The sequence below is a fragment of the Zootoca vivipara genome, chromosome 6 (assembly GCF_963506605.1).
Source record: "Zootoca vivipara chromosome 6, rZooViv1.1, whole genome shotgun sequence".
Taxonomy (NCBI): domain Eukaryota; kingdom Metazoa; phylum Chordata; class Lepidosauria; order Squamata; family Lacertidae; genus Zootoca; species Zootoca vivipara.
Window position 1 is genome coordinate 28916880 of NC_083281.1, and position 132091 is coordinate 29048970.

At 44.1% G+C, this 132091-nt stretch overlaps 5 protein-coding genes and 1 long non-coding RNA gene across 10 annotated transcripts; 3 read left to right on the forward strand and 3 right to left on the reverse strand.

Annotated features, from left to right (window-relative positions):
- Nucleotides 1-3208: 3208 nt before the first annotated feature.
- On the reverse strand, nucleotides 3209-12086 carry DBR1 (debranching RNA lariats 1). Its single transcript, XM_035120647.2, has 8 exons — nucleotides 11874-12086; nucleotides 10725-10849; nucleotides 10176-10256; nucleotides 8551-8636; nucleotides 7440-7664; nucleotides 6252-6332; nucleotides 5666-5811; nucleotides 3209-5241 (listed from the first exon to the last, which is right to left on the reverse strand). The coding sequence occupies exons 1-8, from the start codon at nucleotides 12071-12073 to the stop codon at nucleotides 4572-4574; spliced, it is 1614 nt and encodes a 537-aa protein (XP_034976538.2). The 5' UTR covers nucleotides 12074-12086; the 3' UTR covers nucleotides 3209-4571.
- Nucleotides 12087-15889: 3803 nt separating this feature from the next.
- IL20RB (interleukin 20 receptor subunit beta) lies at nucleotides 15890-36586 on the forward strand. Of its 3 annotated transcripts, none has more exons than XM_035119035.2 (7): nucleotides 15890-16104; nucleotides 22549-22669; nucleotides 24722-24912; nucleotides 27678-27802; nucleotides 30721-30871; nucleotides 31486-31631; nucleotides 33099-36586. In XM_035119035.2, exons 1-7 carry the CDS (start codon nucleotides 16050-16052, stop codon nucleotides 33222-33224), a joined length of 915 nt encoding a protein of 304 aa, XP_034974926.1. In that variant the 5' UTR covers nucleotides 15890-16049; the 3' UTR covers nucleotides 33225-36586. The 3 variants fall into 3 exon arrangements, with proteins under 3 accessions (XP_034974926.1, XP_060131698.1, XP_060131697.1); XM_060275715.1 differs by lacking the exon at nucleotides 15890-16104 and adding an exon at nucleotides 16675-17423 and having other exon boundaries at nucleotides 31489-31631; nucleotides 33099-36121; XM_060275714.1 differs by lacking the exon at nucleotides 15890-16104 and adding an exon at nucleotides 16677-17423.
- LOC118086934 (uncharacterized) lies at nucleotides 18545-36094 on the reverse strand. Its single transcript, XR_004692778.2, has 5 exons — nucleotides 35970-36094; nucleotides 35819-35870; nucleotides 30029-30088; nucleotides 21908-22093; nucleotides 18545-20367 (listed from the first exon to the last, which is right to left on the reverse strand). It is a non-coding gene; the product is annotated as an uncharacterized LOC118086934 (long non-coding RNA).
- A 1827-nt stretch (nucleotides 36587-38413) lies between the features above and the next one.
- FBL (fibrillarin) lies at nucleotides 38414-51382 on the forward strand. Its single transcript, XM_035119930.2, has 9 exons — nucleotides 38414-38560; nucleotides 39431-39529; nucleotides 41145-41327; nucleotides 42722-42816; nucleotides 42980-43150; nucleotides 44817-44949; nucleotides 46981-47093; nucleotides 48918-49063; nucleotides 51153-51382. The coding sequence occupies exons 1-9, from the start codon at nucleotides 38551-38553 to the stop codon at nucleotides 51175-51177; spliced, it is 975 nt and encodes a 324-aa protein (XP_034975821.1). The 5' UTR covers nucleotides 38414-38550; the 3' UTR covers nucleotides 51178-51382.
- Nucleotides 51383-55448: 4066 nt separating this feature from the next.
- DYRK1B (dual specificity tyrosine phosphorylation regulated kinase 1B) lies at nucleotides 55449-97049 on the forward strand. 2 transcript variants are annotated; one of them, XM_035119929.2, is made up of 11 exons: nucleotides 55449-55659; nucleotides 90409-90554; nucleotides 91241-91360; nucleotides 91608-91796; nucleotides 92579-92726; nucleotides 93178-93464; nucleotides 93767-93913; nucleotides 94225-94365; nucleotides 95303-95606; nucleotides 95778-95884; nucleotides 96019-97049. In XM_035119929.2, exons 2-11 carry the CDS (start codon nucleotides 90492-90494, stop codon nucleotides 96412-96414), a joined length of 1902 nt encoding a protein of 633 aa, XP_034975820.1. In that variant the 5' UTR covers nucleotides 55449-55659; nucleotides 90409-90491; the 3' UTR covers nucleotides 96415-97049. The 2 variants fall into 2 exon arrangements, with proteins under 2 accessions (XP_034975820.1, XP_034975819.1); XM_035119928.2 differs by lacking the exon at nucleotides 55449-55659 and adding an exon at nucleotides 76047-80832.
- Nucleotides 97050-104789: 7740 nt separating this feature from the next.
- Nucleotides 104790-129591, reverse strand: LOC118087362 (beta-1,4-galactosyltransferase 3). Of its 2 annotated transcripts, XM_035119933.2 has the most exons (9): nucleotides 129420-129591; nucleotides 122056-122204; nucleotides 119774-119864; nucleotides 110829-111197; nucleotides 109714-109949; nucleotides 108697-108884; nucleotides 106947-107069; nucleotides 106383-106487; nucleotides 104790-105336 (listed from the first exon to the last, which is right to left on the reverse strand). In XM_035119933.2, exons 4-9 carry the CDS (start codon nucleotides 111088-111090, stop codon nucleotides 105186-105188), a joined length of 1065 nt encoding a protein of 354 aa, XP_034975824.1. In that variant the 5' UTR covers nucleotides 111091-111197; nucleotides 119774-119864; nucleotides 122056-122204; nucleotides 129420-129591; the 3' UTR covers nucleotides 104790-105185. The 2 variants fall into 2 exon arrangements, with proteins under 2 accessions (XP_034975824.1, XP_034975822.1); XM_035119931.2 differs by lacking the exon at nucleotides 122056-122204.
- Between the last annotated feature and the right edge of the window lie 2500 nt (nucleotides 129592-132091).

Sequence of the window (132091 nt, forward strand, 5' to 3'; positions counted from 1 at the left end):
AAACGCTGCAGAGCTGCTGCCAGTCTGTGAAGGCAATACTGAGCTAAATGAACGAATAGTATAGGACAGTTTTCTAAGTTCCTAAGTCCATTCAGTGTCACTAGATGACCTCAGGTTCTATTATGATGAGAGGAAGAAAAACACATCCATTTTTTTTCTGATCTATCTGATCCATCCTCTGCACCATGAGTAACTTTTACCATTCCCCCTGTCTTGTCTCCCGTGACATCCTCGGTTCCCCAATCTGGAAAACCTGCAAAGTGGACAGCAAGCCAGCTTTCACAAAGCCAGGCCAGATAACACAAGAGCATTACTGTATTACCAAATACCAAGATGAGCAACAATGAAGACTTGACGCAAGATGTACACGTGCACAGCAGCAGCACCAGTAGCAAATGTCTCCTACCTGATCCCAAGAAATAATCCTCTTTCCTTTGCTGAGGTGGGAAGAGAGAGCCCAGGTTTCTTGCAGGATCTAGTCTGCTCCGAATGATGCAGAAGTCAAGGCACTGGTGCTCAACAAGCAACTCATTTTTAACCTACTTGACTGACCTGGCCGACATTGATTTACGGGGCACCTGTTCTTTTATTTTGCCCTCTCTTAATGAAGGGGTAGCTGAACTAGCCCTCTTTAATTAGGCTTGCCATGGTTTGTAAGGACGCTGTGCTTTCCCCCCTTTCTCACCACATCTTCAGTGAGGTTCTGCTTTTGTTCTCATTGTCCCCGTTTTGCAATCTGCTGCCCTTTAATTTCTCAAGAAGGGACGAGTCGCTCCATTTTTAATGAGGACAGCAACGGATTGATAATGTGAGCCAGCAATTAACTTCACATCATAGGACCAAATTACTTGAAGGATCACCAGTCTCCTTATGATCCCAGGCCTACACTGAAAGAGGGCCCTCTCAGTGGTGACACCCCAGTTGTGGAGCACTCTCCCCAGAGAGATTTGTTTAATATCTAATTCAATGGTTCTCAAAGGGTGTGGCAGGAGAGGATGGCAAGTGTGGTGGGAAGATTCAAGGACAATCATTAAATCATTATTCTATTTTGGGAATGATTCATGCTCTTATGTGGCTGCATTGTTCTATCCCTTCGGGATGCCCCATGATCATATTATAAAGTAGTCATGTTCTATAAAACAAAATAAAAATTGGTGTTGAACAAGCAAAGTTTTATTCTGAAAGTATGACTGAAGAAAAAAGTTTGAGAACCACTGGCCTTATTTATGACAAAGGCTTATTTTTTAAATTTCCAAAGCTTTTTTATATCCAGTTTTAATCCTGTTGATAGTCCTGTGTGTTTTTTTACAATTTTGCAGCTTTTACTTTACTTTTTCTTATTCTTCTTGTAAACCACCCTTAGAATGTGATTGAAGGGTGGTATGAACATACTTAAAAAAAAAAAGACTTATTAAAACACACATGCCAGCCACTGTTGCAAGACTATCAACAAGACAAGCCATTAAGATTTAGGTTGGGAAACAAGGTGTCACATTCGGGGCTCAATTCTCACTTGAGCAAAGGGCCCTCGTCTCAAGACAATGGGACACCTTTAAGGGTACCTTGCCATTTCTAACTTTATTTCCTCAGTAGTTACAGTTAACTGCATCACAAAAAAGGGGTTTTCTTCCAAGTGGACTGCGGAATGAGTGTGCATCAGTGGCTCATGTTCCATCCTCCTAAACTACCATAAGGAATTTGTTTTTCAAACCACCTATTCTTTTGCTCTAAAATGTGCCAAACTGAGCCAGCCGACCAAGAGCTTGATCGTGTAGCAACTTTTTATTATTATGAATAGGCAAAAAGATGCATAGAATGACAGCTCACTTCTAGTACTTTGTTTAAAAAACCTAATAGATCTAATAAGTGGCATCACATTCCTTGACACGTTTCTGAATCTGCAAAACACAACACTGCTGCCACCGTTCTGACTGTACTTATTTGCACACTTTGGCATAAGGTCAATCACTTAGCAGAAGTCAAAATAAGCAAATAGCTGTTTGCACCACGCAGAGGATGCCCTCTAGTGGTGTTTGCTTTTATAGCCTGTAAAGCTATTGCTATGTGATTTTTCTACGGCAGCTGTTCCCTGCCAGTGTCCGAAGGAAACTGCTGTTATGAATAGTCACTGTGCAACCATCTATATTCATTTGCACTAATGCAAAAAAGTTGCACATGTTGTACGTCTTGCATCTGTTGGCTTTTTAGTCACACATAGTAGCAAAGACTATAAAATGGGGAGAGGGGAGAGCTTTCGGTGCAGAAATAATTTGTAGCAATTTAAAAGAGTGGATACCAGTGGACAGTTACACTGTTGCTGTTTTTTATATATACAGTACCGTACTTTTCCGTGTATGGCTATGCTTTTTTCTTTAAAAATCATGCTAAAAAGTGGGGGCCGTCTTATACATGGATAGTGCACAGGGTGGACGTTTGATTGGTTCCTGCCATGGCTGTCAGTGACTATTGTGCATGTTATTGGTTACTGCGTCAATGGGTGTTGTTGACTGGCTGACGCTCCAGCAGTTGGGCGGGCAATTGGCAGCTTCTGCCGGTGATGGGACACACAGGAGGCAGATTTTGCGATACGTGTGCGGGTGAGTGATTTTCAGCAATCCCCCCCCCAAAACAACTCTGTGCCATCTCCACCCATTTTATTAAATTTGAGTCCCCCCAAAAAAATAAGGGGTGTCTTATACATGGGGGGGATCTTATAGATGGAAAAGTATGGTATATCTATAAAAAACACTATTGGATACAGATGTAAAAGGATATTGCTCCCTCCTGCTGAAAAGCAGGCTCTAACAAACGAAAGCTCCTTCCGCAATAAACCCCTTAATATGCCACAATAAACTTTTGGTTGCTCGTTACAAAAGATTTCTACCCCTCTAGAATTTGTCTTATTTAGATGGCAGCTATTCAATTACCCACTATACGTGGGAAACTAAGTTGCCAGGTTCGGGCATGCATGAAATGTTCGCCCTAACTTATGGAGCAAGTTGGAACTACTAGGAATCAATGTCTCTCCAAAATTCTGGTTTAATATCTTTGCTATCTACTCTCCATTTCAGAGTAGTTAGTCTCATCCGGTTATGTAAATTATTTTACAACTCCTCAAACTGAACATGACCACGTTCAGACAATTCCATCTGAACCTTTTGCTCAGATTTGTGGCTCTCTTCGCCTCACCTTTGCTGCAATTCTCTAGTTAACTGTAATTTCTCTGTTGAGATAAAACTATGGTTAACTGCTTTGGAATACGCCAGGAAATTATATCTGCTTTAAATTGTGGCTTAACAAGTATGGCTTGTTCTAGAACAGGTAACAATTTCCTTGGCTTGCTTGGACAAAATGAGAAACTATGATTGGAGATCATAGGTTAATCATTGCTCTGGGGAAAGACAGATATGTTCAGGTGGAATCTACACATATATAAAAAACACAGTGAATTTTTTTACCGTTTAAAAATATACCATATATTGAATTTGCTATTAGCTCACTAGCACCATCTAGTGTCACATTTGTATAATGCACTTAAAACGCACTTAAAATGTTATATTTGCAGCGGGACAGCTGAGTCCTCACAAGCAAAAGGCTATTTCATATATCGGCTTATTTAGCCAGAATCTGACTGTCTGAAATGGTTCACTACATGCATGAAAGAAAATCTATGTTGCATATTCACACAGCATGCACAGAAAATCCAGAAACTAGGGTAGTGCAAAAGGAGGATTTATTTACAGACCTATATATATCATCCTGGTAAATCAAGGCATTAAAATAAACCCCAAGTTGTGGTTTCACTTCTTACATGCTCAACTCTATAGGATTACTGTACTTTCCCAATTTCATATATTATTATTTCAATCACATTCTTAATGTGGTTGACAGCTGAAATGATGCACAACAGACAGCCTATTGGTTCCTATGGTTCACATGGCAAAAACCAGGAATGGAGAACCCATGAGCTTCCGGAGGTTGTTGGACGCAAAGTCCCATCAACCCCAGTGAGTATGGACAACAATCAGGGATGATGAAAATTGGGAGTCCAACAATATACAGAAGGCAGCAGGTTTCCCATCAACACTGGGAGGGCAGGAAGGAGGAGGGACTACCTGAGAAAGCTAGACCTCATAACATTCACTGATGCAAAGTCCAATGAATGCAAGATTCGGAACTAATTGCTGTCAATTAGGCGGGTGAGCTTAAATAGCAAAGAAGTTGAATCAATTTGAGCCTGCTCCATTACATCCAAAAAAGGTCCTTTTCCCAACCTCCATCCATCAAAATGCAAAATATTTTCTCCTTGTCTGGTAAGCCTCTGCAAAAAGGCATACAACAACAGGTCCTCCGTTGGATCACAGAAGCCTACAAGTTCACTCTACCAAATCAATATTTGTTCCCCAATAAAAATATTTGCTCTAATATAAAAAAGGGCTTATTGCAATTAAAGTGTAAAAACTGTGTAGGATTGTAAAATCCTATCCCCCCCACAAAAAAAGACCCGCACCAAAAGTTGAATAGGTATAGCAATAGAAGATCCTGCCTATAGAGTCAACAAAGGGGTTGTATCAGTCCATCTCATCTTCATCTTTGGAAGCATAGATAGCCTGGTTCCGCCTTTTAATTTTCTTTGGCCCACCCTTTCCTTCTTCGCTTGTGTCACTTAGCCGCTTCAGGGCTGTTTCACTGGGGATCACCTCTTCTGGCTGGTTTTTCTCACTCGATTTCTCCAGTTCATCACTTTCCACAGTATCATTCGGCGACACGGCCATGGAACCTGGCATGACCCGGATGTCAGAAAAAGTTGCTGAGACGTCAGAAGGGTGGTTGGGCGACGGGTCCACTGGGCAGCTGCCTGGCTCCTCTACATCATCGCTGTCTTCATCCAGTATTATTTCATCAGGGTTGACAGAAGAGGACAAGCCAGAAACATCTGTATTATAGTCACTGGGCTCCTCTGCTGATCCAGTACTGTCTACCTCCTCCTCTTCATCATCATCATCATCTCCGTGCTCCTCTCTCAGTTGTTGGATTCGGCCATTAATGTCCAAAAGGCCAAACCGGGCACAGAACTCGGTCGTCTGGGGATTGATTTGATGAACGGGTTCTCTGTGCTCCGGGAATTTGTTTGTGTTATAACAGGGAACTGTGGTACTGAAGTTATGTGGAACCTTAAGGTCTTGGTTCGCCTCTTCCAAAACCGCCTTGATGTCTTCTTCTGTGACACTGTAGTCCCATCTACAAGAGGCGAAACACAGGGAGGTTCAAGTAAGGCTACCCACCTCTCTACACCTTACATCTGAAGAGTTTCAGGACAGAGAAAAAGAAGAGTTCCTCACACAGGGCATTAACTGATATACTGAGTTCTAGGGATGGTAATGCCTCCTAACTTCAATGGGCTGGATTCAATTATCCCGGCATGCTAGAGGAATCCAACGCAAGGGAGAGTTGGGAGTAGTGCAATCAATATCTACTAAGAAGTCCTATGAATTCAGTGGGGCTTACTCCCAAGGAAGTGGGGTTAAGATTGTTGCCTTAGCTGTTGTTTTTAAACTGACTGTATTGTTACTGCTCTGATGTATTGGTGAGATGTTGGCAGAGGAGGCATAAGGGGTCAAAAAGCAGCAAATAAATAAAAATACACAGACAACACTCTACATACTTTGCATGGAGTCCATTGTTTTCAGGCATATTCCAGGAATTTGGAGACACATTAACAAGATTGTTAGTAGCTTTAAGAACAGCAATCCATTCAGGGTCATATTCCAGGCAGTCAGATGCACTTGGGTCGTGCTCAATCTCTACAATCTTAGAAAACATTGGGAAATTAAGAAGACCTCTTTGGCTGTGAACTTAAGGCACTAGCAGCTCAGATAAATCTGCTCTTGCCCTTGCTACAGACTGCACTGGGAAACAGGGGTAGGGAACATTCTGCAGTCCAAGGGCCACATTCCCCAAAAGGCAACCTTCGGGGGGGGGGCACATGTCACCAAGACATTTATCTACACAACTCTCCATCCTTCTGAAGGCTTTATCACAGTTCAAGGACACATCCAAGTTATTCAAAAACACTCAAGGAGGATAGTGAGGGCTGCAGCTTCGGGAGAAGGTTCCAAGCGTCAAACAGACCATCTTGGAAGGTTGTATCTGACTGACCATTTCTCCCCCTTTTACAGAAGATTCTAAATACCACTGAGCCTTAGGCCTCATAACAACAGATACCAAACAGACAATTCAGCATGTTTTACCTGTAGGAAGTCTCTGTGGGGCAAGCATTTATCCAGGGCCAGAAATTTTGTTGCTTTTGGCTGTTTCCCACTGCCATTGGCCTATTAAGTAGAGGGGGGGGGAGAGAGAGACACATCAACAAGAAATGTCATATGTACCAAAGTCAACATTTTTGGCTACACAACAAGGATTGATGCGATTTATATGCATGGACATATGAAGCTGCCCTTTTGCAAGTCAGACCACTTCCATCTACCCCAGCAATGTCTATTCTGACTGGCAGCAGCCCTCTATTATCAGAGGTGGAAGTCTTTCTTACCCGGTGCCTCCCGAACCTGTGGTTGGAGATGCCAGGGATCAAACCAGCAAAACATCAATTCACAGACAGACAACTGTCTTCTGTCTTTCTGAAAGTACCAGAGGTTTGCTTGCCTATCAGTCATTTTCACATTTATAGAAATATCAACAGTGCAAAGAAGAGTGTGAAGTACATGGCAGGCTCTGCAGTTTTGTCCAGCTCTATGATTTCAAGCAGAATTCACTAAGGGCTACTAATCAAAACAAACCAAGGTAAATTCATCAATAGTCTGTTAAGAGCCTAACCACTGTTCTGGAATCCCCGAGCAGCTTATATTTGAATTATGGTATTTTGTAAAAGATTGTAATAAGAGCACAGGTAAAGAACCTGAGGATGCTGTTGCGCCTCCCTATCAGCCCCAGACAGCATGGCCAGTATTCAGTGATGATGGGGGCAGTAGTTCAAAAACATCTGGTGAGGCAGTTTCCCCACCCCTGCAATCTATTATATATTTTGGAAGGTTGTTTGCTTACCTGTTCGCTATGCATTTGGACCCCTCTTAAGAGATTTTAACCAACTTTTGCATAATAACTCCTGAGCTCAAACAGTAGCTTCTTGTCTACGTTTGGAGACAACGGGACACCATTTAGAATAAATATGGCAGAATGAACCTTTCAAAACTGCAATGCCTTTTGTTTGTCGGAATTCTCAAGGAGCGCAAGGTGCAAGTAGAGCACAACTGGCTCCCAATCCAGAGCAGTTTGTTATTTTGAAACTACTGGCAGGTATCAAGTTTCCTCCACTAAAATTTCTCTGGAGCTCCAGCTTCCGTTAAAAACAACAACGACAGAAACACAACTGCACACATAAACGTCAGCAGAGGCACAGCAAAACGCTCCACTTCTTTTACCTGGTGCTGCATGAACGCAGCAAACTTCACATGCAGGTGTGCAGCAAACCAATAGGTTGGTTTCAAGTGCTCCAGTAGCTCTGAAGCAGCAGGACTTCCCAACGTATTACTCTCCACTTCTTGGCGGAAGAAGGATTTTTTCCTGAGCAGCAATTTCTTGTCTCCATAATGATATATACTTCTGGGCCAGTCGTGGGACATAAATACATCCATAGGCTGCTTTAGCTGTTAAACCAAAACGAAAGCAACACAAAATGAGACAAGACGGCTGCTGTTGTGAGTAAAGGAAGCACAGCACAGGATGTCAAGGAATTTTTTATGGAAGAGGGGAAATGATTAAGTGGGCTTAACTGCATTAGTTTCAATGGGTCTGCTCTGAGTAGGACTAATGAAGATGATTGTTCTTCTAAGTTTTGGCTTAATGTTTTTTTTCTTTTTGATTTCTTCTGTTAAGTAATGTTTTACTGTATTGTATCTTGATTATATTTTAAATATTATAATTTGCTTGTCAACATAGATTGTATTTCTTTTAGTTAACTTTTTAAAAAAATATTTGTTTTTTTGAAAGAGCCAGCCAGTTCAGCAGGACCCGCTGAGACTTCCTGGTGTTTCTGCAGCTGAATGCAACATCAATGAATTACTATTATCGTAATATTATTATTCCCCTGCCTTTTTTCCCTGAGAGGAGCTTAAGGTGGCTTAAAGAAAAAATCAGACCAGCTTTAAACACAGGGCAGGGGACGGGACAATAATTAAAAAACAGTTAAACATTAATTCTCATCCCTCTGCCTAGCTGAGAGCTGCTGAAGAAGAAATAACATAACTAGAAACAACATAAAACCATTTTTAAAAAGGTATAAGCCCTTTTAAAGGCTATTAAAAGATCTGGAAAATTAAAAGGCTGGTGGCAGAAAACCTAGTGACAGAAAGATTAACAAGAGTGGGGCCACACAAATCTATTGTGAGACTGTTTTGCAGCTGGGATGCCAACCCTTCCCCCTGTGCTGCCACCCACTTTATCTCAGATGGTGATGAAGGTACTTGAAGGGAAGGAGCAGGGCTACAAAGAAGATCTTAACATACAGACAGGTTGATATGAAATTACACTAACTTGCTTGAGCTTGAAGACTTCAATGTTTCTTACATGGTAGACACTTCTTATCGTTTGTTGGTTGTATGGTGGATACTCAAAGTGACCTTAAGCAAGTTGAGAAACGGTTAGCTGAATAAAAACAATGACAAAAAGGAAGACTTCCTAATTGGCTCTGATCCCCTGAAATGACAGCATTGTGGAATGGGTGTTATATTAAACCTCCTTTGAGAGTTGCACAAGTGTGCTTACCACTATACTACAAGGCCAGTTTCAAGGTGCTAATGATAATTTATAAAGTGCTATACAACTTGAGATCTAGAAGCTTGATCACAGAATGCAGATGTACTATAATTTTAACAAATAGTATTATTTATGCATTTTATTTGCCCTCATTTTATTGCACTGATTGATGTTACTGCTTTAAGATGAAATGCATTGCACACCACCTTGAGATTGCTTGCAAAAGAAGGCAGGCTAAAAATATTTTAGATAAGTAAATGTAACAAGGAATTTAACTTCTTCCTATTTCATTCAATAGATATTTGGTTTTAGCACTGTCAATTGAACAAAGACCACACAACCTTACTCTGACACCCTCAAGAGGCAAGTAACCATTTTTCCTATTTTACTAAAGTGAAAACTCAGTACCCCGGTGAGCAGGGATCTGAAATGAGGCCCTTTGCTGATCACAAGACAGATGAGATGGAACATCACTACAACAAGCCAACAGAAAGGTGCAGAGAAAACTAGATGGACATTCACATCCTTTTCCCTTTTATCTGTATCTTATACTTTCCTCACAGGAATCAGAGTAGCGTTTGGGCCTCACAACACCACTTTGAATTAGTCCATGGTAAGAAATAGTTATTTGCTCCAAGCTTCCGAGCTAAGCATCTTAGTCAAGTGAAGATTTAAAACTGGGTTTCCTACATCCAAGAAAAATACTCAATCCATTTTGCCACTTTGATTGCCTTCAGCACTGTCGCATCACAGGGATAATCAGGACCTGTTCAGATGTACCAGTAAACTAGGGTTTCCCAGTAAAAATATGCTGTGGTGGGCAATGGACCCACATGCTCCCCTTTCCCCTCCTTCAAGCAAGAATGAAGATAAAAAAAGCCTACTTTTGGTTATGAATAAGCTGCGGTTTCCCATTAAATCTAAACTCAATAACGTAACTGTGGTTAGCTCACACAAACAAACATCAAATCATGGTTTCAGATCTTGGTTCATTAGCCAGAGCTTCCCATTGCATCAAAACCAGGCTTCAGAATCACCTACCAGCATCAGATGCAACTCACTCTAAGGCAGGGGTAGGCAACCTAAGGCCCATGGGCCAGATGCGGCCCAATCGCCTTCTCAATCCGGCCCATAGACGGTCTGGGAATTAGCGTGTTTTTACGTGAGTAGAATGTGTCCTTTAATTTTAAATGCATCTCTGGGTTATTTGTGGGGCATAGGAATTCATTCATTATTATTTTTCAAAATATAGTCCAGCCCACCACATGGTCTGAGGGATGGTGGACTGGCCCACAGCTGGAAAAGGTTGCTGACCCCCTGCTCTAAGGCAAGAAGTGCTATAGTTGAAAATGAAATTCAGATTTAAAACAAGAATCTGCAGCACGACCCCATCCTAGACATACCCTTTTTGTAATCATGAGATTTGAAGATGCCAGAGAGTCCGCCAATTCTCACCCCACGATATTTTACCACTCCAGCGTAACCTGAAACAGGAAAAAAAATTATGTAGAAGTAGAAGTAAGAAGAAGTAGAAGACTGTCCAGGAAAACCACCAGCAGTACATTAAGTGGTTACTGATTCCCAAGAATGTGCTGTATTTCCTTCATAACAAAGAGATAGGTTGCATTCTGTAATATGTATAGGGATAAAAGTGTATTTTGGGCTACAATCTGCTGCTCAGTATACTGGCCACACAAGGTCAGAAAAAGACAGAATTGGACCTAGATATTTTGCTGTTGCTACACTGAAAACTTTCCAGAACAGCTATACAGGCTTATACTGAAAACATTCCAGCAACAAGAATATACAACTTCACCTGCAAGATACTGACACGCCTAATTTTGGAAGGAAAAAAGTGCAGCCCCCCACTATAAAGCTGAACTTCGATCTAAATCCTCAGCCCTATGCTTGTGCATCCTAGGCTATCAAAACAGAAAGCAAAATGTTAATACCAAGGTAGTAGATGTTTGGTGCCACCCATCCGCCATATGGCAGCTCTTGCAAGTGATTGGAGGCTTCGTGGTTGCCCCCAATAAAGATGGTCAGGACAGGAGCCTTCTTCTCTCCAGAATAATACCTAGAACACAGCCAAAAGCCAAGGTCTTTGTCACTGGTATTAAGGATCAGCATATTCATGTTTCCTGATCAGCGGAATCAGGTCTATAGGTTTACATGCATGCATTGCATATTGTATCATACATTGCTTCTGATGTGCAGCTGGGGAGGTGGAGATGGCACATGGTCTACTGCTGAGCGGAAAGTGCTTGTAGGAATCAACAAATTAACATGAAACACGTAAAGCAAACCTGTTTAATTGCATGTGTCAGTAGGACATGCAGTGGAAGCCTGGGCATGTTTAGTCAGAAGTCCCACTAAGTTCCATAGTCAATCCAACTAAGACTGACTAAGCCACGTATTTCACCTCAGCTTGGATGCTGGACTTAGTTAACACACTACAGTATATGGATAAAAGGAGTGCGTAGACTGAAAAGGACAGTGGGACCACTCAGTTTCCTCCATCTGCCATCCACATGTTGCATGTGAACATCTTGCAGGGGGGAAACCTGTTGACTTCTACAGAAGGTGGAATCCTGCATGATCTGTAGCACTTCTCTTGCAGACAGTCACCGTGGATGTCAGGAGTAGAGAGAGAAAAGGCTGTGTAAAATTGAGGTGGGGGGTTGGTCAGTGGTGTGGCCCTGCCCTCCTTTTCTCTCTCAAGGCCCCCATGAAAGTGGGATTTTAGGTTTTTCAGGAACACTTGACACTTGTTAATACTTTGCTATTCGCATATGGAAAACCTGGTGAAAAAGCACACCAATAAAAACCTCCCCTGCTTTATGCTGTGGCCTTTCCTCCTACAGGAGCTGCTCTAACAGCCTACCAAGTCAACTCTTCGGCATAAAACACAAATTATATATAATATTTTACACACGCGCACACAATGCTTAACCAACTCCTCTACCAACCCAGCAATTAAAAACCCCGCAAAGGCACTTGCACTCTGCGCGTGCTCAGAGGCACTCTTCCCTCAAATGGGTTCCGGGGCGGAGCCTCCCCGGAATTCCAAATCCTGCTGTCTCTTCGCGAGGGCGACTCACCTCGCGAAGCCCCCCAAGCAGCGGTACTTGGCCGGCACCGCCATGCAGCGCAGGTCCGCCGCGTTGCGCACGGCCTGGAAGTCCCCGGCGCACAGGAGCAGATCCGGCGCCGCCTGGCCGTGGCGCTGCTCCAGCAAATGGATCGTCTCGTACATTTTGTCAAGCGCGCCATGGCAGCAGCCGGCCACCGCCACCTTCATCTTCCGGCCTCGGCGCATGCGCAACGCACACGCCCTCGACCGTTGCTTTCTCCGCCTGCGTGCTCCGCCCCGCCCCCCTGCTGCTACTGTTGCGCATGCGTCTCTCCTTTGCTCTCACCGAACGCTTGGAGGTTGCGCTAGCATTGCGACAGTGTCCCGCCGAGTGATTTTTTTCATCGCCAGGATCCTCCCCCCCCCAAAAAAAATATCTATGGTCTTAACGTGGCTCATTTCTTGTATTAATAATAATCATCATCGTTCATTATTACTGTTAATCGTTATAAGGAAACCAATCTCGTAATGGCACATATTACTACCCTGTTTCTCCGAAAATAAGACGTAGCCATAAAATAAGCCGGAGCAGGATTTTTAAGCATTCAAGGAATATAAGCCATACCCCGAAAATGAGACATAGTAGGCGCAGCAGCATTGCTGGCCGGGGCAGGAGGAGGAGGAGAGGAGGAGGAGGAGGAGGAAAAAAATAAGACACCCCCTGAAAATAAGCCATGGTGTGTGTTTTTTGAGGAAAAATAAATATAAGACGGTGTCTTATTTTCGGAGAAACAGGTATATTTCATGTATTATCATTTCATATTATTATGATTATTATCATCATCACCATCATTCTATTCCTTACCCACCCTTCCGCAATTAGGTGGGCTACGACGCGATCAAATTAAAATGCAATATATTAGTAAGGGGAATGGGATTGTTAGAATGTTAAATCCAGCTCCTCCTTAGAAACACAGCACGTGGAAGTGCAGCGGCAAAATAACAATGCAAGAAGTAAAATGCCATCAGAAATTTAAGTTAAAGCCTGCAAGTGTCTGACATGGGAACGGTGGCTGTGGGCATATGGAAGGGGGGGTGTTTTTCCATAGCCAATAAATGCAATTTCCAGGCAACTTGTCTTGGGACTCAGGATCAAGCCTGATTTCTAAGGGTGCTTAGAAGTAAAACGGGTTTTCCCCGGGTTGGCATGTGTTCCGATCTGTTACTAAGGAGAGGGTTTTCCAGACCCTTGGGAAGGGGGAAACCGCTCGGTCCCATTCTTTCAAGATGCAGAAGTGTGGATTTAAGCCCTTAACTTTAAGTTTAACTGCTTGGAGATCGGGCTTGTTCTTGAGACAATTTGCCTAGAAATGGCATTTACTGGCTACAAAGAAAATCTTCTATCTGCCCACATCGACTACTGTTCACATGTCAGACTCTTGCAGCATACCCTCCAACATTTCCCCTATGAAAATAGGGACGTCCCACTCCATAGTTATAATTTTACTAGTTATACCCCACACATCTTACAGGGTTGCCGCAGCCACTCTGGCCAGTTTCCAACAAATATAAAAAATAAAAAAACATTTAAAAAATTTTTATTAAAAAACCCTATATAGTATTGTCTTCAGACAACTTGGGGGGTCAGATAATCCATACCCTCCAACATCTCTCCAATGAAAATAGGGACGTCCTAAGGTAAAGCAGGACATTCCAGGATCAAATCAGAAACTAGGATGGCTTCTCTAAATCTGGGACGTCTCTGGAAAATAGGGACACCTGGAGGGTCTGTTGCAGGCTTTAATTGAATGTTACAGCACTGACTAGCTCAATATTCTGGGGAAAGTTCTTAAAAGATTTTAGGAAGCAATGTTGCTTTTTTAGCACACACACCCACAATTGACATTTATTCAGTAGGAAGTCTTATGGGTAAGCATGGAAAAGATCAGACTGCCCAGATTTGGAAACATACAAGTTAAAGAATGCTGGTGACTAAAGAAAAGGAAAGAAAACTAAAACAGAAGTGCTGCTTACATCTTCTTCCCAGGAGCACATTATTATTAACTAGCTGACCCGGCCACGCATTGTTGTGGGTCAGTCTGTTAAATGGACCCTCAGAGTCCCTTTCAGACTCCCCTCACCTTCAAAGTCCCCCTTCATTTTTTTAAAAAATGTTTTACGCGTGTTCTGTTTACACAGGCTCATCCCTGTGAGTCCCCCCACCCTGTCCCGACCCATGAGCTTTCCCACTCCCTCATCCCCCCACCCCCCCAGCTTATCCTTGTGATTGTCTCCACCCTGTCCCAACCCATGAGCTATGCCGCCTCACCTCCTCCCACCCCCTGGCTTATTCCTGTGGCTGGCCATACCATGTCCCGATCCATGACCTATCTGGCCCACTCCTCCCCCCCATCCCCCCAGGTCATCCCTGTGATTGGCCCAACCCTGACCCGACCCATGAGCTATCCCACCCCCTCCTCCCCCCACCCCCCACCCAGGCGAGCCCGCACCTCCACTTGGCCCAGTCTGCAAAGGCAAGGCGAGATGGTGTGGAGAGGGAAGCTTTCCTAGCTGCAGTACCAGTGTAGGCATCGCTATAGGGCACTGTTTTGCAACCTCTCCAGTGCTCCCAGAATCCCTGGCTGTCTGAGTTTTGTGTTTGGGAACAGTAGGTTTTACCTGCTTTACCTGCCATAGGTGTGACATCTGTCCAATCTAAGTGCATACAAACACTCGCATATTCTCATGTGACGTTTTGGCCAAATTTGAACACGATTGGGCAAGTGGTTTCGGAGAAAGGTGGGCTTTAAGAAAAATGGACCTTCTACATTATATATAGAGAGAGAGAGAAAGAGAGAGAGAGAGAGAGAGAGAGAGAGAGAGAGAGAGAGAGAGATAAAATAGAATATATAGATTAGCTGCTTTACCCATTGAAATGACTGGAAGCAATTTATAACACAACAAAATAATAAAATAATAATAAAAACATTTTTTTAAAAAACCACAAAAATATGCACAAATGAAAGACAGGTCTAACACATCCTGTCCTATCAAGAGAGCCCATGAATACTTAAAAAACCTTTCAGAACAACATCTCCCATCAGCCCCAGCATGGATAGCCAATGGCTACGGATGATGGGAGGTGTAGGCACAAATGTATTAGAGAGCCAGTGTGGTGTAGTGGTTAAGAGCGGTAGACTCATAATCTGGGGAACGGGGTTCGCGTCTCTGCTCCTCCACATGCAGCTGCTGGGTGACCTTGGGCTAGTCACACTTCTCTGAAGTCTCTCAGCCTCACTCACCTCACAGAGTGTTTGTTGTGGGGGAGGAAGGGAAAGGAGAATGTTAGCTGCTTTCAGACTCCTTAAGGTAGTGATAAAGCAGGATATCAAATCCAAACTCCTCTTCTTCTTCTTCTTCTTCTTCTTCTTCTTCTTCTTCTTCTTCACTCAAAGGGGAACGCACAAACCACCTGCTCACATTGCTTGACCTTTTCTGCTCCTTTGCCAGCTGTACAGCATTCTTTATTTAAGAAGAAGTATCCAGAACTATCTACAATAATTCCAGCTTGGCTTCACTTTTTCCCCCTTTCCTTCCAACAATGTTCCCATGGGATGATATAAAGGTTTAAGCAGGAAGTTATTTATGTGGGATGAGAGTTGGGTGTGGGCAGATGTTTTCATTACACCCTTGGCCTTTTTTTATGGAGACGTGGCCTAGTTTCCCATGCACAGTAGGTACTGAATAAATAAATATCAACTGTTGGGGTTTTCCAAAGTCTTCAGACGACAATTTTCACTCCAGAATTTTGATAATATCTGGTTGTTGCAACTGAGCTTTCCTCCAAGTTGTTGATTGCCTAATAGCAGAGCCAACGTATCCAGCATTTTCTCTCTCTCTCTCTCTCTCTCTCTCTCTCTCTCTCTCTCTTTAGGTCAATTGCTCAACCTATAGTGTAGGAAAATACCCAAATGAAATTAACTGAACCTGTTACGGAACCTAAATTACCTGTGGCCACACCTTCCTGAGCAATGCAATTGCATGTGTAAGGTAGGATCCAGTAGCAGCCACACTCTACTGGAGCAGTTTACATGTTGCAGGAACGGCAACAGCATTCTGCACTGAACATGGAGAGACTCTTGGCCCAGGAACAGAAAATGCCAGGGCCAGCCATATCCCAGAAGACTTCCTAATTTGGAGTGAAATGGCAATTTGCTTCCGGTCCTTTATCTTTTCTTTGATGCCACTTTTTGTGTCAGGTATGTGGTTATTTATCTTTGATCCCGGTTCGGAATGATGGGGCATGGAGTTGGGGGGAAATTGCCTAGAACTAACTGTAACTTCCAGATCGTCTAGATTTTGTTTATATCTTAAAATGAGACTCTTCTCCAAGTAACATTAATTGGAGAAATCTGTTAAGATATGTCCTAGGGAGAAAGGGACTTTTCCTTCCTTCCTTCCTTCCTTCCTTCCTTCCTTCCTTCCTTCCTTCCTTCCTTCCTTCCTTCCTTTTTATTCTTAGAAAATGCTGTTTGCTGTTTGTTTTATTGGGTGGGTGTGTTGTTTTAGGTAGCATGAGTTTGCCTTTTTCTGTTTTCCTTTTCTTTTTACCTGCGTTTTTTTTTTTTTGTATTCATGTGGTGAGGAAGGGGACGGAGGGGGGTTCTATTTTTGTTTGTGTGCTTTTTTGGTGTATAGTCATTACAGCGAGGGGTGTGTGCGTTGGGGAGATGGGTTGTTGGGGTGAGTTGTTGGGGTGGGTGGGGTGTTGAGGTGGGTGGAGTTGGAGAGAATGGAGGAGAGTCACCTGGGTTGGTTGTCATCTTCCAAAGCACCTACTCTATTCCGAACTTAAAAATGGAAAGTGTAATGCTGATGGTCAACAAAATAGGTTTAAAGACTCTCTTAAGGCAAATTTTAAAATGTAGTATAAACACCGACAACTGGGAAACACTGGCCTGCGAGCACTCCAGTTGGAGAACAGTCTTTACCAAAGGTGTCATGGGCTTTGAAGACGCTCAAACTCAGGACGAAAGGGAGAAACACGCTAAGAGGAAGGCATGCTTGGTGAACCCTCACTGTGATCAACTCCCACTGGAAAACCCATGTCCCCCCTGTGGAAGGACATGTGGATCCAGAATTGGCCTCCACAGTCATTTACGGACTCGCTGTTAAAACCGAGTTCATAGAAGACAATCTTACTACGAGTGATTGCCAAAGAAGGAGGTGGTGTTGGTGTGGGAAGGATCACTGTGAATAGCAAGGGGGGGCTTCACCAGTCTATTGGTTCGAGGTGCTTTCTGGGTGCTTAATTTGGCAGTAGATGTTGTTGCAGGGTTGTCAATCTGTGATGTGTGGGTTTAGCTGAGGCTGGTTTGTAGTCTTGTGTTCTGTGTTGAGTGGTACTTGACTGTCTTGGTTTGCATTGCCATGTCGTTTCTGTTATTCCTTCTTTCTCTTTTGACTGTCGTTCAATCATTAGCTGCATTTTCGTCTTGGTTGTCGTTCGGTGGGTCAGATGGCTGCCATTCTGGTGGAAGGTTAAGTCTGAGGTTCTCCATAAGTTGCAGGGCTTCAGGTATGTCAGTGGCCATGTGCTGTGTTGTGTCATTTGTTACAATGAGGCGAAAGGGTACTTGATTCCTACATGTTGAAGACGTTGGATACATAGTCATAGGTTTGTTCTTCTGTTTAGGGTCTGTTGCAATAAATCCTGAAAGGCCAGGATGAGGTTTTCTCAGTATTGGAAGTTGGTTGAGTTTCTGATATTGTTCCATATTTCTTCTTTATTTTTGTAGCAGGTGAAGCACATGATGATGTCTCGTGCAGGGGCTTTGGCTTTCAGCATGGGTCTGTGTGCCCTTTCCAGATCATCTATTTCAAGTTTTAGATTTGGAATTGTGGTTTTTAGCCAGCATACAAGGAGATCAACCTGGTTCTTGTCTTCCGTTTTATCAGGGAAATTGCAGAAGCCGATACTGCAGTGTCTACTGTGAACTTCAAGGTCTGCTAGTTTAATTCTCGCTTCCATGTTTTCTCTTTCTTGGCAGTTATCCGTATCAGCTAATTTATTTTTCAGACATGTGTTTTCCTCTCGGAGTTCTTTTAGTTGGATCTGGATCTGGTTTTCCTTTTCTTGAGTGGAGATGATGCCAGTGTAAGTGAAGGTGTCCACTTTGGAGGTCAGGTCGCCGATTATTGTCTTCAGGGGGAGTCACTGTGTTCTTCAATAGTTCTGCTAGTCTCAGTTCCATTTTTGTTGTTGGGCTGTTGTCATCACGGGGGGGGGGGGGGGCGTTGCGGCCGCCTTGTCATTCGCCATCTCCTTGGTTGAAGAGAGGGACTTTTCTGTGCTGTTTCTCCAATCAGTGGTGTGTGGTGAAATTGTCTATAGGGGAATAGTTAGGGCCTGAGGTGCCAGTTTGTGAGGGTTATTGTGGGGAGGACACTGTGTATGCGAGCATTGTGCCTTCCTCCATAAGCCAGGCAGATGATTCCCAGGCTTTGGGAAGGTAGTGGAAGGGATCTTGGACCTGTTGGAGCATCGTCCCTCCCTCCCTTCCTAAGCTGGGCGGAAACTTCCCGGCTTTGGGAAGGAGGCGCCAGGGGAACATTTAGGGGACTAGCCTAGTCCCCCTAATATACTGACCGCACACCACTGACTCCAATTTTGGAAAACATTGGTTTTATGACCCTCCCCACTTCTCTTACATCCCGAGAACTTTGATTTCTGTCTTAGTGGTGCCTATGCAAATAAATACATGTACACAAATGTTAAGACAGCAATAGCACATAGCTTATCCATTCACAGCTGGTGAGGTTCATTTTATTTGTTAATTAATACAGTACAGTATAAGGTGCTTATGTTTTTTCTTATTTTTTAAAGCCAAAGGCGTTCGCTCTTTATGTTTTAAAATCATTGCAGGGCAGACTGGGTGAACTGAAGCATCAAACAGTATGCTGAGAAGAGTTTTCCTCAATGTGCATTTTTTACTTTTCTTGGAGAGATCACCTGGCACCTGGTGTGAGAATTTCCAGAAGGGTAGCCATGTCAGCTTACTGTATCAAAATGCTAACAGATCACAAGCTTTTAAAATACTAATCAACAGTGGACTACTCTCAAAGAATTCTCCCTAATGTTAGCAGATGAGTGAACACAATCTTAAGCCACTGAGAATCTGTCAGTTTGCTTATAGGTCCGTTTCTCACACCAATTTCAAAGTCGTAAGTGAATAGAACTGGGATTGCATCAGTAGGGGTATATCACACAGACCCTGCCTTTCTGGGTGCTTGCTAAAGTTAGATGTTCATAAAGTGTCAGGACTCTGTGGCTACCCCATGCCAATCTATGCCTGAATCTTCCAAGTGTTCCAGGAGTTGTGGTTCTGTAAGTGGCACATCGTTTCCATAACAGTCTTGCAGGCGATGGAGCCCTGCTTTGGAAAGAATAGTAGATACTGATAAGTTATCTTGAAATTGTGGTATATAAGGAAGCAGGATTTAGGGTGAGGGTGTGGAAGCTTGTTTCCTATACCATCTGCTCCACACCTCTATAGTACCACCTGTGAGTTACGTTCTTTACTGGAAAATAGAACAAAACATATATACCTAGTATAAAATTATAAGTGCACAAGGTAAAATAAGACATGAAAAGAATAACAATTGTTAAGGCACCTGTGTAAAGAAGAAAGGAAAAGGAAAATAACTTACAAATTTGCAAGGCTATTATTTTACTTAACCCAATAACAACTCTCAGAACATTTAACAAACTACCGGTAGTCCCCACAATTCTTTGGTGGAAGCCGTGCTTGTTTAAAGTGGTATGGTTACAAACTTTGTTGAAAAAAACAATTGCCGTATCAAGCATGGAGTGTTTTCTTCCAGGACAAATGCATGCACAGATGTTAAGTATTGTATGCAGTCATCCACATTGCATCAAAACAGACTTGGAAAATCATTTACATTACAGATTAAGCTCACATCCACAGGGTATACTTCAGTCTAGAGATTTAAGATAATTTATCCATGGTGGCAGCTGTGACAGAGATGGAAGAGATATTACTATTATTAATAAATGATATAATTAACAACATTTCCCAGGATTCTTCAGGGGAAGCCAGGGCAGTTAAAAGTGGTATAATACTACTTTAAATGATGGGGACCTTAAATGTGCAGAAAAACACAACCTTGGTCTATTATGTATTTCTTTTTTATTTATGCGGTGCCTTTCTGCTTAGGTACCAAAGGCAGTTCACAATTGTAAAACACGAAAACAAACAAACAAAATCCTATAAAATGGAGAGTGGCCAAGGTCTCTCAGGCCAACTGAAAGCTGATGGTAGGTGCTTCCTGCCCTGGGCTTCATCACTTCTGCCTTCCCTCAGGTCACACAGCTCTCAAGTAGCCCCAGGGAATCGTGCTGGTGCCCTGGTAGTTCTCTCAGACCATTGATGGTTCTTACAAGGAGTTGATGGCATGTGCTTCTTGGCCTGAGCTTCCTCAGAGCTATATCTCCTTGAGTACTAAAAAAGAAAAAGAAAAAGTGGTATCTTCACAAACAGGAGCACAAGTTTGAGGGGAAATATGTGACCCATGCACATGTCATGAGGAACCGAGTTAAAATGAATTGTAACGAAAGGCCCTCAGGCTACTCAATCCTCAAACAAGTGACGCACAAGATTTGATGACTCCTTCTTTCCGGCCTACACCTTGCGAAACAAAATTTCCCCACATATCCTTTTAGTCTGGTTTTAGCTAGGGCTTTTTTTCCAGCCGGAACTGAGTTCCAGCACCTCTCAGGTGGGCGCCATTGCCGTCCTAAGAGAATGAGGGAAGTGTTCATGGTGAGTTCTCACACCTCTTTTTTTTTTAAAGAAAAAAATAGCACTGGTTTTAGCCATTAGCTATAACCAGTGCCTTTTCTGTAACCAGTACTCACTGGTATGGAGTGGCCTATTGCTTTTGCTGCCCATGTTACCCATGTTGTGTTGCCACCTGTAATGCTTTTATCAAGATATGAGCCCTGGCGCCTCATTATTATTATTTAACCAGAAAGGCACTTAAAGGTAAAGGTAAAGGGGCCCCTGACCATCAGGTCCAGTCGTGTCTGACTCTGGGGTTGCGGTGCTCATCTCGCTCTATAGGCCGAGGGAGCCGACGTTTGTCCGCAGACAGCTTCTGGGTCATGTGGCCAGCATGACAAAGCTGCTTCTGGCGAACCAGAGCAGCGCAAGGAAACGCCGTCTACCTTCCCACCAGAGCGGTCCCTATTTATCTACTTGCACTTTGATGTGCTTTCGAACTGCTAGGTGGGCAGGAGCTGGGACCAAGCAACGGGAGCTCACCCCTTTGCAGGGATTCGAACCGCCGACTTTCTGATCAGCAAGCCCTATACTCTGTGGTTTAACCCACAGCGCCACCTGGGTCCCTTGCCATAAGAAAGGCACTTGCCATAACAATATACTGCCGCACTCTCCTGGAGTTAGGAAGCTTCTGCTTTTGATTAGCCATATTTATCCATGTTGTCCAGACATGCACATTATGGTTAGGTACAAAGGAGGCTTCCTTCTCCTTAATTAAACCTTTGGTCCACCCACGGCTGTTTACACCGACGGGCAAATGCTCTCCTGAAGATGGCAGGAATTAAACTTTCAAATGCGAAGCATGCGCACAGTCCTCCTTGTGAACATTATAAAACAAGCCAGCTTCAGTAGCTATGGCTTCAAGTCGACTTGTTTGAAGGTAATGATAGTCCAGGCTTTTTTCAGCCAGAACTCGTGGCACCTCTTTTTCTAGAAAAATATCGTTGATCGTAGTTAATGTTAACCAGTCCGTAAATCTAGACATCATCATTATCAGCCATCATAGTAGTAGCATTTTTATTTCATACTTCAATCTGAAAGAAAAAAAATGCCTCCCAGAGCAGTTTGTGTCTATCAGTGGATGAGGCAGTCCCTGCCCTCAGGCTCATAATCTAAGATACATGGCACACAAGGAAAATGGGGGAGGAGGGGAATAGCAAGTACAGAAAACTAGTTCAGGCACTAGTTTGTAGTACTGTACCGGAATGGAGAGTTTTGAAGAGGAGGAGCCAAACATTGCTGATTGATTGAAGGATAGACTCTGCCATTCCATCTCTTCCTCTCCTGTAGCCTGATGGAATGAGTGCCATTGGCAGATGACAGCTGAGGGAAGGGTCTGATGAAGTTGGTCTCTTAGCAGAGCTGATGGAGCCCTAATCTGAAAAAACTGTAGTTACGCAAAAGCCCTTTTATGTACAGGAACTGATCTTTGAAACAGAAGTGTCATTTCTACACAGCTGCCCAAATTTTCAGTGTGCGTCAAATAGCTAGAGCAGCGGTTCCCATCTGGTGGTTCCATGGACCCCATTCACATAACAAAAACTACAATAGGAATATCAAAAGTTTCAAAACGCAGTATTTAGCTAATTGGGAACCACTGATCTAGAGCATCTTCAACAGATGTTCATTTGACTTTTTTAATATATATATAAAATCTCCAAGGTAGAGGATTCCACACCTTTCTCAGAAAAAGCTGGACATGAGCACATCAGTCTGTATCCTGTTGACAGAGCGACCCAGCCATAACAGTAACCTCTGCTCCTCCATAATAACTCACAGAGTCAATTGTAACTTCTGGTTTTCTCCCTTTTTTGTATGTTGCTGGGTGATTCCTACGCAAAGGTGTGTTACTGCCAGCTCCTCGGAACATCACGATCCTGTCCACTAATATGAAGCACTTTCTAGTATGGAGCCCAGTGATGGTGCCTGGAGAAGCTGTAAAATATTCCGTCGAGTTTCAAGGGTAACTTTTCTTCACATTGAGTCTAAACATGCAGTAACTATCACTGCTGACCTTTCTTTCATTTTGGGGCAAATATGTAAAGGACAAGACAGAAGAGTCTTAAATTATGCATGGTGTGAGGAAATGGGTAATTAGAACACGGGGTTGGGATCATCCAATTAAGATGAAGGGAACCGTTCAGTATTAAACTATGATATCCAAAAGATAGGGTTGATGTTTTTAAAAGGGTATTAGGCAAATTCTGTTGCTAGTCATGATGGCAGAATACCTCCAAATACCAGGTGCTGGAGGACAACAGTGGGAGAGCCCTATTGCCCTCATGTCCTGGTTGTGGGCTTCCTGTAGGCATAAGGTTAGCCACTGTTGGGAGCAAGAACCTAGACTGTATAGGCCTTTGGTCTGACCCAGCAGGGATCTTATGAGCCAATCCAATGCAAGCTGTTGACTATCAGAGAGGGCCTAACCTGCTCCTTTGGCTGAGCTCTTGCAAAATTTCCTCACAGACTGGAACACGTAGTAGGGCCTAGGCCCAACCTACACATTCAGCCGAATAATGTGGTAAATATCCTGAGGTGGTCAAGCTGACTCTATTGCTGTGTACACACAACCAACTTGAAACACAGCTATGTCATTCTTTTTCTCAATAAAGATATACACTGGTTTCTTTCGGGGGTCGGGGAATGCATCAATATGCAGTACAGTGGTACCTCGGTTTAAGTACACATTTGGTTCTGGAAGTCTGTACTTAAACTGAAGCGTACTTAACCTGAAGCGAACTTTCCCATTGAAAGTAATGGAAAGTGGATTAATCCGTTCCAGACGGGTCCGCTGAGTATTTAAACTGAAAGTACTCAAAGCGAGGCATACTTAAACCAAGGTATGACTGTATTTCATAAGAAACAACAGGATAGATTTGGATTGTGGCTGTTGTGATGTGTACACTGGTTCCTACCGTAAGTGGGAATGTACTGAATGCAGAGTAAATGGGGTTGTGCACACAGCCTATGGTTCCAGACTATAAATGAGGTGCCTTTGAATGTTCCCAAGCGTTAAAAACAAAACAAAACTCCTGCAAGTGAGAAAAAAGTAGCACATTGCGAAGAGAGGTTCTAGCCCAGCTTGCTCTCTGTTCCAGCTTTCTGCTTGCAAAGTAGCATTCAAAAATGTGATTACCCACTTCCAGTTTGAAGCAAAACAACTTTTCTATCCCCACATAACCCTAATGTGACATTCTGATGCATGTCTTTGTGGCCCAAGCCATAGTTATTAAGTGACATTGCAGTAAACTAGCCCATGTGAGAAGGTTGGAAAGAATTGTATCTGCTACCAGACATGTCTGCCCTTGTGGGACTATTCATGTTGTAACACATGTGTGTAAGGGTTCCTAACAAATATTCTTTAAAGAGTGCACAGAATATTTGCTTCAGGGTGAGGCGGGTCACCCTCGAGTGTACAGTACGTACCGTAATTTGTACTTTGCTTTGCTCTCAGTCTTCTATAACTCAATTGAGTCACACACTCTGCATACAGAAGGCCCCAGGTTCAATCCCTGCCATTTCCAGGGTTCATCCTGGAGAGCCACCACCAATAAGCATCAACATTATTGACTGAAGTAGGCCAGTGGCCCAATCGACCGCTTCAGTTGTCGGAATTGGCAATACTACAGGTGCCACATTATACCTGTTCCTCATTTGTAAGAACTCAATTGTTTAGTGTGGCAGCGCCTACGGAACTCCCTGCCTATTGATATCAAGCAGATACCTTCACTGTACTATTTTCAGCACCTGCTAAAAACATTCATGTTTAGACCCAAATGCTTAGAAGGTTGAGGTAATTTTAATATCTGTTTTAGTATTTTAACTTCTGCATGCTTTAAAGTAGAGTCGTAATCTTTTCTCGATTTCACTGTTTCATCTTTTGTAAACCAATCTGAGGAGGTTTTCTTTACAATCAAGCGGTGTACAAATTTTATGTAATAAATAAGTAAGAACCACTGCTTTCAGCAAAGCGTATTGCATTCTTTCCCCTAATTTTTCTTCCTCTTCCCCTCAGAGAATATGAAAGAGACTATGCCAACGACAGCTGGATTCCCATTGGAGAGTGTACGGGCATTAGTGTTACGCAATGTGACATCACAGAAGACATTTCTGCCACTGTGCCATACGATCTACGTGTCAGGGCAGGTGTGGGGACCCAGGCTTCGCACTGGGCCACTCTCAGTAGCTTCTTCAATCGTGTCACAAGTAAGTGCATTCACATGCTCCTCTGTGATGCACATCTCACCCTGGGATCCTTAGGATAATGGTAGGTGCTAATGATCCCATTAGGGGGCCTTGTTCCTACTGAGGTCAGTCGTGGGTGTCAGCACCTGGCACCATTGAGCAGCTTAGCTAGCAGCTTCACCTGGAAAAGAGATTGGATAGCCATCTTCAAATACCTCAAGGACTGTCACATGGAAGAGGGAACAAGCTTGTTTTCTCCTGCTCTGTAGGGTAGGACTCGAACCAATGGCTTCAAGTTACAAAAAGGAGATTCCGACTAAACATCAGGAAAAGCTTTCTGACATTAAGAGCTGTTCAACAATGGAATGGTTTCCCTCGGGAGGCTGTGGACTCTCCTTCCTTGGAGGTTTTCAAGCAGAGGTTGGATGGCCATCTGTCTTGGATGCTTTAGCTGAGATTCCTGCATTGCAGGGGCTGGACTAAATGACGCTTGGGGTCCCTTCCAACTCTACAATTCTTTGATTCTATAAACCTACCAGGACCCCACTGAAGCAGACTCATGCCCTGCCCTCTCCTCCTTCAAAGCTGAAGAAGGCAACTTGGAGTTGCGATTTTAAATTTCTCACAATGCGCTGGAGCACTCGATGTACATATAGCATCACTCCAGGGCACTTTGTGAAATCTGAATGGCGGCTCAGGTCTGCCTGCCACTGTCGGCAAGTAAGCTCTTAACTGAGTTGGGAAACCAACAGCATTATGCTGTGGGATGCTCCTCCCCGCAAACTTGGTCCTGATTAAGGTGATAAAACTATGAGTGTGAAACAATTGAACTTACACAGGTTGGGGCCTACATAGGGTGCCAATTTGGAAAAAAATTGGTGGTGGTGGGAAGATAAGGGCTGCCCCGCATAATCAGTCGCATGATGCTGTGCACGCACACCATTTGACTGGCAATGCCCATCAACTTTAGGGACCCCCAGCCCCCTCAAATATTTTATCGTGGTAGGCTGAACAGACCTCGGCCCCCTAGGATTTGGTTCTTGTGGGCCTACATAATGGTGGGCTGCCTCACCATTGGATCTAATGACTTAGGGCTTTTCCTGCACCTTTGGTAGTTAGGAGAATTTCAGCAATTGCAGTTCTCCCCAGTTCTCTGCTTTAAGTTGATGGAATTTACCACGGTTGAGGCGGAAAATCTGTTTTGAATGCCATGGCTCAGCCTTCCACAAATGTGAAGTCGTAATAAAAAGGGGTTTGAAGCAAATGAGTTTCCACCAGCACATTTAACCTAATATTGTAAACACACATCTAGAAGTAGGGAGAATGGATTCCAGCTCAGAAAATGTGACTTCCAGACAAAGTTGTTTCCAAAATTTGACAGTTGATGCAGCATTTTTCAACTCTTAGTTTTTTGCCCTAGCTGGAAAGGAAGCCAGGGCTCCTTTTTCTTTATCAGTTGATGTATAGGAGTGAAATTCAAGAGTAGAAGCTGGTCAGATGCTTCAGTTTCTATCTGCCTGAATTGCCAAACTCTATGCAATTCATAAATGCACGTTGTATTTTGGATGGTATAGCCTCCCTTCAAATCTAGACAGAACTGGTTTGTCCTTCCTTCTCCTGTAGCTGTTGCTGGTACTATTACTGTAGATGATGCCTGCAGGGGAAACTGATAACTCACCAGCTGCCCAAGAAACATTTCAAGTCTATGCAAGATTGCTAAATGCCTGGCCCTGGTGGTGGAATCCAGTTTCCACTCCCAACTTAGCCCTGAGGGGTTTCTACTAGAAAAACAAGAACGGATCGGAGAAAACAGATGACAGATGCAAGATGGTACCTAAAGAGTTGTGCATCAGAATGAGAGCACCTCACAAACTCATCAGCACTGAATATAAAGTTGTAAGCTTCTGCTCAAGTGGATCACTTTGGGCAATACTATACATTCCATTGGCTGGGAACACAAATGAGATAACCACACTGAATGCAGGTTTTGCACAGAATGCACTGTAAAGCTAAAGCAGATGAAATGTTTGAGATCCATGATTGGATCTTCTCTCTCTCTTTTAATTAGATCAATTGAGGTAGGGTAAGATTGATTGGGACCACAGCATTGGGGTGGGGAGGGGAGATACTTATTGAGTATACACCAAATACCCATCTGATCTCCTTTTAAGTTCAGAACATTTTGGAAATTCCAAACTGGGCTGGCAGCATCCAATATGGTATTCATGGGCAACTGTCGAGGTCCCTCTCTGCCCACATTTATTTATTTATTTGTATTGCAGCATGTTATTTAAACCAAGGTGATGCTGTGCTGGCTACAAAGCATATTGTAAGCATCCAGAAATGCCATCTTACCTCCTTTTCCTCATAAAGCCTCTGTCCCGTCCCTGCCCCCCACAGCTTTGCCTGCTTTTTTCTGTTTGTTTGGAGTGTGTATATTTGCCTTTTTTTCTTTTCTGTGGTATGGGATGTTGCTCCTATTTTGAAAGTTGCCTGTTTTTTTTTCTTATTGTCTGATTTTTGTTTTGGGATGCGTATAGGTATTTGGGATGAGGGTTTTTTTGAGGGGTGGGGTTCCTGAGCATTGACAGTTTTTATTCTATGAAATGGGTATTTTGTGATGCTCACAACAGTTTCTTAGATTTCCAAATGTTCCCCCTGGGCTCAGAAAAGCTTGGGGACCCCTGCTTTAGGCTGTTCCACAGCATATTGATCCTTGTTTTTCCTGAGCTGGGATGCGAGATTCGTGTATGATCGCATGATGGATATGATTGTCGTTTTCACAGCCTCCCTCATTCCACCTATGTTGACCGTCACAGCTGATGGATATCATTTGCTAGTGGAACTTGAGCGTCTAGGACCTGCCTTTGAATTCTGGATATATTACTGGAAGAAGGGCCAAGGGCACAAGGTAAGTTTTGGTCTTATATCCTTATATGCAGGAACAAAAGAGAAGAAAGTTCTCTTGCAAGTACATGGACAAGATCAAATGCATTGATGAGGAACCTGTGGCCTTCCATATGTTATTGGACTTCCACCAGCCCTGGCCAGCATAGGCAGGATCAGAGAAGTTGTAGACCATCAATGTCTGGAGGACCACAGGTTCCACATCTCTGGTCTAGAAGTTAGGTTAGGCTATCCTGAAGCTCTGCCAAAAACTCTGAACGTTATTATGATGGAGCAGCACAGAAAACGATCCACAAGGAGACTTCACTTTGGTCCTTCCTAATTCCAAATTTTTTCCTGCTATATACTGTTGCCTGATGGTGTATGCAATCTCTTTGATTCCTACTTACTGCGATACTGTACAAACCTCCTAAGTGGAAACTGACTGTTGGGCTTCTCCCAATGAGTCTGCCTGCCTACAACAATAAACCAGAGGATCTGCTTTCTATTTAATCACCATAGGGTGTCAGAATGGCTGTGTTGCAATTGTTATAAGAATTTTGAGGTCATATCTATATATATATAATAATTGTTCATAAAACATGTACATGAATGTACAGTACAGGCACATGTCTGAAGCAGCACAGGAAGACAGGCCTTTCTGACACCATTTTGACTCTCTCTCTGACCAGGTGTTCCTCTGCAAGGAAGAAGGGGGGTGGGGGGAACCTTCTCATTGTCTCAGGAATTAAAGTGATAATCCCTGGCATCCTGATACCTGGGTGCCAGACAAAAGGGTGTGATTAACTTGGCTGGGAAACAGGGAAATGTAAATATCTCTCTTTTTTTGTTGATTAGGTTTTGGGGGCAGGGGGCAGGGTCCAGACTGCTCAGATTACTGCCACCAGACCTCCCCTTTCATGATGTACCTATGATGAATCTAGGGAGGGGGGTCTTGGGCTACACCCCTTCTGTGACATATGGATGATGCTTCTGGGGGGTGGGCTGAAACCAATTTCAAATTTCTTTTTAAGGGCAAGACACCTTTGTTTGGGGTTCCTTCCTTGTTCTCCTGCGTGAGAGGAAGGACCCTGTTGCAACAGCGAAAATAAAGGCTTTGCTTCTCAAACTTCTCTGGTTGGCCTCTGTTATATTCTCCAACCGATGGAGAACCCAATAAGGGAATAAAGACAGATTTTTGCCTATATCAGAGGGTATTACCTTTTCAGTTGTAGAACCCAAGTTGCAGAAAGTTCAGGGATCTGCATGTCTTAAAAGGCTCTTTATCAAAAAGTTTGAGAGGCTTTCTCAGTTGCTCCTTCGTAGTGAAACAGAAATTAATGCAAGGACTCTGAAGCTCTGTCAGTAGTAGATGGGCAGCCAGTACAGAGGTTTTAACAATGGTGTGTCACATGTTGCCAACCATGTGCCCCCATCAGCTGTCTGGCCAGTGCATTCTGCTCCAGCTGGAGCTTCTGAACCAGGGCCAAGGGCAATGATCTCAATTAAAATCACCTATGTCCTGCTGCAGTTAGCTTTATAAAAAAGTTCAATTTGGATTAAATCTTCCCTTCCTTGCACTCTGCTATCCCAGTGAAAATTGCTTCATCCACTAACCTAGTATTACATTTTTTTAAAGACAATGTTGCTATCTATGCAATTGAAGTAATGTCTAGTTTGGCAGCTGCTCAGCTTACCTACAAAGAAATCAGAAAACAATTTACTTGGTAGCTTTCAGAACCTTTGGTCCTTCCCTATACAATGGAACCTGGGTTAATCTCTTATTTCAGTTGTCTTGTACTATAACAATTACAACTCCCTAATTGCCCAGAATTTCTTACAACTGCCTAGAAATAAAAGGGGGGGAGAGATCTAACTTGAATTTGCTTGCAGACATTCCTACTTATATTTTCCCGAGGCGGTTTTTTAATGAGTGCCTCTGAAAGCAAAATGCGAAAATAACCGGAAATTCAAAAAGCCAAATTTGCATTCTGAAACCTTGCATAATTTTCAAATTTGTGAATAGTTTTTGTCTTGGCTCTAGTGTTTGTGCACATTGTATTAGGCGTTTGGCTGTGTTACACAAATGGGCTGTGGTGGTTCTTCCTGTTTAGCAATGGAGTTATTAATATTCAGGTGTCAGAGAGGGTGATCAAACAGGATCTCATGTCAAAGCAAAGAACAGACCAGTTAATCAAATATAGGGGTAGGGAACCTGTGGCCCTCCAGGTGTTGTTGGACTCCAACTCACCTCAGCCCAAATCAGCACGATCAATGAACAGGGATGATAGAAGTTGTAATGCAATAAAGTCTGGAGTAGGGATGGAGGAGAAATTCTATTCAGTATGCATTTAGAAGCAGAATCTATCAAATTTGTGCATTCCAAAACAACATGTAAACAGAAACGTAGATATCCTTCAAAATTTGCACTTATCAGAATTTTCTGATGCTGTTCTCCAAATGGTTTTTACAAAAATGCATATATTAGGTAAAAGTGTGCATAAAAACAAAGATACCAGTGAAAATAACATACAAAAATACATTATGTTAGGCCAGGGTAAAGTATTTGTACATTAGTTTGTACTGCATATAACATTATGTTCAATAGGATAAATTTGTGCTTAAATGCTGAATTTTCATGAAGATTTTTTAAAATATAAAATGTGAAGAACTGCATTTCAGACTGGCAAAATGAGAACCAAAATTCACAGAGCCTTCCATCTCTAGTCTGGACAGCTATATCAGGCATCCCCAACCTTCAGCCCTCCAGATGTTTTGGACTACAATTCCCATCATCCCTGACCACTGGTCCTTTTAGCCACAGGGATAATGGGAGTTGTAGGCCAAAACATCTGGAGGGCCGCAGGTTGGGGGTGCCTGAGCTATATGCTTCCCTTGCCTGATCTAATGTAACTGATTTCACCCTGGCTTCTGTGAAACTAGGTGTATCGCAAAGTGGTGAAAGACAGCAGCACTACCTTACATATGGACACCATGGAAGCTGGTACTGAATACTGTGTTAAAGCCCAGACCTATGTTGAAGCCATAAACCGGAGCAGCAATTTCAGCCAGGTGCAGTGTGTGAGGGCCGAAGGTAAGAACAACAAAGATACTCTCCTTTCCAGACATGGTTCTCCACTGCTGGAGGGCCAGGGCAGATAAATTTAATAAAAACTTGAACATTTGTGACACCTTTGTTGGGCTTACAGGGTGGGCAATTTCAAAAGTCGATATAAGGGCTTGCGTACCATTGTTCAGGGTTCTCCTTCCTCCTGTGTGTGGTGAGTGGGGACCATAGCTGCCAAGTTCTCCCTTTTTTAAAAGGGAAATTCCATTATGCTGAATAGGCTTCCTTGCGAGAAAAGGGAAAACTTGGCAGCTATGGTGGGGACCCTGTTGCAACAGTTCCTTGAATAAAGATCAGGCTTACTAGCCGCTTTGCTTCTCAATATACTCTGGTTGGCCTCTGTTATTTTCTCCTACCGATAGGGAACCCACTTAAGGACTCTATACGGGCACCAGAATACCCCATAAGGGAAAGGGAGCGCTGCTTCCCTTTACTTCACTGCTTCTTCATTACTCTTCTTCAGAACAGTGCAAAGCCATGTAAACACAATGTGCAGCAATGGCCCAGATACTTTTCACCTCAGAGCCCCTCATTGTGGTTTTCTGCCCTCTTAGCAACTACAGACTCTTTTTTGTCTCCAGCAGGCAAAGCCATATTGGTCACCTTTGCCCCACTCTTCTTGGTTATCTCTGTTGTGGCTGTTTTGGCCCTTCTTTGGGTTGCCTGGAAAACATGTCAGATCTGCCAGTATTCCTGCTGCCCGAATGAGAACCTGCCGGACACTTTGGTAAGATAAGAAATGGTTTGGAGTGCCATATTTTTCGCTGCATAAGACACACCTGACCATAAGATGCACTTAGTTTTCAGAGGAGGAAAGGGGGAAAGCTCCATTTGGGGTGGGGATCAGCTCACAGTTGTGCAGCTTCTTTTGCAAAGAGGAAAAGCCCCATTTTTAAAGGATCAGCTCAAAGCTTTTGAGTTTACTTTGCAAAGGGAAAAAATCCTGTTCAACTCACAGTTCTGCAGCTTCTGATAATCTAATCAGCCAGTCACATGTTGCTGGGGAAACAAACAGCCTCCCTCTGCAGAACCTTCAACAATGGAGGCCTGGACAAGGGGGTGGGGCGAAAGGGAGCTAGCATCCCTTATCTCCCTTCCTGATCTCTTGCAATCAGCTGCTGAGTAGCTTCCTCTTCCTCTCTTGTTAGCCTTTAGCTACTTGTAAGAAGAAGTAAAAAAGCACGATCTGCTTTTTGCTCCTGGGCAATTCGGCTCCAGAGACCACGCATTCGCTCCATAAGACGCACAGACATTTCCCCGTACTTTTTAGGAGGAAAAAAATGTGTCTTATGGAGCAGAAAATACGGTACTGTGTTGAGGTTGTGCCTTAACACTTCCAGAAAAGGTAGATGTGCCCTGCCTTTAAAAGCCATGGTGTTGAAGCTTGGTGCTTATACTGTGCCGCAGTGCCTGTTACCCTGGCAGGTTATTGAAATGCATAAGAGTAGCAATCAGTCTGGCTGCGGACACATGACAATACCTTTTAAAATCATATTCCTCCCCCCCCCCCATGAATTCTGGACATAAGTTGCTGAGAATTGTAATTCTGTGAGGGATAAACCACATTGCCCAGAATTCTTTGTAGGGGGGAATGTGCTTTGAATGTGCACTTACCTTGAAATGACAAAAGTCAAATCATTGAGGAGCACGGATTTGTAAATGAAGGGATAATGCTGTAAGGGTTACAGGTAGCCCAATGTGTTTAAAGCTATGTAACTTTATTTACCTTTGTGTTTGTTGAACCCAACACTGGAGCAACTTAGTAGAAACCTACCTGTGCTCTATTCCCCTCGTAGTGCCACCTTGAAGAGAACCAAATACTTAACTTTTAAAATTAAAAAGCTGAACATTGGGAATGCAGGGTGGAATATCACTTAAAGCTAGGGTGGGCAATACTGTGGCCCTTTAGAAATTGTCCATCTTCCACTATGCCTGACCCTGACCATTGGTCATGCTGGCTGGGGCTGATGGAAGTCCATAAACAACTGGAGGAAGCCAGGTTCCTCATTTCTGCCTAAGGGAACCAAACGTACACAGGCCCTCTTATGGCTACAGCCCTGAGTGCTGCTTTGAACACTGAGCTTTGCAATACTAATTCGGTACTGCTATCCCTCTGCAGTGGTGAAGTAAATGCTCTTCCATATTTTCCCCATTATGTGTTTTTATCTCTCTCTCCCCCCCCCCTCTTTTCCAGAAAGTAACAGAATCACCTGCTAGGCTACTAAATTACAGGGGAGAGGAGACGGAGAAATGTGATGAGTCTGTGCAAGTGCTACCCCCCGAAGAGCTTCTCCGCTTGTGGATTCATGAAACTCTTTAATATCACACCAAGGACACAATCTGCAAGATGAGACTGCAGTGCTGCTCTCCTTTTTGCCTCTCCGAGTAAGGCACACACACACACACGTAGCTTTCCTCTCCTAACAACACAAAGACAGAAAATTGAGGATTTGCTTTCTTCAAAGGGAAAGTCATCATGTGGCCAGCAAGACGGGTTCCCGCGCTGAGGGTTTCACAGAGAGGGCTGGAGCCGACCCATTCATCCTTGTTTAACAGAGAACAGCAGCCAAGCTCATTGATAGCCACAGAGGCTGTGATCCTAGCTGCTTGTCATCATCTGCTTAGCTGAGAGTTAAAGACCTTGGGCTGATTACAATGTGCTGGGTTTGCTTTTTAACATAAAGGTGCAGTGCTAGAAGGAGATGCAATTCAAATCCATGTTGATTTTGCAGAACAGGAACAAGGAGCAGCAGGTTCGAATTCAGTGACGGACTGTAGCTTAGCGGTAGCAGCTAGAGCACATGTTTTGAGTCAGAAGGTTCTAACTTCCAACATCTGGCACCTCTATTTAAAAGGATCAGTTAGAAGATGGTGTGAAAAATCCTGAATGCCAGAGGAGACAATACTGGAAAAGACTGACCTGGTACAAGGCAGCTTCCTATGTTCCTTCTAGTCAAAGATCTCACCTGAATAAATATTTTTCACATATTTTTCAATCATAGCCCTAAGCTACGGTTAACCTCAACTCTGGGATTTTTGTAATAAGACAGTTTCTTAAACTACAGTCTCAAGTTAGCTTATTTTCAAGGTCGTCTTAAGCATATGTGGCACCGGGGTGCAAAGATCCCAGAGTTGTCAACCTTTTTGGGGGGGGACCCCTTTTTTAAGGAAAGGTTCCCCAGGGTTGTCAATCTTTTTTTAAGGGGGCTGACACCATGCTTATCTCTGATCAGAAAAAGAAAACAGGAAACGTAAGGAGCCCAGCGCAACAAACCAGCCCGAGGCATCGGCAACTGAGCGAAGCCGGGTGCCCTGTGGTGTAAGCAGTGTGCACTGGGCGGGCCTCTCCATGGCCCTACACCAATCCCAGGCGCGCAGGAGGGTGGAGCCGGCCATCGCCTCAGTGCCTCACTGGCTGGCTGGCTCGCTCCCAAACTCACAGTGCAGAGCCGCCTGCAGCAGAAGTGCCTGCCACGGTGCTCTGACCGATGGGTGGGCTCTTTCCCGGACTCCAACTCTCAGGCCCCAGACCCTCAGCCGGGCGCCCCTGAGAGCCCGGCGCCTATGGTTAAGACGGCCCTGCTTATTTCAGCACTGCTTAACCACAGATTGTCAGGTTCAGGCAACGTGATCAGAGGCAGAGCTAGCTGCTCTGGCACCCGCAGCGAGCGTCCCTGGGGGGGCGCCACCCGCAGCAATGTCACCCCCGCTCAGGGATGACACCCGGGGCAAGCCGCACCTAACGCACCCACCCTTCCTCTTCCAGTGAATGTGATTTAATTTTAAAAAAAAAATATAAGCAAAAGCTTCCAAATTCCTCATGTCTGCACTGGAAGAGAGGTGTACAAGCCTGAGGTTTGTTGAGGCTCCTTGTTACACTCAACTATGGCTTAGTATTATGTTTGAACTAGCTCAATGAGAGAAGGCCCTCACTTAATATAGGCATTTCAGAATTTTATACAGAATTCAACAACACATGGGTTGTCTGCCTTGCATTCGGGAACTACTGTGCTTTTCCAGCTTAGTTCTAATTTACTGAAAGTTGTTTACTTCCAGTGCCTAATATGATTGGGTTAAACTTGGCCACTTGTTACCGTACTTAAATGGATGAAATCACTTGCTGCGGAACTACAGTAGTTTGCTGCTTGAAAAACATTCAATTTCTGGGCCAGGTTTTTAAGTAAGACATATAACAAGTTTTGCATTATTTTGGTGGTTTTTTTTTTTAACTATGCAAGGCATTGGAAGGCTTGAAAAATATTTTTAAATACTGAAACATGCAGTATTTTTTTATGTAGCTACATGTGATTACTACTTAAGTTCATTTCAAAAAGTTACCTTACAAAAGTTGTGGCATCCCGAGTACTGCAACTCTGTGTAAAAGCCTATGCATTCCCTATGTTGGCCGTAAAATATAGACATATCTGGAAAGCAAAACAATGTTTTGCATGTATATTTTATAGTCCTGAGATGTGCTATGCCAGTAATAGGGCGTGCAGGAAGGTATCATGTAACACACCAATGCTGCTGCATAGGATTAGGGTGGGGAGAGGGAAAAGAACACAGAGTACCTACTGGTAATTATCTTGGCATGGAATTTTAATGCAGTCCCAACTCAGCCGTACAGCAAAATCTGACATAACCAGACTGTGAAGTGATGATGTTACAAAACTAAATTAGGATTGCCACATTTTTCCCTGGCAAAACCTATGACCCTTTTAAGAGCTGAACAAAAATCTAGAAATCTAACCAAGTTCTTTACTACTTACCTATGCAAGGAAAAACTGCAGTGGAAGAATTTCACATAACCTTTGTCCAGCAAAAAGACAGAAATTTATCAGTTTCAGGGAGAGGTTAAGGGAAACAGTGGTTGTGGCTAAATAAAAAAATTCCTTCAGTAGCACGGCTACCTACCTGTAACTAGTGGTTGTGGCTGCTTACTTTCAACTCCTTGCAGTTGTAGTTTCTGTAGTTAGGAAAAAAGAGGAGTAAAAGATCCTGAGCAGAACCACTGTGAGCCTTCCTCTCTAGTTCAATAGCTGATTTTTGAAGGAATATAACTTACTGACAACTGGGACGCGGGTGGCACTGTGGTGTAAAGCACTGAGCCTGGGGGTTGCCGATCAGAAGGTCTGCGGTTTGAATCCCCACGACGGGGTGAGCTCCCATTGTTCGGTTCCACTTCCTGCCAACCTAGCAGTTCGAAAGCACATCAAAGTTCAAGTAGATAAATAGGTACTATTTACTATTCCCCCTCCAGCGGGAAGGTAAATGGCGTTTCCGTGCGCTGTTCTAGTTTTGCCAGAAGCAGCTTAGTCATGCTGGCCACATGACCCGGAAAAACTGTCTGCAGACAAACGTCTGCTCCCTTGGCCAGTGAAGCGAGATGAGCGCCACAAACCCAGAGTTGTTCGCGACTGGACTTAACTGTCAGGGGTCCTTTACCTTTACCTTTACCTTACTGGCAAAAGAAGTAGTATACTTATTAAATTTTGTAATGTTTTTTGGAAACTGGACCTAATAAAAAACATAAGCACGGCTTATGTAGATTAATTGCTTGTCACTAGCTAATCATAACATGGAACATCTGTATGTAAATCTTATCTGTTTGCGTGACTGTAATGTACATCTGACCTATATCACAAACACAGAAAGCATATAAAATTCAATGTGGCATTATAATGGTGTGGTCAAAGTTATTATGTGTATTAGAAGAGATGATATGTTTAACTTCATAGTGCTGGGAAATGTGTAGATTTTTTTTTAATAGAAGCCCTGGCATCAGTCTTCATCCTCTCCAACTTGTTTGAAGTCCTCAGTTTTGTTATTTCCAAGTGTTCTCTTTCACAGCAAGAGTTGTGAAAAAGGCAGATTCCATGCCAGGGGTCATTAAGAAAGGAATTGCCGTTATATGGGGCAACCACAGTTGGAATACTGTGTACAGTTCTGGTTGCCTCACCTCAGAAAGGATATTGTAGAGTTGGAAAATTTTCAAGGGGGTGGAGCAACTCCCCTATCAAGCATTTGGGACTTAGAGAAAATGCAAGGATTGGAGTTTATTATGATGGAAGTTTATTGAAATCATGCATGGCATGGAGAAAGTGGACCCAGAAGTTTTTCGTATCTCGTGACACCACAACCCATGAACATTCAATGAAGTTGAATGTTGGGAGGATTCAGATGAAAGTACCTCTTGCAGATTTCCTATAGACATCTGGTTAGCCACTGTGAGAACAGGATGCTGGACTAGATTACCATTACGTACTATAGTATGGTTCAGCAGCGTCTAATATTTTAATATTTCCCCCTCTGCTGTGGCAAATTCTGCTTCTAATTAGGCCCCCAACCCATACCCTCCAACATTTCTCCAATGAAAATAGGGACATTCTATTCCATCACAATAATTTTACTATTTATACCCTGCCCATCTGACTGGGTTGCGCCAGCTACTCTGAGCAGCTTCCAACATATATAAAAACATAATAAAACATTAAACATTAAAGCTCTGGCACTGGATAACTCCATACCTTCCAACATTTATCTGATAAAAATAGTGACATCCTAAGGGAAAGTGGCCCCTTCATGGATCACTGCCTTGTCGTGGCGAAGGGTCTTGAATAACTCCAAGAAGCTATGAGCTATGGCTATGCCGTGCAGGGCCACCCAAGACGGGCAGGTCATAGCCGAGAATTTAGACTAAATGTGATCCACCTGGAAAAGGTAATGGCAATCCACTCCAGTATTTTGCCAAGAAAACTCCATGGACACAAAAAAGGAGAAGCTTTGAGAAGACAGTGAGTTTCCAAGGCATGCTCTGGTTCATGGGGTCATGGAGTCGAACATGACTAAGACGACTAAACAACAAAGGGAAAGTGGGGCATTCCAGGATCAAATCAGAAACTGGAGATGACTTCTGTAAATCCGAGACCGTCCCTGGAAAATAGGGATACTTGGGAGGGTCTGCCATCCATTGTTAAAATGGCAAAGAAAAGGGGGAGCTCACACTTCTGCTTGTTTGCTCAGGATAGCAGGAGTAAATCAATGAATCTGTCACCCTGGATCGATTAAGAACCCTAATTAATGTTCAGCGGCTATAATTAAACAACTCATTACTACCAGGTATGTGCATTAACTCGTTTTATTATCCATGTATGCCTCCTTGAGCTCATTGATATAATATTATAGTAATATAATAAATATAGTATAAAAATTATAGTAATATAATAAAAATCAAATCCCAGGCTTTCCCAGGTCAAGCCTTTTGCACTGTGTTTGTGTCCCCGTAACTGTGACCCCTTCCAGCTCAACCTTAAGTTCCCCCGGGTGAAAAGAATAAAGAAAACCCAGCTACAAGTCGCCCTTCTCAGCACCCAGCAAAAAGAGAGAGAGAGCTTTACGCGAAATGGGAAGATCAAGCAGCGCAGCCCCGCCCAATAGCTCTGCGCATGCGTTCGCAAGCGGCGGACTCCATTCCCCAGGAACCTCTGCGGCACTCCCGCCCTTGCCCCGCCTCTTTTCCCTGTTTCACACTTCCGGTGCGACCGCGTTGTCCCCGTGCGTGCGTTCGAGCGCTGCGCGGTTGGTGTTTCCGGCCCGATAATTTTAAGCGCGTGTGTGGCGAAGTTTGCCTCTTGTCTGCTCCAGCCATGCGGCCCGGTAAGTGACGGGAGGGAATAGTTGTGGGGAGGGTGCTGCTTCTTCGGGGAGTGCATCTCCCGGCTGCATAAAGCCGATGTGAGCTTGGCGGGAGAGGGGTTGAAGGAAAGGAAAAGGAGCACTGCGGGCAGACACGTGGCTGCTGGAATCGTCTGGTGGTTGATTTGTTCGTTTATTTCAGGCATCCCCAAACTGCGGCCCTCCAGATGTTTTGGCCTAAAACTCCCATGACCCCTAGCTAACGAGACCAGTGGTCAGGGATGATGGGAATTGTAGTCCAAAACATCTGGAGGGCCGAAGTTTGGGGGTGCCTGGTTTATTTGTTATTTAAAGTCATTATGCGGTTGCTGCTGCTGTTTGCCCTGCTACCTAGCTGACAAAGTCTCTTCGAGCGGTTTACTAGATTGGTATCTGAAGAAGTGTGCATGCACACGAAAGCTCATACCCATGACAAACTTAGTTGGTCTCTAAGGTGCTACTGGAAGGAATTTTCCTACCTTAAGGTTTATGATCTGAAAAGGAGGACGCGAGGAGCAAGCTCAGGGCACCGATTCTTAAAAGTTAAAGCGCCTAAGGAGAGCCTTCTGGATTGGGAGTCCAGGACTGGTCCAGGTCCTGTTTTCACAGTGGCCTAGCAGATGCCTGAACCAGGCCTTACAACGGGCCAGCTGGGTCACCTGTTGAAATAACCACCACCGGTTTAGAGTTTTCCAAAAGGCAGCTGGTTTCTCAGCAGAAGTTAGCAGTGTTTTCGTACTTTATTTTCGCTCCGCAACCTGATGGGACGGCAGCCGTTAGGTTTCAGTTAAGGGGTGGGGAGAGTAAGGTTTCGTCCCGTTTCTCTGACTTGTGTGCCCTTCTCCTCTGCAGGTTTTAGCCCCCGTGGAGGACGTGGGGGGCGTGGTGGGTTTGGAGATCGTGGTGGGTTTGGAGATCGTGGGGGACGCGGAGGCTTCCGAGGAGGGCGAGGTGAGTTATCTCTTTCTTCCTCCATTTGTGCATTAGTTATAAGCCCTTGTTGCCACCCTACAGATGGGACATTCAGATCTGCAGTGGTGCATGCTGGGGGGGAATCAAGGTACTTAAGCACAGAGTTGTGGTGGCTCGTCCCTCCTCTTAGTGGTTTAGTCAAAGGGTGGTCCAGGTGCCTTGGCCAGGTAGCAGCCATGTGTGCTTCCCTTTATTAGACATCCCTAAGATTCTTGAGAAGCAAGAGCTAAAAACAAGTCACTGCACTACTTGAGTCTGAAGTCACCAACTTAGTAAAAGACCAAGAAATTAAGAACTGGATTGAAGACAAAGAAGACCGACATCAATTTTAAATGCTGAATATTTATTAAGAAATCAAAAAATAAAATAAAGGATAAAATGTAGAACTCCTGTAGCTCTGTTTTACAACAGCTGCCCTATTTGCCAATTTGTTTCCAAGACCTAATTAATGTTTAAAGCCCTAAACAGCTTAGGTGCCAAACACCTGAAAGACCGTCTCCATCCCTGCCAATCTTCTTAGGCGTAAAGATATGCAAAGGCATCTCCCTTGGTAGTTTGTGGAACCTTCAGAATTGTATAGAAAGGCAGTCCTGCAGAGGGTTTTCTCTGTGACATTCTGAAAACTGTGGAGCTCCAGGTGTTGCTGGACTACAACTCCCATCAGTCCCAGTCAGTCAGGGTGATGGGAGATGGAGGGCCACAGGTTGTAAGCCTCTGACCTTAATTGTGAACTGTAAACTGCCCTACGATCTTTGGATGAAAGGAGGTATATAAATTTTAACAACAACAGCTCTCCACAGAGGTATGTGTAGCATATTCATTGCACAGCTTTTGTTGTACACTGAAGGCACATCTCTTAATCCTGGCCTTGGGCAGTTAAGGTGTTTTTGTTTCATGGCGCCTGCCTCTTTCTGAATTTATACTGCCCTGCCTCATTTGGAATAGTTTTACTTGTCCTATAGCTGTAATGGTTTTTGTTTGTTTTTATAATGGTTTATTACTGTATCCCTCCCTGAGACCTTATAGGTGAAGGGTGATAAGAAATTGAAATTGTACAAATAAAACCACAGTATTTAACCTTTGCTGCAGAAAGATTTCTGCTTTCCATTATGCCCTTCAGGAGTTGCAACAGTTAAAAAGCAAACTTAAGCGAAGGAAACTAGAAATTTACTAAAATTACATTGGACTTGCACTGAACTGTCACAACTCTCATTCTTGTATTTCCTGAAGTAGCTAACTAGTTTTATTTATAGCTTAAGTCATTGCTGTTTTTCTTCTCTTATTTGTTTTGCTTGTTCAATACAGTTAATCTTTTTTTAAGTAGGGAGAGAGAAAATGAAGCTTACTTCATATTTCAGTTATATTGTAACTAATGGGCTGGATGATAACCCAGGGGCTCCTAGTTGGAAACGGTGCATTTATTGGAGCATAATTAGAAGGAAGTCATGGTTCTGTCAGGGAAATAATAGTTGGGATAATAAATGCAGCTGGAGTGGGTGGGATTATATAGGCATGTTGAGGCTTTGGGGTGGTGGTAACTGTTGCTTCTGAATTGCTCATATCCCATTCCTTCTTTCTCTTTTTTCACCTGTAGGAGGTGGGTTTAAGTCCCCTGGTGGTGGTGAAGGAGGCTTCCGAGGCGGTCGTGGTGGTGGTGGCGGCTTCCGAGGCGGCCGAGGTGGTGGCTTCCGTGGCGGACGAGGAGGAGGTGGCCGAGGAGGACGGGGTGGCTTCAGAGGAGGGAAAAAGGTTACGGTAGAGCCCCACAGACATGAAGGTGAGACTTGTTCATCCTGTCATATAAGAAGATAATTAAACTTTATGCAAGAACATTACGCTTACTGCAGTAAACCCAGTGAAAGAGGAACCGCCTCCCAGAGCATTGTGGGAGAGGCATTCTTTCTTTGTTTGATATAGGGCAAGGTAAAAGACTGTTAGGTTCTAAGCCTCTTCAGAAGGCTTGCTATCCCTTCCTGTTAACTGTAGCCAAAAGCTTGTCATGGGAACAGCCCCTGTGGCCTCTCTGGTAATTGTTGCAATGTTGAGCTTCTACTCACTCTAAAATATTGATTGCCTGGAAAACACACACACACACACACACATCCATAACTTTAGTTAATGCTAGAAAGCAAATATTTAATAATAATAACAATAATTTATTTATACCCCGCTCTCCCCAGTCAAAACCGGGCTCAGGGCGGCTGACACCAGTAAAATTACAATAAGACGTAAAAGAAAGTCAGTTTGCATTCCTTTCCTACACCCTCCATGTATGAGCACAAATATTTTTTTAAACACACCTCTTCTGACATGCAGTCCTACTTCTGGCATTCCATACTGCTTTATTAGCCTGAAGTTCTGCTGCATATGGATGGGAGCTACCTGACCGAAAGGAAAACTGGAGTTAGATGCCAACAGTCCGATAGCTCCGGCCCATAAATATCATATATGCTCTAGGCATGCTTGTTAACTTTGAAGCTGCTTTTAAAGGAAAAGTGAGGAAAGCTAAAAGAAGCAGAAATGGTAGTTGCACCAGCTGAAAATGCAAGAACAGCCTGCTGCATCAGGCCAATGGTCCCACTTGGTCTAGCATCCTGTTCTCACAGTGGCCAACCAGATGCCTGTGGGAAACCTAGAGAGCAGAACATAAGAAAGAATTCTCACCTCCCGTGGTTTCCAGCAACTGGTATTTGGAAGCATTACTTCCTCCAGCTGTGGAGGTAGAGCAGAGGCATCCATCCATTTGTCTAATCCTTTTTTTAAAGGCTATCTAGGTTGGTGGCCATTACTGCCTCCTGGGGGAGCAGTTCCACAATTTTAACTGCTGTGTGAAAAAGTACGGGCAGCTCCCCATCTACATGTGATCTGTTTGCGCACGTAATACATGTCCATGTATCCTAACAGTATTCTAAATGTTTGATTTTTGTAAGGGTGAAATGAGGTTGTTGGGACAGAGCCCCATTCACTGTAAAGGACCAGCCATCACAGCTTAGCAACTGCCTAGATTGATCTCATGGGGGGGGGGGAAAGGCAAGAGTTTTAGCTGAATAATAATATTTGCACCCTAGCCCACCTGAGGTTGCCCCAGTCTCGCAGTATTTAAATCTTGCTCGCATGAAGCATGTCTCCAATGTGAACAGATGTAAGTTCCGGTCTCTCTTGTATCCTCAGGTGTCTTCATCTGCCGGGGAAAGGAAGATGCGCTAGTCACACGGAACATGGTGCCTGGCGAGTCTGTGTATGGAGAGAAGAGGATATCTGTGGAGGTGGGTGATGGATAACGCTCCATGGGAGCATGGTTGTGGGGAGAGGGAATTGCTTGCAAATGCAGGAAGGGGGAGCACGTTCCAAGGACGGGGACCCCTTTTGGTTTGCAGATGCCTTGGTTGGCAAGTCTCAATCCAGCATGCCTTATCCTCCCCTCTTAAGGATGGTGAACTGAAGGTGGAGTACCGTGCCTGGAATCCTTTCCGCTCCAAGCTGGCTGCTGCCATCCTTGGAGGCATTGACCAGATCCATATCAAGCCTGGTACCAAAGTGCTGTACCTAGGAGCTGCGTCGGGAACAACAGTGTCTCATGTCTCTGACATAGTTGGACCGGTAAGGAGACGCTTTGGGGTACCTGAGACTGCGGGTGTACCTTGAACTGCTGCCAGGTACTGCTGTTTGTACAGATAAAGCTGTACAGTCTTGAGCTAGTGAGTTGCAACAGGAGTAGCTGGGGTGCTATAGAAAACAACTTCTTGAGTAGTTCCCACAGCTTGCAAATATCAATACTATGCTCTTTCCTGGACCTCAGGCTATGACTCTGAATGAGATCAAGAGACCTAATCCCCAGCTCCAAGCTTCAGACAGGAGGGGACTGTAGGGACAGGAATCATCACTGGAAGTTGTCTTAATACTAAGTCAGATGAGATGCTGGGGATTGAACCTGAGATCTTGTATATGCTCTGCCACCAAGCTGTGGTTTCCACCCCCACATTTTTCCCATGGTACTCAAGTGCTTTGGCTCACTTGGCTCTTTTCTCCAGAGCTGAAAGAGAAGACTGAATCTTGCTTTTGGTGCCTAGCAGGCAGGCTGTCCAGTGCTTCCATGCTGTAAGTGTCAAGTGACTAGCCCTGAGGTTGGGAATCTTCCCTTGGCCAGCACTTCTGGAGACAGCACAATTGCAGGGATTATCCCTTTCCTGCTTCCAGGTGTTGTTCAAGATGGTAAAAGCAAAAAAATGATTGCATGGAGTGGCAAACGGATCTCTCCAAAGTGATTGTGCATTAAAATGGCAAATGTGGTTCAGTGTGAGCAGGTGTAAAGTGATACATATTGTGGAATAACCTTAATTTTACATATATGCTAATGGGCATCTAAACTGCCAGTGACTGACCAGGGAGGGCATCTTGATGTAGTGGTGAATAGGTCAGTGAAGGTGTCGACCTGGTGTGCAGCAGCTATGAAAAAAGGCAAATTACATTTTGGGGGTTCTTAGAGAAGAGTGAAAATAAATTTCTCAGTATCTTAATATTGTTTTGTGAATCTGTGTTGCAGCTGCACTTGGAATACTGTGTGCATTTATGTTCTCTGCAGAAAATATTGTATAGCTGGAAAAATGTGATGGGGGAAAATGGGGGTCAGAAAACTAACTTATTGTGTAACAAATACAGTTGTACACGAAATAATTTTAAGCAGTTTAATGACAATGAAAAACAGTGATGATCCAGATATTTCCAAAGCAAAAGAATCCAAACACAGTGTATACTAACAAAGTACCTAAATTGTGCATAGATATAAGTCACAAATTAACAAAGAACCCGGACACTTCTTGACCTTAGTCTTCTTCAGTGGTTTCTGTACCATGTACTTAAAAACTGTTTGGCATAAAAGCAAAGATGACTTTGCAAGACAATGAAACAATTATACACACACAATCACAATCAAAAGTAACTCCACCTATAAATTTAAATGCTATTTTTTAAATAAAAAAACCTGATTGGCCACTGCAAGAACAGGATGATAGACTAGATAGGCCTTTGATCTAATTAGCAGAATGGCCCTTATGTCTGGGGCTCCTCTAGCTATCCTTGCCCAAAGAACAGTGGATTGTTGCCGAAGGTGACAAGTGGAACTGGTGAGTGCTGCTCTTCAGACTAATTCTAGCTATTTTATCAAAGATGATCACTCATGGCTTCAGCAGTGGCACTGGACGCTTTTTCCTGTTCTGGGCCGTGGACAAGGCACTGACTCCCTTGCTTCCTTCTCCTTACCCAACAGGAGGGCCTTGTATACGCTGTGGAGTTCTCCCATCGCTCTGGTCGCGACCTCATCAATGTGGCAAAGAAACGGACCAACATTATCCCCGTAATAGAGGATGCACGGCACCCACACAAATACCGCATGTTGCTTGGTAAGATGCCTGTGAAACCTTAACACCTGTGCAAATAAGCCTTTCTTGTATGCTGGTTGAGCTGGACATCTCTTAGAGGAGCGTCTTCTGTTTCCCCCACCCACTGGGTGAAAGCAGCTGCCCATAGATTGCAAGAGCCTTAGTAACATTAATACTTGCATTGCGCCAAGCCCACCTCCCTCTGTGTTGTCTACAGACAAGCAGTGAGTCTCCAAGGATTCAGGCAAGGGTCTTTTCCAGACTCAGATGGTGATGCTGGGGACAGACCCTGGGAACTTCTGCAGGCAAGACATGTGCCAGGTGTGGGGAATATTTTGCGTGCTGGGGCTGGTATTGTTCTCCGTACCTGGCGTATGATCTACCACTGAGAAACATCCATTTATGTTTATTAGGAACTGGCAAGCTGCTAGTAACTGATGCTGGGGATTGTACAAAATAAAAGTGTCTTGGGTGTTCTTCAGTTCTAGACCACTGACACAGTTGGTTTTGTTACGTTTGATCTCAGCAATCAGAAAAAGTCTGAGCTGTTCCCCTAAATCAGTGGTCCCCAATTAGGGGTCCGCGGCCCCATCCCTTGCCTCCCCCCAACTAAATTTTTGTCATTTTTGCATGGTAATATCACAAATATATTGGCCAAAATCAGTTTTGAAATCATCCCCACGCCTGATCTGCACGTACCCCACCTGCCTGATCTCTGTGACTGCTGCTTCACTCATCCCCATGCCTGATCTTCCATTTCAGACACTGATATATCAGAATATTCTGATGTTTAGCAGCTGATATATCATGATGTTGAAAACCAGATACCACTCAGCTCTAGTCTGTTTTTAGTATAGCTAAAATCCTTTGCTTATTAGTGGCTACCCCACATTTTGTTTAAAAAATTGCTTTGCAGAGGGTAACTACCATAAAGTTATCAAAAGTAAGGGGTCCATGGCTTGGCTTTTGAAAAATAAGGGGTCCTCAGTAATTAGCTAACTGGGAACCACTGTCCTAAATAAATGTGGGTAAAGTAGGTTAAATGAACACTGCTGCTGCCTCACTGCTGTTGATTTAATCACAAAAGTGCAGGGACAGATCTTGACATTCTAGACCGGAAGTGGGAAACAGGGTTAGGGGCCAAATCTGGAAGTCCCTCACCCCCTGTGGCCCACTTTGCTGGGTGGGTGGAGCCACCTACCTGTCAATCACCTGGTGCCACCATGACATCAAGGTAACTTGGCTTCAAAGGAAATAATTAGAAGCACAGCCTAAGTGTGCTCCCAGCCCTTCCTTTGCAGCCCGGCTTGAGTTTAAGCCACAGCTGCAAAGGCAAAATGATATTTTGCATTGAAAAATCCACCCTTGTTACATGTGGCACCTTTTTCTGTTGCCATGTATGGTGACAGGAAGAGGCACCGAATATAAAAAGAGCCGACTTCCTGATGCAAAGGAAGAATCAAGTGTGTACTCCTGATTCTTTATCCTCTTAGCCATGGCTTGAAATTTGCTGTGGCCATTACCCGTTACTGCTCTAGACCAGGGGTCCCCAGACTTGCCCGCCGCGCCAATCGCGCGGAGGGCGGGGGAGTGCGCGCGCAGTGGGCCGGAGGGCGGGGGAGTGCGCGCCAGTGCGCATGCACACACCCATTTACTGGCGCGGTGGCGCGCTTCCAGGCCGGAAAAATCTCAGAAAAATTGTTTGTGCGCATGCGTATGGGCCTCCTCCGACCCGGAAGTGCACCAGAAATGACCTCTTCTGGGTCGGGAGAGACGCATGCGCAGAAACGATGTTCGGCAATTTTTTCAGATCTGGAAGCGCGCCACCGTGCAGCGCGCCACAAGAGTAAGCAGCGGGCGGCGGGGGTCGCCGCGGGCCGGATTGGGAGGCCAATTGGGCCGCATCCGGCCCGGGGGCCGTAGTCTGGGAACCCCTGCTCTAGACTCTACTGTTTTTCTTTTGCCTGATGACCTTATTTCAAGTGAGGAAAGTGATAGGATTTGCAGGGCAACTTCTAGGCCCGTTGCTCAGTACGCCCCCTTGCTTTGCAGGCATGGTGGATGTGATCTTCGCAGATGTGGCTCAGCCCGACCAGTCACGTATTGTGGCTTTAAACGCGCACAATTTCTTGAAGAATGGTGGCCATTTTGTCATCTCCATCAAGGTAATGTTTAGTACAACTGTTATATTTTCTAACTGTATGAACTTCAGTGGGTCGTTTTCTTCACCTTCGGCTGGAGAGTCAGCGGGGGCAAAGAGCTGGTTTTCGGTAGTCCATTGGAATTCCATCTCCCTCATTAGGAAGACCAACCATTCTGGGGCAGGATTCACAAGTCTACACCTTATGGTCATGGCAGTTTGCTATCCGTCAAGACACTTTTGCAAACATAAGGAATTATGCCCAAATCTCGCTGGTTCAGATGTTGAAAGAGCCTAGACCATGCCCGCTTCCTTTCTTGTGATTTGCTGGCCAGTGGCAGCCATTTTCAGGCAGAAACCATGGAGAGTGTGTGTGTGGGGGGGAGTGAATGTATCAGAGAGATCAGACAAATCAATTTTTCATTTGTCTCTCTCCTGCTCGTTGGCTGCAGCTGTTTTAGGACAAAACCATGATGGGCAGGGAAGAGAGATTGCTGATTCCAATAAGAATCAGTGGAAATTGTGGACTTGTTAGGCCTAACAAAATATTTCCAAAGAAAGCTTTGTGGCCATAAGCGGCACCCAAGTGTATAGGGATATGGCTGATATGCCTTCCACCCAACTGACAAGTGTTACGCCTATTTTGACTAAAATAAGAAAATTCCTTCAGTAGCACCTTAAAGACCAACTAAGTTTATATTTTGGTATGAGCTTTCGTGTGCATGCACAGTCCTATTTGGACTGTTGGAGGTAATCTCTGGAGTTGTGTTGGAAAACCCCAGGACTGTTTTCTTAGAGGGGGGAGGCAACATTCATGCTAATGCTGCCTTGAGGTGACCGGTAATTTAAGCAATCTGGAGGTGAGTGACCAGGTTGGGCTGACAGCATGGTCCTTAGACAAGGGGAGCAAAGGTGACCATTTCTGAAGAAGCCCTCTGTGCCCTCAAGAAGCCCTCTGTGCCAACTCACAATCACCCTCTTGGGGGAAGGTTCTCAAGCTGGTGGTGGCTGTGATCTTGGGAAGAAACTGGTTATCTGGACCCATTCCAGTCTTGGTCCAGACCTGATTCAGAGACCACATTGACCTTGTTTGCCCTGGGAGATTACTGTTACTAAGACGGAGGTGCAAAAATGCAACCCATTTGCTTTTTGATCTATCAGTTGCCTGATAGTAAGAGTTACAGGTAGGTAGCTATGTTGGTCTGATGTAGTCGAAACAAAAAATTTTAAAAAATCCTTCCAGTAGCACCTTAGAGACCAACTAAGTTTGTCATAGGTATGAGCTTTTGTGTGCATGCACACTTCTTCAGGTATCTAAGGTGCTACTGGAAGGATTTTTATTTATTTATTTTTTCTGATAGTAAGAGTAAGAATATAAAGTACTACGGTGGTTTGGCTTCTGCCTATGGGGCCAGTTCCATCCAGAAAGTAGAATTGGGGGGAGCTAGCAACTTTGCCTCCTTGCAGTCATGCTGTGGGATGCCACAGGATTCCATTGTGTCCCCAAGGCTATTAAAGCCATTAGGTATGCTTTTAACAGGTTTGGCAATTTGCAAAGAATGCCCAAATGCATTTCTTTGTAACTTCTGCATAGTCATACATAACCTGGATCCTGGGTTAACAGTGACCTGCGCAAAGGCCAACAATCTGAAACTGAATCATGACAATGAAGAGGCCTTTGAGGGTGAGAGTTTCCTGACTCTAAAAATCAGACATGGTCCCTGTTCTGGATGGGTGTGCAACCAGGCTGCTAGCGTGCTCCTGTAACATAAGGGAGCCATGAATTGTCCCTGTTAGATAAGCTTGAAGGCTTGCTGTTAGACTGACCTGCTTGATCCTCTCCTCCCAGGCCAACTGCATTGACTCAACAGCAGCACCCGAGGCTGTCTTTGCATCAGAGGTGAAGAAAATGCAGCAGGAGAACATGAAACCCCAAGAGCAGTTGACTTTGGAGCCCTATGAGCGGGACCATGCTGTAGTAGTTGGCATTTACAGGTAAGTGAAATCTGGGTGTGCTGATTTCTGGATGTGCTTGGTGTTTCCTTGGAGGCATAAAGGGGGAACAGGTAGCATTGGGGCATAATGAGGAGCAACTACTGTTCTTCCCACCCCACACTTGAGCAGAGGGAAGTGTGGGCTTGTTACAGGGTTGGAAAAGAACCAGGGTATTGATGGAGATTGTGTGCACACTGTGTATTCTGTGTGTATTCTGACCAATAAATAGCAGCCGAGCAATCTAAATAAGTTGCAAAGCAGGCCAGATATGTGTCTGGTTTGCATTATAATTCCCCACTCTGATCAAACTCCTTTGATTGGGGGGTATCCAACACATTTCTTTTGTTCGTGCGACAGGACTTCCCCTCCCTCTCCTCTACCGACACACACCCATTATCTCTTAAAATCATGTGCCAGTCTCCACACTAACTGGGTTTCCCTGTTGTACAGGAACCTGAGAAGCTGCCCTTCATCTGTCAGACCATTTGCCCGTCTTAACTAAACCCTGCCCGCTGTGGCTGGCAATGGCTCTCCAGGGTCATGTGCTGAGGTCTTTCCCATCCCTTGCAACCTGAGGCATTTAAACGGAGATGCCAAGGTTTGGTCCTGGGACCTTCTGTGTGCAGTGCATGTGCTGCTGGGCTGTGGTTCCTTCCTTATAGGTGAGGGGGAATATGGCCCTTGAGGAGCAAAGATCAGTGTGTGAGGCTGCACCTCTTTTTCTTGCTTCTCCCTAGTCTCCTGGGAAGAGCATCAGGGCAAGTGGGGGCCATCCCCCTCAAATATTTTTCTGAGGAGGCTGAAGGGACTTGGCTAGGAGTTTGCTCCTATGACTACAACTCCTATCAGCCCCAGGAAGCATAGCCAATGACTCACAATGATGGGGGTTGTAGTTTGGCAACACTGAGAGGGGAGTAGGCACAGGTTCCCCACCTGTCCCAGCAGAACAAGGGCTGCTAGTTCAATTGCAAGAGATTACCAGCCTGGCCCCAATTAGATATGTAAATAACTTTTTTTTGCAATTGTCTCTCTTCTCTACTTCCTCCCTTCCCTTTCCCTTATGTGTCACATGTCTTCTCAACCTGTGCACTTGAAGGCAAGGCTTTATCTTAAATAAGGAGATACCTACAGTATCTAAAACAGGTTAAAAATATGAACAGGAATATACTGGTAATATTTTTACAGTTTGCTGACCACAAAGAAAAAGTTACACTCTGTAAAATACGTAAGATCTTTAAAGGAATCAGAAAGCAACTGTAGATTGTCTAAAAGAAAAATGCAAATGCAAATATTTGGAAGGTTTTCTACTTTCTTAGTGGCTCAAAAAATAGGAGACCAAAAGGTGCTTCAAAAAGAATTTGGGAAACAATTACAGCAATAAAATAAAAACAGATACGTCAAAGGTCATGTAGTATAATTGCTGATATCCATGAATAGCCTTCAAGCTCCTTGATCTCTGGAGCACAGGCACTACAGCCCTATCTCATGGGTGTCTAACTTGTGGTTCCCCAGATGTTACTGAACTCTTAATGTGACCTTCAAAAGTTTATTCAAACGCTCACTAATTTAGGCCGGGGTGCTAACTCATCAGCCTTTGCCTTGCAACAGCTTTCTACTAGTTGTATTTCAACAGAGGCTTCATCAGCATTGCTTAATTCACTAGGCTCCAATTTGTGTGTTATGGGAATTGGTTCATCTGATATGACAAGTGTGAGTCCCTGTTATTGAAATCATTCTGTGTTGTGTTGCCCTTGCTTGTCACGTTACTGCAAGTAGCTGGCAGGAAACAGTATCCTGGTATGTGTGCCGTACATACCTGGGAAGATTGAGAGTCTTTCCATGAAATGGCTAATGTCTGGTTTAGGCTCCTGCAATCAGCGATATCCTCATTGCCTCCCACTCTGCCTTTGCTATCAGGATTACCACGGAGTACTCACAAAATGAACTTTTGTCTATGAGAAGCTGATGTTGAGGATACTGAATGGTACATTTTAGAAAATAACTTCTGCATTTACAATGTCAAAGCACAATTGGTAGCAGTCGTGTTTGGTCAACAGTCTGTTAACAAACACTCTCCTTTTCTTTACAGACCACCTCCTAAACAGAAGAAATAAAGTGTGGAAGCTAGTAGGTGACCATTGCAACAGTGCTTTAGATCAGAGTTAATTTTTCTGCCGCTTCAACGAAACAGGACTCTTTCTACTGACTATACCCCCAGCTTTCTTTAAGGCCAAGCATTTATGCAGAGATGCTGTTGTGCATTGGTATTCTGTGGCGTTATCAAATGTGTATATTTTTTATTAAAATAAGTAATGTAGATATGCACTGGTTTTGCTTGTGGACTTGCATATAATTAACAAGGGTCAGAATTAGTGTAGCAGCTTGTAAAACTTGCCAGAGTCTCCTTTTAATATGTATTTGGTACAGCATTGTAACAAGTGGGGTGCCGCAGGGTTGTGTCCTGGGCCCGTTGTTGTTCAATGTCTTTATAAATGACTTGGATGAAGAAACTGAGGCGATGCTCATCAGATTTGCAGATGTCACCAAACTGGGAGACTGAATCATGATTCAAGATGAGCTTAACAGATTGGAGAACTGGGCCCAAACTAACAAAATGCACTTCAGTACGGACAAATGTAAGGTTCTGCACTTAGGCAGGAAGAATCAGCTGCTCAAATATAAGATGGGGGACATCTGGCTTGCCAGTAGGACGTATGAAAAGGATCTAGGAGTCTTAGTAGAGCACAGGCTTAACACAAGTCAACAGTGTGATACAAGCACATAGCTTATGCTGCATCAACAAAAGTATTGTTTCGAGATCAAGGGAAGTCATAGTACTGCTCTATTCTTCTTTGGTCACACCACGTGTGGAGTAGTGTCCAGTGCTAGGCACCACAATTTAAGGAGGATATTGACAAGCTGGAAGGTGTGCAGAGAAGAGTGACCAAGATGATCCAAGGGTCTGGAAACCAAGCCTTATGAGCAGTTGAGGGAACTGGGTAAAGGGTGTATGGGGTGTTAGAGGAGGGATAGCACCTCTGGTGGGGCAAACATGCTCCTTCTGGGGTAGTTTGTCCATCTTTGGTCCCCACCCTGCACTGTGTTCTCCCCTGTGGCTCCTAGAAGCTGCCGGTGTATGACAGTGGCCACGGCTTTGACTGGTCAGCTAAACCAAATGAGGGTAGTCATTGGGTCTCCAACCTTCAATGGGTTAGGTACTTGCCCTGCACATAAAGACAGGCTTCAGCAGATTGAGTGGATGAGACCAATAGTGGGCCCAATGGTCAAGAAGGTGGTTTCTGCACAGGGAGTAGATTGAAGTGAAGGAACATGGGGCTCGTCAACCAGGGAAGTTAGCCTATCTAGAAGGAAACTGATCCTACACCTCCGCTTCCTTGTGGAATATATTGAGAAGAAAAGGCTAGAGAGTAAAACCCTACACAATCCAGAGTGGAGTCCCTCAGACAGTTGGATGGTGTCTTGTATGGCTCCTTCCAGCAACTCCTGCAGCCAAGCTGGTGCCTGACGTTTTGTGCTGCTTTCCTTTGGACTACATCAGCAAGGGGGGGGGTTGTCTTCTGAGCAGCCTAGGACCTCTATACACAATGCCCAGGTTTGCACCCCAGAGAAGTCATTTTTGTGCAAAAACATTGCAGGAGGCAGCAAATTACCAGTCTCTGCATCCACAATGGTCGCTGCAACTCTCCAACAGTTTGATTTCACCCCTGGACGCACACTCCATTGTCTCTCAAGACAGACTGATGCCAACAGCAGCCTGGTAAACAGACTGAGAAATCATAAGTCATCGTCAAACATCTAAAGGCTGTCACATGGTGGATGAAGCAAGATTGTTTTCTGCTGCACTGGCAACTAGGACCCAAATCAATGCATCCAAGTTACAAGAAGGGAGATTCTGACTAAACATCAGGAAGAACTTTCTGATCGTGCGGGCCATTTGAATGTGGAAAAGACTCCTGCGAGAGGTGATGGGCTCTTTCCTTGGAGGTCTTTAAGCAGCGGCTGGGTAGCAATCTTTTATGTACGACCTAGTTTATATTCCTGCATTGCAGGGTGTTGGGCTAGTTCAGGCATCCCCCAACTGCGGCCTTCCAGATGTTTTGGCCTACAACTCCCATGATCCCTAGCTAACAGGACCAGTGGTTGGGAAAGATGGGAATTGTAGTCCAAAACATCTGGAGGGCCAAAGTTTGGGACTAGTTGAACCTTTAAATCTTTCAACTCTACAGTTCTAGGATTCCAGGATGAGTTCTTCTGTACTCTTCATCTTCAAGTGGTAGCTTGGGAGTTACAGGCAGTTCACAGCCTAAAATGGGCCATACCCAAAATCAGCACTGTTTTTTAAAAGTTCTTTAGGATGTTTTTAAATTCAGGAAGATTACCAAATTAGGTGTAAGAGGAAAAATAGAGGCTGACAAGGTGTGGGTTAGACGGAGAATAGAAATATGGCTGCACTGTAAGGCAATATAATGACCAACATTCATTATGTAAAACTGACCAAAGAGTTAGCTCCACAGAAATCTGATTTTGCACACATATTCTTTTAAAAGACATACTGGGATCCTGAGATGACCAAAGTACTTATGGCTTTTAAGTTTGTTTCCGGGCTCAGTCAAGACACAATATAAAATCAGATGGGTCTCTGTCCCGAAGGCAAGACATGGATGGGCATGGGGAAGGGACATCTCATGGTGCTTGCTGTTAAAAAAACTGGATGAGTATGTGTAGTTTTTCTTGGGCTGGGTGGCAGATGTTTCTCCTAGATGGTATGGTTTCAGTAAACACCAACACCCCATTAAAAAAATCCTGGATGATTACATCTCTTTGGTGGAGTATATGGGACAAGGAAGAAATTCTATGAGGCATTTAGAAACTTACTATGCATGTTAAGCCTAGACTAGCACCTCAGTACTGGATATGAAGGAAGCTTCTCCAGAGCTGTGGAATGTTGCATCACAGCATCATCCTGTAGTCTGTACTGCCTGGATAGCACCTAGAGCAGCGTTTCTCAACCGCTGTTCCGCGGCGAGACGCTGGCTGGTGTGCCGCGACGTGCGGCGACGAGAAGGGCGATTTGCATTGTCACGTGCCTGGCGGCCGCCAATAATCAGCACTGATCCGCCGGAAAGCAATATTTCTCCTCCTCTTTCCCAAAGCTCAGTGCAAACGAGCCTGGCGGCCGCCAATAAACAACACTGACCCGCCGGAAAGCAATATTTGGCAAGTGTTTCTTACAGTCATAATTATAATATAGGGCGGCACAGAGTTAATTTTTTTAACTTTTTTAATGGTGGTGTGCCTCGTGATTTTTTTCACGGAACAAGTGTGCCGTGGCCCAAAAAAGGTTGAGAAACACTGACCTAGAGTGATAGTTCCCATTGCAGGGGCTGCATTGTAGGTTTCTCCCACATGTAACAGGACTTCTCCCACATGTAGCAGGATTACTGTTAAGCGCTGAACCATGCAGTTAGCATCCCCAACTGAGAGGGGGGTGTCATTTCAAATGCTTCCCTGAGCCAAATGCCTAATATTTTTGATCGTTGGTGCTCCTTAAATACTGCTATCGGCAGTACCATCTCCATGCCACCAAGGTGATGTCAGCACTGTTCTGGTATGCAGAAGGTGATCGTAAGGAACTTAAGAGGCTTCCCCAGCCCTGCCTGCGGAAGGACTGCACACGGGGCCTTCTGCATTCAAAGCAGGTACTCTACCACGGCCAAATATCACTAAGGACTAGAGGAGAAAGGTTTCAAAGCGCCCTTTTGTTCTGCTCTTAAGTCTTCCCCTCCACTATCTTCTGGGAAAGCATTCAAAGGGTGCTAGGCTTTGGGGCACAAATCTAGGGCACCCCTCTGTAAAAATGAGGAGGGTCCCCAAATGCAGTTGGACTGGCTTGCTACGTTTTTGAAGTAATCCACACTGCCATCTAAAGAGGAGTGGAGGGATGTATAAAGACCACTGCGCCCAGAAGCCTTAGCATTACCTAACTGCACCGCTGTACGAAACGAAAGGGAGCACCCACATCAACCCCCTTTCTTTCAATCTGCAGTGGTACGGTCCAGAATTCTACCCTCTCATTCTGTGTCACGTAGAACGAGAGAACGACTCTAAGCTTCGCGGCTGCCATTCTGGAAAGGGACGTGAGTGAGGCGCGGGTTGGAAGGGGTGGGGTGGAGGGAAGGAGCGTTAGACACACACGGCGGCCCGCAGACACTTGCGCATGCGCACACCCGTTTGGGAGGGAGGAGCGTCGAAAGGGAAGGAGGCACGCGCTCCTGAAGAGAGAGAAAGAGAGCGCGCGCGCCCATTTCTTCCCCCTCCCCCTCCCGGCCCGCTGCCTCACGTGGCCACGCCGGCGGGGCGCATGCGCTCGGCGGCGGCAACGGAGGCGGTTTGTTGTGGTCGCCATTTTTTGTTGCATTACTGGGAAATCCCGGCGCCGGAGCAGCCGCCGGAGTACGCCCCTTGCGCTGGGGGTGGGGGCGCAACCCGCCCGCCTGCCGCGCCCCGCCCCCAGCGCGCTTCTCCTCCTCAGCCCCAGCTTTGAAACACGCCGCGGGCCGCAGCCGCCTCCTCAGGTAAGAGACCCGCCCGCCTGCCTGCCGCTCCCCATCCGACCGCCCTCCGGGCCCTTCCCAGGGAGAGGAAGGAGAGAGGAGGGGAGGGAGGGAGGGGAAGGCGGGCGCCGTCGCGCCTTCCTCTTCCTCCCTCCCCCCCTCCCCCAACCGCCACCCGTCCAATCCTTCCCGCCTTTCTCCTCATCTCATCCCGGCTGCGGCGGGCAGATTCTCCCAGGGAGCCGGACTCTCTCCCTCTCTAGTCAGGCCCCGCCCCTGGCCGGCTCTTCCCCGGCTTCGCCTCGCCTCGGGCGGGACCCCGCTCGTCCTCCCGGCCGGGCCGCCCCGCCCCGCCCTCATCCCCTCCCCGCCGTCCGACCCCACCCTGATTCTCCGCCGCCGCCGCCTTTTCTCCCACTTCCTTCCCCCAAAACTTCTGCCCTCCGCAGCGCAGCCGCCCGTTTCTGCCTTCTCCTCCCCGATAGGCCCGGCCTTCCTTACTGAGTTCACACATCCTCCTCCTCCTCTGATCGTTGCTGCTGCTGGTGGTGGTGCATGGATGGACAAGACCCATCTTTTTTCTCCCCCCCCCTTCCCTTCGTCTTTCTTTCTTGCAGCTGTGTTAGTCTTTATTACATTAAGCACCATCACACAGTGTTTCCAGGCTTGTGGCGCCTTTTCAGTGTATTATTTTACTTCATCGGAGGGCTCATTTAAAAAAAAGATTTCTGTGGCAATCTAATAGCTGATAGCAATATAACAATATCAGATATTCGATTGATATTAAATATTAAAACCACTGAAGCTTAGGCTCCAGTAAATGCAATAGTCTTTTAAGGTGCTCTCTCCCCCCCCCCCAATCTCTTGGGCATTTGTGATGTGCAAATGCCTCTGGTTGAGAAAATCACTGAGTTCTGCTAACCTCAAACATATATGTCTATTGAATGGGTGGGTTTTTTTAAAAAAAAAATCTAGATGAAATTAATCTATACACATACAAGGTGGTTAAGATGATGAGCCCTTCTAACTTCGGGTGAGCTAGGATTACCATAAATTAGTAAAGTAGGTAAATGTTGCTCCACTGTGCACCATGATTGATATGGGGCTTCTTGCATCAAAATACCTGTAGGGCAAAGCTCAGCCTTAAAAATTAAAAAAGTACTCCATTGGCTTAAATGAGATGTGGGTTGATCCCTTTGGGGATTTTACTCCTTCCAGGAAGTGAATTTATGTTTAGCATTTCAACTATTGTGGTGTAATAGTACTCTTGAGTTGTCTTCCTTTCTCTGGAGAAAGTTACCTAGAATACACAACCTTCATAAACTGCCCTCATCATAATGTGTCCTATGTTCTCAATCTTCCCCTCCCAGGTGAGGATAAATCAGTACATGGTATTTGTAACCTTTGGCTCAGCACTAATTAGTATAGTGTGTTACTTGTATCTTTTATTTTTAAAAATATCTTATCTCTCTCCCCCTCCCTGCCGGAGTTTCTTATGCTAATACCATAAATGCCATCATGCATAATTTCAGTAATAAGTTGCAATGATATCATTTGCAGCAGCTATGAATGGTAAGAGCAGGTAGTGGAAAAGAGATTTAAGTTGACAATACAGATAACCTGTAGAACCCTTGCTCCAGGATATTGCTGACGCCAGGTATTTAATACTATCTATAAAGAAATAATCAGCGCGATCATATTAATGTTTGCTCTGAAATAAGTGCTGTTATTTGTAGTGAGGTTAACTGCAATGAGCACAAACCATTGGGCCTAGGGGGACTTCTTTGTGCTGTAGATGTTTCACAAATAAAACTGATGGGATATAATTGTTTTCCATATGTGTACCTACACCTTGTGATGGAATTTATTTAATTCTGTAATCTGGATGGTAGTTGCTTTTACCAGTGATGTCTTTATGACCTCAATGCTTTATGACCCCATGTGCCAGCTTACTTGGGTCCAGCTAATCACATTTTGCGCAAATTGAGATTTCCTTTGGTTTCCTGGAGCAGTTCTGTCTATGCATATTTGTGGTACCTGTTGCTATTTACAAATGAGGTCATTCTTAGAAACAAATACAGAAAACAATATTTAATGTGCCTATCAGCAGTTGGTTTCTGAAAACCCCTGTATTGGTCCATAGAACTTTAGTAACAGACCCAGATTTCTGTAGGTTCAGAAATTGTTTGTGGTTGTTGATGTGGATGTTAGGTTAGATATCTTCCATCTCTAGCTGTCCCTGAGTTGGACCTGTAATGTAAGTAATGTTGAGATATGAATTTGTGGCATCTGTACAGCACTGGCAATTTATATGTTAGCCCCTGATTTTGAATAATAGGTTTTCTTGTTCTCAGACTCACACTACTGCAGTAATGTGGGGACATGTACTATCTCAGGTGTAATCGTAGTATATTAAGTAATTTATGAGTGAGCACAACTTTTAAGAAACTAAGAATGTTGGATGAACTTTATGCATTTTTTCTGCATGGTCACTAGTAGGCAACATTTGTGCAGTATTAAAGTTCAGCATATGCCTGATTTCATACTTGTCTGCCCTGTGTTCTTGCAAAATCCCTGCTGCCATTGTGAAGCCATGAGCATATTCTTCACCTAGTCTAGCCTATACAGTACTGTAAGAGGTAGCATCACTGAAACCCGTGAGATAACTATGTGGTGCTAAGTGAGTGGAGACCAAGAAACCCATGGTGGAATTAATCCTTTCCTTTCCTCTCCTCCAGAATAGAAGCCTGTGGGAAAGGACCATTGGATAACATGTTGCAGATTCTTGTAAGCTAGATAGAAGAATAGGGGCTTCCTTTCCTTGTTAAGGTGCACGAATACCGGTAGCATAAAAAGTTGTGGGACTGGTTGTTTCTGCAGCTGAGGAGGCTGAGCAGATAGGTTTCTCACTTCTTCTGATTTGCCCAGAATGTCCAGATACAGGATTTTGGATGGGTAGAATATTTATATAGGTTGTTTGTTTGCTTGCTTGTTATTTGAAGTTACAGAGCCTTTCACACTTGGGGTTCAGGGTCTTTACACACTGACTGAAAGTGCCACAGGGGACATGGAAAGGTTACAGTGCTATAGGCACTTCCTGTGGTTGCTCACTGATACCATGGTATTTACTGATAACATGTTGTTAGATGTCGACAGGTCAGATAAGGATCAGGAAGTTATTTTGTGATAGAAGTTGATGATTTCATAAACCTCAGTAGTAGTTCAGTGGAAGATGACCCTTGGTAGTAAGTACAGTGGAATGTGACATGGTTGGGATGTAGTAAATACTTTGTTCTTAGCTGAAAAGGACAGTAAAGAAGGAAATAGAAGCTCTTTGAGTTGGCAAAATACAAGATAGCTATGAGCAACAAAATGTGAATTAACCACAAAAAAGATAAATTGATTATTGGATTACTAAATGGGTATTTTCACTAAGGATGCAGAGATATTAATAACTTTGTACAAGGCATTGGTGAAAGATATTCAAGATGTTCAAGAAGCATAATTTTATAGAACCATGGAGCTGAAGGACCCCAAGGCCACCTCATTTATTCACCATCACAAGGTGGGGTTATCTGTACACATCAGCATAAGATCAATCCATGAAAATTCAAACAACAACATGTCACAAGCTGAGAGCAAGTACACCACATAACTCTGTAAGCGTAAATTATTTTAGGTGATTGAAATGAGCAGTCCAAGTCACATGCTGCAAATTCATGTTGTTTCTGTGACCTCTTTAGAATGAGTTTACTGCAGGGCAAACTTTTGTCTACAGCCTTTTTCACCTGGTGCTAGTTGCAGAATTCTGACATCTTTGCAGTGATAGATTATTATGGCTACTGTTCTAGAAAGTGGAACAAGTTTTGCATGATTTTTCATAGGCAACTACAGCATCTAGTGCAGCCACCAGGTACATTAAGGGCACCAAAATACCTGTTTCCTTCATGGCCTGTATTGGATGTGGCAGTAGCCCAGAAGTGGGGAACTCCTTTCTCCACCCACCCCTGCAGGCCAACTTGTAACATATGTGCAGGGGGTGTCATGCGGAAAGGTGACAACTTGAAAGAGACTCACCTTTGAAATCCGTTTGCAAACAGTTTCAATACATGCTGCTTGCAAATGGACTTCAAAGTGATGGCAGCCATACCTTTACCTGACATCAAATGTGATGTTAGAAGTGGACAAATCGATATGGTTTGGAGGAAATGGCCTTGCAGGCAAAATTAGGACTTCTGGGCCTAATTAGGCCCATGAGCTGGAGGTTCCTCGTCCCTGCAGTAGCAAAAGATCAGTGAGATGATCACTATACTAGAGTAAAAGTAAGTTGAATGAAAAACATGGCACTGTCTGTTATGTTTACATTCCCAAAGAGAAACTGAAATGTTCTAAGGTGGTAAGCAAGCAGCTCTGAGTTTGACCTCTTAAAGCTGAGGTTGAAAGATGACCCGTCCACTTGAGAAATGATAGCCTTCTCTTAAGTGTGTGAATGGACAACAACATTATGATCTGGTGTCAGACTTAACATGGAACTAATGAGTTCCATGGTTTTATAGGAAGATTTCTTGAACCTGTTAAGACATTTGACAAAGTTTCTGTAAAAATCAGAGGCTTTACATCAGTTGACTGGGTAGGCTATTTTATTTTTCCTGGATACTAGCAGAACACAAAATTGTTAGCTGGGTAATCCTTTTATAGTTCAAAGACTTCATTTTGTGTTAATTTGATAAAAGACTGGTTGCAGAAAATCCACAAAGAAGAGGAAGGTGTTATTGTTAAGGCTTGCATACATTTGTTGATACTCTGTTCTCAGTTCTTTCTGAGCTCTTGTTGAAACTATAGGATGGATACTGTTCAGCGGCCATAGCATAAATAACTCATTTGGCATTTAGCACACTAGGAAGCGTCTTCATCTATCTGAAGGAGAAGCTGAAAGTATAAAAAAGGACCTATTAAGAGTAGAAACAATATGGCTTGTGAGAATCCTGTATCATTGTTGGTTTTACCATTGTGAAGGCTTCTTACTGTCATTCCAAATGACAGGGCAGTTGGGGCAGTATGACTACTTTGAGTTAAGAGCACATATGTTGATGGTCTTGTCATCTGCCTCCTTTTAACATTTGGCTAAATTACCTTCTGCATAATTTCTCAAATAATTTAAACCACTAGGACTAATTCCTACCTGAATGGCTCTCCCACTTACCATTGTTGTCCTACTTTGAACTCAAGATTTGGGTGTGAGGTTGTACTTGAAGTTTTTCATACAGAAAGTTGACAACCTGGATGCCATCAGATGGAACATAATTTGCACAGAACTGCTATAAGGAGCCTGATGAAGTATCTTTAGTCTTTTCTAGAAATCTTGTAGTCTACTTTACTTGGGTATCATTACATTTCATGAAATATTTCTATGCTTACTTAACTTTTATCAGTGTTCCTGGTTGAAGCACTGTCTCAGCCCTCCAAATACCTTTTTCCAAATCCTGTGGAGATCAGTTCAGTCCTCCTCCTTCTCACATATCCAGCTTTAAATTCCCAAATACCTTGTTAACCATACTTAATTATTTTCTTCTACATCCTTCTTTCACATAATGATTAAATGTTTACTTGTAGTAAACTTTATGTGGGAAAATTTGCATTACATTATAAGAAAAATAGAACTGTTAGTGGAGAAGGGTGATGGTCCCATTTGACAACATATATCCAGTTCTGTTTGTGTTATCTCCTTCCTAGCCTTCTTTGATTGTTTGGAAATTTAAGATAATGTAGAAAAATAAGTTATATTAGGAGCCTATTATAATGCTGTGGTCCACAATAATCACTCAGCTAAAATTGGTTTCACAATATTTTGGCCATAGTTTTAGGAAAGAGAAATATGTATAACAACCCTAACTCTGTATTCATAGTCAAATCATTGAGTTTATATAATTGGCTTTGAAATTCTGATTCAAGAGCAGGCCATTCCCAACATTTCAAAAGGTTCCAGCAAATTCAGGTTGTGATTGCCTCTGGACTCTGGACAATAGGCGTTTGGTTGTATTTGAGCAACCTCAGTAAGTAAAGGAACTTGGACAGACCTGAACGTCATCGCTTAAAATTTCAGCTCAGTGCACTGCGACTGACAAAAATCCAAATTAAAAGCTAACAACTTCAGAATGAATTGGAAAATAATTGGTAACACATAACTCTCCAATGTACATGCATCTTAGTACTATGTGTAGTCTTAGTGTCCTCATATTTCAGAAGTGAATATTGAGCACAAGCTAAAGTGATAAGAACCATGGTCAGAAAGAGAGAACTAGATTAGAATAGTGAATACGGAATGAGGTTTGTCCATTGACTTAATACTAAAACTGGAGAGCGCTGAGTAGTTTTTAAGCAAGCACATATTTTATGGTAGTACAAACCTTTGGTTCTTACTTGCACAGAATGTAGTAGTAGTCTCTAGTAATTCTAAGTTAAAAAAATATTAAACCCATTCATGGAAGTTCAGAGTATCTACAGTAAAACTGTCAATGGCTGGAGGAGAACAGCGGGAAGAGACTCTTTGTTAGTATCCTGTTAGTAAAACATATTGTGACATCCAAATCTAGTCACTGTTGGAAACAGGATACTTGGCTGGCTGGACCTTTAGTATGACTCTGAATAGCTCATCTTGTCTACTCAATGCCTCTTCACTGAGACAGGATCTTTCACACCCAAACACGACTAGTAGGTTAATCCATGTCACCCATATTACTGCCAGCAGTCTGCTGCATAGTATTCCCCCTGCCACAGTCTTAGTTCTGTGCACTTGATTTGTGAGATTTCCATGTATGTAATTCAGTGAGAAATCTAGCAGTAATTCTAGGTTTAAGTATTTTCACTTGCACTGTGTTTGCTGCTGTATGGTATCCTCATGACCAGTAATACAGTGTTTATCTTGAAAATATTATTATGCTCTGAACTCACATTGGTCTGTGATGATAATATTCCCCTGCAATGTTTGTGACAGTGCCCTGAATCATCTCTATATATTCTACCTTTTACTCAGAAGTATGGCTCATAGACTTACGGAAACTTGTTCCAAGTAAGTGTGCTTATGATTTCAACATTAAGCTTCTATCTTCAGCACTCTTGGAGGCACATTCCATTGAAATCCGTGAGACATACTTTTCAGTGGAGTCTTGTTTTCCTCACTTTAATCCTTCCACATTGGTCTTCTCTGCCTCTCTTAATATGTGTTGAATTTTATAAACAGGTTTTCTTTTGCTCTTCCTTTCCTCCCTGAGATGTTACTCAGGGCCCATATAATTTTACAATAGTGGCAGTTAACTCTTCACTTCTTTTTGCCCAATATAAATATGAGCCCGTTACATGCTTTAATCCCATGGCTTTAGAATGAAGTTCAACACGAGGGATTCCTAATCATTCTAGCCACATTTTGACTGTGAATATAACTAAGCTTGATGAGGCTTGAATGTGATGAAGGTAAGACCATTACTAAGTTGCAGTGAAGAAAAGAGCTCTTGAGGAGCATGGAATAGATTCCTCCTCAAAGAAAGATTCCATTTTGCCAAACAAGATGTTTTTCAGTGCTTAGTGTTTAAGGTGACAGTAGTCTGAAAGCTCCCAGGTTTATAATGAACTCTCTGGCATTTTGATGTAAATCATAGATAGATGTTTTTCTTCAATCAGGGAAAGACCTGTGGCCCTTCAGATCTTGTTGGACTACAGCTACCAACATCCCTGACCAATGGCCATGCTGACTGGGGTTGATGAGTGTTCAGAGTCCAAAACATGTGGAGTGCTGCAGGTTCCCCACCCCTGTTCTAAGGACAGACAAGTAGCTGGTATCCTTCCACATTGGATTTTATGACATTAGAATTTTCTGCAAAGGTTTTGTTTGTTGCCTTAAGTTTTTGAGCATTTCTGAAGGGTGTGATTTAAACTGGGTTTGCTTGACCTTTTTTTGTTATTTCTACACCTCCAGTAGCTTAAGTTGAGTCTCTAGGCCCAGTGGGTTAGAAAAAAATGGCAAAGAAATGCAGTCCTGCAACACAGATTAGCAGGCACCTAGGCTTAAATAAAAGTGAGGCTCCTAACTCATTTCATGACCCTTTGGCTAGAACCTTGACAGTAGATTATAGGTTTCTGACTGTTTAGGGCGCAAGGCAGTCGAGTTCTATGTGGAGACCTAGCCTTTTTTTACCCTTGTCCTTTTTAAGGAATCAGTGAAATGTCCAAAAACCTCTGAACTGGTGGAACTGTGGCAGTGAACCTGGTGCCCTGTGGCTGGCAAAAGAAAAGGCAGACACAGCTAGGGAATTGCGGCCAGGCCAGGCAGTCTTTTATGTTAGCCTTGCCAGTTACAACGAAGGATGGAGACAGATAGGAAATTCAATTCAAGCACCCCTTGGGATTCTGAACTGGGGGAGAGTTTTGTACCCAGCTGGCTCTGAGAGTCATTGAACAGGAGAGATCACGACTGCCGTGAGTGGCTGTGGCATCGTGCCAGCACTATGAGCCCTGTTGTTGCTGGGTCTCCCTTTGCAGGTTATTTCTAGCCCCTGTTCCTGGAAGGAGAGCCAGTTCTTTACCGAGGTATTTTTGGAGACTCTCGCCTTCTCCTCTTTCTTGCTTTGTTTGGGCATAATCAGCCCATTGCATCCCGGAGAACCTAGCAACACCGCCTGGCTTCCCATTGGTTCCCTGGCAGCTCCGCTTCTCCAATGAGAAGCTTGTTGCCATGGCAGAGGCACCACTGCACAGAAGCGAGTGAAGAGGCGGGGATTGAATTTGCTGCCTGGTGGAAATCTGCAGGGCAGAACAGGGACCAAGCAGAGGGTTAATGTGTAGCCTGTGGCCTGGAAGCGGAGTGCAGGCTTGGCCCTGTGCCAGTGACGTACAATGCCAGGGTGGGCTAACGGAATGAAACTCCCCTAGGTAGCCCTACATGCTTGGAAATGCAGCTTCTTGGCTAATTTCTCCTCTGCTGCAAAGAGAGCAAGTAACATGTTTCCTCTTCTCAACCCCTCCCCAGTCTGCTTCCCCCCCTCCCTTTGCACAGCAAGAAACTGCTTTGGCAAGGGACACAGACAGTCTCAAAAAGCTTGTTGTGCATTCTCCTTGTGTAGGGACTGGGCAGCTGTTGCTGTACAGTTCCATCAGAAACCATTGCAGTGGTAGAGCTGATAGTGCTGACATGTTCAGAAATCATAGGGCCGCCCCATGAATGTCTGAAAGTACGTTAGGGTTCTTTTCGTTTCAGCGGTTAGTATACACAATGGTTTAGCCCACTTGTTTCCTCAGACAACTATTTTATGCTGCCGCTATCAATGTTTTTAAATTGATCTCTCATCTGGTAATCTGTTTTATGGTTCTTGATTGTTGGAAATAATTGCCTTGTTGCAGTAATTTGGCTGTGGCAGATTCCAAAAACTGCACCCATAAACTCTTATCCCCCTCCTTTCCCTTAGGAGGCCTAATTGGAAAACCTATCTCTAGGTAGGCAACCTAAGGCCCATGGGCCGGATGCAGCCCAATCGCCTTCTAAATCCGGCCCACAGATGGTCCGGGAATCAGCGTGTTTTTACATGAGTAGAATGTGTCCTTTTATTTAAAATGCATCTCTGGGTTATTTGTGGGGCATAGGAATGCATTAAAAAAAAAAATCAAAATATTGTCCGGCCCACCACATGGTCTGAGGGACAGTGGACCGGCCCACGGCTGAAAAAGGTTGCTGACCCCTGCTCTAGCACACATTAGGGCTAGTAAACCTCAGGTTACTTGATATGAGACCCTCCCCTTCAGTCTGCATGCCACTGAACTGCTTCTATCCCCCTTCTGAAATTGTTGCAGAAGGCCAAGCATTTTGTTTGCATGTTTATTTATTACATTGCACCTATTGAACTGTAGAGTTCACAACATACTAAACTCAAGAATACCATGTAAGTTTACCAATACGCATCCTAACAGTACAAAGCATATAAAAATTGTGGCTATAAAATATTAGCACCAGCACAAGTATAGCATAGTCATAGATGTTAATCATCACCTGCCAGTGTGCTCCGATCATAGAGTTATAGGGTGGACATGAGACAGGACACAGCCAGGGTTGCTCTGGTGGGTGCCCATGCTATAGCAACAGGACACAGGAGCTTAAACAGAAATCAGCCAATGGGCAAACTAGAATTCTCCAACAGGAACTGTTTATTCATGAGGGAGCCAGCTGGGGAACTTGGGCGAGGACATTTCCTTCTGTCTCCAGAGAGAAGAAATGGTGGCATCTTCTTTCCTCCTGAAGAGATATAACCTCTTCTCTTCCCAGGAGTTGAGTGTATAAGGAAAATAGAATATGCCACAAAAATGGCTCTTTAAAAATTTAATTGGAAGAGCAATGATCTTCCACCAGGCTTTTTTGTCTTTGTATGAAGCTGTGGGTCACTTGCATGAGACATTTTGAGGTCTTAGCTCTCCTGATCTGCTTCTGCAGTGCACCAAGAGTTAATGAAGGGGTCTGTCACATTGAAGATCTGGAGAGCAAACAAGAGCTTTCAGGACTGAAGTATTTCAAGCTGCAACCATTCCAACTGGGTGCCTGAAATATAGCATGTACCTGGGAATTATTTATGCCTTCTTCATTAAGCTTCAAATTTCTAGTCAAGAGCACAACAGTGCTACCTTTAATTGAGTTATGATGCAGGACTTTCATCACAAGATGATGTATGTAGAAAGTTTCTCAGATACCACCAAGGCTTTTGCTGCAGCTTTTAAGGCTATAGAACAAATGCCACCCTCAAAGACCCTGTCCTCCTAGAGCTCCCCTTGAGACCAGGCATTGGAGATATCCCCTCCATGGTTGCAGCCAGTGGATGTTTATAGCTTTCAAACACTTTCCCCAGATCAGGTAAGGAAATTTAGCAAATACACAACTTCAGTATAGATATGGACAGCACACTTGTGCAATTTGGTGAGGAAAACATAGTCTCTTCCCAAGCAGAACTTTGAAGGGCTCACCAGGTCCTGAAGGCACCAGAACTGAACAGATAGTCAGAAAAGTACAATAAAGTTGAGGTAAAGTTGAAAATGAGAAGTCTGTCTCGATATTTACACCTCTCAAACTATTCTGACCTTCTATGCTGCAGTATAATGAATGTGGGAGAACAGTGCCTCAACAATTGGAGGAGAATGGTTTTACAGAATGCTTTGAAGCATTGAATAACTTTTGGTTTATTGGGGGCAAGTAAATTTATGCCAGGATGTGGGTGGCACTGTGGTCTAAACTACTGTGCGTAGGGCTTGCCGATTGGAAGGTCAGTGGTTCGAATCCCCGTGACGGGGTGAGCTCCCGTTGCTCAGTCCCCGCTCCTGCCAACCTAGCAGTTCGAAAGCACATCAAAGTGCAAGTAGATAAATAGGCACTGCTCTGGCGGGAAGGTAAACAACGTTTCCGTGTGCTGCTCTGGTTTCACTAGAAACGGCTTAGTCATGCTGGCCACATGACCCGGAAAAACTGTCTGCAAACAAACGTCTGCTCCCTCTGCCAGTAAAGCGAGATGAGTGTTCCAACCCCAGAGTGGACTTAACTGTCAGGGGTCCTTTATCTTTACCTTTTTTTAAAAAAAAATATGCCAGCAGGGGACAGTGGAAACTTGACTTATATCAGGAGTTAATAGTAATAACATATGAATTGAAGAAGAACCTGTTGGATCATAACAAAGGCCCATCTGGTCCAGCATCCTGTTCTCACGCATCCTGTTCTCACAGTGATGAGCCAGATGACTATGGGAAACCCACAAGCAGGACATGAGGGCAATAGCCCTCTCTTTACTTATGATTCCAAGTAGCTAGTATTCAGAGGCATACTGCCTCCAACAGTATATGTTATTGTTATTTGAATAGTGTGTACCTTACAGGTACTAGAATTCAAAAACTATTTTGACATGCTGTAGAGAATTCAGAGGAGAGGTAAGAGACTAGTTATATGAGGAAAAGGTAAAGAAATTTGGGTGCATAATATAGGTGGGGGAAGTCACAGGACATTCTGTCATCTTCAAACAGAAGATTTCAGAAAGGTAGCTCACTGTTTGCTTTCTTTCCTAAAGTTCTTAAGGTTGGGATGAAAGGCCCATTTTTTATGTTTAGCAGGAAGAATATCCCAAGTATAAGAGCAATTCATACTGAAATAATCTTCCTGAGGAATTTTTGAACAATCTTTGTTGGAAGTTTATGAAAGGGCTGTGTGTGCACCAGCCTAGGATACTTGAGGTATAGGGCATCTTTCCAAAGCCAGGGGATCAAACTAGAGGTCTCAAGTCTGGATTCCAAGTCCGGATTCTGAGGTTTTGCTGTTATGACCAGTACTGTGTTTGAACTGACCTCTTCCCCACCGTGCACATTTGCCTAAGTTGAATTAATGGCAATGCTGAAAGTGCTCGTGTGCACATTCTTTCTCTTTGATTCATGCGCAACATGATTTCTCTGTTAACAAAATATGAAGGTGCGTGCATGTTTATATGTTTTTAAGGCCCCGGACTATGCTCCTTAGAAAGAAAGGCCTTTCCCTGTGAACACATCCCATAGGAATGGTGTTGGGGCTGGACTGAAAGCAGGATAAAGCCAGCTTAATTAGGGATGGGGAATTAGGAAAAAGCATGTGATTCTAGGAAGAACTGATTTGACCTCCAGCTCTGCCTTTCTCCTCCTGTATTTTACAGGTTTTACTCAGTTTTGTCTCTTTTTAAGAAGACACACCTGTCTCTGAACTGCAGCATCATATGCTTCTGTATTCATTTTTGGTGGGCTTGTCTGCACCTGCATACTTTTCAGTTGTTTCATCAACCCTGTTCACAACAGTATCTCCTTCAATATAAACCATCTTGATCAGAGATCTGGTGGTATGGTGGAGCCATGTCACAAAGTGGGGTCTGCTTTTGGAGCCAGGAAGTATTTCTTAGCATGGATTTAAGATTGTGACTGAGAATTTTGCTTCCCCAGTGTTGTGGCCCAACAAGTTAGGATTCAGATGTTGGCCAGACACAGCTTCAACCACCCTACATATAAAGGATCATGCACATTCTTCCGATGTCATGTCACATAGAAGTCATAGAGCCTAGTTAGGTGAGCATAAAAGGCTGTGACTGTTACATGCTATGGAGACCATTTCTCTGTGAGTGCTTTATATAAAGTGTTTGGACAGCACTTCCAAAAGACTGACAGACATCAAAACCTAGAACTGAATGAGTTGAATCTCTGCCTGACGGTACAGGAGCTGAGGAACAGCAAAGCTGTTTTGAGATACAGTACAAAGATACAAGACCTGAGGTGCTCACTGTCCTGAATAGCCAGTTGCTGCATAATATTCAGTATGCTTTATTGCCTTTCTCCCGTGCAGAATGATCACTTAGTGCCCAGTATTCCTGGTCATGAACTCAGTCAACATCTCTGGATTTTGTTCGACCATCGGACAGCTATTCTTTCTCCTATTGGTCAAAGAGGAGTTGATAACTGGAACCTATTCGGTTTACACCAAATAATTTAAGCCTTGATACCCGTGAGTTGAGTAGCTGGAAGTACAGCTGTATGGAGGTGTACAAAGATGTCTAGTGCAGACATGAGAGATCAGTGTGGGGCAGAAGGGGAAAAAATCCCTGTCTGTGGGGACTAGTGATTTAGATTGTGGCTCTGGTTGCTGAAGAGTACAAGGCTTCTAGGATTTTTCAGGATTATTATGTTAAACATCATCTGCACTGTAGGCTTCCCAAGCACATCAGAATAAATGCTATAGTCAGTGTTAGGAACAGTGCTTTTTTCTGGACACATACCACTAAACATTTGGTGAATCTAAGTTTGGCCTCATTGAGAGGCAGTATTTCAATATGAGTAGGAAAATGAGAGTACCCCTAAACATTTTTTTTAGGGGGGGGGAAGCACTGATTATGAAGACCAGGTAGTTTAACCCTGAGAATTATTGCCCCATGACTGGTAGTTCTTATGACTCCTGTACAATGCCCTTTTCTAAAGGAAGACTTGCTTGCTCAAGCTTCATAGCTACATATTACTACTAACGGAAAGTAGCAGGGAATAGGAATGTATAAATTTCCATTTCTGTATTCTCACTGGCCAGCCTACTTTAGGATAAAAGTGGTTGATTTGGATTTTCTCTTCTTCCTTTAAAAACAAATCATATTAGTTAACTAATATGGTTAACTAGTTAACTAATTTTGCTTTCTCAGGATTAGATCTGGGCAGTAGTCTTACCAGTGTGGCTTCCTTCCCACAAGGAAGTCTCAGTCTTATGTAGTCCTCTCTCCCGTCACATGCTCTGATTCCCTCCATTTCACAACACAGTTTTATCACTATTTGCAATTCTAGCTTGAGAGAGCAAGCACAAATCATAGTTTACCAGTTTGTGTGTAACAGCAAAGTATGGCAAAAAGATGATGTTCAGGAGGTGCAAATTTGGAGTGAGTATGCAGAGTTATGCTCTGGTTCGCCAGAAGCGGCTTTGTCATGCTGGTCACATGACCTGGAAGCTGTATGCCGGCTCCCTCGGCTAATAACAGGAGATGAGTGCCGCAACCCCAGAGTTGGTCACGACTGGACCTAATGGTCAGGGGTACCTTTACCTTTACCTTTTATGCGAGGTAGAAGCTTACTTGTATCTGAACCAGTCTTGTGTGAGCTAAGCTGAATACTGGCTCAGACATGACCAAATGGGGGCTTGAGACAGAAGCAACAGTGGAAAGTACGTAATCAAAATGCAAGGTCAATTCGCATAGAAAAGTAAAAGAGCTTGCAGAGCAGAATACAATTGACTTTTGTTATGCAAACTGGCAGTTTTACTAGAAGTCTATGTTAGAATAAACCTATTTTAATTCAGACAACAATAAATTAGGTTTATTTTTACTTGTTTTATTTATTCTGTCAATTTTGTTCTGATTTGCTTTAAATAGTTGACTTTTTTCAATGCTAGGCAATTCAATTCTTCAGGTCGGTGGGCTGGGATGCTCTGCTTGTAGTCCCACCAGGATTTGGAGACACGTAGAAGGGCCTTCTCTGTGGCAGGAGGATCTCTGGTTCTGGAATGATTCCTCCTTAGAAGTGGGCCTGTCTTCAACATTACTGGATTTCAGATGCCAATGGAAAACATTTAATGATTTGCTACTAAAAATACAAAACAAATGTTTTAGACTAGCTGGCCAGGCCACTAGCCTTTGACTGTGTCGACCACAGCAAACTATGGCAAGTTCTTAAAGAAATGGGAGTGCCTGATCACCTCATCTGTCTCCTGAGAAATCTCTATGTGGGACAAGAAGCTACAGTTAGAACTGGATATGGAACAACTGACTGGTTCAAAATTAAGAAAGGAGTACGACAAGGTTGTATATTGTCTCCCTGCTTATTTAACTTATATGCAGAATTCATCATGCGAAAGGCTGGACTAGATGAATCCCAAGCCGGAATTAAGATTGCCAGAAGAAATATCAACAACCTCAGATATGCAGATGACACAACCTTGATGGCAGAAAGTGAGGAGGAATTAAAGAACCTTTTAATGAGGGTGAAAGAGGATAGCGCAAAATATGGTCTGAAGCTCAACATAAAAAAAACCAAGATCATGGCCACTGGTCCCATCACCTCCTGGCAAATAGAAGGGGAAGAAATGGAGGCAGTGAGAGATTTTACTTTCTTGGGCTCCTTGATCACTGCAGATGGTGACAGCAGTCACGAAATCAAAAGACGCCTGCTTCTTGGGAGAAAAGCAATGACAAACCTAGACAGCATCTTAAAAAGCAGAGACATCACCTTGCCGACAAAGGTCCGTATAGTTAAAGCTATGGTTTTCCCAGTAGTGCTGTATGGAAGTGAGAGCTGGACCCATAAAGAAGGCTGATCGCCGAAGAATTGATGCTTTTGAATTATGGTGCTGGAGGAGACTCTTGAGAGTCCCATGGACTGCAAGAAGATCAAACCTATCCATTCTGAAGGAAATCAGCCCTGAGTGCTCACTGGAAGGACAGATCGTGAAGCTGAGGCTCCAATACTTTGGCCACCTCATGAGAAGAGAAGACTCCCTGGAAAAGACCTTGATGTTGGGAAAGATGGAGGGCACTAGGAGAAGGGGACGACAGAGGACGAGATGGTTGGACAGTGTTCTCAAAGCTACGAACATGAGTTTGACCAAACTGCGGGAGGCAGTGGAAGACAGGAGTGCCTGGCGTGCTATGGTCCATGGGGTCACGAAGAGTCGGACACGACTAAACGACTAAACAACAACAACTAAAGCTGGCCAGGCCACGCGTTGCTGTGGCTCATCCCTGTGATTCCCCCCACCCTGTCCCAATCCATGACCTATCCCGTCCCCTCCTGTCCCCAACCCACACCCAGGCGAGCCCCCACCTCCATTTGGCCTAGTCTGTAAAGGCGAGCCTCCATTAGGCCTAGTAGCTGCAGTACCAGTGTAGCCTCTGATAGAGCGCCAAGGTTTTCTAGCTGTAGTACCAGTGTAGCCACCGCTAGAGGGCGCTGTGTTGCAACCTCTTCTGTCTTCTATTTCCCAGCTTCCTCGGCCCTCTGTGTTCAGGGTTCCAAACCAATGGGTTTTACCTGGTTTTCGTGGCACAGGTGTGACATGTGGCCAATCTATGTGCATGGAAACACTCGCCTATACCCATGTACATTATGGTCATACATTTAATTTTTATATCAGTTGGGCCATTCCGTGAAAAATGAGCCTGATAAGAAAAAAATTATTTTTAAAATATACTTATTTTACTTATAGTTTCATTAACTAAACATATTAAAGTTCAATATTCCAAAGGAAAAAAGAATTTGAAATTATTTTTTTCATGAGAAATTTGAGCTTGAAGTTTCAGTATCACTTTTCTGATTGTGTAGCTTAATTTTGTTCATTTAGGTTGGCATTATTTTTTAAAGATAAACAAAAATTGTGGTTGTCATTGTTAGTATATTATTAAAGTGAAGAACTTTGTCTACACATTGGACTTGAAAAATTTTAAATAGGTAAGTTATTTCTATTTTATTTTTATTATTGAATGGGATGCTGTTTCAGTGTCCCACCCGTGACAGCAAAAGGTACAAAAGTTTATTTTGTGATAAAACTAATTTATAGGTTATGTTTGTTTTATTGTGGGAGTATGTATTAGAGTATAACACACCTATCAATAATAAAAATGCAGTTAATTAATGTAAACACCATGAAATTTTAATAATTCTTTTTCTGTCCCACCCGTGACAGTTTTCAATGTTGTAGCTTGAGTTAGTGATTTCAGCAAGTGATTTCAGCTCTCTGCAGACAGGAGACAGATTCCTCATGTAACAATTCTTTATTCTGGCAAACAAGACTGAGGGACTGAGGAGAGGGGAACTAGCTAGAAAGGGATACATTTTGGAGGGAACAATCTCAAGCAATCACAAAGCTGCCTTTTGGTGGAAACCAATAAGACTAAGGAGCCAAATGCAGCTGCTTGAATGAACCAATAGTAGCTGTTCCCTCTGGAACATAAAGGCAGTTACCGTTACTTTACCCTAATGCGAATACATACAGTAATACAGATAATATAACCTTTGAATCAATACACAAAATGGGAAAGACTACATCTGCAGAACGTATGAGAAAGCTGCGTGAAAAACTAAAACAAGATAAAAACAAATGTGAAAGCTTCAAAGAAAAGGAGAGGGTCAGAGATAAGAAGAGGCGAGAAAAGATGAAGTTGGTAAAGAATTTGTCTGCAAAATCACTTATGGAATACAGACGGAAAGAAACTGAGTGCAAAAGAAAGTACAGACAAAAGATAAAAGAAAAAGAATCTAGGCCAATTGGCGACACTACTATTCCAGAGATTGGGTCATTTAAATGCCCACAATCTCTTGGAAAGGCTGTTACCAAAGTTAAAAGAGTGTTGCCATTAAGTCCACGGAAAAGAATAGCCGTGTTACGAAAGCTTGTGTATGAGAGTTCACCTCAAGTGCCAAAAACACTATTTGATAAAAGCCCTAAACAGAACACCAAAAGTTCTATTATTTCACAAGATAATATCTCAAAGGTCCATGAGTTTTATAATTCAGATGAGATTAACAGGCAGGCACCAGGAATTAAGGATGTCAAATCTATTAAAGATCCAACAAGTGGAAAAAGAATCAAAATCCAAAAGCGGCATATGAATATGACAGTCCAAGAGGCCTATGCCTTATTTAAGATTGATAACCCAACAGTTGAAATCAGCAAATCAAAATTTTATGAACTGAGGCCTAAAAATATTGACTTTGCTTCTCAAATGCCACACAATGTTTGCGTTTGCAAATACCACGCTAATTTCAATTTCCTAATTGAAGCCATAAGTAGGAAAGACATTTTTTCCCTTCCACACATTCTGATCTTTTGAGCCTTACTTGTTGTGATTTGGAAAATGAAAAGTGCATGAATGGTGAATGCAAAAAGTGTGTACTTAATTTGCACACCCTAATTGATGAAGACTTAAACATGTCGTCTGAGATTTTCTGGAAGCAATGGAAAGATGACTGTTCTAGCCGGCCTAAGGTTTTTGAAGCAAAAGGAACCATAGAAGAAGCTGTCAATGAGCTACAAAATCAATTTAGTAAATTTAAGAAGCACTTCTTTGTAAAGCAATTACAAGCTAAAGCTTTCAAAAATATGAAGGACACAGTAGCTGATGATGAGGTGATTCTTCAAGTGGATTTTGCTGAAAACTATTTGGCAACATCGCAAGATGAAATCCAAAGTGCACACTGGACCCACAACCAAATCACAGTATTTACTGGTTGCGCTTGGACTCAAGGCAAAGTACGTTCTTTTGCCGTGGTTTCGGATCACTTAACCCACGACAAATACTCAGTATATGCATGCCTAAAAGCCATAATTGAAGAACTTAAGAAAGAATTTAACAGACTGACAAAGGTCAAAATCTTTTCTGATGGGTGTGCTGGTCAGTTCAAAAATAAGTACACACTGTCCAATCTGTGTTTTATGCCTGAAGACTTTGGTGTTGATGGGGAATGGGTTTTTTTTTTTTGCTACATCCCACGGCAAGGGTGCCGTGGATGGGATTGGTGGATTAACTAAGCAAGCAGTTTGGAATGCAGTGAAACAAAGGAGAGTAGTAATCAATTCAGCCTCAGATTTTGTTAAATGTGCTGAAAAAGCAGTACCGAGAGTGAAGTTTGTCCTTTTAATGCCTACTGATATCAGTGCAAATATGGCGATGCTAGATGAGCGCTGGACTTTGGTGAGGAAGATTCCAAATGTGCAGTCCAACCATTTTTTTAAAGCTAAAGACAAAAGAAGTTTAGTTTATGGACCTTCTTTTCAAAAGTCCACCCACGTAGTCTTCACAGAACTGTTCAAGTTAAAAGTTTCTGATGTTTACAGAGATTCTGATAGTGACACAGAAAAACAAGATGGTGTAGCAAGTTGTACAAATGAAACAGATGTGCCGGTGGTTGGAGTGAAGCCGTTCGTTGATGGAGTGACTATTGGGACATATGTTTTAGTTGAATTTGAAACAACTACAAAAAGACAAAGAACCAGGCCTACTAAATATAGATATGCTGCAATATGCCAAAGTAATGTTGAAGATGATGGAGAAGTCAAGGTGATGTGTATGCGAGCAGTTAACAATTCTGGAAAGCTGTTTCAAGTTGATGAAAAAGACATATCATATGTGCAGTTTGAACATATTCTTAGTATCTTACCCCAACCTAATGTTAAACGAGTCAGAAGGAGCATTTTTTATGAATTTACTGAAAATGTAGATGTGTTTGAAAGTGGTTGATTGGCCCAGAGATGGACTAGAAGAAAATATTTTTTAAATAGATTTTAATTTTAGTAAATACAACATTATACTTTGTAGGCTATAGTAGATAGTAAGTATAGTAATAGCAAAAGGTTTTTTTGTAATTATTCCATTTTTAACAACCTTAATTGTATGTTAAATCAAGTGTATGCCAGACGCGTCCCACCCGTGACATTTCATTGTCCCACCCGTGACAGCATTTTTTCCTTAATTTTGTATCATTAAATTTCTTAACCTAAATTTCTGATTGCATAGTTGTAACCAATAAACATTGATTTAAACAGATATGCTGAGTTTATAATTGATTCACCTCCCAACTCACAGAGTTTTTCCATAAATCAAACTTATCTCAAGCTCCATGTCCTTTTTTTGTCCCACCCGTGACAATACTTTAACATTTAATAAAATTGTCAAAAATATCCATAAAAATAATAAAAAATTAGTAAAATGTTCAGTATCTTATTAAGAACATAGTTCAAATTTTGGTTGTTAATTTTTATGTATATTTACATTCTTACACATGTGTGAATACCAAAAAACATGGTCCAAGTGTCCCACCCGTGACAATGGAATGGCCCAGTTAAGTACGTATTCATTTTAAATTAACCATTCAAATTTCATTTTTACATTTTACAACAATAAATAACTCCTTCCTAAGACTATTAATCCAGATCAAGTAAACTTCCTAAAAATTACATTCTTTAAAAAAATTATCAAAATAATTCATTTTGCAAGCTCATTCTCTATTTTCTCTTTGTTCCAATAAGTTAGCTTTGCCATTAATCATTTTTCCAGCAGTTTATTTACCAATTGTTGAGGTTCTTCCTTTTCCAGGTCTGTGCAATTAAGATTTTAGTTGCCATTAATAGGTAGTGAATTAACTCTTTCTACTTTCAATCCAATATCCTTTACAGATCAATTAAAATGCTTTCATGTTTGCAATTACTGTAATTTTTAAAATTTATATATCTTTTTAGCTCTGTGTACTGTATGGTGCTCTTATGTTTGAAATACATTGTCCAGAGTCTTTCCCTGGGTGATTAATGTCTTTATGGCCCTCATTCCCAAGCTACCTGTATTCCAAAAAATGTATAGACTATGTACCAGACCTGGGGTTTTTATAAACATTGCTATTTGGGCTGAGTAATAAAATGCATAGCAACTCTTAAAGTTTTGGTGTGAAGAAATCCTCAAAATAGTACCTCCTGATACTGGAGTCATATGCTCTGGCTGCCATCTTCTTGCATAACACTTCCACTTTTGCATGTGGTGGATGTGGATTTTCTTTTTTCTTTTTTTTATAGATATTTATTGGTTTTCACAATAGAAAAAGGGATTACATAGAAAGGGTGGGGGAAAGATGAATACAAAAAAAAGCAAAAATACAAAAATCAAGAAAACAGAAAAAACCACAGAAAAAAGTAAAAAACCATATAACTTATCTTTATCACAATGTATATTAGGACCTCCTCGGGTTCCCGTCCCTGTGTTTCTCAAACACATTTCTAATTTAGCAAATTCTACCTCTAAATCTTCACTTTTAATACAAACTTTCTTATTTTCTATTCTAAAATAAACCTCTTTTACCTAATCCACAGATTTATTTACCACTTAATTTCTATTCTTAAAATATTACTTTAGCATAATTTTTTAAATACAATTTAAAATCTTTCCACTCCTCTTCAATTGCTTGTTCTCCCTGGTTGCGGATTCGTCCGGTCATCTCTGCCAGTTCCATGAATTCCATCATCTTCATCTGCCATTCATCAATCGTTGGTAACGTTTGCTGCTTCCAGTATTTAGCAATCAAAAGTCTCGTTGCTGCGGTGGCATACATGAAAAAAGATACCTTTCTCTTGGGAATCTCCTTCCCTACAATGCCCACTAGGAATGCCTCTGGTTTCTTCGCAAATGTGCCTTTTAGCACTTTCTTAAGTTCATTATAAATCTTATTCCAGAAGTCATTCACCAGTGGACATGTCCACCACATGTGGTAAAATGAACCTATTTCTTTCTTGCATTTCCAACATTTATCATCGTTGTTGTGGTAGATCTTTGCTAGCTTTTCTGGTGTAAGGTACCATCTATACATCATTTTCATTATATTCTCTTTTAATAAACTACACGCAGTAAACTTAAGATTTTCCTTCCACAACTTCTCCCAATCCTCTATCATGATATTATGTCCCACATCCTTTGCCCACAAAATCATAGCATTTTTAGTTTGTTCGTCTTTTGTATGCCATTCCAGCAGCAATTTATACATTCTCGAAAGTATTTTCACCTTAGGTTCTAACAATTCTGTTTCCACCTTTGACCTCTCAGTTTGGAAACCAATTACTCTATCCATTTTAAACACTTCATTTATCTGATGGTATTGGAGCCAATCATCTAATTTACTTTTCAACTCCTCATATGTTTTTAATTTAAATTGGTCTCCATCTTGAATCAGCAAATCTCTATATTTCAACCAACCGGTCTCCATATTTAATCTTTTACGAGCCTTGGCCTCCAAAGGCGAGAGCCAATTTGGCGTTTTTCTTTCTAATAAGTCTTTATATCTGGACCAAACCTTGAACAGTGAATTTCTAACAATGTGTCTTTTAAAACTTCCATGGGCCTTAACCTTATCATACCACACATATGCATGCCAACCATGAACATTATCATAACCTTCTAGGTCCAAAATATCGGCGTTTTCTAATGTAAACCATTCTTTCAACCAGCAAAAGGCAGCTGCTTCATAATAAATTTTAAGATCAGGTAGAGAGAAGCCTCCTCTTTGTTTGTCATCAGTCAATATCTTATATTTAATTCTTGGCTTCTTCCCTTGCCATATAAATTTTGATAGCACCTTTTGCCATTCTTTAAAACAACTCAACTTTTCAATTATTGGTAATGATTGAAATAGAAACAGCATCTTTGGCAATACATTCATCTTAATCGTTGCTATACGGCCCAACAAAGACAATTTCAGGTTGGTCCACGTTTCTAAATCCTTCTTAACTTCATTCCATACTTTCACATAATTGTCCTTAAACAAATTTAAATTTTTTGCAGTCATATACACACCAAGGTATTTCACTTTTTTAACAAAAGATAAACCAGTTGTTTCTTGCAATTTCTCTCTCTCTTCCTTATTCAAGTTTTTATCTAATACTTTAGTTTTTGATTTATTCAGTTTGAAACCCTACCCTTCCAAACTCTTGAATAACTTCCAGAGCCCTCTGTACACTGGACTCTGGATCTTGTAAGGTTAACACCAAGTCATCAGCAAAGGCTTTAAGTTTGTATTGTCTCTTCCCTACAGTTACACCTTTTATTTCATCGTCTTTTCTAATCCTGTCAAGCAGGACTTCCAGGACCGATATAAAAAGCAGAGGAGAGAGAGGACACCCTTGTCTTGTACCTTTCTCAATTCTAATCTCATCTGACACCATATTGTTCACAATTATCTTAGCTTTTTGATCTGAATAGATTGCTTTTACTCCATTCAAAAATCCACTGCCCATTCCCATTTTTTCTAAATTTCTTTTTAAAAATAGCCAAGAAATATCAAACGCCTTTTCCGCATCTATAAACATAAAAATGGCTTTTTTGTTTATCTTCTGCTCCAGCATTTCCAGAATATCAACTATATTCCTAATATTGTCTTTCAAATGCCTCCCCGGAAGTAAGCCAGCTTGATCTTGATGAATAAAGTCTTTCAAAACCTTTTTCAATCTGGAAGCTAAGATGTTTGCAAATATTTTATAATCCACATTAAGTAATGATATTGGGCGATAATTCTTAACTTGCGTTCTATCCGTATCTGGTTTTGGTATCAGAGTAATGTAGGCCTCTTTCCAAGATTCGGGGGCCTCTCCTCCGTTCAAAATTTCATTGCATAAATCTTTCAAAGGTTGTACTAACCAGTCTTTCATTGTCTTATAATATGCATCTGTCAAACCATCCAGTCCTGGGGTCTTGCCCGACTGCATTTGTTGTATAGCATATTCCACTTCTTGCGTTGATATCTGTTGGGAAAGTAGGGATTTGTTCTCTTCTGGGATTTTATGCAGCCCAAATTTGTCCACGAATTGCTCCACTTCCTCTTTATTTTGATTTTCTTGTTTGTACAATTGTTTAAAGTACTTCTGAAAAGCTTTTTGTATCTCTGTCGGGTGTTCCAGATGTTTTCCATCTTGCACTAAACTTACAATAGTATTCAATTTCTGCCTCTTCTTCAATTGGATTTTCATGGTGATGGGAGCAGCGTGAGCTAAAAGGAGCCAAAAGGATGATGGTTTGATGGTTCTGGAATCAAAAGCTTAGTTATACAAGTATCAGTGCAGTGGACAATGGCTTGCTCTGATTTGAAAAGACACCAGAGTTTCAGTCAAAGATTGAATATTGCCTCATTTAGATATTTAATGAGACTGATTGTTGGGGAAGGGGGAGATCCATTGTAAAATACTGTATTTGCCTGTCAGAAAGCATGATTGGTTTTTTAGTCAGGGAAGCCGTTAGCCATCCCATCCACCCCCCAAAACACACACACATCTCTCAGAATGAATGTCTGAAACTATTATTCCAGTGGTGGTTTTTTCCAGGTGGCCAAGGTACTAGTTACTAGGAGAATGGGGTCTGGAAATTTATGCTAACATCACCACCACCCTGCAAAAACCTCACAAAATGATTACATGTTCATAAAGATACTGAAACTGCATTCTTTATGTTACTATTTTTTTTCTACAAAAATAGTGATAACATGCGGTCAGTTTAGACTCCTGTCCCACATTCCTCTTTTCTCTAAGGATTTAGCAGAAACAGCTTGTTCAGTGACCATTCAAGTTTTTAGAAACCAGCACCAATGAGTTAATTCCTTTGGGAAAGTTCAAAGAGGCAAACAGTGGCCTGGAGGTAACATTTTAGAAAAGAGGAGTTTGGAATTGGCACGTTTCAGCCCCTCTCCTTAGTGGTTTCTCTGGCCTGCATTTGGAAACCTTTTGTCAGCTGTTCCTCTGATCAGTTTCCACTTGGCCATGGCATGTAACCAGCTGTTTGCTTTGATCCAGCCAAGAGAGCATTCCACGCCCGCTGACCTTCCATAGCCTCTGCAATGACAGCTGTGTAGCACTGCTTTCTGCTTAGTGGCTTTAAGACTCTCGGGAGCACAACCTGGGCGAGCAACAGCCAAAAAGTGGACTTCAGCGAACAGCTTTCCATGGTGTGGACTTGAGTAGATGTTGTGGTTAGATAGCTTTTCCCATGGTGATCCCCTCCAGCACTGAAACCCATCTCAATACGATGCTGCTGACATTGCAAACGCATTGGGCCCGACAGGAGCCTTCCTGCTTTCTGCCCTCAGCCTGCTACAACAGGAAAATGGTCACAGGTAGGGACCATGTGTGGCAACTGAGAAAATACTGATTATCTGATCATATATGTCTTTGTTCTAAGCTATGAGGCCAAGAGCAGCAACTTAGGGAGACTTGGCAGAGAACTAGAAAGAAGCTGGAGGACTATTATGCACTGTAGATGGGAGAGGGAGGTTGTTGTCTCATTTAAGTGTTAATGGGCTTAGGTGAAATCTGAAAATACCCTGGGGAAGAAGACCAAGAAATCTAGGGTTTGGGCTTGGGTGGTTTTTAAAAAAATATGTTGAATACCTTTGCTTGGAACACAAGGTGTGGTTTTTCTTCAGTGGTTCAAGAATGAGACTCTGGGAAGGAGTAAGTCTTTGGGGCTACATGAGCTATGTGACTGAGTTAGGATAAGTTTTTAATAGTGAATACATACGCAAACACATATAAGGAGCATGCTTATAGCTACAATCTTTGCATAGATGATGCCTGAGTTTCATGCACAGTTTTGGTACCCTTTGAATCATTGTATCTTGATGGTTGTAGAGATCTGTAGGGAATTACAGTAGCTGTTATCTTTGTGGATTAGGGAATTGCATGTTTTACTAAAAGGGAAGTGGAAATGTACTTTAAATTAATCTGTGACCCTTTCTTTTATAAATGAAAATGCCTTAAAAGAGAAGCAGAGCTACAGGCAAAGAGCAAAATTATATCTCTTGGCTTTGAAACTTAAATGAAAAATCTAAGACCAAATCTTCATATATGTCAACCTGAGTCTGCATGTAGAAAATAGAATGTGCCCTGGACTCTGTTGGCATTTTTACTTTCACATATAGTCACTTACCGCTGATTTTAGGAACTCTAGATTTAATGTTGATAATAAATTATGCAAGTGCCTGCGTGAGATTTCATATGATTTTCAGGGGGGGGGGTCAAGGATTGGAGAAATGAAAGATGAGAGGGGATGGAGAATGGAGGACCAGTGGCTTTTGGCGGGGAAGAGAAGAGGGAATATGAGCCATAGGAGCTGAGCAAGGCAGAGCACAATTCTAGAGGGTTCATTTGGCACTGCCTGTATACTTCTAAGCTTTGCTCCTCAGCTATAACGGCTGAAAAAACTGCTCTTAAGCATTGGAAACTGAACTGCTCAGAATACCAAGTTCCAAACTATGCCTGACAAACTCAGGCATATTGGAATGGTACATAGCCCTCTTTATTAATAAAGACATCAATCCTGGGGAAATGGGGGTTGTCAACCCTTTAGGCCCATGGGCACATTGGCATACTGGAGAAACTGTTGTGGGCACCACACACACCCTGCAACCAAGCACCCCCTGCAACCTGTTCTATTGGCTACAATGGAAAGATTCTTTCAAGTCTAATATCAGTGGGCAGCGGGGGCGGACCCTGTGGACACTAGGAAAGGCAAGCACATGTGTGCCCACAAGCACCATATTAGGAACACCTGATTTAAAGATAGATGTTGTAGCTCTTCATTGTGAGAAGAGGCTTGGGAGAGTCAGGCTGAGCTGCAGAGGAACTTCCACAACTTGCTTCTGAGGGAAAACTTGTGATGTCACATGCTTATTAAACCCCACATTGTTTTTATTTGTGCCAGCCTCCGGTTGGGAAGTGGGCCTGTCTCTTTTTAGACCCTTAGTTAAATAAATAAGGAATATGATGTCAGTAGCCTTGCACTTCTTTGCCATAAATTGTACTCAACTAGTCTGTCCATAAAGGGCAGAAGCCCAGCTTTGAAACCCTTCCATTAATTAACTAGCCATGTTAATAAGCATGCAGCTGCAGCCAGCTTGGTGTTAGAGCGGTGCTGTGTTGCCAGGAATTGGATCTAGTGGGACCTCAAGCAAGCACTTTCTGCCAAGTTGGTACTGTACTGAGTTTTGTGCCTCCATGTAGCAGACCTAGGAATAGAAACCATTAGCTCTCTCTGCCTGTGTGCTGCTGTACTTCATTCCAGCCACTCTAACATGTCCTTTCCACAGCTAAGAATAGTACCTAGTAGTTCTGATGGTTGCCGAGGCACCAGCAATAGTAATAAAATTGCATTTTATGTACAAACTGAGCACTGTCTAGGCCAGCAATACAGTACCTATATTTCTAAAAGAGCAAATTTCCCCCTGGTGGAGAGCAGCCAGAAGCACAAGTAGGAGGAAAGCTGTGTAACTCGAAACACAAATTTTGTAGGTGTTAAAGATACATATTTTTGAATTGTTCCACAGTGTTGTAGGGGGTCATGCTTCAGACTCAGGTTTTCTTGGGGGTCTCCCATCTTGCTAGTGTGCTATGATGCAGAGAACCAGTGTGGTCCAATGGCTAAAGTGCTAGGTTGGATGTGGGAGTCCCTGTTCAAATCCCTGTCCAGCTATGGTTTCTACACTGGACATATCACTATAGTCTCCCATCCTGCATCACAGGATTTGGAAAAATATAAAAATGCAAATTGTTTTGAGCTCATGTTTCTCTGGTAGGATATAAGTGAACTAAACTGAAGTTGTCAATTGTTAGGCCCAGTTAGGCCACTGCTACCTCACAGCCTAAATATTTGGCAGCATAATCTGTAAGACCTGGGCTGGTTCTTCTAGCCTGACTCCTCTTCATCTTCATTCACTCTTTATACTATGTGCTATATGAATCTGGGTGCTAGCTCCAACTTCCATGGGTAAATTAAAACTGACTGCCTAGTAAAATGGAAATAGTGATAGTGATATGTCAGATGGCTTTAAAGAGTGTTTAGACAAATTATCAATGCCTACTAGCCATGATGGAGATAGTATGACTTTACCAGTTGCTGGGGATCACAAGTAGGGCTGGGCGATATCTGGTTTTCAGTATCACAATACATCATCAACTAAACATCACAATATCTTGATATATCACAATAAATATTCATGGCAGCGGAGGACTTTGTGGGCATCCTCACAGCCGTGGAGGGCCTCGCCGCGCCTTTCCTTGGTGGTTGAGGGCTTTAAAATGTAAGGAAGTAGTAGATTTAATAAAAATATTAAATAAACTCCCATATAATATATTTAATATATTTTCAACAAATTTAAGAATAGTTCACATGATTTACTAGTCAAGTTGCATCTGCTTCCACACTCAGAGGTCTAAGTGGAATCAATGCATGCACTGATCCCAGGGAGATTCATGCACAAGGTGGTTACAAACTGCTATCTGTATACAGGTAACTCACAATTTGTGCACCTTTAACTTGTACAAATTCAGCTTTACACGCTTAGCAATTTTAGAAAATTAAAAAGGGGATGGAAAGAGGGCAGTTGTCTGGGGGGAAAGGCTTTGGCAATCCCACCCACCATTGAACCCAATGTGTTTTGACTATATATACACTATTTTGGCTTTACATGCCATCCCTGAAACATAACCCACCCCTGCATAAGTTGAGCGTTGCCTGTATTGTTTCAAGTTGTTAGGTAAAATCAGTGATTAACAGCATATAATACTGTAAAGGTACAACTTCATTGGCGCCTTGCCAGTAGAAGTAGAATATAAATTTAAATAAATGCATTAGCAACATGACTAATCGCCCACTGTATGTGGTGACTACATGCTGCATTAATGTGTGAACCAGCCCCTATGTTTTGACTGCTGAGTAATGCTTATGCTGCTTGAGGATGATTACATAAAGAAATTGTGAGGCCACAGTGTAATCGTTTAGCAATAAATTATATTACTATGAGTCCCAGAAAATAGTTTAAGAGCATCTGATGCTTCAACTACTTAAGATTTTCATTTGTATTATTATTAATAATAATCATAATAACAATAATTTTATTATTTATATGCCACCCATTTGACTGGGTTGCCCCAGCCACTCTGTGCAGCTAACAATATAATATTAAAAACACAGTGCACAAGTGAAACATACGATGAAAGGTTGAGTATTTGTGGAGGGAGGGCCTGTATATTGTACTGGCCCTTAACATGTGTAATGGGTCTTTGTGGAAGGATAGACTGTGCTTTGGTGAGCTTGAAGGCAATAGTGTCCCTAAATACAGTGCTTGGCTTTTACCTCGTTGAGGTGAATTACAGCCATGGTTCAGTAACAGAGCACATGCTTTGCATGAATAGGGTTCTGAGTTCAAATCCTGCCTGTGGGCTGGGAAAACTGGCCTGTCAGTCACCAATCCTTGGTGACCAGAGGTAGCAGGCCCATTTTAAGAAAGTTATATGGGCACCAGTCACAAAATTGCTGCCATGGGGGCATGGCATAACACAAAATTAGAGAGAATCCAGTCATTGTCGCTTCACTCCCACCTACTGAACAACCTCATGCTACCTGCGGGAAGTCAGCAGTGTTCTGCTGGCCCTGGTTGTTGACATCATACAATCTTGACATCTTGCACATACAGACTGATTCTGTTGCTATCTAATAAGAACAGAGAGCATTCCCCATAACCAAAAAATATATAAAAGGTGGCCAGGCTACACTACACTACACTACACTACATCCATCCTTCCTTCTCTCTCTCTCTCTTAAACACATATTTCAACTATACACAATGACACATACATCTCTCCCTCTCTTTGCCCAAGTGCATCTCTCCATCTGTTTCACAGACCACATAAACACAGAGACTATACATTCACACACTCCTCACCCACTTCTTTCTTTCTCCCACAATCACAGCACAAACAGCTATCTCTCTCTCTCTCTCTCTCTCTCTCTCTCTCTCTCTCTCTCTCTCACACACACACACACACACACACACACACATACTCCCCTCACATATACCTCTGTCTGTCTGTCTCCTCAGTGCAGGATTGGCAACAAGCCCAAGACGCTCTGTGGTTTAGACCACAGCGCCACCCACATCTCTGTGCATCTCTACCTCTTTCACAGATCACCATTCGTTCATACCTCCTCCCTCCCTCCCTCCCTCCCTCCCTCCCTCCCTCCCTCCCTCCCTCCCTCCCTCCCTCACACATACATCTTTCCCTCTTTCTATGCCCAAGTGAACCTCTGTCAGTCAAGCATCCACGGGCAGCCTCTTCATGGGGTGAAGCAAGTGCCTGCCACCAGCTCTACATCACTGGCAGGCAACAAACCAAACAGGATGGGACACTCAGGGAATAGGAAAATGATTCCTGCCACCACAAAAAAAACCCAGAAATATAATGCAACAGGACTTACCCTTCCAGCTCCAGCAACTGCTCTACACTGTTCTGCCATCCCCTCTTCCTGCAAAATCCAAAAAATATTGAGGGTCTGTAACCTTGGGCCTGAGGACTCCAGAAAAAGCCTTCATGGGTGCTGGGCGACAGTACCCCAGAGTAGACAATACTGAACTGGAAGATTCAATGATCTGGGGTAGCTCAGTTGGTAGAGCATGAGACTCTTAATCTCAGAGTTGTGGGTTTGAGCCCCACGTTGGGCAAAAGATTCCAGCATTGCAGATGGTTGGACTAGATGATCCCCATGGTCCCTTCCAACTCTATGATTAGATTCTGTTCTTTCTGTTCTATGGTTTTTGATTTGTTCAGGGGGAAGTCAAGAGCTGCATTGATATGAGGCCTAAATTGTTCCCTCCTCCAGGCACTGGGTTCTGCCTTCCTCAAATGTGCTCCTGATTTTTTGCCTTGCTCCATGGAATTCCGTGGGAGCCGCTGAGAATAAAGTTCTGACATCCTAGATTGTAAAATCTATACTTGTGAAATGTGTGTCTGGAAGGGCAAGGTCTGTGCACATGGAAGGAGGGTCTGTGTTGCAGTGGCCCCTCAGGCCCTGTTAATGTGCGGCTCTGGGAATTGGCTTTTTAATTAAGTAGGTGTTCTTCGTAATAGAATTGGCTTGGAATAATAATAATAATAATAATAATAATAATAATACTGTAATTTATTATTTGTACCCCGCCCATCCGGCCAGTCACTCTGGGCAGCTTCCAACAAAGATTAAAATACATTAAAATGTCACACATTAAAAACTTCCCTAAACAGGGCTGCCTTCAGATGTCTTCTAAATGTCAGGTAGTTGTTTATCTCTTTGACATCTGATGGGAGGGCATTCCACAGGACGGGTGCCACTACCCAGAAGGCCCTCTGCCTGGTTCCCTGTAGCTTTGCTTCTCGCAGTGAGAGAACCACCAGAAGGCCCTCGGCGCTGGACCTCAGTGTCCAGGCAGAACAATGGGGGTAGAGATACTCCTTCAGGTATACTGGGCCGAGGCCATTTAGGGCTTTAAAGGTCAGCACCAGCACTTTGAATTGTGCTCAGAAACGTACTGGGAGCCAATGTAGGTCTCTCAGGACCGGTGTTATATGGTCTTGGCAGCTGCTCCCAGTCACCAGTCTAGCTGCTGAAGAAATAAGGAAATAGAAAAATACAGTTGAATAAAAATTAAACATACTGGAGAGAGAGGTACAGATCTGGGCTGTTGCATTCACCACCCCTCAGAGTAATTTAACGGTTTTTATTACTTAAGTAAATAATATTAGAAATGCTTTTTAAAAATAATAGTAGGCTTGGCTATTATTGAATTCTTAGCCAAGGGTACAGTGTGTGTGTTCTGGGATAGCAGAGAACATGACGCTGGTTGCAAAATTCAACATTGTGAGAACCTCGGATTTTGCTTTTTTTAAAAAAAAAAAAAAGCAAGAGTATACCTTAAAGGTTATCACATCATAGATTTTTTATTTTATTTATTTGTTGTAAGCAAACAGTATACACCATCATGTTTATGTAGTAATATTAGAACCTTAGTTAGCAGATCGTTTTTCCTGGAGGTTCACTTTGATAAGAAAGTTGTCTGTGGTAGGCCATCCCTTAAAAGTGGTTTGCTGGTAAGCTCCTGTTCCTACTGTTGCTTTTCATCCAGATCCCTCTCTTGGCTTTGGGACTAAAAATTAGTAGGGGAAAAATAACATACCTCAAAGGGCCAGATTTGGCCAAGGGGACCACATCATTTGATCCTTATCTTACAAGGAGATGAAAATTGGACACAAGTTGTACAAAATACCGTATTGGCCTGAATATAAGCTGCACCTTTAAAATTGGGAGGGGGGGAGGAAGAAAAAATACCCAAATATAAGCCGCTCCATTCTGCACTGCTCCTGGCTGCGTGGGGGCTGCGGGAGCTGCACTATGTTGCCAGCGGCCTTTCCAGTACCTCACTCTCTCCCATACCGGTTTTGGGAGAGAAGACGGGGGACTATGCGTGGGGTTGGCGCCGCTTTGCCGCGCTCCTGGCTGCATATCGTAAGGTCACAAATATAAGCCACACTTTAACTTTTCATGGTTGGAATTTGGGGGGAAAGTGACACTTATATTCAGGCCAATACAGTAATATAAATTTTAATGTAAAGAATGTATTCTAATAGATATGGGTGTGTATATCGGGGCAGAAGTGTCTGCAAAATGGAAATGTATGTCCTGGGCACCAGTAGCGTAAATTACGGTTTTGTATCTTTTGATTATTGTTTGTTTAGAGTATTTATAAACCATCCTTCACCAGATGGTGCCATGGTAGAAAATACCATATATATTAAAATGATAATTAACAGTATTTCAAAACTAAAACAGATAATAAAACAGACATTTTTAAAAAATACATGGCAACAGTAACTGAGTTAAACTGAATAAAAAAATTCCTTCAGTAGCACCTTAAAGACCAACTAAGTTTTTATTTTGGTATGAGCTTTCGTGTGCATGCACACTTCTTCAGATACGTATCTGAAGATACAGATACAGATATGTATCTGACGAAGTGTGCATGCACACGAAAGCTCATACCAAAATAAAAACTTAGTTGGTCTTTAAGGTGCTACTGAAGGAATTTTTTATTTTGTTTCGACGCAGACCAACACGGCTACCTACCTGTAACTTGAATTAAACTTAATTATTCCAAAAGGGGGAATAAATCTGTTTAGTAACCTGCAGTAAGAAAAGTTGACATATTCATAGCATAACCAGTGGAGAATTGCTCTTCTGGGGGGTGGAGCAAACTACAGATAGAAAGCATGTTAGAAACAGCACAGATATTGACTCCCAGTGGGCGCTGAGGGAATCCCTCTTTTTAACTACAGTGGTGCCTCGCTAGACGAATTCAATTCGTTCCACGGGTCAATTCTTATAACGAAAATTTCGCTAGCGAATCCCATAGGAATGCATTGAATTTTTTTAAGGAATTTTTTTTGCCCATAGGAACGCATTAATTGAATTTCAATGTATTTCCTATGGGAAACCGCGATTCGCTAGACAAATTTTTCGTAAAACGAATTCTTCTAGCGAGGCCACCTCCGCTAGAAAAATCCTTTCGTTAAGCAAAAAATTCATCTTACAGAGCGTTCGTTAAGCGTGGCACCACTGTACATTCAAAAGAGAGGTCTGTAACTTTGAGGTGTGGCTGCATAATAAGATACCCTGACCACATTCTGCCCAGCTTTTCTTCAGTTCTGACAATCCTTGTGATTTTGCTAGAGCCTCTGATCATGTCTGACATGCAAACACCTCTGCCCGTTTTTCTGTAGTTACCTCTCCTCTGCACAGTTCAAGCTGTAGCCTCTCCTCTTGCCTCTTTCCCTTCCCAAAATGTCATTAATGGTAAAGGTGCACATGCACTCAGGTAAGCGTCCTTGATTACAAAACATGGAACACAATACCTAGACCTTGAAACATTCAGGAATACATTTCAAGATTCTGCCCTTCCTTCTATAAACTCAGGGTTGTGTACATGGTCCTGCTTCTCCCATTTTATTTTGTTAACATCCCAATGAGATAAGACAGCTAAAAGAGCTGGAGCTCACCCAGTGAGCTTCAAGGCCATAGCTGCCAAGTTTTCCCTTTTCTCTCGAGGAAGCCTATTCAGCATAATGGAAAATCCCTTAAAAAAGGGATAACTTGGCAGCTATGTTCAAGGCTGGAGAGTGTTTTGAACCCAGGTCCAAGCACAACACCCTAGCCACACTATGCCATACTGAGGGAACAGTTGAATCTAGGAGTCGTTCATATGTGCCTTCTCCCTTCCTATTTGCATATTCTTGATCCCAGTGCTAACAGTTGATGGCTTCCTTATGCTCTTCTCTCAGCTTTCATTCACTTAAAGCTGCTATGCAGTCAGTCTGGGAAAGATATCAAGAGGCCTGCCATCCCCCACCCCACCCCCAAGCTGTGGTAGCTTGAGGTTGCAGAATTTAGTGGACCCTTGCTTAGTATAATGAAGGTATAATGTAATCAAAACAAATAAAGAAGGCTGGGAAATGCTAATATTAAGCACCAGCCCTTATGCCTGAACTCTGTTTTGTGGTGTTTGATATTGCAAATATAAATTTGCTTAATAATACCATGAAATGCAAACACCTTTTAGACTGTCCTTTCTAATACATTTGTGTCACTGTTTCAGTTCACTGGATGAAGCTCTCTATCCTGGGTTGTTTCAGGAAATTGGATCTACTGCCCCCCTCCCATTAAAAAGCCAAAAATAGAACCTAGGTTCTTGGCCATATCCTCACCCCTACTGTAATCAAGATACCTGACTCTCTTCTTAAATTGGAATGCGTTTTGTGGTGAAAGCAGGGAGCTATTTCTGGGAAGTGCAGGCATGTGTGGTGATTAAAATTATTTTTGTGCCCTCTAGGTGGCAGCAGCACTCCACAATGCCAGCTGCCGCCCTGCAGCCAGGTTGCCTCTCTGGGCCGCTCTCTTCCTACTGAGACAATCATGTCGAGCCAGCACAGCCATGCACCCTTCTCCAGCATCCAGCCCATGGCTGAGCATCAGCAGGTAATTTCCTGGAAATTCAGCCTTTTGGGGGGCTCCCCCTGAATCAGCTGTCTCTTCTTCAGACTGTATGTTTGTAAATACACACAGCAGCTCGGCCTGGTTCAGCTCCTTTCCCACTCTTCAACCTGTGGTCATTCCAAGTAAAATCTACATGAGGCTGATACAGGTGTGAATCTCTGTTTTTATTTAGCTCACGTTATGGAAACAATGGCTATTAGATTTGAGGCTCTAATTTCAGTCTCTAGTCAAAGCATGCAGAGGGGAGTCATTGTGGGATGAAGCAAACCCCTAATGCAATTGTCACTGGAATCAGTCATGATGTATGGTAAGAGCCACTTAACCTGGGCCCAAGCAGTCATCCTCACCTGGGCTGATAGCAACCTCTTTCCTACACTGTGGGGGAAATTAAATGTGGGCTGCAGACTTAATCTACTAAGTTTAAAAGGTTAGTAATCTCAGCATGACCCCTGCACTCACTCACTCACTCTGTCTCCTTCAAACCTTCCGCCTCCAAGTACATAAAAGACATAAAAGAAAACAGGGTTTTTAGTGGAATAGAATGAAGCCCTTGTCAATCGCTGCTTCCTGCCGGCGGCTGGAACACATGCTCTTAGCCCCATCATGGAACTATTTCAAGCCCATGAACTTTTGGGACTTATCTCCCCCCCCCTCCTTTTCTCCCACAGATCATGCCAGACCTGGCCATCCTGCAGAGAAGAATCCCGCTCACTTTTCGGGACTCTGCCACAGCCCCACTACGCAAGCTGTCTGTCGACCTTATCAAAACTTACAAACATATCAATGAGGTAAGAAGGCCTTCTCTGTGGTGACAGCTTTGACCAGTTCCTTAAAGCATTGGCAATAGTGATGATTTAAACATCTTTGCACTTATTCTTCCCTCTGTGCTGCATGCTGATGGCACCATTCCTTAGCTCTTCTGCCCTGCCAGAGAGTTTAGTTTGCTTCCTTGGGCTGCTATGGGGAGGTGTAATTCCTCATCTTAAAAGAAAGGTCCCTTGTATTCTGTGCACTGACCCTGCGTTTCGCTGCCAGGTCTATTATGCTAAGAAGAAACGCCGAGCCCTGCAGGTGGCACCCGAGGACACAAGCACCAAAAAGGAACGGAAAGTGCACAACGAGGGCTACGATGACGACAACTATGATTACATTGTTCGCAACGGGGAGCGCTGGCTGGAACGCTATGAAATAGACTCGCTCATTGGCAAGGGATCCTTCGGACAGGTCAGAGAGCAGCCGGGAGAGAGACTTCTTCTGTATCCACCTCTCTAACTACACAGCAAGTTGCAGCCTGTGCTCTGGTGATCATTGGTCAGAACGCTGCTGTAGGTTCTCCTTCCCCAGCAAATGTGCCTTTGGCAAGATCAAATGGAGCATGCCCCACAGTCACAGTAACACACAGCCTGTAATCTTGCCAAAGGGGAAAGGTTGTAGCTCATTGGTAGAGCAGAAGCTTAGTTTGCAGAAGGCCTCAGGTTCAGTCTCTAGCATATCCAGGCAGGGCTGGAAAAGATACCTAACTGAAACCTTGGGGAGCCTCTGCTAGTCAGTACAGACAAGAGCTAACCAACGTGGTATCTTCCAGATGTTATTGAATGACAGCTCCCATCATCCATGACCATTGGCAGCACTGGCTGGGACTACAATGAGTCCAGCAACATCTGAACATCATCACTTTGGTTGTCCTTGATATAGAAAGCATAAACCAGATGGCTCATTAGTGTGGTTTCGTATAAGGCAGCTTGTTGGGTTCTGACCTGCTTTTAAGTAACGGGGGTTGACGTTTCATTGCCATCCAATGCAAAGTTTAGCACGTGTACATCGCCCTGGCCTCTTTCTGAGGAAGGGCAATAAATAAATAAATAAGATGAGCACTATGTGTGAGGATGCTTGAATGTTCCCTCTGCCCAGCGGTACTTTTGATTTGGTGGTTCTCCCCAAAGTCATTACTTCTTGCCACCACTGAATGATAAGATTATACTAATGTGTGTTTTTCTCCCTGCTAGGTGGTGAAGGCCTATGACCAACAGGCTCAGGAGTGGGTGGCCATAAAGATAATCAAGAACAAGAAGGCATTTTTGAGCCAGGCTCAGATTGAATTGCGATTGCTGGAACTGATGAACCAGCATGACACAGAGATGAAATACTACATTGGTGAGAGTTTGCAGAGATATGTTTTTGGAATTAGTTGAGAAGTGTGAGTGGGTATGGGAGAGCACTACTGGTGAGATGCACATTAAATGAAGTCTTCAGTGCTTCATTCAGATTGGTGACAACTTGTGGAAGGCTCTGCATAACAGTAAGTGACTGATTAAAGGAAGGTCTGGATAGTGTTTGAGAGAGACTGATTGGAGCATGAGTTGAAGTCGGTGGGGGTTCAGGTCATTGGGAGAGATTTGTTCATCGTTTTGCTTGCAGATGTGGCACACAGTGATCTGTGGTCCAAGACTGTGGGAAATGTTCATGTGGGATGCCTGGAGGCCATAATTATATGTCAGTGAGGTTCACAAGTGTTGGCAGCGGGGTGTTTGTCAAGGCATCAGTGGGGAGTTGCAGTATTCTAGCAATGCCGCCACCACACTTTCTCTCTCCACCCCACCTGCAGTGCACTTGAAGCGGCATTTCATGTTCCGGAGCCATTTGTGCCTGGTGTTTGAGTTGCTGTCCTACAACCTCTATGACTTGCTCCGTAACACCAACTTCCGTGGCGTCTCTTTGAACCTCACACGCAAGTTTGCCCAGCAGCTGTGCACTGCATTACTCTTCCTGGCAACACCTGAGCTCAGCATCATCCACTGTGACCTTAAGCCTGAGAACATCCTGCTCTGCAACCCCAAGCGCAGTGCCATCAAGATTGTGGACTTTGGCAGCTCCTGCCAGCTGGGCCAGCGGGTAAGTGACTCCTTGCTGTGACCTCTCCAATTGCAGCTCCTCTCCCAGTGCCTGGCCTGAGACCCTCCTAGTGGTTGACATCTGAAGTTTGTAATTGTCAGCTTGAACAGGTTCCCTCAATTTCTTAGAACTTCTTCAGCTTGGTATTGGCTAGATGAGGGCCTTAGAAGGCACTGAACCACCTTATTTGTCTTGGCCAACATTTGAAGCAAAGGGACTGAAAGAAGACAGACCTACCTGTTGTGACCTTCCAGGCCCCAGAGTGCAGCAGCTGATCCTATCTTTACTTTTCCTCCCTGTAGATCTACCAGTATATCCAGAGCCGATTTTACCGCTCACCTGAAGTGCTACTGGGCATGCCTTATGACCTGGCAATTGACATGTGGTCCTTAGGTTGCATCCTGGTCGAGATGCACACAGGAGAGCCCCTCTTCAGTGGCGCCAATGAGGTAGGTGGAAAGAGGACGAGCCAGGGGAGGGGAGAGGAGATTGGCCCCTGGGTATTATGCTCCAAAGGGCTTTTTGTAGCAGCTAGCTTTTAGCAAGGGCAGCTGTTGAACTTGCTGGGCAGAACCACCTAATCGAGACAGAGAATGCAGCAGCAACTTGGCTTGGCTTGGCTGGCAGGAGGAGTTGAAGTGTGTGGAGCTGTATGAATAGATCCTTGAGAAACAAGGAGTGGGTTTGGAAAGCCAGGAAGAGCCATGCGGGGCTGGGAACTGTCACCTTGTGTTCTTGATTCTGTGCCTTTCCCTTGCAGGCAGATCAGATGAGCCGGATTGTGGAGGTGTTGGGGCTGCCACCCCCTCACATGTTGGAGCAGGCTCCCAAAGCTCGGAAGTACTTTGAAAAGCTGCCTGAGGGGGGCTGGGTCCTCCGGCGGGGCAAAGATGGCAGGAAGGTAATGCTTAGCACAGCTGTCCTCTCTTTTCAGCCCTTTCCCCCTCTGCACTCTCTTTAAAATGAGCCTGAGACAACAGATATTTTTAAGATTATCTGCACAGCACAAGGTTTTCAATTGTCAGTTTTGCTATTCACATTTTGTGTTTTAGCGGGGGGTGGGGGTGGAACCTGTTGTGGTAAGCTTTTTAGTTGTGCCACAAAATGTTTCCAATGACCTTTGAACTGTATTTTGTTCTGGGACTGTGGTTTTGTATCCATCATTTTCTGTTACTTCTATGGCAAGGAGGTAGAAAATAATTTGTATTGACTAAATCAACCTGAAGGCACAGGCTCTGCCCTCAGACTTCCAGGCTAAGAGACTAGAAATCTCAAGGGAAGAGGGGGAATGATTTTGAGAATGCAGGTGGGAAGACATGAGTTTTTAATAGGCCTTGGAACAAGCAGGTGAGTTCTCTGTGAGGGCAGAAGCAGGCTCCCCCACAGTCGTTTTCATGGGTGATTTGAAATAGATGGGGCAAGTATCCTGCAAGTGTGTTAAGATAACTATCCTTTAACATGAATGGTGCATGTGACAGAAACACGTGTCACGCCTGGGCAGGAACAAGAAGCCCTGTGATCCTTGCTTTTTGCAGAGAGTTTAGTCAACTCTTTTCTCCAATCTTTAGTAAATATTGACAGTGATTTTTCTCAAACACATCGACTTCACAATCAACAAGGACATTGTTTCTGATGGAGTTCCTTAGGTAGGAATATAAAATAGCCTTGTGATAAAATGAATTCTTTTCTACTTTCCAAATACAAACTTAGCATGACTGATAATGTTTCCGACTTTACTGAGTACAGTAGCACAACACCCCACCTGGCTGGTACAGACTGTTCTCTATCTAGCTGTAAGTAAAGTCTGCCTAACTATACCATTCCTTGGTGTCTTTCAGGACTACAAGGTTCCAGGGACACGGCGGCTGCACGAAGTGCTGGGGGTGGAGAGTGGAGGCCCAGGCGGGCGCCGTGCAGGGGAGCAGGGCCATTCGCCTTCGGACTACCTGAAGTTCAAGGATTTGGTGCTGCGCATGCTGGACTATGAACCCCGTAGCCGCATCACCCCCTTCTACGCCCTGCAGCACAACTTCTTTAAGAAAACAGCCGATGAGGGCACCAACACAAGCGCCAGCACCTCACCCAGCCTGGGCACGGAGCACAGCCACTCCACCAGCACCACCAGTTCTGTGTCTAGTTCTGGTACGTCCATCTCTCCCTCCACCTCCTTTCCACTGCCAGCTCTATCCTCAGTCATCTCCATTGTGTGATGGAGGGTGTTGGTCTAGCTATTCCTAGCATCTCCTGTTCTGTGCCCAAATGTTACCTTGTTCTGCTCCTTTGACGCTGTGTACGTTTTTTCTCTCCTATCAGGCGGCTCCAGTGGTTCTTCCAACGACAACCGCGGTTACCGTTACAGCAATCGTTACTATGGCAGCATGGGCACCGTGCATGCAGACTGCGAGATGCAGAGTCCTCAAGTACGTTGCCTGTCAAGCTCTGGCCTGTTTTGGCTCCCCATGCCCTTTCTGTCGCCCCAGTCCTTAACACGCTCAACCCCTCCATTTCCCTCTTTAACTGACTGTTTCCCTCTTATTTGTTGTTGTGGTTGCAGGCACCCCCTCAGCAGCAGATGCGTCTCTGGGCCAGCGGCGACAACGAGAGTATTCCTCACATCTTACCTCACAAGCCCACGCCCAGCCAGGCCATGCCATGTTTCCCCCCGAGCGGGCACCCTCCGTACCAGCGCCCTCCACTCCCACTCTCTCCCCCGCTTCCTGAGGCCATGGAGGTTTCTCTGGGCCCTCGCCATCTGGACTGCAACCCCCCCGGGCTGGGCTCTTCCTCCTTGCACTTGGGCACCTCGGCCTTCCGGACTAGGACTGCTGGCGGCTCGCGCCCTGAGGGACTTGGCCTCAACTATCCTCTCCGCGGGCGTGGGCACCGAGACACTGACGAGACTGCACTGATGGGTGTCTGCGTGCCCCAGGGCACGGCTGCCAGCTCCTGATGATGGACTGGCCCGGCAGGCTAGGAGCCAGTGCCCAGCGAGAGCACTCCCTTGTTGCACCAGAGCCTGGACGGGCCAGGACTGACTGTAGGGCAGGGAACCAGTGCCCAGAGAGCACTTCTCCATAGGTGAGAGTCTGAGTGGGCCAGGACTTGCGGTGGGATGGGTCAGGTTGCCTGGCTGTGGCCAGTCTAGAGATCAGGTCCTGTTGCTACCTAGGACCTTGCTGCAACTGGTAAGCATTGTTGGGGGGGAGGGGAGGGGGGAGGGGGGAATAGGACAGGGGGAAGCATGTGGAGCCAGCATCCTACCGCCCTTGCAGCCTGGATGCCGCCTTCCCCCTTTCGGTCAGTGCTTTCTCTGACTTGTGTGGTCTTTCCTGGCCACAGCCCCTCTTGAATCATTCAGCGGCATGTGGCCTGCCAGCCATTCCCTTCCTTGGTGCAAGAGATTTCAACATTCTGTGCTTGGATGGACAGTCAGACTTCTGTGCACTGCGTGGACTGATGGGCTTGGTGGCCTATGTGGTCCCATGGGAATTGCTGCTAAAAAATTTTTTCCCCTGCTTGGAAATAAAGGGTTGCCCCAACCAGCGAATGTTTATGCTGACTCGTGTGCAGCCATCTTGGACCTGCCTCTTGTTGTGTGTACATGGTGGAAGGTGGGGGGGGGGAGTGCCTAGATCTGTGCTCTGGCATTGAAGTATTCTAGTGCAGGGCACAATTAGGAAGGTAGAAAAGGCGGGAGAGGGATGCTGAGCTGGGTTGTGAACTTGTACCTCTGCCTTACTTGAGCTCATGCACCTGCACAGGATTCAATCGTCTGAGCTCAGGCTATTTCCTTAAGATTCTTTTCTTTTTTTCACGAGTAGGAAATGTGGAAGCTTAGCAGAGAAAGGAGAGATGCAACCAATATTATTTTTCCTAATCACAGGGAGTTGGCCCTTAACACACCCACACCCCAAAATGCTGCTGTAGTATAAATAGCAAGTGTGCTGTTAGATTGGCAAGAAACTGAAGCAATAAGGCCAAAGGTGACCCAAGGAGCCTGTTTCCCTATTCCAGTTGCTGCTTGTTGCTCACTAGGCACTTAGTTCTGCTGTGCTACACAGCCAGGCAGATCAGGGCTTGTACCTGACCAGACTTGGAGGTGCTTGTGTTAGCACTGTCCTTTTCCAGTTTTGGCAGGCTGCTGTCCCTTTCAGCTGGATGAGATTCGGCTGGGCCTTACACATGAAGGGGCCCTCTCAGAAAAAAGAGCATTTCAGTCACAGAGCATTTCATTGTAATTACCATACAGTCAGCACAAGGGCAAGCGTAAGCTTGCTGCTTTGGTCTTTGGAACAAGATGTTAGTTTTGTCCATTGTTCTCTGAGAGCAGTGCACATGGTTCCAGACTCAGTTGCTACTGGCAAAATGTGATGCTTCAATGGAAGTGCAGAGTGGTTGGATGTTGCCTGTGTCAGTTTTTTAGACCAGGAATTTGTTCCAGGGATATATGCTATGTCCTCAGCAGTCCTAGTACACTCAGGCCCATGTCTGGCATTAGATACTGGCATTATCTAATGCCAATATCATGGCATTATATATTGGGATTCAGCATCCTAAAAATCTCAGTCTTTTGTTATGTATCATGGTTGTAAAGATGGGTTTGAAAGGCGTGGGAGCAATTTCAAGTTCTGAAACCAGAAGATGACTTGGATAGGCCTTCCGATGGCCTGGTGTTCAAATTCTCTGCTGCACTGCATGCTCTCTTCCTTCTGCCCCAAGAAGCAGTTGTTTGGAACACAGCATATTTGCATAATTTATGCAGATTATGCAGTGCAGGCTTTTTTGTTATTTAGAACAAAATGTACACAGTTTTGCGCCCAATGCTACCAACTGAAAGAAAGGAGGCCGGTTGAGAGGCTTGGGCCCAGCTAGGCTAGGCAGCGTGGGCTGTAGAAGAGCTAATGAAGAAAGATGGCTGCACGCATGAGCAAACTTCACTGCAGATGGAAAATCTAATTGGACATTTGGTGGTGCTTGTGGAAAGAAGAACTTGCTGCTTTTACACAAAATAACCTCAACCAGGGCCATCCAATAGCTTGTAAGTACCACAAAAGTTGAAGTTCTGCAGGTTTTGGGTGCTGGTCCTAGCCTTTATTCTGAATAGAATAAATGAGTCTGTTACACTTGAACAAACAAGCTCTTGCAGACAGTTGTTCAACTTGGGAATGCATTCCATTAATTATCTGCTCCCACTTAAATGATAAATGCTTAAAAGAGATCATCAGAGGGTTCTGTATTCTTGCCTCCCTGCCAGACCAGCTGCCTCTTTGCCCCTACCCCTACCCCGCCCGCACTACACACTGCCATTCATGCCTTTTAAGAGTGAATTAACAGTTAAAATGAAGGCAGATAGCTGTATCACCTGAAACTCTGCACATTTTGCACATTGTTGCTCCGTTCTCTACTGACTTGTCACATTGGTTTCCTCAAAGGTAGGCATAGGGAACCCATGGCCCTCCGTGTGATGTTTGGACTCCTAGCCCCACCAATGGTCAAGGGTGAAAGGCAGCATAAAATTGCAACATCTGGAGCAGGCACCCCCAAACTTCGGCCCTCCAGATGTTTTGGACTACAATTCCCATCATCCCTGATCACTGATCCTCTTAGCTAGGGATCATGGGAGTTGTAGGCCAAAACATCTGGAGGGCCGCAGTTTGGGAATGCCTGATCTGGAGGGTCACAGGTTCCCCATCCTTGCTGTCTACAGTAGTGGTGAGGAACCTTTTTGGGGCAGTAGGCCAATCTTTTCTTTCCCACAGGCTAACTCTTACAGGGACAGGACTACCGACCTGTCAACCACCTGGTGTCTTATTGACATCTGATGATTGTCATGCCCACCTGCCAAAGTTGGCCTGCTTTGTGCAGTTTCCAGTGGGAATAAGCTGGCACACCTAAGCAGTATTGAACTCCCTGTGCATCAGCTAATGCACAAGTGTATGTGTTTCGGTATGTTTTCTGCTACCAATGTCTCTACAGTGGTACCTCGGTTTATGAACACAATTGGTTCCTGAAGTCTGTTCATAAACTGAAGCGAACTTTCCCATTGAAAGTAATGGAAAGTGGATTAATCCGTTCCAGACGGGTCCGCGGAGTACTCAACCTGAAGCGTACTTAACCCGAAGCATGGGTGTAATTGATTCCGGAAGTCTGTTCATAAACCGAAGTGTTCATAAACTGAAGTGAACTTTCCCATTGAAAGTAATGGAAAGTGAATTAATCAGTTCCAGTCTGCGGCGTTCGTAAACTGAAAATTCGTAAACCGAGGTGTTCATAAACCGAGGTTCCACTGTACTTAGCCTCACACCTGATGTTATGTATGGCGGCAGGTGAGCAAAACATCTTGTGGGCTGAATGAGAAGGCCTGATGGGCCAGAGGTTCCCCACACCTGGGCTAGAGTATATTCTCTGGCATAAATTACCAAACTACCACCTGCTTTTATTCTTTTCTTTTTCTCTCTCTTCCATGGTAAACTCCACTCTGGGCGCAGTTCGTTCTGTATTTAAAAATGCTTGATTTGAGACTAAAAGCTCCTGTTCAATCTTACAGCCAGGGTTGTATGCGGGCTGTAATTGTGCATGTGCAAAAGAGAAGACAAAAAAAATTCTAGTATTCAGTTTAACATCAATCATTTTTAGAATCCCAGTTTTTCCCTTTTCCAAAAGGAGGTCTCTAGCTTGTGTGACTGCAAAGATGATCAAGCTCAAGTTTAATTTAAAGTAACAGAGTAAATGCAGTTTTGATTACCATGTCCCATTGGTTATAATGGGGAATTAGGGTTTTTAAGGATTGGGGCCTTAAAAGAGTATTTTTAGAACTTCTATATCTGTCCTTAGGTGGGGCTTGATAATACTGTACAAAGGCATTACCCACAAATTTAATTCTGGCAGGGAACATGGAAAGCCTTCATTGTATGTCACCAGTATTTATCAGAGTAATATTTGTAAACAAAACAGATTGGGGGTGGGGCGGGGAACGATGTGATTGTTTAGTTACACTCACATTATTCAGTGGTGAGTCCAAAATTGTATCACCCCCACCCTGCGCCCAAATTGTCCTAACAAGTAGTTTATGCACATACCCTGGCCCAGCTTTTAGGCTGTATGTAGCAGCCTCCCTAAAATGTAAATAGGGTAATAAGACCTGTCACTTCAAATACCTATTACCCCTGAAATGCATACACCTGTTTCCTTTGGACAAATTATGCCAACAAAGCTATTGTTTTCATGTCCTGCTTGGGCGGGTGGGAGCAGAATGCTGAACTATTTCATGTAGCATGGGGTTCATACTACTCATTCAGCATGCAGCTTTATTCCTTCATATTTATACCCCACACTCTAGGAATGCAGAATGAATCTGGTTGATAATAATAATTTTAAAAATTTCTGCAGTCATGACAACCTCCCCCAGTCCGTAATGGGGGTAGCATAACAGCAAAGCTATGGGAGAGATGTCCAAGCTTAGTTCATGCAATGGAACCGCATGAAGCAGCAGACATGTTGAAGGAGCTTGGCTAATGTCGGGGAACCTGTAGCCCTCCAGATGCAGTAGGACAGCAGCTGTTAGCAGTCTCAGCAACCATGGTGAATGGGAGTTGTGTCCAGCATCATTTGGTGGGCCCAACAGCTTCCCCGTCTCTGTTGTACTGTGGTTACACATTAACCTGGCTTGCAGCAATAGTGAACCATTTCACTATTTGTGAGCTTTCAGATGGCTTTCAGGAAGTAGAACTGGAAGGTGCACAGCACATCTGCTGCTGTCTTTAATACACTTAAATTTGGGACACTTTTGTGTTACTCCTATTCTACCAGCACATTGCCAAAGGTAGCCAGTGGAAGGCTCAACTTATTTAGTCTCCCATTTAGAAACTAGTGTGTAGGCCCTGGGTATTGCCAGAAAACAGATTAAAACTGTCAATCTAACACACATCTTTACAATGCAGTTTTTTATTCAAATCAGTGATGTGTCCAAAATGTTTGGGGTATTGGACCCCTTTCCTCATGGGAAAAGTGGGAGGCCTTCGGGCCAGTTGCAAATCAGATGCCTCTGGAAGGCAACAACCCTTCCACTGTATATAGGACACTGCCTTGGAGCCTGGGTTGCATATAACCATTCCATGGATTTATCAAATCTTTTAAAGTCATGTAATAGGCTAGTGGTCACCACGTTTTGTGGCAGTAGATTCCATTAAGAAATTAAACACAGTACTAGAATTACTTTCCATCTGTCCTGAATCTTCTGCCACCTTCATCGGGTGATGAGTTACAGTACTGAAAATGAGAAAAAACTTTTTAACCACTTTCTCCATACCCTACATAATTTTACAATCATCAAAAACAATCATTTGTTCCTTTTTTCACCCACAACCACTGTAGCCTTTCATTTAGAGATCATTTTAGTTGTCCTTGCCAGTACCACTTTCAGATGTGCAGTATCGTTTTTGAGATAGGACACCTAGACACAGCCAACAATATTTGCAAGACCTCAGAAAGCTACATATTCTGAGCCACACAATGGGTCCATTATTATCCAGTATTATTTTAGTGGCAGTAACTAATGTCATTATGCCAAGGGCTTTTTACCACTGGCAGTTTCCTTTTCCTTCTCTCACCTAATAATCATTATCAATGAATTATTTGTTTGCAGTTATATGCCTACATTCTTAGTGAGCTGTCTTCCACAACCCCGAGATCATCTTTGTTAATCAGCACTAACTAAAACCCCATCAGAGTATATCGAAAGTTAGGAGGTTTTGCCCCCATTATATTGAACCTCATTTGCGAATTTTGAGTTTGTTTTTTTAAACTTCCTAATCCATTTAGGGTTTGATAATCTTGAATAATTTAGTGTTTTGCCATCTCATTTATAAACTACTACAATATATTTTCTCTTTCTTCCTTTCGTTGTGAAACTGTCCATTTATTCCTGCTCTCTTCTTTATGTTGTTTAGTCAGTTACCGATCCATTAGAGGTCCTTCTATGCTGTGACTAACAGTTTATGCAGCAGCCTTTAGTGAGGTATTGCCCAAAAGCCCAAGATCCTCCAGGATCATCCCATCCACATTCCTGTTGACAGACTAAAGTTAAAAGATGTGAGACAGAACTTTCCTTTGCAGAAGCCATGCTGATTCTTCTTCAGAAAGGTTTGTAACTTCTATATACTTGATAGAATTTTATTAAGCTTACTAGCTTTTTCATTTCCTGGGTTCACACCTGAACCACTTAAATATATCTCTATATATATAAATGTAAAGGGTCCATGTTTGGGACTTTCTACTTTTCTCGGAAACCGCTTGACCGATTGTGTTCAAATTTGGACACAGCGTCCAGTACCAATACGCGAGTGCCAACATAACCTTAGATTCCACACGTGCCAAACCTTTGGCAGGTAAAAACGGAATTTTCTCCAAAAAAACCACCAAAACATAGCGCCCTCCAGTGGACATCAAAGGAACATACACCTCACCTGCTGCCATTGGCTGCATACTATCAGTAACATCACAACAGAACATTCCAACCAACTGAATATGGGCCTTTAACAGAAAAAAACAATGCGGGGGAACCGGCCAGGCTGCAGGGGTTTGCAAGGGGGACAGGGTGGGGCCAATCACAGGGATGAGCCAGGGGGTGGGGGGAGGTGACAGAGTAGGTCGTGGGTTGGGACAGAGTGGGGGGGAATCACAGGGATGAGCGGGGGCGGGAACAGAATAGGTCATGGGTCAGGACAGGGTGGGGGGAGTCACAGGGATGAGACGGGGTGGGGGGAGGAGGGGGCAGAATAGGTCATGGGTTGGAACAGTGTGGGGCAGTCACAAGGATGAGCCACAGCAACGCGTGGCCGGGACAGCTAGTGTATATATATAAATGGTTACTTTCCAATCCTCTGGTACAGAAACTGATTTTCGGGATAAGTTGCATATCTCTGTTAGAAGATCAGCAGCTTTGCACTTGTTCCTTTAATAACTTTGGAATGGATCTGATTCAGACCCAGCCATCTGATAATAAGCACTAGGGCTTCCATTTGTCACAGCCATTTGTCTCAATTATTCAGACTCCTCCCTCAAAAAGGCTGCTGAGAATCAGGTATCAATCAAGCGGATACAAATAATTCATTTAGTTTCTTTGCAATATCAATGTTGTCTTTTAGGGCACATTTTACTTCCTTTTCTTATAAATGATTGCTCTGGAGGTTCAAACCAGACTTGCACATTTTACTACAACTCCTTCAGCTTATGCATTGGCATGGCTGATTCCACAGTTCTGAGGATTACTTAAGGTACCTTTGGAAAAAGCACGGCTACAGCCATGGTCATTGCATTGTCGGATTCCTTCAGATGTTGAAGGGATTTGGCTAAACTCTTAAGAGTTTGGAGATAGCCGTGGAAGAGCAACACCTGAGAAATTGCAAAGCAAAATTGTCACCACCTAGTTTAATAAATGCAAACTACAGTGGTACCTCAGTTTTCGAACGTCTCCGTTGAGGAACGTTTCGAAACCTGAACGCCGTAAACCCAGAAGTAAATGCTTTGGTTTTCGAACACACCTTGAAAGATGACGGGAAACACAGCTTCAGCTGAGTGCAAGACCCTGAAGCCTATTGAATTTCAGTTTTTGAACGTTTCGGAACTCAAACAGTCTTCCGGAACGGATTTTGTTCGAAAACTGAGGTACCACTGGTCAATGGTCAACTCATCTGGCTTCCAAGGCTGACAGTGAACACATTTTCAAATCGCGAGAGCTAAAACTAAGTTCCAATCCTAATTTCAGCTCTATTGTTATTGCTATTCATGGCTGTTACAAATCCCAGTGTCATAGAATCGGGCTGGTAATAGCAGCAGATAGGACCTGCTTTGGAGAGACCAATACTATTACAGAAGGGGTCATCTTGCATATACTGTACTAATTCAGTGAACCAGCTGAGCCCGCACAGCTGTAGAAGCAGAGATCCTTGAGATCTACACATGCAAGGAAGGGGGTGGGGTGGAAACCCAGCCACAATCCTTTCTGCAGCACATGAAGAGGGTGAACAGAAGGGACCTCTTCAGATTAACTGCCTTTGCAACAAGCTAGCTTGGCGTTTTGTCACATCTCCTTAGACACTGCCGATAGTACGCCTATAAGCCCACCATGTCTCCCAGCACAACTCGTTGCTACCTGCCTGGGCCATCCCAGCGCTAGTGTGTTGACATGCCAATCAGCTCTGGCCCTCATACAGCTCCTCTCTTGCCTTCCTGGCGAAGAGCACAACTCGCCCAGGAGAGATGGCTGCCAACAGCTTCCCTTTTAGGCTCTTGCTCCATAAGAGAAACTGCTACTTGGCCACACGCTTTAAAATAAATTGCACTTTAATAAGAAAGACAAACCATGGCACAGCAGCTGCAGAGGTTCAGACTTGCAAAGCACAATCCTGGTTTTCTGCTCAAGCTACCGTGCCACTCCTTCAACCAAGGTATGAAAGGCATCCCACAAACGGAGTCCTGTAAAGTCAGACAGCATCCAGGCCTCAAGAGAGAAATGCTCCAGGGGAGGGGGGGTCTTTGTGTGGAGTCCCCATCCAGTCCCTGGTACGCAGTACCCCTAGCACCTTGCTGGACACGACAGTCAGCACATGATGATCACAATGCTCAGGGCTGTCCATCTCCCTGTGGATTCTTTGGTTTCCTTGGTCCCAGAGAAGTGGCAGGGTGGGGCTCCTGTCCCCAGGCCACTCTGTGGCTAGTGCATCACATGGAATGGCGCATTCCCTTTTCAGTGCCAATGAAGACAGTGATATTTGTGTAGAGGGGGTGGAGTTTCTTGGAAAGCAGCTGGTACTCCAGTGTGTTCATGCCATCCTGCTTCCATGTTCTCCTCGTCTTGGCCAGCAAGTTAAATCTGTAAGACGAATTCACAGAGTCAAGCGCGAGAACTCAAGCCCTTCTCCTACCACCTCCCCGCCCAAAGTGCAGCTCCTTGGATTTGCAGGTTAGGAGAAGCTTATGTATTCTTTTTACACAGATTTCCAGCAATGAAATGGTATGGTGTGGTCAATGTTTTGTAACAAGGCGAGGAGGGCAGTGTCATGTTCATCAATAACGGGAAAAACAGTTGCAAACACCCATGCCTATACCTGCCGAAAAATACAAACCACTCACAATGATGAAGTGGGTGCTCAGAAGAAACTTCGCAGCTTAAGATCAGGAGCAGCTATATGTGGCAGGTGGGGAGGAGAAAAGGAAAGAAGGAGAATGCTTGAAAAAGTAGGGACTGGAGGATAATAGGTGGCAGACCGACTGAGTTGAAAAAACATGCCAAGCAGGAAATAGGAAAGCGGCAAGACTACACATACAGCCTACAAGCAGGAAGGGATGTGTATAACTAGCAAGGAAGGAAGGTTTGAGGACATGCAGTTTCTACCAATTGTACAGTTTCTACTCTCACTTTATCCTTGTGATATGGCAACTCAAGAGTGGGCAGTGAGGACCAACAGCCCTGGTTAGTAATGGTGGGGGCCTGGGTTTTACAAATGGATTGGGAAAAGCTATCCAGTTCTCTTCTTACCAGTTCTTTGTTTACCCTTGTGCAATATCTTTAGGCCAGCCATAATGACAACCATCCTTTCTCTCACAGAAACTGGACTGCAAACCATTGAAACAACTGAACATTCCATGCCTCCACTCAATCTTGGCCACTGCCGGAGGCTTCACTCCCTCAAGCACAAAATATCTAAATATGACTATTCTCTGGGATAATATGACTTATCCGTCATATTATCTGTGGTGGGCATTCACCCTGGTCCAGAGGATTTGGCAGGGTGCATTAAGGAGGATGCAGAGTAGCTACATACAATTACATTTAACCACCTAATTTAGAAGACAGCAATCCATTTGCAATTGGTTCAGGCCACATTTCTGCCCCAAGTAGTCCCCTCCTCTACTCACCTCTTAGGGTTCTGCTCATTGCCCTTGTCGTGTCCATGCTTGATCATACGGTAGCGGCCGTACTGAGTAGATGGGCGAGCGATAACCATCCCACTCAGCGCTACCCTGCAGAGAAGGTGATTGACAATGTAGCATTAGCATGAGTGCCCATGGGGTTTCAGCAGAGGCACAAGTGCTACAATTACACACCCAAGCAATGCAGTGCTTCAGTGCCTTCAAGTCTGCACTATGCCACTCATGGCTCCTCACCCTTGCTCCACCCTTGGACAACAGCAAGAACAGAATAAAACAATCCTGGATTCCTACCCAGGATTCCTACCCGAGCTTGCCCAATCCCTCCTTGCCAAGATTTCCTATGCTCCGACACAAACTCTAGGACAATACATGGGGGAAGGTTTGAGAGCTAGGACTCCTAGGGTCCCATCCTCAGCCATGCCACCTTAAACCTTGGTGTATAGAGTTGCCTAATCCCCATAAAGCTGCTGGGCTTTATGCTGAACGGATGGAACTGGAGCCACCTCCTTTTCTAGCATCAAGTACCATTTCTGCCAGTAGAATCTTTACCTGACTGCAATGTCGTCATCTTCACCGCCCCAGCCCCAATAGTTGTTGGGAAAGCCATTCATCTTCATGTATTGCTCTGGACTGAGTGCAGAAACCCCTCCAAAGTAGGACTTGTATGGAAGCCTGCAAGAATTTAAGAGGACATTTATTTACACATAGCCCACCAGCTAGTACCATGCATATATGAATCTCTATAGCAAACACATAGGACCTCAGCTGGCACAGAAATATGGGCATCTAATATTACTATGTGAATATTACATTCACAAGCACAGGTTCTGCCCACAGGCTTACAGACCAATAGATATAACATGAAAGGAAAAAGGAATGTGGAAGGAAAAGGAAAAGCAATAAATTCAGGTACCAATTCACGTGGAATGACTTGAGGGAGAGTTCTGGGAGAGGAGTCAAATGGCAGCTAATAGAGAGGACCTCACTCTCTTCACTGCATGAAGCATGCATATCATTTTAGGGTTTTTAAGGGCAGCAGTACACTGCATTTCAGGAGGACCATTTCTAGAGCAGGGTTCTGTCCAGTGATCAAAATTAGACAGGTTCCAGGTGCATTTTGCACCTGGCTATTGGCCACTTGCAACCAAGTGAAGGTGCCTGACACCTCCAGCATCTGGAGGTGCATGACTGGGGATAATTGGATCTTGACTGTTTTCACACCCTAATACCATTATCCTGTACAATTCTATCAGTTATATTTTATATCTGCATAGTCAGAATGAATGTCAGGAACCAAAATGCTTTTTCTGTGTAGCCTGAGCAGGAGCAGTGAAAAACATTATAGTTACGTAATTGTTGTCACTTGTCTTCACTTACCCCACCCCACTGCCCTGCTCACAGTTGTGAAGAATATTCTTACGCTATGAATGGTCCATGTCACCATTAAGTAAAAGAGGTAGGAGTAAGCCAGTATTTATGTAGACCAGGCATCCCCGAACTTCAGCCCTCCAGATGTTTTGGACTACAATTCCATCATCCCTGACCACTGGTCCTTTTAGCCAGGGATAATGGGAGTTGCCCAGTTTGGGGGTGCCTGATGTAGACTGTCCCTGGATAAAATGACTTGTCTTCTTTAAGTCCTCAAAGTTCTTAACCTAGCTCAAGGTTGTCATCTGAACTAGCCAGGTGTTAAACTGATAATCACAGTCAGCCCATCATTTGAAAAATAAGACTTCAGAGCTGTCTTGCCCCAAAATGGCAACTAGACATTCCATTTTGGCAACTGCAACCTTGGTTTAAGGAGCCATTTGGCACCTAGCTTATACATCTGAGCTTCTAACACTGGTCCTGCCTAGGCTTTCGACTTTCCCCTACAGCTGAGCTGCTGTATGCAGAAAGCTTTTCTCTATCAACTCCCACCTGTAAGGCAGCTGCCCTTCCGCCAAGCTCAAAACAGCATTATTTGACTCTTCCCCTGCTTTAACCTCACATCAGTCTTGCAAAGTAGGCTGAGGGAAGATGACTGCTTCAAGGTCCCATCAGTAAGCCTCATGGCTTAGTGAATATTTGAACCCAAGTTTCTCTGGTTCTAGTCTAACATTCTAACTCTTCCAGCACACTCCCCATATCTCCATCTAGAAAACAGCCTAGAAACACACAAGTAGGCAGTTGTTATCAGTGTGATTTTGGTGATTTTGTTTTCAGAAGGGAGACCGGGCATCTCTATTTTAAGAAGGAAAGGGTGTTGGGAGGGGTAGAGAAGCATTCATGGAAACAGACCCAAATCCAATAAGCTTACTTGTAGCCAAACTTGTCCATGGCAACAGCCACATGCTTGGGGAAACGGTCACAGGTGTACACATTGCGGTCATCTTCGGGGATAAGGTCCACATCGTGGAAGAACATACAGTCCCAGTCCTCGTCTTTCATAGCTTCCTTGAAGCCCACATTCAAGAGTTTGGCCCGGTTAAAAGTGTAGTTCTCAGCCTGAGAAAGAGATGGGTGGCATTTATACCAGAGTTGTGTGTGTGTGTTGTGTGTGAAGTAGCTCCCCTAAAGTGCTAAACTCTCACATCCAGGACAGTCACCACTAGGCGCTACATTAAAATAGTATACTTCCTCTACGCTGACTTCTGGCATTCTTGCATTTGACAGCTCCTCCAGAACTACCTACTCCATTTCTAACTTGGCTTGGGCATGCTCCAGTGGGGACTCATTCATCTATGTCCGAGGTTCCTCACCTTATCTCTTCCCCCTCCAAGGAATCCAGTGAGCTCAAACCGCTTGGTGCTGGTTGGTCCCTGCCCGCTCCCCATACCCAGTCTCAGCTCCACCCCACTCCACTCCGTAGTACTGTTGCTAGGGTCCCTTTCCTTGTGCCTGACTCTTCCCCACCTCTCCAGAGATCAGACTCAGCTCAGCAGAAAGCATGATTCACTGCACTTTTCGGAAGGAACTACAGCTTTCCCTCTCTGCAGCAATCCGAGCGCTACCCACTGCCCCCTACTGAGGCTTAGTGCTGAAAAAAGCTTTGCCTGCCCACCTGCCTTCACTGGGTACTCCTCCATTAACAATAAAGAGAGCTATTGCCTCTATTCCCAACTCTCCTAAGGAGAGAGAGAGGCCACACATTAATGCAGGGACAGGCAGCAGCCACGGAAACTCTTCTGTTGGGAGCCACCCAGAGTGGCTGGGGAAACCCAGCGATATGGGTGCGGTATAAATAATAAAAATATTATTACCATAATAATTATAATAATTATTATTATTCAAACCTCCTGCCCTGCCCAGCTCACACACGGCTGTGGCAACGCACCTGATGGATGATGTAGATGCCATAGGTTAGCTGCTGCCGCTGCAGGAAAGGGTGCAGGTAGTAGAGCAGGTACTTGAGGTGTTGCTCTCGGTTGCGGTGGGGGATGATGACGGCTGTTTTGTGGACTGCATCACAGTCGGGCGGATGGTAGCGTCCCCCTTTGCTCACAAGGGGATTCTTCCGCACAATGTCATCCAGAGACAGCCCTGTGGGGAAAGTCACCCGAATGGGGCCTCCTGCAGGCGAGCAGAGACAGGGGTAAGGCAAACAATCTCCACCACCTAGGTAGTCAGCAGAGTGCAGGCTAAGAGCCAATGTGACCCATAGTTCTCAGAGGAGAACACCTCAAAACATTTTCATTTTAGATTAAAATGAGCATCAGCCTCCTAGACAGTTCCAGGATTCTTATTTTTCTCCACCCGCTCCATTCCTGCAAACTTTAAAGAATCATAGACTTGTAGAGTTGGAAGGGACCATGTGAGTCATCTAGTCCAACCACCTGCAATGCAAGATTTTTTTTTTGCCCAAGATGGGGCCTCAAACCCACGACCCTGAGATTGAGTCTCATGCTCTATGAACTGAGTTATCACTATGCTTTCACTAGTCACACTGGACAAGAAAGGGGGCATGGGTCGAGGAGAGAGAACCACTTCTCTCATTCCACAGAGCACTTCACGGCTTAATGGAAGATCACTTCTACAATGGGCCCACAATCCTCAAGTCTGTTTTTTGGGGGGTCTCTCATCACTAGGCAACTCTATTTAAAAATCACTATTGTTGTACTATACTTCCAGAATTTGTGTCTTCTTTCCCAGGGCCAAAGAGCGGTGTAAACAAGATGCAAGCTTTTGAATTACACTGAACTCTTTAGTCTCAGAACTAGTAAGATACACACAAACATTGACCCAAAAGCTTGCTCAGAATTTACTTCACTGTTTCATGCTCATTTTTGCCTTTCACATGCCACCAAAACCTTTCCAGATGGCTCGCTGGTTCAATGAAACAATACATTATGGCTTCTGTGACTACGCCAGCCCAGCACCATTCAAATCTGAGGGCTGACTCCAAATCCCATTCCTTGCCAGAACCAGGATCAAGAATAGAGAAACCCTTACCAAGGAAAGGAGATGCCTCTGGACAGTAAGGAAGTTCCTCTGGGGGCAGAGGGGGCCGGGGAATCAGGCTGAGGTTGGCGTAGACGTCCCCTGGCAGCGAAATGTTGTGTAGGCTGGACAATATAGTCAATGTGCCCCCCTTGTAGAAGATGCCCAGGAAATAGGCAACACGCTTGCGGTAGCCATCGTGGTACAGCAGAGCCATCACCACCAGCTGCACCCCTAGGAAGAGCAGCAGGTAGCGGCCACGCAACTGCAGCATGGCTGAGGCAGGGCCAGGATCATCTATCCATGGTGCAGCTGGGCTGAAGGGTGGCGGCGGCAGCAGCAGCAGCAGCAGCAGCAGCAAGGGAAACAGAAGATAGTGACCTGTTGGAAGCAGCAGAAGGTAGAATGAGTACAGCAATGCTCATTCATCAGGTTAACAGATTTTGGTTTTTTTTAATGCACAAACATTTTGATGGGCTAAAAAAGGTGCCCCAATTAAAGTATCAGCAGGTTTTTTTGGGGACAAAAAACAGAAACTAATTTTAATGCAAGTACAAACTGCAGCTTACAAGCATCATTTTGAGAGGCATTCCCTGCCATTAGCCATTTACAACCCATGCATCCATCACCTAAAAGCAAGGATCATCTTCGCTCGAAAACCATTTAATGCCGGTTTGATTATCTGATCAGCCTCTTGATGTTCACAACGCTTAGCTTTTGCTTGGATGCTTACAAGAAAATGCATTTCCTGTTCCCACCTTGCCCCCCAACCTTTCATGTCTACATATACAGGGGTAAGGTTCTGAAAGCAGGGGGAAGTTCACATCCAGAGCCCAGCCCAGCCATTTGTTACACACAAGGCGATCTGCTTGCAGCAAGCACAAGTATGGAAAGACGTAGCACCGTGAGACAAAGCAACTAACAGTAACAGCATCTTCCTGTCTCTGCAGCTGCATGAGAAGTCTCAGTGCAGCAAAAACCAAACCGCACACCTGCCAAATGAGAGGTGTCCACAGGAAAGGAGAACGTGGGAGTGGGTGGTAGGCATAGCAACATAACATGGCAAACATATGCACCTGGGAGGGGAAAGAAGTTAGGACAAGTGGCAGACAGCAATAAATAGGATAGCAGAATTCTTTTTTTGCTTGCACTCCCTCCCCCCCAAAACCAAGGAAACACAGAAGGATTAAGCTTGGCAGCTATCAAGTAAAAAAAGAAAAAAATATATATGTTAAGCTTTCATCCTGCCCTGGGAGAAGGTGTGGTGTAGCTCAGTTGCAGCATCTGCAGGCAGGGCTGGGAATGCCCCCTGACAGAAATGCTGGAGAACTGCTTCCAGTCCAAGGAGACAATTCTGAGCAAGGTCTTGACTAGGCATAAGGCAGTTTCCTATGTTCCTGGGAAACTTAAAAACAGTCTACATGCCTCTCCTCCCACGGAGCTCCATAATTGAATGGCGACTTGAATCTGGGTTCTCCCAGATACTATCATGCTCTGACCACAATGCACTTATTCTTAAAATAATGCTGCTAAAGCCTCCTTTCTCCATACCCCAGAGCTGCTTCATTTAAAGTGTCAAAAGCCATGTTTTGCATACATATAACCTTAGTCCACAACTGTTGCTATTTGCAACACTTGAGGGAGGAGGGATGGATGGAAACAGGTGCGAGTCCGCTTGCCGCAGCCTTTTCCATGCACCTTGTCCATCCTTGGGTTTCCAATATTAGGCCCTTGGGCCTCCAGCTACCAGCCACTTCACATATCTCAGTGTTTGGGTTGCAGAGATCCTCTTCACCCTGGCTTTTGACACTTGCAATGTATGCTTTTAGCACCCACCTTATTTCTGTGGCTGCAAGTTGTTTAAACTGTTTTAAACCTGTGTTAATTGTTGCAAGCTGCCCTGAGACCCAAGGATGAAGGCTAAAAATTATTATACTGTAATAATCTACCTGATTGCAGAATCTCGGGTAACGGGGCAGAAAAGGGCTTGGGGGAGTGCAACGCGGAGCAGCACATTCCATACCTATAAGTAAGAGAAGTAGCCTGCTTTGGTTACCTATTCTGCTACCTGCCCACACCCTGTGCAGCGCAACAGGTGCCTTGGAGCAGTGCCAACTGGCAACAGCTAAGGAGGAACAAGGAAATGGCCCAAGAGATTCCTGTAAGAGATGTTCCAGGGTGATATAAGGAGGAAGGAAATGAGTCACACGTAAAGGACCCCTGACAGCTTCCGGGTCATGTGGCCAGCATGACTAAACCGCTTCTGGCGAAACCAGAGCAGCGCACAGAAACGCCGTTTACCTTCCCGCTGGAGCGGTACCTATTTATCTACTTGCACTTTGACATGCTTTTGAGCTACTAGGTTGGCAGGAGCTGGGACCGAGCAATGGGAGCTCACCCCATCGCAGGGATTCGAACCGCTGACCTTCGATCGGCAAGCCCTAGGCTCAGTGGTTTAGACCACAGCGCCACCCGCACCATAAATAGGCAACCCTAATGAAAACCTTCAGGGAAGAGCTGACCCTTCCGGATTCACTGAGCTGTTCCAAAGCAAGAGGCTCACTCAAGGGCTTCTTGCTGCATTTGGGAAGAAAAAGGAGCGTTCTTATGTCACTTAGTCAAACACAACAGATTAGGAAATGGGATTTGGTGTGTAGCTGCTTTTGCCTTCATGTGTGCATGTTCATTCCCAACACACTTTGACGTGAAAAACTTCACAGAAAAGGCAAACAAGCTCCGTCGTGATGTAGCCCGCAACCATGTTGGAAAACTTCCATCTTTGTTGCAGTGATATTGTTCTGTACTTTCAGAGGGTCGTCGTGGCTACCCTAGAGTAACTCCGCTTGAGTCCAGTTTGTCTTTAAATACTTTTATTGTGCATAGTATTTACAGTGCGGAGATAGCTTAAAACATGACCTCTCAGTCCGAACCAGAATCCGGCAATGGCGTACGACTGTTCCTACGCCAGCACAGTAGTTGGGACACCCCAAAACGCCTCCCCCTTGACCTGCGTCATGGTGCTCTCCTTAACTCTTGCGCTGGAAGGAGCGATGCCCTCTCAGCCTCCTCCTGGCCAAAGCGGTGGAAGGGCTCTCCAGCATCCTGGAGCCCTTGCCTACTTCTCTCCTCCCCTGCACTTTCCCATCGTTCTGCATGCTGGCTGCTCTCTCCCTCCGAGTCTCTCTCCCCCCCCCCGGCTGCTTCAGACCCACTGCTGCTCCCTGTGCTTGGCAAGGTGGATGTTAGGATGATGGGGGCTGGCTCCCTGTAGGGAGTCACCCTTAGTTGTAAAAGGTATAGACCAGCTTTTTGATAGGAAGGTTTGGGTATGAGAAGGCTTAAACTGTGGCTCTCCTTTCTAACCCAACTATTAATATGTGAAGGTAGGAGGTATTGCACAACTGGTAGAAAAGTATCCAAGTGACTCAAAACCAGTATGCAAACACAGATAAGTAGTGTGCTTGCTGGTAACAAAAGGCATATATTTTACACAATGGCTTTTACGATAACAGCTGCCATGATTTCCAGTCAGCAAATAATAACAGCTTTTAGCAAAACCAACGGCTCCATTTCTTGGCATCCGTCTGCCTTGGGAGACAAAGGAAGAGTGCACCTTCAGGGGTAACATCAAACCGTTGGAGAGTTACAGCGCCCACAGTGGCTGCAGAGACCAACGTCACCATTAGGATGCCTACGTCAGGTCATTCAGTATGAATGACACAGTTTGTCGTTGCAAAACAAATGCAGCAGAAATGAATTCACTGGGGCATTTTCTAGGCAGCCTTCTTGGGACCTGAACCATCTAAAGCAGTGCAGTGAATTGGAGCAGTTTCAGTAGCCTAAGCGGAAGCAAACAGGGTAGTACAAGAACACTGCAATCCGGAGACACTTCTCAAGCCTGACACCAACATGGAGGATTCATCCTACCCTGCAACACACACCCCCAAATAAAAGAAAGCCAATGTTTTAAAAAGCTGCCTGATCAGCTCAATGGCCCCTTTCCCGATGCACATTATTGTATTCTGGAAATACGGTTTAACACAAATAAGTAGCTTGCTGGAGCATGTTATTCAAAAGTTCCTGCAGTGCTCTTTTCCCCATGGCTGCCAACAAGCTAGAGTCTCTGCCTTGCCATGCCATGTGACCTGGGCTCCAAACCATGAATAGTAAGCAAGGTTAAAGTCATGCCTTGATTCAAAGTAAGGTTGCCATTGGCTAGCAGGTGGTGTGCCGCACAGCAGTTGAGGTAAGGGGCTGGACAACAGGGAGGAACCAGTGGGAGCAGCTGCAGCTACCTAACCTCCTGCTACACAATCCTGGCTTGTGAAATTGCTAGTAGAGCAAGAATCAAATATTATCCTTGGGCTTATTCACACTTACCTTCCTCTGCACTTTCCAGGCATAGCCCATACTTTAAAGCTCTGTTTCTTTGTCTTTTTGCCCCAGAGATTTCCCTGTGAAAACCCACTCTTTAAAGCTGAATCGGAGCAAGCAGCAACCCACAGAAAACCTGAATTGCCATTTGTTGTGCTTCAGCTTTAAAAGCAGGTTTTCATGGGGAAAGCTCCAGGATCCTGATCCAGCTACCAGTGTCTGTTCATGGGGTGGGGTGTGGGGTGGGGAAACAGAGGTTTAGGACTCAGAGACCAAGACATAGGAGAAGCTCCAGGTCCTGGGAAATGCATTTCTACTGAGTCTTCCTTCAGAGAGCTTTAAACAAAACAAGAGGTCATTGATTTGAAGGTAAAGATAATGAGCTAGGCTTCTACATCAAGTGCAGAAGGACACTTCCACTCCAATCTAAATAAACTACCCTCAAAGGGCCTCTCCCCACACAATCAGGCCATCTCTTCACCAGGAACTATTTTCCCCTGGAATTTGTAGCCAGCTCCTGTTAGACTGAAGATATAGGAACCAGAAGTCACATTATAGAAGCAACCAACCTCACAGAACAAGTTATGGGCTGCTCATTAACCAGTGCTGTACATTAATAATGAAAGAGCCATTAAAATAGAGCCACGGCTTGGTCAAACTGGAAAGCACATTCAATAAATTGCTTTCTGCACCTTGGGAGTTTCACCTCTTTAAAATTCACACTGGTGCTACCCTCTTCCTTTTTTGCCTTCAGTAGCTCCAGCATCAGATGAACAAACTTTCCAGAGATGCTTCAAAAGTTCTTTCCTGTAACTCATCAGCTCCATTTCACACCATCCTTATGGCTCAGCTTGTCTAACTACACTTCCCCACCCCTTCCCTGTCAAACCCTCTTTGGGATCTCTGCAGATTAGTCCAACCATCACAAGCAGCGTATTCACAAGCTCATAGCTAGTACTGAGCAATAGATGCACCTCTTTGCCTGTTGAACTTATTGGCCAAACCTGCCTAGTCTGCATTTTTCGAGTATGGGGTACTTCACTCTCAACTAAAATGAAGGCAAGTTCAGAAACTGGCTAGACTTCAGAAGGAAGCTTCCCGTTTAAGGGAAAAGATGAAGGGCAGCAACTGAAGTATGTGCTTTCCAAAACCTGGCTGAATTTGGCAAAGAGGGGCTGAGACTAAAATAAAAACACATAGCCAATTGGCTTCAGTCAGTAACTAGAAGAGGGGAGGGCCTGAAGCACCAAAACTGAAACAGCTCAGCACAGAGCTGCCTCTTTCAAAAGTCTGTGTATCAAACACATCCTCACTGTGGAATGCACAGGACATTGCCAAATAAAGCAATTTTCCAGCTGGCAACTTGAAACTTGAGTACTGACCACCCCCCACTCCCTGGACTACTACTAAAGAAACAGGTTCTGAAGTAAAGGCAGCTCCAGGCCAAGACTGCATCGCCCCTGTGATCCTGTTCTATCAAGAATCGCACTGCACATTTCTGATCAGGGTGTGAGAAGCTAGGGCCCATACTGTACATGGGAGGTTGTTAATCCACCACAGGAATGAGATCTTATCAGCTTTGTCAGTAAGGAAGGTATTTTTCTTTCACTAGGCAAGGCTTCCTGAAAAGGGAAGGTAGAAGCAAAACTATGCTGAGTATCTGCACCATCCACCTTTATGTTCTAAGCCAAGCCAGGCCTTCTGGAGATACTGTAACATGGAGAGATCAAAGCTTAGGAAGGAACTCTGGTGATTCCCATTTAGTTCAGCATCCTGTTCTCACAGGCCAGATGCTTATGGGAAGCCCACAAGCGAGACACTAGTGCCAAAAGCACTCAACCCACTCATGTTCACAAGATCCAGAGAACATTTATGTTCTTCCTGCCACTGAGTCTCTAATACCGGTACTAGCAATCAGCACATGCATAACTCTGTTTATTCACAAACTTGCTGCTCATTCCAGTCCTCTTCCTCCCCTCTCTTGCCCACCTTTGAACTGTACACAACTGGAGCAAAAGAATCTGGTTTACTGCAGCTCTGTAAAGCACCATGCATCCCCAACAGCAATTCCATTATATGACACGTAATGCAATATTTACAAGGCTTCTTCCTTTCACAGAATCTGTGCGATTCCATTACATGGAAAGCACAAAAACCACAGAGTCATAATTTCTGGCACAGTCTAAAATTATGCAGAGGGTGCAAATGCTGAAGCCTCCTTATTGAGTTCAGACCAAGATTAACCTTGCCTCAGGAGGTGAAGATGATGTCACCCCGAAGATTCAGTGTTTCCCTCCAAAGCAAACAGGATGTGATCTTAAGTTGGCCCAACTTTATTTATATATAAATAAAACTAGTTTAAAATGCTGTACAGCATTACTTACTGCAGAGACCTCTTCCTCAGGCTAGAAATCTGAAGTGGGGAAAATATTAGCTGCTGCTGTGCCAGTTTATAATGTTATCCAGGCATGTCTAAGAGCCTTTTCAATTCCTCAATGAGCTGGAACTGTTTAGATGCTAGGCTACTCACTTATTTCATCAAGAGCAGCACCTCTCAACTCTCCAAAGGTGTGAGATGCCTATACTAAAGAGGAAACAGCTAAATCTCTGGTTTTCCTTATAAGCTTCCAGTCTAATTTGATCCAAGGCTGCATTGGTAGGTCAAAACCACCTGGCTTTCAGCGCTGGATAAATGTAACTGCACCTACAATCGCAAGGTTCACAATGATTATAATTCCTATGTTAAAATCCATTTTTAAAGCTCCCCTCAGAGCATTTATGGGCCCCAATTCAAAGTGCTGGTGCCGACCTTTTCAAGCCCTTAACAACTTGAGACCTGGCTATATGACCCTGCTCATTCACTAAAATCAGCTATGGAGGTCCTGGTCATGTGCCCACCAGTATGAGCAATTAGGTTGCCAGCCACAAGAGACGGGGTCTTTTCAGTGGTGGCCTCATGGTTACGGAATTCCCTTCTGAGCGAATTACACACACTGCCTTCAGTGCAGGCTTTCAAGTGGAACTTAACATCTCTTTTCCAGGCTGCCTTTTCTTAATGTGTTCTTCAGCTGTGCTTTCAAGCTCTACACACACACACACACACACACACACACACACACACACTGAAATACAGGTTTCATTGGGCCTAGGTGCTGCTTCATAATAATTCATCTCATTTGTTGTGTTTCTTATTGTTTCTGTGCTTACCACTTTGTGAGGGCATGGTCTATGAGGCAGCCTATAAATTTGTCACATAAAATAAATTGATGACTCTTCCTGAATAAAAATCAGAAGGGTAAAGGCAGTCAGCACAGCTTGTTATGAATGAAGTGCATATGGTGAAGAACAAAGATAATCAGCATCTTCTGTTTTTCAAGAAGACATCTGCGTATATGACAAGAATAGGTGGCAATTATTTCTGTTTAACAAACCTGCTCCACCTCTAATTACTGTAGCTGTTTTGTCAATGATGTAGAAGAATGGACATTATACTGTGTGTATATATATATATATGGCTAGAAGTTGCTTCCAGCATACAGAGTACACTGAGTCAATGATATCTTCCAAAAATTATGGAGAGAGAAAGTTGCAGCAGCCTTGCCTGGACATCACATACCTTTACTGAATGTGGACATTCCTATAATGTCCATACACATGGGAGTAGTTCACCTACTAAAGTACTTTCCTTGAACAATACGTTCAGAAATATGTAAACATTCAGTTCCAAACGCAAACACCTTTTATATACATCATGTATATAAGACATGTACAAATGTCACCAACAATGACGCATGAGAAGGAAGCTCATCTGTTCTAACTAAACAGTGCCAATTCCCCCCAGAGCATTGGCTCTTAAAGGCCAGAAGACAGAAATTATTACATGCCTTGGGCTGTGTTACTGGACAATCCCAGCTTTAAAGTGCAGAGACTGACACCCGAGACAGCACTGTGGCAGCCGAAGAAACACAGGCAAACTGAGCCAGGGATGGATGAATGCTCCTGAATAATTATTTACAAGGCTGTGATGTTCCCTAGCGATTAGTGTTCAGTGCAAAACAACGTCTTGAATATCTGGGGAAGTGAGCTGCTTAGATATCCTAAGCAAGCTGGCATGATTGCTAGCATCACCACAAAAAGCTACAAGACTTGTAAGGGTATCACAGCACCTAGGTTGGCACTGCTTCCCCTCCAGCTGAATGCATAAGGGCCCAAATCCCCAAACGCAGGTCTACACCCACATACAAGGACATCTGCATTCTCTGACATGGGCTTCCTGGCATATAGAAATGGGATTTTTACGCTTCACGTTAAGAGGAGTTGACTGTTGGGAAAGACAACAGAAGCAAAGGGAGCTTTGTCCTCCCTTGATACCATAACCATTCCCTTGTCCAGAGTTGGCTTCTGGGTTCTGCCCCAGTTCATCTGGGAAAAGGGAGTACTTCATAATGAGAGACCATGGGCAGTGCAGAGAAATGGTCACCTACAACTGCCATGCCCAAAGAAGGAGGGGATCTATAACTGTATGAACTGCGATTGGAAAGATATTGGAAAATGCAAGCAAACGTGAATTTAAGGATGCCCACCTGTGCAGCTCTGTTTCCTCAGCTAGATCAGAGGGGTCGTCCTTAATTCTTGGAGTGCAGTGCTTTTTTGGTCCCAGTCTCCATGGAGTTTCTGCAATGAATCGGGGAGGGTGAAGAGAGAGGTCAAGTTAGAACCAGCACGTATGACAGAACAGAAGTAAAAAGCATAGAGGCAAAACCTGGCATTTTCACACAGCAATGCAACATCGCCACTTGAAACCAACAGCACACAGCCAATTTAAACAGGAAGTGGAAAGCTGCTAGTGCAAAGTAGGATGAGGAAACAAGGGAGGGGGGGAGACAGAGAGAATGGGGTCAGGAATGTGCAACGTGTACAGAACGGGAATGGGAGTTAATCACTACCAGCAGTCAGTACTTCCAACAGGCAGCAGAACAGTTTTCCATACCGAATCATGCCATTTGCCAATCATTCCAGAGCTCTCCCTTCAAATTAATGCACTGCACAGAGACTAAACTGACCGACTAATAAAGAATAATTCAATTGCACCCATGGCACACAGCACATCACGGAACAACAGGAATAGCACTAAAAGAACCCCCTTCCAGAACCAACTCACTACTCAGGGTCTTTTATACTTTCTATTCAAGAAGTCAATTCTTTGCTGCTTAGTTTATTCATTATCCCACAGGGGGAGGTACAGAAGTCTTGCTGTAGCTCCACACTTCCCTAGCGAACAGGCGACTTCGCGTTCTGTTGCTTAGACAACCCACGGGTTGCCAAGGTGCAACTGTTAGTGCCTAGTTTTTCTTAAAGGGCTAGAAATTCTGGAATAAGTGCTCACTGGAGAAAGGAAGCCCTGGCTGGCACTTGGGTTTCAAACCCCCTGCCATTTGCATATGCAGCCTTCCCACCATATTAAAAAGAAATATGGTGCCCTACCTGTAGATTATGATCTAACACAGCTTGAACCATGAATTGCTATAAGCTTCAAGGAGTACGGTATCTCTCGCCATAGTCTTAAAGTTAAAGAACAGGATGCAGCCTCCAAAGTCACCTGGGCTAACACCTCTTCAAATCTTCACAAGGACATGTTGCACAACTTCCATGGACTGGATCACTGCCAACAATCACTTCTTAAACCACAGCAATTCAGCAACAATCACATAGCAACAATGCACACATGCCACTCATAGAGAAAGGCTGCTATTGTAAATACAGCAACTTAACACCCTCATATAAGCCCCTAAGTCAACAGTGACTGGTGCCAATGTGCCAATGTGCCAAAGGTGCCTTTTTTATTGTAGTTCCCTATGCATTCTTCAATGAGTTAAAATCATACCGTAGAATTGCAGATTTGACTCCCATTCCCTTTCCCCCACCTGCAAGATGTCTATGACAAAAATGTCTCTCACCAAAACTTAAACGAACTGCGGAAAAAACTATGAATGGAAAGTGGAGACAATGGATTTACCATTCCCTGTTTATATGTTTACAGTACTTTATAACACAAAAAACCCCAATAAGCACTAATATTTAAAAAAGAAAGAAATCGCAGAGTTGGAAGGGATAACAAGAGTAATCTCTACTCCAACCGCCTGCAATACAGGAATCTTTTGCCCAACATGGGGCTTGAACCTACAACCCTAAGATTAAGAGTCTCATGCTCTACCAACTGAGCCATGTCAGTGTAAGTTTTTAGCGTTCCACTAGGGTTCAGGGGTAGGGCTTGGGCAATTTAACTGTAGAATTTAATTGCTGCAGCCTTCCCCAGCTTGGTGCCCCGCAGATGCTTTGGACTGCAATTCCTACTCAGCCCCAACCAGCATTACGAGTGATCAGGTGTGATGGGAGTTGTACTCTAAAAAAATCTGCAGAGCACAAGGCTGGGAACACAGATTTTAAAAGTCACCTAACAAAGGCCCACCAAGCATAGCAGACCATCATTTAATTCATTCATTCTTTGGGGACATGGTAGGCACCACACTAAGATCCTCAGTCACTTCATTTTTTGTTTATGATATACGATTTTATTCATCTGGCCTCTGATCCCCCCCAAGCCCTTTAATCTGTTAAGACGATGACACCCTTGATGATGTCCATGTCCATGTTTGTGTGTGTGTGCACACACATTTGTGTGTTCAGAGCTCACAGAATTAGAGAATACTATAAAAAAAACTCATTTACTTACTACATATAGTTAAACTATGAATTTACTTGTACAATATGCAGTAATGGCCGCCAACTTGGATGATTTAGAACTGGGCACATTCATGGAGGACAAGGCTATCAATGGTTACTAGTCATGATGATCATGTCCTACCTCCACTGCCAGAGCCATGCCTCTGTGAACCAGCTGCAGGGAATAATCACATCTGGCCTGATTCAGCAGGGCTTTATCTGTATCTACACATGCACACACGGAGGCAATTGTGATGTCATCTCTCTGTCTCAGTTACACCAACCCAAGAGCTGCAAAATATGTGGGAAAGGGTACCCAAAATAATCAAAGGATTGTTTCGACAAGGAAAGGCTAACAAATCTGAAGACATTTTTTAATAAAGAGAAAGAATAGGACTTGAAGCTTTAAACGTTATGCATGGTAAGGAAAATGAGATATATATTTTCCCCCCTCCCTCCCAATACACTCAGGATCATCCAGTCAATTTAGGATATACGAAAGAAAGTACAGTGCACACAGGCTATCTTGTGCAGTTTGCTTCTACCAGGCAGGACAATGGCCACTGGTTCAAGATGGCTTTAAAAGAGGATCAGGCAAACTCAGGGAGAGGTTCTCTGCAGTTATTGGTCATTGTAGTTAATGGAACCTCACGGTTCAGAGGCAGCATGCACTGACTACTAGAGTAAAAGGATAAGAAGGGCCATTGCACCCATGCCTTGCTTCTGGACTCCACAGAGGTATATCTTTAGCCACTGTAAAATAAAAAAATTTCCTTCAGTAGCACCTTAAAGACCAACTAAGTTTATATTTTGGTATGAGCTTTCGTGTGCATGCACACTTCTTCAGATACACTAGAAACAGAAGTGTCAGACCCTATATATATACAGAGGGTGGTGGGGGTGGGTGGGAATGGGAGATGGGCTGATGGGAGTGGTAAACCTGTAGATGGGTGTTAATGGCTGCTGATGGCTGCAATTAGTCCTGGGCTGAGGTGCTAAAGAAAGCTTGATCATGCATAATGAGATAAGAATCCGATATCTCAATTCATCCCAGGTGCTTCCATGGTTTTAAGCTTGGTAATGATTTCCAATTCAGCAACTTCCCTTTCCAGTCTGTTCCTGAAATTTCTCTGTAATAAAACAGCTGCTTTGAGATCTTGTATAGAATGTCCTGGGAGATTCTATACAAGATCTCAAAGCAGCTGTTTTATTACAGAGAAATTTCAGGAACAGACTGGAAAGGGAAGTTGCTGAATTGGAAATCATTACCAAGCTTAAAACCATGGAAGCACCTGGGATGAATTGAGATATCGGATTCTTATCTCATTATGCATGATCAAGCTTTCTTTAGCACCTCAGCCCAGGACTAATTGCAGCCATCAGCAGCCATTAACACCCATCTACAGGTTTACCACTCCCATCAGCCCATCTCCCATTCCCACCCACCCCCACCACCCTCTGTATATATATAGGGTCTGACACTTCTGTTTCTAGTGTATCTGAAGAAGTGTGCATGCACACGAAAGCTCATACCAAAATATAAACTTAGTTGGTCTTTAAGGTGCTACTGAAAATTTTTTTTTTATTTTGCTTCGACTCAGACCAACACGGCTACCTACCTGTATTTAGCCACTGTGGCATTCAGGATAATGGGGTAGGGGGCATCTCGGCTGCTGCACAACCACCAAGGCCAGGCAATTCATAGTTGAAGAACACTCTATTTCCCCCCATGTTGCCTCTCCCTGAAAGCTCCACAGTTCTCTGCTGAAGTGGGCTGGAATTAAGAACCTTGCTGGATCAGACCAAAGGTTCCATTAAATCTATTCCAAACCATATTGTTTTATTTATCAAACATCTAAAATTAGTCACCGCACAATACAATTGAGAAAAATTCTCGGTACACACAGGCTCACGATCTATATTTGAAAAACCAAAAAAAAAAAAAAGATCAACCCATGTGGTTCCTATCATGTGGCAATGGAAGCCAAAAAAAGAAAGGAAAGGAAACAAAAGGGAAGTGTCTGAATTCTTTCAGAAACAGCCATCTCAAGTCCTGACATTTCTAAGGGAGACAATTTTTCTCAGTGTGCCTATTAGGTGGTTCCCCATTAACACCTCCACAAACAGGCCCGGCACTCATCAGCATTAGCACAAGCACTCTGTGTGCAGAAGTCACTTCAGCGGGATGGATGAGTGCCAAGGGAACGCAGCTTTGAAATTATCCTTGGCTGCTGCTTGTAACCACGCTCTGTCTGGAGGCGTTAAAGAGGCCAGACGCTAGAAGCTGCACCTCAAAAGAAATCTCTCTTTGAGGGTTGATAGGCCAGCCTTTCCCAACACACCCCATCCTCTACAGACACATACATAACCAAGGCCAAAAGTAAGTCTTTTGAAAAGTAAAGAAGAAGAGGAAAACAACCCCAAAACATGAAATTCACACAGCACAAGGATTCAAAAGAAAATATGAGGGTTGGCAATAATCCCTTGGAATCCCCAAAAATGAAAACATAGCACCAGTGGTTACAGAAGCAGTGATTACATTTTCTGTGCTCCCCAGCCTTAGAAGACTTGGCTATTATCAGATCTGAGGTGGGAAACTTGGCCAGTTTGCAAAGCCATGAACTGGAGGGCACTTGCTCCAGCCAAGGGACAAAGTGTAGCGAAAAAATTATTTGTGAAAAAGACAAAACCCAAGGAAGATTCTGTCTACTATCAGAAGAGTAAAAGGCAAGGTAACATATTTGGCCAGACAAACTTCTGGTAGTCTGTTAGGGGGTGGGGAGCAGGTTTGCAAGTTACAAAACTTCATCAGGAAAGAACATTGAGGTACAGATTGGAGACAAATAAATCCTTTTTTGTAACATAGCTACCTATTCACTGTTTCTGTTCCGTTCTGACAGAAAATACTTTGACTACAGTATTAGGGTGTTGTATGTGATCCAAGAATACCAGCGGCAAAAATATAACCAATTCCTAGCTAGTGTTAGAAACTGAGATACAAAAACTAGGAGTCAAATGCACTTTAAACCTAGGTTGCCAGAACCAGTGTTAGAAACTCAGATATATAAGCTACCGGTAGGTGCCAAATAGCTCCTTAAACCAATGTTACAGTTGCCATTTTGGGGCAAGACGGCTCTAAAGTTTGAAAAATAAGACTTTAGAGCCATCTTGCCCCAAAATGGCAAATAAACATTCAGTTTTGGTGACTGTAACCTTGGTTTAAGGAACCATTTGGCACCTAGCTAATATATCTTAGTTGCCAATACATACTGCGCACAGCAGCCAGGCATGTGAGATTTTCTTAAATCCCTGAACATGTCTCCAGTCTAACTTGCGGCCCTTTGTCTTACCCCAGCCATGCTGCTGTAGCACTTGACTGCATCCCTGAATACTGCAGGCACATACAGTACACCTACACAATTGTGAACTGAAATCTTATCAGGGCACCTCTACACTCCCAATTGTGAACAAGTACCTTGTCAGCGCAGTCCCACAGAAGTTATATTCCTGAAGTCATAGAACTAACTGCACCATTGTAAACAGACCTGTGACCGAGGCAAAGCTATAAATCAATTGCAAATATGCATTTTACATTAATGTGAAGTCCTTCCTTGAGGGAAGCTACCGGTAACTGCATATCCATTAATTCCTCTAATTTAGACACCTGCCCTCAAGAACTTCCTTAAAATAAGAAAACTAGACAAGCTTCTTTCACATCATTATTAAATCACATATCTAAACCTGTTGCCATTCACCACCAGTAGGGATACCCAGACTATAGACAGCACGCAGGAATCACCACTTTCTTGCCCATATGCTATCTTCTTCCCCTTACAGGAAGCATGGCAGGAAGTAAAAATAAAAGTCACCATTATGGTGCAACACATGGGTGGGGAACCACTTCCGGCTGGTGGGCCAAATCTGACAGGTGAGCCAGGGTGACCACTTGTCAATCATCTGATGTCACTACGGTACAACACTTCAAAGTCCAGAGTGTTACCGGTACGGTAGTTCAAACTGCAGTCCGTTTGCAAGGAGCACCACACATCCATTTTAGCAGTGGATTCATTGGAAACTGCTTCTTTTTTCCTGGAGCAAGGCATGCTTCCACTGGCCATCAGCAGTGAAAACGTGCCTTGAACCAGGAGCTCGTTTTAAGCTCTGGGGAGTGGAGAGTGAAATCAAATACAAGCCAAAAGAATGATGGGATTCTAGAGCAGGGCTGCCCAACTTTTCATAACAAGTGGTCCGCAAGGGTACTTCCAACACAGAACCCACGGGCCACACACTGCCTTGTGCCCATGGCCTCGCTTACCTGACTTTGTGAAGGCAGTGCAAGGGCTGAGGGGGGCATCAATGTTGCCGAGGGGCACCAAAAAGGCCTCAAGGGCTGCACACTGGACCACCCTACTCTAGAGCAACATTTCCTTGAATTTAGCAAAATAAAGTTGTCTTCCTAAAACATGGGTTGTTAACCCTTTGGGGCCGATAAGCACATTTGCAAAACAGAGAAAGTCTCTCACTCTCTCTTCCCTATCTGTAACCCCCGACCTATCAGCCCCATGCCACAATTAGGCATTAAAAAACATTTACTGCCTTATTTCAACCATAAATTCAGCAGGGGGAGGAGTGGAATACATATTCCACAGATGCAAGGCAAGGTCTTTAGGCACTGGTGACCTATGTCCTAATATTACCCAATATTTGGTGCACAAACACCCAGAAACCTAACTAGACACACTACCTTACCCACTGCCTTGTGCTGCTCCTTTGTCACTTGGCTAGCTTTTCTACATCTTTCCCCCAATATCTATCAATCCCATATTTTCACAGCATTTGATCTTAGGCAAGTGAACCCAAAGCGGACACAGAGCATGATGCTACTCTTTATGCATCTCAGTAGGATTATGATCCACACCTCTACCCATCTTTAGGCCTAGTGCCAAAAACATGTGCAACACTTTGCATTGTCGCTCCCCTTGCTGAGGTCTTGCACAACCCAACTTGCCTTCAAGACAAACTAGTTTGGCTGTAGCCTGTGTCTGCATAATCAACAACCTACTTAAATGAGAAGGGAGAAGACAGAAAGGCCCACAGTGAATTCCAGAATGACACTACCGGTAATGTGAATTTGTCTCAAAGATATTAAATTAGCAGAAGTTCAACCCAGAGACACCATAATAAAGTAATGGATGGAACGAGAGCAGCTGACCCCCTAGATTCCATGCTGTGCACTACATAAGCACAAACACCAAGACCAAAAGGAAGGAAGTTTCCAGGCAGTGCTTCTATAGACACAGGCTAGCATGAAGCAATCCAATATCCTTTGTCGAATAAATTTAAATTGGCTTTAGTTGTAAGCAAGGTGCTAACCTTCCAGGTTCTGATCTTAGTCTAGACATAAAACTGACCATCTCTTAGCCAAAAATACTTTTGTTGCAAAGAGAAACTGAGACTTCAAAATGTCATATTTTAACCTACTGTCAGACTCCAGGAAAAAGCTAGGAAAAGGTCTACTTACTTAAATACAGTAAGTCCTTTGGAGGTTCTGGATGACCAAAGACGCTCTACAGCTACAAATAAAATTGCAGTGTTTCTAAAACCTTTGTTGGGCAGATAAAAAACTCAAGAGACCAAGAAGATCTGCCACCACACCTGTAGATTCCAACAACACTGATCTGTCCCCACAGTCTTGAGAAATCCCAAACACAAACATATACAGTCACTGCTGTACCAGTATTGTTTCAACACAACATGTATATATGCCAATAAAGGTGTTGAAGAAGAACAGAGAAGCGGACACAGAGCAATGGATTCAAACTACAAGAAAGAAGATTCCACCTAAACATTAGGAAGAACTTCCTGACAGTAAGAGCTGTTCGGCAGTGGAATTTGCTACCAAGGAGTGTGGTGGAGTCTCCTTCTTTGGAGGTCTTTAAGCAGAGGCTTGACAGGCATATGTCAAGAATGCTTTGATGGTGTTTCCTGCTTGGCAGGGGGTTGGACTGGATGGCCCTTGTGGTCTCTTCCAACTCTATGATTCTATGATTCTATGAACACAACATGTAGAGGCTGCTTCAGGCTGCCACATATAAATAGGATCTTCAACTTTCCCCCACACAAGCCATACTTGAGGAAGGGTCATATGCATTGATTTCCTTGCATAGAGGAGGGAAATACTGTATACAGCTCCAGATGTCATGATGTTAATTAAGCAATTGAATTTACAGTACATACATGTATGTACATACGGTACATACTCTTGAGAGTCCCATGGACAGCAAGAAGATCAAACCTATCCATTCTGAAGGAAATCAGCCCTGAGTGCTCACTGGAAGGACAGATCGTGAAGCTGAGGCTCCAATACTTTGGCCACCTCATGAGAAGAGAAGACTCCCTGGAAAAGACCCTGATGTTGGGAAAGATGGAAGGCACAAGGAGAAGGGGACGACAGAGGACGAGATGGTTGGACAGTGTTCTCGAAGCTACCAACATGAGTCTGACCAAACTGCGGGAGGCAGTGGAAGACAGGAGTGCCTGGCATGCTCTGGTACATGGGGTCATGAAGAGTCGGACACAACTAAATGACTAAACAACAACAACAACAAGCTTCAAGATGAGTTGAACCCCCACCTCCCACGAGAGTCCAGGCACAGAGTATTTACAAAATTGCGAAAGGTTTCCAACCCACCCTGCATTTTCTCAGCCTCTCTGTCATTACCAAGGAAACAGAAGTTTTGATGCCATACCCCTGTCCCCTGCACACAGGAAACGTGGGCCTCTTCATATCTCGATGCTATTAGAACTGAGACCTAACAAGAGACTACAGAGACCTAGTAGCAAAGTTCACCCGCACCCCCCTAACATCAGATCAAGGCATACTGGTTTTAAAAGGAAAAACACTAAAACACCTCCCTCTCTCCCTCACATACTAAACCAGCCCACCACTGGCCCTCCAACCTCAAAGCCAAGTTCATTTCCGACTTAACGCAAACCCACATTCCTCCAGGAGAGGGGGGGGGCTTATCCTGGGATCCGAGTTTACTTTTGTTTCAAAGCCAACCTCCCCCGTTTCCAAAGAAAGCCGACTTCCTCCAGAGTAGGGACCCTCCCCACCAGAGTTTCTCAGAACGCAGAAACTAGGCTGGGTTCAAGAGGGTCTGAATTATTTGGAGAGGGAAGGGAGGGTATAAGGGGTGGGGGTGGGGAAGTGAAGAAACAAAGGCGAGGAAAAGAAACTCCTCTGCCCCCCCCCAAAAGTCCCAATGAAAATAAGACCTGCCTTCCCTCCTCAGCTCTGCACACCTCTCTCTTTTTTTCTTTTGGAAAACCCTACCCACCGACCCACAAGCGGGAAACTCGGCTGCTATGCAACAACCATCCCCGGGGCCAGGGGAACCCTTCAGGCTGCCGAGAGGGGGAAGCCCCCCAGCCCGCCCCCGGTGGGAACAACGAGACCGGCTTCCTACCTAGGCTTGTTTGCCAGTCAGTCACTCACTCACTCACCGTTGCTGGTCGGTCTGTTGGGCTGCCTGGCTACCTGCCTCCAGCCCCCGGGGTTGGGGTCGGGAAGCCTTGGTGGGGCTTCTGCTCTGGGCTGGGTTGTGCAGGGTCGCCCGCTTCCCCGAGTCCCCGCCCGCCCCACGCGCCGAGAGAGAGAGACAGAGAGAGAGAGAGAGGCGGGGGGGGTTGTTAGGGGGCGGGGAGGGAAGCGGGAGAGAAAGCGGGCGCGCGCGCGTCACGCAGCAGCGCTCCGAATTCCCCCAATTGAAAGCCGGGCCAATCGCGCGCCGGCAGGGAGGGAGGGAAGGAGGGAGAAAGACAGACACGCGCATTCGCGTTCTCTCTTTTCCCCTCAGCATACACAAAAGGAATGGGCAGGCGGCGCGCGCAACGCCAGCCAACCGGAGCCGGAGCGCTAGCAAAGTCGCCGGGCGCTGATTGGCGGAGGGGTGAGGGGAGGGCGGGAGGAAAGAGAACGGGACTCAGAATAGAAGCTGAGGGGAGAAGAACATAATGAAGAGGGGAGGGGGAGAGAAGGGAGCCTGCGAGTTCCACCCACCCCCAACACTCGTCATTGTCCCTCGGAACGCATCCTTGGGAAATGAATGAGCGCGGCCGCCTCGGGCAGTGGGATGGGATTACTCGACTCGGTTAAAGAACCAGGCTCTCCGGTGCGAACCTGTTGCGCTCTTGGCTTCTGTCTGGACGCGACCAGGGCTGCGATGAGAGAGAGACAGAGAGGGAGGCAAGTCCAACTCCTTGGCAGCGGGAGAGATGAATCTCGCTTGTCCGCCTTAGAGAAATATTTATATGCCGCTGCTGCCGCGGGATGATTTGCAACAATATGCAAAAATAAAGCCAGATTTACGTATAAAATAACAAGCTATAGCTTAGGGCCCCATTCTTGGGGGCCCTCAAATAATTTAAAGGGGAAAAAACTGGATGTACATTTCCAAAATATAAGATAAAAAACAAATAAAATAAAACCTACATACAGCAACATTGGCAAATGGCTTTAGATACCTATTAGGTCAGGCATCCCCAAACTTCGGCCCTCCAGATGTTTTGGACTACAATTCCCATCATCCCTGACCACTGGTTCTGTTAGCTAGGGATCATGGGAGTTGTAGGCCAAAACATCTGGAGGGCCGCAGTTTGGGGATGCCTGTATTAGGTCCATAAATTGGGACGTGGGTGGCGCTGTTGTCCAAACCACAGACCCGGAAGCTGTACGCTGGCTCCCTCGGCCAATAACGCGAGATGAGCGCCGCAATCCCAAAGTCATCTGCGACTGGACCTAATGGTCAGGGGACCCTTTACCTAGGTCCATAAATTACCATATAGCATACAGTATATTCAACACAAAAACAGTGACAATTTGTTGTTGACAAAGGACAGCTGGACGTATAAAGGGCCTCATTACCTTCAGTAGCTTAGGAACTCACCAGACCTAAATCCGGCCCTGAGCCAGACAGTAAAATCGCAAGGAGTTAAAAAACAAGTTAAAAGCAAATTGAGGTGAAAAACAATAAACAAACAAAAGCAAAAGTCTCTCCCGGGGAGCTTTAGTGGCCCAATCCTGTACTGTAACGTTTCGCAGTTGCTTTGTAGAAAATAGAAAGTCTTAAATTTTATATTGCTTCACGGAACATGAAGAGGAGCCCCATATGCAGATGGACTGAAGGATGGCTATACATTGCAAGTGGACACACACAAATGTGAATTGTACTGACCTCAAAATCTTAATATACATGTTTTTTAAGCTACTATATGTGTATTCCCTTTTCGGTTGTTTTTTTTAGCTGGGGAAAGGATGATATTGACACAAGTTCCAGTGAGCATAGCCGTTGCTTAGTTTGGTACAGTACTGATAATGCCAAGGTCACAGGTTTGATCCCTATAAGGGGCCACCTGAATATTCCTGCATTGCAGGTGTTTGGCCTAGATGGCCCTCACGGTACCTTTCAAATTTAGAATTCTATGATTTTGTTCCTGGGTTCCTCAGAGTCTTAAAAATACCATGAGGGAAACTGTCTCCCTGCATGGAGAGTAAAGGCTGCTGAGAGTCAGAGAAGGGCTGGATAGGACGTGCCAACAACAATTAGGGAAAATATATAAAATATTAATACTTTTAAAGCAAGAAATTGGGAATATAAAGGAATGGCATAATAGTAGGAGGAAAATGAAAAGGGAGGGATGAAAGAAATTGGCAGTTTGTGGGAGGGAGGATAAGATGGAAAAGGGGGAGGCAAAATTACAAAAGCTAATACAGTATGAGAGGCAGGGCAGGGAGAGAGAGAGAGAGAAATAGAATTAAAAGAGCCTCCTGGACCAGCAAATTCTTGCTAAAATGTGGAGCTGGGTCACAATACTTCCAGAGCTAATAGCTGTACTGTATAGGAAAATGCCCTATTGAGCTGTTTGCCACAAGGAAATTGTTGTGGCAATGTTTTTAGCAATTTGCAAAGTGGGATTAGATATCATTAGAAAATTATTTTAGTACTGTATCTGCCAGTTGCACCAAGATTGCACTTCCAACATTTGGTTATTGGTTCCACCCCACACCAGTTTTTTTGTGACTGGTGAACCTTGGTAGTTCGCAATCCCCCTTAAGCAGCCCCACCCCACCCCACCCGGGATAGAAACTTTGAGAACCTTTGGTCTACAGGAAAAGG

Excerpts from the sequence above, each read along its gene's own strand:
- DBR1 (XM_035120647.2), bottom strand. The coding sequence starts at position 12,073 with ATGAAGGTGGCGGTGGCCGGCTGCTGCCATGGCGCGCTTGACAAAATG. Across the intron at positions 8,637-10,175 it reads ATCTCATGATTACAAAAAGG|GTCACTTTGAGTATCCACCA; the intron begins GTATGTCTAGGA and ends AACTTGCTTAAG. Across the intron at positions 5,812-6,251 it reads CCCACAGAGACTTCCTACAG|ATTGTAGAGATTGAGCACGA; the intron begins GTAAAACATGCT and ends ATGTTTTCTAAG.
- IL20RB (XM_060275714.1), top strand. The coding sequence starts at position 17,276 with ATGTCGTTTCTGTTATTCCTTCTTTCTCTTTTGACTGTCGTTCAATCA. Across the intron at positions 27,803-30,720 it reads AGAAGGGCCAAGGGCACAAG|GTGTATCGCAAAGTGGTGAA; the intron begins GTAAGTTTTGGT and ends CTGTGAAACTAG. Across the intron at positions 31,632-33,098 it reads AGAACCTGCCGGACACTTTG|AAAGTAACAGAATCACCTGC; the intron begins GTAAGATAAGAA and ends CCTCTTTTCCAG.
- FBL (XM_035119930.2), top strand. Across the intron at positions 39,530-41,144 it reads AGGCTTCCGAGGAGGGCGAG|GAGGTGGGTTTAAGTCCCCT; the intron begins GTGAGTTATCTC and ends TTTCACCTGTAG. Across the intron at positions 47,094-48,917 it reads ATTTTGTCATCTCCATCAAG|GCCAACTGCATTGACTCAAC; the intron begins GTAATGTTTAGT and ends CTCTCCTCCCAG.
- DYRK1B (XM_035119928.2), top strand. The coding sequence starts at position 80,706 with ATGGTGATCCCCTCCAGCACTGAAACCCATCTCAATACGATGCTGCTG. Across the intron at positions 91,361-91,607 it reads CTTACAAACATATCAATGAG|GTCTATTATGCTAAGAAGAA; the intron begins GTAAGAAGGCCT and ends TTTCGCTGCCAG. Across the intron at positions 93,465-93,766 it reads CCTGCCAGCTGGGCCAGCGG|ATCTACCAGTATATCCAGAG; the intron begins GTAAGTGACTCC and ends TCCTCCCTGTAG.
- LOC118087362 (XM_035119931.2), bottom strand. The coding sequence starts at position 111,090 with ATGCTGCAGTTGCGTGGCCGCTACCTGCTGCTCTTCCTAGGGGTGCAG. Across the intron at positions 109,950-110,828 it reads AGAGGCATCTCCTTTCCTTG|GAGGCCCCATTCGGGTGACT; the intron begins GTAAGGGTTTCT and ends GCTCGCCTGCAG. Across the intron at positions 106,488-106,946 it reads GATGACGACATTGCAGTCAG|GGTAGCGCTGAGTGGGATGG; the intron begins GTAAAGATTCTA and ends CCTTCTCTGCAG.